The sequence below is a fragment of the Medicago truncatula genome, chromosome 1, assembly GCF_003473485.1.
Source record: "Medicago truncatula cultivar Jemalong A17 chromosome 1, MtrunA17r5.0-ANR, whole genome shotgun sequence".
NCBI classification, from domain to species: Eukaryota; Viridiplantae; Streptophyta; class Magnoliopsida; order Fabales; family Fabaceae; genus Medicago; species Medicago truncatula.
The window spans coordinates 18,080,329-18,224,507 of record NC_053042.1 but is presented as its reverse complement, the minus strand read 5'-3'; the positions used below and the strand labels follow the sequence as shown (position 1 = coordinate 18,224,507).

The 144,179-nt window shown below is 33.1% G+C and overlaps 11 protein-coding genes, 1 long non-coding RNA gene and 2 pseudogenes across 12 annotated transcripts in view; 4 read left to right on the top strand and 10 right to left on the bottom strand.

Moving 5' to 3' along the window:
- Positions 1-17,169: 17,169 nt before the first annotated feature.
- On the bottom strand, positions 17,170-20,989 carry LOC25483096 (cytoplasmic 60S subunit biogenesis factor REI1 homolog 1-like; annotated as a pseudogene).
- Positions 20,990-33,897: 12,908 nt separating this feature from the next.
- LOC25483094 (probable calcium-binding protein CML23) lies at positions 33,898-34,325 on the bottom strand (annotated as a pseudogene).
- Positions 34,326-35,827: 1,502 nt separating this feature from the next.
- LOC25483093 (probable calcium-binding protein CML27) lies at positions 35,828-36,451 on the bottom strand. The gene has a single exon (XM_013611742.3). The coding sequence runs from the start codon at positions 36,368-36,370 to the stop codon at positions 35,942-35,944; it is 429 nt and encodes a 142-aa protein (XP_013467196.1). The 5' UTR covers positions 36,371-36,451; the 3' UTR covers positions 35,828-35,941.
- A 4,927-nt stretch (positions 36,452-41,378) lies between these two features.
- LOC25483091 (ankyrin repeat domain-containing protein 13C) lies at positions 41,379-43,482 on the bottom strand. The gene is made up of 2 exons (XM_013611740.1): positions 42,091-43,482; positions 41,379-41,693 (listed from the first exon to the last, which is right to left on the bottom strand). Exons 1-2 carry the CDS (start codon positions 43,480-43,482, stop codon positions 41,379-41,381), a joined length of 1,707 nt encoding a protein of 568 aa, XP_013467194.1.
- A 9,832-nt stretch (positions 43,483-53,314) lies between these two features.
- LOC25483088 (putative B3 domain-containing protein At1g78640) lies at positions 53,315-53,833 on the bottom strand. The gene has a single exon (XM_013611737.2). The coding sequence runs from the start codon at positions 53,831-53,833 to the stop codon at positions 53,315-53,317; it is 519 nt and encodes a 172-aa protein (XP_013467191.1).
- A 10,712-nt stretch (positions 53,834-64,545) lies between these two features.
- On the bottom strand, positions 64,546-65,568 carry LOC25483086 (uncharacterized). The gene has a single exon (XM_013611735.2). It carries the CDS (start codon positions 65,566-65,568, stop codon positions 64,546-64,548), a length of 1,023 nt encoding a protein of 340 aa, XP_013467189.2.
- Positions 65,569-66,657: 1,089 nt separating this feature from the next.
- LOC120578117 (uncharacterized) lies at positions 66,658-67,731 on the bottom strand. The gene is made up of 2 exons (XM_039830258.1): positions 67,406-67,731; positions 66,658-67,024 (listed from the first exon to the last, which is right to left on the bottom strand). Exons 1-2 carry the CDS (start codon positions 67,729-67,731, stop codon positions 66,658-66,660), a joined length of 693 nt encoding a protein of 230 aa, XP_039686192.1.
- Positions 67,732-87,887: 20,156 nt separating this feature from the next.
- On the top strand, positions 87,888-88,886 carry LOC25483082 (dirigent protein 18). The gene has a single exon (XM_013611731.3). It carries the CDS (start codon positions 87,967-87,969, stop codon positions 88,717-88,719), a length of 753 nt encoding a protein of 250 aa, XP_013467185.1. The 5' UTR covers positions 87,888-87,966; the 3' UTR covers positions 88,720-88,886.
- A 132-nt stretch (positions 88,887-89,018) lies between these two features.
- LOC25483081 (hydroxyethylthiazole kinase) lies at positions 89,019-92,206 on the bottom strand. The gene is made up of 2 exons (XM_013611730.3): positions 90,903-92,206; positions 89,019-89,971 (listed from the first exon to the last, which is right to left on the bottom strand). The coding sequence occupies exons 1-2, from the start codon at positions 91,359-91,361 to the stop codon at positions 89,579-89,581; spliced, it is 852 nt and encodes a 283-aa protein (XP_013467184.2). The 5' UTR covers positions 91,362-92,206; the 3' UTR covers positions 89,019-89,578.
- A 234-nt stretch (positions 92,207-92,440) lies between these two features.
- LOC112418719 (uncharacterized) lies at positions 92,441-94,368 on the top strand. The gene is made up of 2 exons (XR_003008759.2): positions 92,441-92,793; positions 94,115-94,368. It is a non-coding gene; the product is annotated as an uncharacterized lncRNA (long non-coding RNA).
- Positions 94,369-105,977: 11,609 nt separating this feature from the next.
- LOC25483077 (beta-glucuronosyltransferase GlcAT14A) lies at positions 105,978-111,477 on the top strand. The gene is made up of 4 exons (XM_013611726.3): positions 105,978-106,748; positions 106,847-106,922; positions 107,604-107,719; positions 110,683-111,477. The coding sequence occupies exons 1-4, from the start codon at positions 106,127-106,129 to the stop codon at positions 111,186-111,188; spliced, it is 1,320 nt and encodes a 439-aa protein (XP_013467180.1). The 5' UTR covers positions 105,978-106,126; the 3' UTR covers positions 111,189-111,477.
- Positions 111,478-115,304: 3,827 nt separating this feature from the next.
- On the bottom strand, positions 115,305-124,267 carry LOC25483076 (protein PAM71-homolog, chloroplastic). Its single transcript, XM_013611725.3, has 10 exons — positions 123,937-124,267; positions 123,273-123,471; positions 122,240-122,420; positions 119,459-119,506; positions 118,177-118,273; positions 117,082-117,245; positions 116,643-116,708; positions 116,281-116,331; positions 115,827-115,931; positions 115,305-115,750 (listed from the first exon to the last, which is right to left on the bottom strand). Exons 1-10 carry the CDS (start codon positions 124,055-124,057, stop codon positions 115,685-115,687), a joined length of 1,098 nt encoding a protein of 365 aa, XP_013467179.1. The 5' UTR covers positions 124,058-124,267; the 3' UTR covers positions 115,305-115,684.
- Positions 124,268-127,332: 3,065 nt separating this feature from the next.
- LOC25483075 (putative B3 domain-containing protein At1g78640) lies at positions 127,333-127,689 on the bottom strand. Its single transcript, XM_013611724.1, has one exon. It carries the CDS (start codon positions 127,687-127,689, stop codon positions 127,333-127,335), a length of 357 nt encoding a protein of 118 aa, XP_013467178.1.
- Positions 127,690-143,042: 15,353 nt separating this feature from the next.
- LOC25483072 (GATA transcription factor 1) overlaps positions 143,043-144,179 on the top strand; it is a 3,075-nt gene continuing 1,938 nt past the window's right edge. Inside the window, exon 1 of the mRNA XM_013611721.3 lies at positions 143,043-143,190. The gene's annotated coding sequence lies outside the window, so the exon portion shown is untranslated. The remainder of the gene's footprint in view (positions 143,191-144,179) is intronic.

Below are 144,179 nucleotides of genomic sequence, written 5' to 3'. Positions count from 1 at the left end.
AGTTGTCATGTAATAACCATAGTCTTTGCAGAGACAAAGAGTGCCATTAACACTAACCGAACAAAAAATCCTCAAAAAAGGAAGAGAAGGCCAGTCTAATCTAACCCTGTCTTCAAACCTTTCACCTTTCACCTGAAAGAATGCAATAGTTTCCTTTATAACCAGGCGTGTATCATCGTCATGACCGTCAAGTTTGGATATGAAATTGTTTCGAAACATATTCATGAAATAAAGCTTTTGGAAAAGAAAAGACCATGATTTTTTAGCACATGTAAATCATGTGAGAGATTTAATAGGCAGTTTGGAGAGAATAGAGAAAGCAATGTCGTCGTGTATGTTAGAAGTACTAACCTTATTCTTATCTACTGTTGAAGCAGCAGCAACCATAACATCAATTGAAATATCTATCACTCTCTCGTTTATGTGAGAATGAAAAGAAACCGAAACAATAGACCATATATAAATGAATACAAATTACAACTGCAATGAATCAGAATATAAACAAGGACTGATATAAATGGCTCTTCAATGGGTTCAAGAGTTAAGTTTATGACCTATGTATTTTGAACTTGATTCAAAGAAAGCGGTTGAAAGAGTTGCTTCCAAGCATGATGCAGCAGAATTGGGGGTATTATACATGGTTGTAAAATTTTGTTTAGTTAATTGTCTGAAAACTTTGGTGTTGAGTTTGTACATAGACAAACAAATGAAATTGTCCATGAGTTAGCTAAGGCGGACACGTTAACAACTAGTTTCTATATTTTGATTGATCCACCAAAAATTTAATAAACATAACTAGATATCCCAACTCATTCATCTTTTATTGAACATAGTTTACCATAATCTTTAAGCGTCTATTTGGTGCACATGATAGGATAAAGACAACATATAATAAAAAAAGTTAAATAAAGATGTGATATGATAATGGTAGGAGAGACATTTATCATATCATATGTTTGTTGAACACATGATAACAAATATTATAGTATTATTTTGTTAAAGTTATAAGAAATATAATTAAAACTAGTTACAATTTTAAAACCAACCATATCAGATAGGGTTAATGGTGTTTTACCCCCTATAATATAGGTCATTTTCGGTTTTCCCCTGTAATTTTTTATTTATTTACCCCCTGTAAAAAAATTTGTTTAAGAATATCCCCCTAATAGGTCATTCAAAAACGAAAAATTTCTGCAAAAAAAAAAGGTTTTTGAATGACCTATTAGGGGGGGTATTCGAAAACAATTTTTTTTTATATGGGGGTAAATAAAAAAAAATATTTACAAGGGGGAAAACCATAAATGAATTATATTGTAGTGGGGTAAAGCACTGTTAACCCTATGATATAATGTGTTCCAAGATTGTTCTTTTTGAATGAAAAATAGATTTTTCAAGATTACATGAGCCGGTAATTTCAATTCTCAATAACTTTTTTTTTTTTTTTTAACCAAAAAATATTAAAACCAAAGAACAACAAAGAAAGAGGGGGGGACTTAAGCCAAGACCCCCTCAAAAAGGAACAAACCTAAAGTTAGGCCAACCTAACTTGTTCAAAATAAAATGTGACTGTAAACTACTAGGTATAGAGTTCCATGAAGTGAATCCATCAAGAGTTAACCCAATATTTGCAAGACCATCCGCACATTGATTCCCTTCCCTGTAGACATGGGAAACTATGAAGTTCATATTCTTTATCAATTGATTACAGTTTCTCCATCTATTTCTTAACTTGCAAGGCACCTGAGAATTATTATTTAGAGCATGAACCACCATGGCAGAATCCAATTCTAACCATAAATAGTTCCAACCCTCTCAATAACTTAGTTTCATAATTATACTAGATACATTCAATTATGTTTCCTCATGCACTTTGCTCTCATGTTTATCGCGAAGGAAATTGTTGTGCGGATAAATTAGCAGATTTTGGACATTCCATTATGGGTACTGTTTGTTTAGATTCTTTACCTCAGTCCTTGTCGACTGACTTCTTCCGTGACCGGATGGGTTTGCAGAATTATCGGTTTTCGTAGTTTCTGTTTGTTTTTTCTTTTGAGGGTTTTGGCCTAGTCCCCCCTCTTGTACATATTATTTTCTCCTTTTTTAATAATATATATAGTAGGCGGTAGACGATGGAGGTGACAGTCGGGTGTCAACCTAGTTGGGATGATTCTGTCTCCTCTTGATACCATCCCTACTTCTTTTCCTAGCAAAAAATAAAATCAAAAACTATTCGGCAACTAATTATATGATTCATTTAATTAACGCACTTGGGTTGGCCTAGTGGTATTGGCTTGGGACCTGAGCGTGTGCTCCTCCTCGAGGTCTCATGTTCGATTCTCTCTGGTGTCAATTTAGGTGGTTAATTTAGCTTCTTCAAGTGGAAATTGAGAGACAACGTAGAAAAAGAAGCAAGAGGCAAGAGAAATTGGGTTAATTATTGACATTGACCATGTAATATATTCGAAGTCTGAAAAATGAACCTGTAAAATAAAATAAAAACATATTCTAACCATGCAATTTGAGATTTTTATTATTTTTGACCGTGTAATATAGTTGAAGTCGAAAAAAATCTACGTAGAGGTTGTATTTTTTTCATAATTTTTTTATACATATTTAGGACGTTAAAATATGACTTTACACAAAATATTAGAATTTTTCAACTAAGAATGAATTAATTATGAATTTTTAAAGCGCCAAAAACTCAAAAAACAAAATAATGAAAACGCCAACCTAAAAATCAAATTTTGAGCTGATTGTTTGCAGAGACATCTATAAGAATACATAAAAAGGATTTGAAAAATTTCATAGCATTTCAAAGATTTTTCGATTTATTTTTATTTTTTAGCCAAAACGTGCGAAATTGCAATTCTATTCAGAGTAAGCATATACTGACGGGTCAAATTTTGTTCTATAATTTTGTAGGAATGGTTAGAACATCATAAGAAACTTCAACATGAAATTTTGGAATTTTAAAATGAGATATGAATTAATTATGAATTTATAAATTCCTTAAGAAATTCATAATTATGGGTAATAAAAATTCATATAAAATCTGTCCCTAGTTGGAAATTGTGTAACACCATGTTTTAACATCCTAAGGATGCCTGAAAAAAAAATCATGAAAAAAATTCATTCATTAGATCACTTTTGTAGATCCCGCGTATATTATTGGTTCAAAAATAAGAATAATCTCAAATTACAAGATTAAAATATCTATTTTTTATTGTACATGATCATTTTTCAGATATTGCATATTTTACATGGTCAACTTAAACAATTAATCTTAAATTCTATTGTTGTTCATAATTTGAAGATATTGAAAAATTATCTGGATAGGTAAACAACAATAAGTACCACAGCTGATAAATATGCAATAAAAATAAATAAAAAATAAAATTAGAAAATATTGTACTATGGAAAATAAAAATAAGAAAACTAGCAATTAAGGAAAATCTAAAAACAATTAAAATAAGAAAACAAAGTAAAAAAGATAAATTAGAAATTAAGGAAAAATATATGATTTTCCATGAGTTGGCAACGACTATAATCAATAATAAAAAATTTATTCACTATTTTTCAAATGGAAAATAAAAATATTAAAGTAAAATGGAAAACGGATAATAAATATAAAAATTCTTTCTCAAAGTTAGGAAATAATTTTTGTCAGTTATAATGTAATGAAATAACAAAAAAAAAATCTTACAAAATTAGAATAAGAAAAGTAAAAGAAAGATTTAATTGAATTTTAAACTATTTATATTTTTAAATTTCATAATTATGTTAATAATTTTTTAAATAATGGAATTCTCTTTTTTTGAAAGAATTTTTAAATAATCTACTATTACGTCGTGGACCGGTATAATAATATTGGGCCAGAGGTACGTCATATGTGGTTCGAACTGATCTGACAACTTATTCAACTTGGGGCGCCATTATGCTCCAACTTACCCCTTATGCTCTAACTCTTGTTGCATTCACCGCAAGTACATATGGCGTTCATCGTGGGTGTGGTAGACTTGTTTGACGCGCCCAATCTTTGAATTTCAGCGTGAGTATTATTGAACACTAACGGCAAATTTGTTTTAAAGGAGTAATTACAAAACACTTTAACTGGATTTGGTTATGTTGATAAGTATTGATTATCGTTATTACAAAAGTTTTTGTTGTCTTTTTTTTTTTTTTGAGGGATGTTGTCTTTCTTTTTGAAATCAAAAGTTTCTATACTTCAAGGAAATATTGAGTATTTTGTTCATATTTTGTAGCCGTAATTGTGGTTCATATTCTCTAACCTAATAACTGATTGAAACTTTCATTTTAGTTCCCTTTAAACTTTTTTTTTTTCTTTTGATGATTGATTCAACTTAAGATTGACCATATGATGTTTAGGGCATGCATATGGCTATGGCCTGACTACTAAACTTTTTAAAAAGCTTCCATTTGGTATCTGATAGAAACTACAAATGTACAACTATGGATTAATAGTGACAACAATTTCTCAACGAATTTTTAAAGTAAAATGTCGCATTTAAATTCATAACAATTGATTAATTCTCCTTTTTTATTGCTCTTGAATTCAACTAAGGCCTTCTTAATGTTTGCTTTTGTATTTGAATTTAAATGAAGCAAACATATGTTTCTTCTCAAAAGAACTACAAACATTCTTTGAGGTTGGATGTATTGGAATGAGAGTCAAATAATATAAAACTATTCATAATACATGTTTCCGTCGATAATTGTTTACGTCGGTTTTATGTTATCATTTTTGACTTCTAACTTTGGTTACTTTTTGGAAGTTATATTTCAGGGTCTCAATTTATTATATACGAACTCAGCTTTAGAAAGTTGAAGAAATAAGAGCTTAAAATGGCATTCTTTATGCAAGAATCTCCAAAACAACGTAAGTACACATTATCTCATGTTAATTATGAAGTTCTCACCCTTTTTGCTACGATTATGATTATGAAGGAATTAAATTCAACATAGATAAAACAAAGTAAGAAGAAAGAAAAATTGACATTAAATTTTCATTGATAATTTTCATTCATAAATGAGTAGTACACAATATAATCAAAATGACAGCAAAATACAAGTGCAAAAGTTCTTCAAAATGATCTTTTGTTAAAAGAGTACATCAAAATTAAGCTAAGAGACAAAGAATAGAATAGACCAGCCTTCATCCACTTCAAGTTCATCTTCACTTTCTTCATCCAATAATTTTCCATCCTTTTTAAAGGAGTGGCTAGGGAAATACTAATTTTCGTCAATTAACATATCATCTTTTATGATCTTGAAAAACATATCTTGCCCAAATCTAGAGTGTGTTAAACAGAGAACTTGCCAGATTACGATTTTATTACAATCATAAAAAACTTCACTTTTATAGAAATATCAAAACTCTAAAAAAAAACTCACATTTAGTGGTCTATTATGATCCATCAAGTTAATATTATGCGTATATCTAAAACTTGAAAGTATCCAAAATATATTGAAAATGACTCTTATTAATACTAAATTTTGCAAGGTAGAAACTTGATACGATGAATCCTAGTATATGATTAGAAGATTTAACCTGACCCATGCATAGATTCTAAATTTTGACTTGTGTCATTTAATTTCAATTTAATTCATTATATATACTAACATTTAGACAGGCACCCCGCGTCCGATTGTCCACTCTTTTTATTACGTTAATATGTATAAATTACGAAACATATTTTTTTATAAAATTTTAACTAAAATTATTTTGATTTTGATTAAAACTATGGGTATAGATTTTATCAATGTAATGTAATGGAACCTGAAAACTTAAACCTTTTTCAATTTCTCTCTCGTTTTTGTTGCAATGGAATGGAACCTGAAAACTTGAAATTAAACCAAAGTTTTGATAAATTTTATCTACAGATCAATGATGATTGTTAGGCAATAGCCGCGGTTACTGTGACCGCGATTTAAAAATTAGCCATATAGACATCAAAATCATTGATGTTATGGCCCACATTCGATCACGATATTTTATTAAAACTTAAGCCCAATAGCAATCAAATGCATATGCAACACAAAAACATGAGAAAAAAATTATGACTTTGGAGCATTCAACTATTCTAAAATTCTAACCGAAAACAAAATATAAAGAGAGATTAAAATGGAATATATTCTACCTGTAGTGTGCCTTAAAAAGATGTGAAATTTGATGCATCACCTTCCTCAACTGCATCACCAAAACAAGAACCAGCCCCTTTAGGTTTCTGAGCGACATCAGAGTCATCACCAACATTATTTCCTTCTTCAACATCAGATAAGACTCCAAACTCAGAATCTAGATCCTTTCGTGGGGGGCAATCAAAAACACGACAAACAACAAAAGGAGCCTGCGCAATTATTTATATAAAAAAATAGTAAGTAGTTACCAATACATTAATTAATCATCAATAAAATAATGAACAAAGGGAAAGTAAGTTTTACGAAATGTTATACCAGAGGCTTGTCAGCCAATGCATACTCGTACATAATCCAGTTAGTTATGAAAGCATCCTTCACAGAATTTCCAAGAAAGCACATAAAGAGATACTTTTTTCCTAAAACCACATTATCAACTCCACCAGTAATGTCTCGAATAACCACCTTCTTCTTCCAGAATCTGGTCCTCCAGTGCCTCCTCTCCTCTGCCACTTTCGTAGTAAAGCAATACCAGAGTCTTTACTGATTCAGGGAAAACGCTGAGGCATGAAGAGGTAATTCAAAGGGGTCATAAGCATATAGGTTCAAATCTTTAATAAAGTCAGACCCTTTAAAATGTTGAACATCTTCATTGTTCTTGTTGGCAAAAAAAAAATCCCAAAATGGATATTGGTACTGATAAAGGGGATTTAACAACAAATTGCGCAGTCATATGGCACGTGAGGATTTCTTCCTAAATGGGATGCTAAAATGCTAAACCAACTTGTAAAATTTTCCATATTGTGGGTTTTTTAGCATCCCATTTAGCAAGAAACCCTCACGCGCCATATGGCTGTGCAACTTGCTGTAAAATCCCCTTTACCAATACCATTATCCATTTCGGGGTTTTTTTTTTTTCCAACAAGAACAACGAAGAGGTTCAGCATTTTCCAGGCTATAACTTGATTAAAGAGTTGAACCGCTATGCTTATGACCCCTTTGAATTACCTCTTCATGCCTCGTCGTTTTCCCTCAATCAGGTGAGACACTGGTACTGCTTTAATACGAATGTGACAAAGGAGAGGAGGCGATGTATGACCGGATTATGGAAGAAGAAGGGGGTTACTCGTGGAGCTGATAATGTAGTTTTAGGAAAAAAGTCTTTCTTTATCTTCTTTCTTGGAAATATGTGAAGGACGCTTTCAGAACTAACTGAATTATGTATGAGTATGCATTGGCTGACAAGCCTCTGGTATGATATTTCGGAACACTTACTTTCCCTTTGTTCATTCTTTCATTGATGATTAATTAATGCATTGGTAACTACTAACTATTTTTTTATATAAATAACTGTCCATGCTCCTTTTGTTGTTTGTCGTGTTTTTGATTGCCCTCCAGGGATGGATCTAGATGATGAATTTGGAGTCTTATTTGATGTCGAAGAAGGCAATGTTGTTGGTGATGACTTTGATGTCGCTTAAAAACCTACGGGGTTGGTGCTGGTGTTGCTGCTGAGCAAGGTGATGCGTCAAATTTCACAGCTTTTCAAGGCGCACCATGCAGGTAAAATATATTCCATTTTGATCTCTCTTTGTATTTTGTTTGCAGTTAGAATTTTAGAATAGTTGAATGAGCTAAAATCATAATTGTTTTTTTTTTCCTGTTTTTGTGTTGCATATGTATTTGATTGCTATTGGGCTGAAGTTTTAATGAAATGCGAATGCGGGCCACACCATCAATGATTTAGATGTCTATATGGCTACTTTTTAAATCGCGGTCACACTAACATTGGCTATTGACTAATGATTTGAAATTCCCAAGCGTAGGTTCTATCGAAGTAATAATAGATTATCGATCCACATGGAGTTATATGTAATTACTGATTTCCTTTTTAATTGTGATTAGCTTAAAAGTATAAGTTTAGAAATTCAACAGTTTTAGGATTAATTTTAGATTATAAAAGCATCTAGGGATCGTTGGTTCGTCGTAATGACAAATCACTAACATTCCAAACCTATATTTTCCTCTTAAATTAAATCCGTATCTAAAGACAAGTTTCTCTAATGTATTTCATGGTTCCTTTCAGAATCCATGAGTGTGTTTCAATAACAATCACGCATATTCTCATGGTTGATTGTTATTGAAACCCTTTAAGAGCGAAACTTATTGCCTCAATACGTCACAAAACTATTCATTTGGAGTGTTCCCATCAAGTTTTGTGTTGTCTTATCTAATTTCATTTGTTCCAATATCAAACTTCATATTTCGATCCTTCATTTTTCAATCCTATTCACTTAATAATTTTAGGTCATTGTGTCTAATCGAAAAGACTATCTAATTAGTTGTCAAAGAATAAATGGCATGTCTTAGGTATAAATGTTAATAGCTGCAAATATCTCAAACATTTGTTAGTATTTCATAAAAGAATCATAGGCTGTAGTAATTAGAATTAGCTTACTTACACAAAAGATTGCATCTTGTTTATATTCTCAAATCCTCAAATTCTATTATTACTTTACATCTTATTTATATTCTCAAAATATTGCATTTACTTACACAAATCTTAACATTATTAATTTGTTTAAATTGGTTGAAATTTACCAAATTCTAATAAAAAATGTGATTGTTGCATGAGAACTGGCTTTTTAATCATCCAAACTAGACTTGATTTGTTTGACAAGCATATGCATTTAATTAGAGAAATATAAGAAAGGCTTAATTACTCTTTTGGTCCCTTAACTTATTTTTTGGTTTCGTTTTGGTTCCTTAACTATTAAAAGTTTCATTTCGGTCCCATAACTTATTTTTGGGTTTTCTTTTGGTCCCTTAACTATTAAAAGTTTCGTTTTGGTCCCTTAACTTATTTTTTGGTTTCGTTTTGGTCCCTTAACCTATTTTTTGGTTTCATTTTGGTCCCTTAACTCTAATACATTCATCCTAACATAAAGGATCAAAGTGGTTGACGGAGGAAGAGTTAAGGGACCAAAACGAAACCAAAAAGTAATTTAAAGGACCAAAACGAAACTTTTAATAGTTAAGGGACCAAAACGAAACCAAAAAGTAAGTTAAGGGATCAAAACGAAACTTTTAATAATTAAGGGACCAAAACGAAACAAAAAAATAAGTTAAGGGACCAAAAGAATAATTAAGCCAAAAATTTATTATGGGACTACCAAGATGCATAAGATATGCTCCCAGCAGGCTGAGAATACACACACAGCACCAGTTCTTAGAGTAGATACCACAAAGGTTACATAACAAAGTGCCCCATCCAATTGTAGGAACTCTGATATGTTCTTCACACGTTGCAGCACTACTGTTACAAGCTTGTAGAATTAGGGATTTGATTTTAATTCCCTTTTTCCCAAAACCACACACACACACACACACACACACAACAAATCTTCCCCTCATGACTCAAGTTGAAAAGAAGCTGCTCAACCAGGTCGGTCTTTTTTCTGCAGCAAATCTCATCTTCGTCACAGACAAGGTCTTCGTCATCATATCTAAACTGTTCTCATCAGTATGGATTTTCTCAAGTGAACACAACTTCATCTCCAACGCCTCTTGTATACAATGATACCGCAACTCAATATGCTTTTACCTGAATTTTTTTGGTTATGTTTTTGAATTCATAACCTAATTAAGTTGCTAGTGTTGTAGGCCGAAAATGAATGGTATATATAATATACGTCTGTTTAAAACCTTTGTTTTGAAGATACAAGAACCTTGATGCCCAAATAATTTCTCTGTATGAACTTTTTACTACTACAAGCTACTTTTCTATCCCTGCACAACATGGAGGTTGCTAGAATGTGCAACTTCATATCATGGGATATATGCAGTGGTACACTGCTATGCATTCTAAAACAACAAGGCCGTTGTCATAAATATGATCTAGAACAATTTTTTGGCACAGCCTATTTTTTTTTTTGCAACATGTGAAAATTGTTTATTTTTCCTTTCTCAGTGTACTCATTCTTTTTTATTGAAGTTTGGTCCTAAAACTTTAGCTGATGCAGAAATTTTAAGGTGTTTTGGCGACAATCTTACCTTTGTATTGAATTCTTAAATCCACCATTTTGATCCAAAATGTATGAGCTTATGTTTCAAATACATTTTTTCAGAAATCGATACATTAAATATTTCTCTGTTATGATATGGATAACAAGTTTTAATTTGGATATTAGGGAATGCAGATACTTTAATCAACAGTGACTTTGTTTTGAGAAATGTAGTTCTTGATGCTAAGAGAAGAGGTTGTTTCCATAATGACGAAGAGGAGAAGAACTTAGCTCGAGCTGCATTACTCTTTCCCTGCATCAGTTGCCTTCTTGTGCCAAACCATATCATCGTCCTGCCACATTTTCTAAAACTTTGATTTTGGATGCACCTTTTGAGACTGGCAAAAACCCTAATTTTGTCCACCTCCGGAAAGGTGACTCTCTCAGCCCCCAAAGAAGATGGAGAAGAGTATATTTGCTCAAATAGCGATAAACAAAATTAATAGAAAACGTTCTGTCATTGAGACCACATTGCTACACATCTTCATTATTATTATTCAATGATTCCATTAGAATGATTGAAGAGATCCAAGTACAAGGTTTCCTCACATAGAAAGAAAGTCTTCTCCACTCCAACTTCCAATGCCACATACCGCCAGTCCATGACCCCAACTCCTTCATGCAACCTTTCTTGGATTTGTACCCACCAAGAGCCCAAGATAAATAAAGGGAATAACGCCTACTTTACAATTTAAAAACTCCTCCGCATTCTTCAAGAAATCAACATTGACCCCAAACAACACACTTTTGAAAAAATTCACCTTTAAATCAGAAATTAATTCGAACCATCTCAAAATAGTTTTCATACTCCACAAGTTATCCACACATGCCTCCCCAATAAAGTAACTTAAAGTAACCCAAAAAGACTTCTATTTTCATTAAAGAGCCAAGTCCCTCCACAACCAAGATAAAAAGGAAGTGAGCTAATGAATTAACCTATTTTAATCCCTTTCTAATATCCACTTGCTCTGTAGAAAATCTGTCAACCAAAACCGTCAAACTACTCGAGGAAACACATGCTTTCATCCAATCACGCCATTTGTGGCAAAAACTAAATTGATCTAGCATATAATCTAAGAAGCTCAAACCGACCGAATGATACGCCTTTTTTTCAAATACACTTTTAGAATCAAACACTCCTTATTTATTTTTATTTGCAAAAGATACCACATTGACCCCCCATTACAGCACCATCCAATAAAAAATTTCATTTGATAAACGTTGATTGATTTTTGGAGATTAGATTATTCATTACCTCCCCCATCCGAATGGTTATGATCTTTCCAAACTATTTGTACAATCTCATCAATAAGGAAATTGGTTGGAACTCATCCAACGAATGTGGACTTACAACCTTTGGAATTAACGCAACAACATAGGAAAGAAAGCTTTTTGGAAGTTTTGCATTAACAAAGAATTCGTTAAACATACCCTTCACATCCACCTTAATCACTCCCAAAAAAAAAATCAAAAAAGAGAAGTTAAAACCATCTGGACCGGGGCATTTGCTCCCATCCGCAAAGAATGCCACTTCCTCGATTTCCTCCTCCGAGAAAAGAAAATAAACATTGGAATTTTTCATGGATGATAGACTCAGAAATTTTCCCCATCAAGAGTATATCTCTTCCAATCGACCTCTTTAAAATGATTAGAAAAGTAGCCAACTTACCACCTTTCAAACCTCCACTAGCTCCTCAAACAACACCCTTACTTCAAAGTCTTTGTTATGTTTTCAGAGTCAAAATAATAAAGAATGAGTTGTTTGGAGCAAAAGCATAGATAAAGGACCAAGAGAAAGAAGAAAAATCAAGAAAGAAGAAAATTTCAAGTGGCACGGTCGTGCCTAAAAATGAACTCGGCGTGCTTCCTTTTGCTGTGACCGTGCGTGGGAAGGCCGAGAGACATGCACGGACAGTGCGCCCCTTCAGTACTCAATTCTAACCGTTTTTTAAAGCAAACATGGTCGTGTGCCTCACCAGCACGACTCTGTGCACGTTATGCAGTTTGTTTTTAATGATGAAAACTCTTGGAATTTGTTTATTAATGCCTTGTATGAGGTTCTAGGCTATAAATATGGCTCATATGAGAGTTGTAAACCATCTTGGAATCTGGTGAACTTGTTTTAGATTGAATCAAAGTTAATATTGTTCTAAGTTTATTCTTGCTTTTATTTTCTGCACTTTACATTCTTGTTCTTTATATTTTTGCAATTTATCTTCTAGCAATTTATATTCAGTCATTTATATTCTATGTTTTTTAATTTATATCTCTTGTCTACAATGAACATGTGTGAGTAGACGTTCTAGTCTTAGGATTGTTGAAATAGTCTAATGACTAAATCCTATTCAAACCAAGTCTAGGACCTTATTATATCTAAATTCTTTTTCTAATCTAATCTCATCATTTTTAAGTCATATATCAAATATCAATCGAAGTATCGAAAGATAAAGACTGATATTAGAACAAATGAGCTTAGACAAGGTGAGCAAAACATGAGAATAGTTTCGTGAACTTTGAGACAATAAGATTAAAACATAAAGGATCTCAATAATAATCATCCATAATAATAGGCTTGATTGTTATTAAGATACATTCATGTATTCTGAAAGGAAACATGAAATACTTATGAAAATCTTGTCTTAAGAAAATGAATTTAACATAGAACAAGGAAATAGATTGGGAATGTTTATGATTTGTCATACTTTTACTTAATATCTAAAATTAAAACCAAGAACCCATTAAACTTATAAACTTGATCTTTTCAGATAATCACAACTAAAAACATGATTGGTAATCAAATAACTCTATGTGGATCGACAACTTTTTACTACTCAATAGAACCATACACTTACAGATTCGTACCAAGTTTTTGGCGTTGTTGTATTTACCCTCTTTCTAATCTTAACACGAGCATAAAAAACTCTCGTTCGCATCATCCACTTTGAGCCGCTTTGATCTTGATATTTAGAACTCCAAACTATCTTGACTTTTGAGGAAGGACCAAGCTCTTGAGAAATTGGACTTTCGTTCCTCCCTTCCACCGCCGACGACTCCGTATTGTCACTTTCAACATCCAAAGTAGCTACCCGATCAACTAGAATCTTAATTATCCCCTTAAGTTCCCATACACCTCCTTGTTCCAACTCGTTAGCTCCCTCTTTATGGCTCTCATCTTCTCTCCCAAGATGAATCCTATCCAAACTTGAGGGAAACAAGAGTTTGAAGCACTCTCAACCAAAAAACAAAAATTAGTGAGGGAAATTTAGTGAGGGAAAACATGAAATCTCTCGCTAATTCCATCATTAAATTTTTGCGACCAAGAAATTTGTGAGAGATTTTATCTTTTCCGTCACTAAATTTTCTCCCTAATTTTGCTTTTCCTAGTAGTAACTCTTTGCTAACCCACCAATGATTATTGGAACGAAACAGTTTCAGACCCAATCTATTGCCCCATATAGTGAAGGATCAAAGGTGTATGATCTGAAATCAGTCTAGGAAATGCCTAAATATTCACAATCACCCCATTTCACATTCCAACTATGAGAGATAATAAGCATTCCATCCAAGCGACTTAAATATTTCCTGTTCAGTCTCACCCAAGTGAATTTACGCCCCCAATAACTGGAAATCAATGGGACCGAGCATTTTAATAAATCTGAATAAAGAACACATGAAAATTAGAGAACTCTTATGCTTCATGCTATATCTAAAATAAATTTCAATAATCATAGCACACAAGATGTTAAAAATAATAACAATAACAACACTTTTAAAGATACAATGTCATGTTAGTTCAAATAATTTGGTTTAACAACGTTACCCAACCAACCAATTGTAATAAACAAATTTTGATAGCCATTTAGCATAGTACACATAAACCCATAATGAGGTGATTTCAGTAATTGAATCAGACAAGCTCCTTCCTTACATAGATAAAGCATACAAAATCATGAATAATCTTTTCATATTTGAGAAAAATACTCGACCAGCAACCAAAATATTAATATATTTTCTTAGTTTGTTAAGTGCTGAAAGCAAGAAGAATTGATTAAAAAGCTGATGAATGGAAATTTTATAAAGTATAACTGGATATGTGAAATGAGGTAAGAAATAGAAATAGAAACTTACCATATCTAAGGCCATTCTTGTTCAGAAGCATACTCAAGTATTATAAAGGAAAAATAAAGTTGTCTTCCAATAAATACCAAAACAAAATTTCATGACAATTATATGATCAGAAATTAAAGGCAGCCAGAGAAGATTTCAATTTAATGGCTCTGTCAAGCATGGATTTTACTATTACTATTACATATAAGACTGATGTACACTTAAAAAAAAAACAGTATATAAGGCACCCAAGTTTTATATCCTAATCAACCAAGCCAAGACAAACTATTCCCTGTAATTTTTTTTTTTTTTTTTTTGGTTAAGCAAGCTCTAAAATCATAGGTTAAATGCAGAATCTCAAATAGGAAAACAGAGAAATTTCATGCAATGCCTCAATTCAATAACTAAGATTATTTTTCTATGATAGAAATTCTTGCATTAAGGGAAACAACGAATGATCTAATAAATATCAGAGGAACAAATACAATTTCACTATCAGGAAGCATTTTCGAATCTACAATTAGATTAACACTTTTGATTTTAAAATTTCCTTAATTTGCTCATTTCTTCTTGTATAATAGTGTTTCACAACAAAAAGTTTCTATATCATGAATTGTTGAGACATCAAATGAGAAAGGAATGAGAGAGGATCTTCTTCATGAAAGCAAATGAGGCAACCTTGGAATTCTTAAGGCAGTGGAAATTCAGCAAGTTTTTGTATCTCAAATCAAATGCTGATCAATTCTTGTGTGCAACTATAATGCAAAAGAAAGACATAGCTGACGCATAAGGCGTCCATGTTCATCACATAGATACAAATCAGTTTGGCGGATTCTGTCAGCCTAATAATGATATGTTTGAAAGAGTTTACTTTATACCATCCATGCTAGCTGCTGTGATGACCTCCGAAGCAAAGTTCATGACTTGACAATTGTTCTAAATGATTGGATCCGCTTTACAAAACGTATAAAAAACGACAATGCAACAGAAAATATGACCTTAAGATAGCCACAGAAGGGCATATGATGAAGATATACATAGAAGAACAAACAACTCTCAAATTTTCACATAATTCATATTCAAAAAAACAGCCTGCAGATTTCTCTTTGGTTGAACAGGAAGATTTCACTTTTAGTTCAGCTTAGTTAGATATAAACCATGCCTTAGTGAAAATATGACAAACATGTGATTTTGTACTTTGTAACAGAATAGTCGGGAAAAGGAAATATTATATTTGGTATACTAAGTTTAAATAATTTTTAGTTTGGAACACTATTATTAACATTTAGATATTAGAAATAATGAAATCTCCAACCTAATCAATCTAGTCAGCATAATATAGACTTGAGGCTTTTTCAGAACAAACTAATGAGCTTACCTTTTCCAATTTTTTAGCACACCCTAGGAGCCTCTTCATTAATTAATGAGAATTTGGTGGCTGATTTCACAGCATAATTCTGCATGGAAATTACATCAGTTGGTGCAACAACATCATTGCAGAAATAGCATCCTAATCTATGTTTTCCATTCGCATCCTTTACACGAATCGGAAGATGAAGAATTAGCTGTTTCAGCACTCAAGTCACTGAAAGGACCAGCTCCATGGCGCATCACCAAGAAGCTTTCAAACCCAAGTGCTCCAGTCATGGTAATCTGTGAATATGTAAGTAATCATGTTAGTTTAGGATATGCAATCCTACTATGAATGGAATAACCGATGTATGTAACATATGCTTCAGTTTAAAATGTAAACCACATGTTAATCAGTGATAAAATATAAATAACAACATATATACTATTTAAAAGTATAAATTTCAGAATCTTGTTAGCATTGGCACAGAGAAGTGTTGGGAGCCATCGACTTTCCCTTGTATCTGTCAATAAAAAAAACTGCATCATGGGCATCAATCAAATTGTGCAATCATCGAGAACGCTAATTAAATATCTCAAACCATGACTTTCAATCCACTAACATGAGATAAAACGTCCAAACAACAAAAGAAACCAATAAACATGACATAAACTCAAACAACAACACCAGCTCAAAACAAAAACATGCAACAACAAACAAAATATGAAAATCTGAAACCGCAATCAACCAACCACAAACCAAAACATGAAAATAAAAGCCTTAAAATAAAAGTAACAACTTCCCGAAAACATGCAACCTCAATTGATCAAAAATGAAATCAACAAAAAACCAATCCTCTCAATTGATAAAAAAAAGAAAATCAACAGAAAAACCCAATCGAAGAAGGAGAGCAAAGAAAGGAAAACGACAAACAGCACAAAAAAAGAAAATACATCAATAACCTAAACATGCATGCTGAAGAAAAACGAAAAATCAACCTTTGATGATCCAGAAAAAAAACAAGGCGTTGTTCTTGTTCTTCGCTTCCAATCGTAACCTTAGCCCCACTTATACATTATTGAATTACCAAAATAACCTCAAGGAGGGAAAAATGGGAAAAAGATCATGAATTAATTTTCCTATATAGTTAGTAGATGTAAAAACTAATAACACATAAACTACAGAAAAAATTAAATACATAAATAACTTATTAAAGTATCAACTCCACCCATACATACTTGGCGAAGAAAAGCCTGAATTAAATTCTCTTAGAAACAATATAGGTGAGAGAACTAGCAAAAGAGTTTCTGCAAACAATTTTAAAAACTGTATCAAGAATTTAACACACAAGAAACTATTTTGATTTTCATAATTGCACCAAATATTATTTTGATCATCATGACTAAACATGCATTCAATGTTCCTCTGTATTATTTTATTTTACTAACAAGAACAAAGAAAAAACCAAGAAACAAAGGTATAAATTCTACCCTATATTGTATCTTTTTCGCGAATAATGGTAGGAGACAAAATATTGAACTCTAAAGAAGCCAGTTTGGCTCTGGCCTTTAGAGCTTCCTTCAAGTTTGAGCGAACCTCCATAAGCTCGTCATCGATATTTGTAAGCTCGTTTTTCAATTCTTGTTTATGCATGGCCATGTGATCAAGGTGCTCTCTAAAGACTTGTTCAGATCCCTCCACAGAACCATTCCATTGAGCCAGTATTCCTCTTTGCTCCGCAAGAACCTGTTGTTCTTTAAATCGAATATCTTCAGATATTTCCGTCAAGAGTTTTTTACTATACTCGAGTTGCTCGACAAATATCCTGCTATACTTCTCTTGATCAAGTAAGAAGGCTTCGAGGTCGGACCACCATGCTCCCTCAAAAAATCATTTGAGATTTCCAATCAATTGTAAAATCTCAAATGCTAGGCTTTCATCAACAACCGAGAATGGAGTATTGTGAGCTAATAGCTCCAGCAATTTATAAAGATACCAGTATGCACAAAAACAGAAGAAACGGGTTAAACAATCATTTCGCAAAACAAATCCACAACGAAAACGCCTGTTGTGATAGTCTATCGAAATGAAATTGGCAATGTTCATTGCTTGTTCAACCTTAAACCCAAGCAAATCAATTCTGTTTTCATACATGTGACGTTCAAGATTGGAGGAGAAGTTGAAAGCCATTGATTGAAATTGAAATCTGAGGGTTCCGACCACATGTCTCTAAGGTCCCATTATCTACTACACAATATGGAGTTCCGGTCCCTCCGCCCAGGGGCTTATGATCGGATGGATGATCTGCAAGAAAGGTTTGATGAGATGAACCGGGAGGTCAAAGCTCTCTGTGGGAAAGAACTATTCGTAAAAAAATGCTTATGAATTGTTTCCTTAGTGCATTCCCATCGACACTTTTATCACTTTTTTTTGTATATACTTGCCTTATCAATTGTTTCCTTAGTGCATTCCCGTTGACACTTGACAGTAAGCATTTGCTACATAATATACCTCCCTTCATTCAATCCAAAATGTTTACCACTAAAATAACGACTGAATACTTTGCACTTGATGCCACCATATCACGGTATCAACAATAACTTGAATATGTTTACCACTGAAATTTTATGGTAATTATATATATCTACCCACAGTTGCATCAACCAAAAAACGTAGTATCATAAGATAACTTATATATCACCGCAAAATTGCATCAACCAAATACGTTATATCATCCATCCCGATGCTGTTGATACCACAATCAAAAACAAAGAAACAAGTAACCAATCCAAATACCTCTCAATGTGAATATACCATGTCATTCCATTGAGCACAAACGGTACCTTTGGATGCTTATGACAGAAAAGTAAAACAACTTAAGAAAATAAAATTTGTAGCTTAAAAACGTTACATAGTTCAAATGTAAACAGCGAGCAAGACATGACAGAAAAGTAAAACAACTTAAGAAAATAAAGTTTGTAGCTTAAAAACGTTACATAGCACCCCTTCAAATGTAAACAGCGAGCAAGACACGATAAATAGAGGATGAGGACTAATATGTGACATTGTTTGGCAGGTTCCAGATTACATTACTCTTCATCCCCATCTTGCTACGCATATGCTCCACACCTGATCTGTTCATAAGCTTCAACACTTTCATTCTCACAATTTGCTGCCTTGATTGGACACTGGCCAAACCCATGCTCCTGTGCCTGAAAAATTAAGAAGCTCATCCACATTACCAGGTGACAATGATTTGCTAAGGTGGTACTCTACACGTTTCAACACAGAATTAAACAGAAAAATAGAGTGCGGGCTTTAAAATGACAAACCTTGCAGCCAATTCAGCAATAATGGCAATGTTATTCGCGGGTGATGGACGTGGTTTCTGACGATAATAACGCAAGTATTCACGGGAACCTAGAGTTCTAGTTGATTTTTTGTCACCAGACATCTTAGTGAGTACGAGCTCAGACCCATCACTAAGTTCTATATTATTATCAGCATCACCAGATACAACTAGCTGCTTCCCTTGCTCATCAACATAACTGATAAAAAGAAAATTAAGAATATGAACATTTGATAACTGATGTATCAACAAGCCTTACTAATCTTATAGGGGTGACTTATAAAGGGGAAATTTAAACTACATCAATATGAACAAAACTAACCTGCTGGTATAATCATAGAATTCTTCCAACTCTACTTCCTCCTCATCGTCATCATCTCCATAATGCACTTTGCAGTGATTTTTTGCTGCCATGTGTTTCCTGATTGCTTCCAAGCTGCTGAAAGGATGACACCGATCGTCGCAGTACAGACACAAGTAGTCTCTTTTGACCTACAAATTGGAAAGATATTATTATTTTTTCAGACCAAACAAAACATAATCTTTTTTTGGGAAAGGGTCACAGAATTATACCTTCAGTCCAAGATAAGTGAGGAGTCCTTTTGGATCTTTCAAATACTCAACATCTGGAATGAAAAATCCATGATGCTTGTGCATATGAACCATGCAGTTTTCTATTGTTTTGTGCTTATCTTGGACACATAAAACAACACGATGGATCCAAGTCCACAACATCATCATCATCCTCATCCATGTCATCATTTTCAGCATTCTCGTCCATGTTCATATCGGTCAAGGACTTTGCAGCATCATCAACCAGATCATCATCAGAATCAACCTCCACCCGTTCATCTTCACTGTCATCATGTTCTGCAGAGTTATCAACCACTCTTTTAGGAGGAGGCTTATTCACAACGTGTTGTCGAAGTGGCTTAATTATAGCCTTCCCATCTGACTGGCTGTCTCCTTCAGAAGCCCGCATCATATGAGTTCTGGACTTAAGATGCTCGGCATGAGCCTTCTCACTTTTGTATCTCTTGCCACATAGGCCACAGCTATAGAGCATAGGGATTTCATTAGATTTATCCCTCTCTTGTGCAGGTGCAGTTTGTCTAGCTAGAAACAATTCTTCTGTCACTCCAGGAACCCCAGCCACCTATATATCAGGATATAAAACAAGTTCAAAAAAGATATTCATTAGTTACCCCAAATCCTCCATCACAACTACAAAACTAAGGGCCTGTTTGGATAAACAACTTATGTGTAGCTTATAGCACAAGCACTTATCAAGATAAGCGCTTAGATATAAGGTTGCATAAGCTATTTTTAAAATAAAAAAATAGATAACATTCAATTGTTTTTGTATAGGTTATAAGTTGTTTTTGTATAAGCTCTATTGGAGAACTACAAATCCTTTTGTAAAATAAAATAAAATAAAAAATAAAATCCTTATACTGACACTTCAAATTTCCAATAAAAAATAATTCACCCATATAATAGATGGAATTTTGATAACACGCTTGTTCACCTATAAGAAAAACTTTATGATCAATTTGTGTTTCCTCTTCAAGAGAACCTCTTATCTCTCTCTCAATCACTTGCTTCTGACCTCTATTTTTGTGTTTCAGTCGTAATGCGCTGTTTTCATATCGTTGAATAATATAATCAAATGATAGAGGTTGAATGTATTGATTGTACTAACTAAACCCAACCAATTCATATAAAAATTCAATTGACAATTAAACTTTTTTCATTGAAAATAAAAAAGAAAACCTCAAATAAAGACGCAAACTTAGAGACAAACACACACGCCCTATGGATAAAGAAGTAGTGTACAACATGGTTAGAAAAAAGCCTAAACACCATAATTAATATCACCATATGGGAACGCAGTCCACAATACACTTTTAATTAATAATTTTAGAAGAATTTCATAATAAATACCACCTTATAAGATCTCATTGATGAAGGAGATCAAAATTTGACCAGAAAATGAAGCTTTGATTTTTATAATTTTCAATTCCAAAAACCGATAAAGACACACTTGTGTTGCTCCAATGCAATCCAAAAGAGCCCCTAACTAAATATTTTATTTTATTTTCAAATCTTATTTTATTAAACAACAAAATAAGTCTTATCTTCTCATAAAATCATCACAAGTCATCTAAATCATCCAAATCATCATTTATCATCTAAATCATCATATATCACACATATATTATATAAATATAATATAACTCGTCTAGACTCGATTAAATAATTAATTAAATCAAAGTGGGCGTTACAGCAGGCGCAGTTAATGCTGGAGGGATAGGATGGAATTTGAAATTCAAATTTCAAAAGGTTGGAGCCAATTATTCCTAAGATATGATCAAATGGCTGATATGATAATTGCGTCTAATGATAGAGATCTAATGGTCATGATTGTTTGGCGCCTAAAAATCTTAGAATTAGGGTTTTAAGTGATAATTGGAGTGTTAACTAGGATTAGGAATAATTAGATTAGATTAGATGTCCCCACTTTGAAATTCAAATCCTGGTTGTTTGGTTTTCCAATGCATGGGTGCTACAGCCGTTTTTGTACCATAAATAAATTCCAATCATGCTATCCCAATCATCATTTATGTGGAGAAAATAATAGAGGAGAGGAGAAAGAAAAGCACCTCCTCTATAGAAAACAAAAAAGAAATAGTGTTTCTATAATGTTTCTAATGTGTTAATGGTTTCCTTTCTATACCAGAATGTTCAAATTATCAATGAGAAGCCTCAAGTGATCCACGAGTACGAGTCGGGGAAAGCCATTCCAAATCAGCATATAATTGGCAAGTTGGAGAGAGCTCTTGGTGCCAAACTCCGTGGGAAGAAATGAGAAAGTTAATTTGATGGCTGTGTATGTAGTTAGATCTATTTTACACTGTTAAAGCTAATCTGACGGCTATTATGTAGTTGGATTTATATAATTCACTGTACTTTGTTGTTTGCTTTTGTATGTATGTGTCGCTAAAGCTTTCACCTATTCAAAACTTAATGTTGCAATGACGTAAATAAAGTTGTATTTTCAGCATAAGTTTATTGGTTTAGCCTTTGTTGGTCTATTTATGGCATGATGCTTCAGTGATGACAATTAACAATGTAATGAAGTATCAGTTTTGATTTTAAGCCATATTCACATTTTTTTAAAGCATCCAATTTTGTCAATCAATTGATGCTTCAAGTATTTCTTTTATTAATGCAATGAATTATCGTTTTACCTTATGATCCATATGATAACTTTCTTTAATCTTCCAGTTATGTATATATTGATTTTATGTTTTGCTGTAAACAATTAATCATAGTGCACTGAACCTGGCAAAACTTGGAATAAGAATGGCGTAGTACTCTTCAAAATATCATAATTGACAATAACAGTGTGCATACTATCTATGAGATTAAATGAGTAAGTAAGTTGCACTCAATTCTAACATGATTTCTTCCAACTGCCACATTCCCAACATAAATAAAGGTTGGTGAGGTCTCCAAAATAATTATACTGTGATAAATTTTATTTCCAAACATATTTCGCAATACGTATTTGGAGTAGTAATGGCTTAGCTGATGCACGTATATAATACTCCATCTGTCTCATAATAACTGAGTCATTTCTAATAAAAAAGTGTCTCAAAATAATTGAGTCATTTCATTTTTCAATACAATATTAATTATTTTAATCTTTTTATAACTCTAATTAATACTATTTTCATCACTCCCAATTCAATAAATTCTACTTTGCATTTATGGTAGTGGAGAATGCATCAATAATTAACAAGAGCACTTAAAACAATTTTTCTCTCTCCTTCATTATTACATTTTTCTTAACAAGTGTGAATTGAGCAAAAGTCTCAGTTAAATCGGGACGGAGGTAGTATGTATATTAAGTTTGAAATTGGTTTATTAATAGTTGTTTTGAGGACTTGCGGTGTTTTAGTTCTAATTTTTCCTTGGGACGACCTCAATTGCGAACAAGTTGTGCATTTGTGTGGAAGTAATATTGAAAAGATGAAATCTTCTTAATAATGTGTTTGGATTTTTTTTTTTTTTTTTGAGGGAAATGTGTTTGGATTTTGTTTGCACGTGGTTAATACAATCCATAAAACTACATGATCACTAATAATTTCACGTTTGAGATTTGTATCAATCAAAATCAACGTTTGAGATTTGTATAGTATTATTAAGGGTTAATGGTGTTTTACCCCCTGTAATATAGGTCATTTTTTGTTTTCTCCCCTGTAAATTTTTTTTTTTGATTTACCCCCCAATAATTTTTTTTTTTTTTGGAATACCCCTAATAGGTCATATAAAAACCTATTAGGGGGATATTCCAAAAAAATATATTTTACAGGGGGTAGATAAAAAAAAATATTTTACAGGGGGAAAACAACAAATGATCTATATTACAGGGGGTAAAACACCATTAACTCTATTATTAATATTCCAAAAAATGTAATATTCGTTTCTCAGTTTATTTATGTTTTGAGAATGGCATTGTTTGCACGCCTAAAAAAATATGCAGACCGATAGTTAATCATATCGTTAGCTCATATGGGTATTTTGCTTCCCACAAGCATTAAATTACGTGTTAAACATAAATATAGTGAATAGCAACGCCTGTTAAACTTCCACTCCCTGATGAATGTGTCATTCTTTTTTACATTTATTACTCTATGTTTATTGAGAATAGTCTATGTTTATACATTTGTTTGTTTGTCTGCCATACCTAAAGGATTACAAAAGCCAAGGGCAGCCATTAGGACACGGTGTATACGTCCCAACGTCTGTCTTTTCACATGGACAATTATATGTGGTTGTTTCCAGAGTTACATTCAGAGAAGGGACGAAGATACTAATAATTGACAAATATGGTGAGGATACAGATGAGATGTCCAACATCGTCTATGAAGAAGTGTGTCAAAATATTCAATATGTATCCATCTAATATACGTTGTTTTAAGACATTTCAAGAATTCTTACTGTCGTATGTAGTATTGGATGCAGAATATTTTGAAAAAACCTATATTTTTCATCTTTGAATTTAGTTATCATGCAATTATATATTTAATTGTTTAGTTTATAAGACCCGTGCGGCGCACGGGTCCACAATCTAGTACACGGGTCCACAATCCAGTAGTTGCAATCAGCGCTTGCGTAATGTCGTATGCGTTGTGGACCGGTTCGTTTCTTTTACCCAACTCATCTTCTTCTTTGGCCTTCAATTTTTTCCAACTTTTTTTTGAAAATTGCTCTTTAAACGCCTTAGATTGCTCACAAGTACATGAAACTTTAAAAATTAACCACACTTAAAGTTACGAACTAGGAGAAGTTTTAAAATAATAGTCCACAAGTCCTAGCTCAAGTGCAAAAAATCTCGACACTACTAAGTCAGACACCATGAGGCATGAGCAGATTTCTAACCCCGGCTTCTCTACTTGTGTGTATGAGTTATCAAATATTTATTGTTATTTCGTCTGTCTAAACAAAATTCAAACTAGGAGGAAAAAGATCAAAGAAAATACAATTAAAATCTCAAGAAGAGTGCTCGAGATTTCATAATAGGTCATCACATTGATTAGTCGCACGATACACATGACATACTGAATGTTGTTATATTCAGGGAGGTGAAAAAAAAATCACCTCTTGAAGAAGAAGCTGAATGAACGCGTGTGAAGAAGATTTGAATTTTGAAATTAACCATATTAACCACAAATAAAGAATTCATTTCAAAATTATTGTTTGTCATTTCTATTTAATTGTGAACAGTTTAGAGTTATGCCCACATAGCAGGGCAAAAAGCAATTTTATTGTTGAAACCACAAATGAACATACCACGAGTATTAAATCAAACAACCACTAGTAGAAATCCATGATAGCCTTTTATGAGATCCCATCAACATTAAACCTTATAATGATCATGTGGTGGAGCAATCCAAGAAATCTCTATGTTGTGTCTCAAGGGATGAGCCTGAGAATCCACATGTGTGTAATGAAATTGGCTTTGGTTCATTACAAGACGAAAAAGTTGATTACCAATCAAAGACTTCGTATTAAACACATGACTATTTCTATCTTTCCAAATGTCATAAACAAAAAAAATAAGATCTGTCAATTGTCATATGTTAGAACAAATATCATGAGTTGTGATGTTCCAGTCGAGCGCCATTGATATAACCGAAGACTAAACAACCTTACTCCAAACATCTAGGATATAAGAGGGCATTTTTACCCCTATAAATCTCTTAAAACATGCATAACCACAAGGTAGTTACCAAATCTATGAGATAATTTGTAATACTTTATTATGGTCCACTTTCATTTTTCATTCATAAATAAAAAATATAAGAGGTGTTTTTAATCCCCCATGATTCTTAAAAACCGCATCCATCTAAAATTAATCAAGCAACATAAGAAAAATGATTAGAAAAACAAGAGGAAATAATCTAAAAGACCTAGACCATTCAAATATAAAGACGAAGGAGTTTTGGAGTTCGAAAAAAAAATGGAAGAAAACTTGAGAAAACATTAGAAATGTTATGAAACTAAAGAAATAGGAACAAGAATAAAGTAGAGAGAAGTAGTGAAGGAGAAAGAAAGTGAAGAGAGATGATTATATTATTCTCTTGTGATGTACAATTAGGTTACATACGAGCTCTATTTATAGAGAAATATAATGACTTGGGGAACAAACACCAATGACTTGGGAGCAAACACAATATAGCCCAATAAGCTAGTAGTATGACCCAATAACCAAATTCTTACATGGACATCCACTTATAATATTCATAACACTCCCCCTTGAATGTCCATCGATGATACGCCTCATTAAAACCTTACTATAGAAATAACCAAAGGAAAATAAATTCTAGTGAAGGAAAAAGAGTACAACATCCTTTTGTGTCATAATCTGCTTCATTAAAAACATTACCAGGAAAAACCAATGGGATAAAACCATGATTAAGAGAAAAAGAGTGCAGAAAACATTTTTGTCTTCCCCTCATAAAGACAATTATATATGAGACAATTATATTGAGTTGTTGAAAGAACCTGCTTTTAAAATTAGAAAACTGCAAGTTTCTTGTATGTGTATAATCATAATCCTTAATAAAGAACATTCTCCACTTCCTTGATGTGGTGTTAGCATTTTCAATCAATTTGGTGATATTGTTCTTTCTCTAAGGTTCAAGCTGTATGTTTGACTTTGCTGCAATATCTATATTTACTAATATTGACAAAAATAAAGTACCACGATATATATATATATATATATATATATATATATATATATATATATATATATATATATATATATAATAAGCAAAATATGTTAGTCTCCTCGACTGACCAATTCAAATTGTTCATAATTTTCTTGAGGACATGGTTTTTACTTACGCCAAGTGACATCTCAATCATTCTAGTATATAATCAATTAAATTTGTCCATGTTAGCATTTATATAACGAATGTTAGAATCTCTTCGTGAGTTCTAATAATATTTATAGCATTAGCATAAAATTGATTACAACAAATTCATTTCGAAATCCTTAAAATTGACAAATGATGTCATCCTTCCAATAGTTTTGATAATGTGTGTCACACAAATGAAATCCTTCAGGGAGTTTCATATAATCACCAATATCAAGTGAGTCGTACAAATAAATTGTAGCACATCTTTCATATAATTTGAGCATTTCATGTGCCACTGAAATTAACCAAGTATGAAAAAATTCTTGAATTCACTTCAGGTGTGCAAGATTCCAATCAGATCCTAGAGAATCTCATTTAACAGCTGTTAAGAGAATCTTTAGATATTTAAAAGGAACAACTAATCTTGGACTCCTTTATAGGAAATCCTTAGATTATAAGTTGGTTGAATTTTGTGATGCTGATTATGCTGGTGATAGGATTGAAAGAAAATCAACCAGTCGAAACTGTCAGTTTCTTGGTGAGAATCTGATATCCTGGAATAGCAAAAGACAAGCAACTATTGTTATGTCTATAGCAGAAACATAATACATTTCAACTGCAAGTTGTTGCACACAACTACTTTGGATGAAACATCAGTTAGTGGATTATCAGATTAATGCTAACAATATTCCTATTTATTGTGATAATACTGCTGCTATTGAGGAAGCTAAAGATTTAAACACTTTAAGTGTTGAAGATCTTGTCAGCTCTCTCAAAGTTCATGAGATAAGTCTAAATGAACATGAACCTGCTAAGAGGAGTAAATCTATTGCTCTACCATCTAAAGGAAAGTCATCAAAAGCTCTTAAAGTTGAATCTGAAGAAGAATCACCTGATGGAGATTCAGATGAAAATCCTACTGAGAAGATGGCAATGCTCTCCAACAAGCTGGAGTATCTGGCAAAGAAGAAGAGGAAGTTTTTGAGCAAGAGAAGTGGCTACAAGAGCTTCAAGAAAGAAGATCAGAAGGGATGCTTCAACTGTAAGAAGCCTGGACATTTCATTGCCGATTGCCCTGATCTTCAGAAGGAGAAATCAAAGGACAAGTCAAAGAAATCTAGCTTCAACTCAAGAAAATTCAGGAAACAGATTAAGAAGAGTTTAATGGCAATCTAGGAAGATTTAGACAGTGAATATGGGTCTGAAAAGGAAGAAGCAGAAGATGAAGCAAATGTAGTTAGAGAGTTAGTGGCTACAGTGACATCAGAAGCTGATTCTGACTCAAAATCTGAAGATGAAAATGAGGTATAATCTAAAATTTCCAGAGAAGAACTTATTGAGTCTCTTAAAGAGCTCCTTACACATTTTGAACTTAGAACCAATGAGTTGAAAGATTTGAAAGAAAAATATGTTGATTTAATGAAACAACAAGAATAAACTCTATTGGATCTGAAAGCTTCTGAAGAAGGACTTAGAGGTCTTGACTTCATTTGTAAAACATATGAAGAGAAGATCGAGTTTCTTTGTCAGAAGCTACAAGAAAAGTGTAATGGAAAATCTTTAAGCAAACAAGAAATTGCTCTTGAAGATTTTATTATATCTGGTATTGACAGAAGCAAAGTTGCTTCAATGATTTATAGCATTTACAGAAACAATGGTAAAAGGATTGGATTCTCAGGAGGGAAACCTAATGAAATCAGTCTTAAAGCGTGTTGTGAATGCATCAAGGAAGGATTGGAAACCTTTTTCGTACCTGAAGGTGCTAAGTTTGAAACTGTAGTTCAGTCAGAACCTGAAGCTTCCAACTCTGAGGCTAAGATCACTTCAAAGCCAAAAAACTCTAAGCCAAAGGCAATGATAAACTCTGATTCTAAAACTTCAAAGATCAAGATTCTGAAGAGATCAGAACTTATTCCTCAGAGTTTGTTGAAACCAGAATCTGGTATCCCGAAGTCTAAGTTTTAGAAGAATAAAACAGTTGTTGCTTCTCAGAAGTCAAAACCAAAAGGTGCTACACCTAAGGTAGTGATTAATCAGAAGCTATCAAACTCACATCACAAGGTACAAGAAGTGAAGAGTATAACTTCTAGTACCAACCTCAAAGGACCCATAAAACAATGGGTACCTAAATCTTAAAATGTCAATACTGCAATTATGTCTAAGAGCAAAGGAAAAGTAAAAATCATGGTACCTAGACAGCGGTTGCTCAAGGCATATGACAGGAGAGAAGTTTATGTTCCTCACCCTCACAATGAAAGAAGGAGGAAGTGTGAAATTTGGAGGCAACCAGTCTGCAAGATCATTGGTACATGAATTATTGGTAACTCCTCTATCTCTATTAATAATGTGTGTTTGGTAGATGGTCTTGAACATAACCTTTTAAGTATCAGTCAGTTTTGTGACAATGGTTATGATGTGATGTTTGGAAAGACCAACTCCACAGTAATCAACAAGGATAACAAGTCCATAATATTCAAAGGAAAGAGGATAGAAAATGTCTATAAAATTAACTTCTCTGAACTGGTTGATCAGGAGGTAATTTGTCTTCTATCGGTGAATGATAAGAGATGGATGTGGCACAGAAGGTTGGGACATGCTAACTGGAGATTAATCTCTAAACTTAGTAAGTTACAACTTGTCAAAGGCCTACCAGACATTGACTATCATTCAGATGCACTTTGTGGTGCATGCCAGAAAGGGAAGATTGTTAAATCTTCTTTTAAAACAAAAGACACTGTCTCAACCTCCAGACCTTTAGAATTACTTCATATTGATTTATTTGGACCAGTTAGCACTGCATCCTTATATGGAAGTAAATATGGATTAGTTATTGTTGATGATTACAGCAGATGGACTTGGGTAAAATTCCTGAGAAATAAGGATAATGCTTATGATGTATTCAGCAACTTCTGCACTCAAATACAATCTGAAAAAGAAATGAAAATTTTAAAAGTTAGAAGTGATCATGGTTGAGAATTTGAAAATGAGCCATTTGAAACTTTTTGTGAAAAACATGGAGTCATCCATGAATTCTCTTCTCCTAGAACTCCACAGCAAAATGGGGTTGTAGAAAGAAAGAATAGAACTTTACAAGAAATGGCAGGAACCATGATTCATGAAAATAATTTGGCTAAACATTTCTGGGCAGAAGCAGTGAATACAACATGTTATGATCAAAATAGAATCTATATCAGACCTATCTTGGAGAAAACAACATATGAACTCTTTAAGGGAAGAAGACCCAATATCTCTTACTTTCATCAATTTGGATGTACATGTTACATTCTAAATAACAAGCTCTACCTAAAGAAATTTGATGCCAAGGCCCAAAGAAGAATCTTTTTAGGTTACTCTGATAGGTCAAAGGCATACATAGTGTATAATTGAGAGACACTCTGTGTTGAAGAATCAATGCACGTTAAATTTGATGACAAAGAGCCTGGAAATGAAACTCCAGAGCAAGAATATGAATGTTTTGCAGATATACAGGTGCCTGAAGACACTCCAGAACCTGATCAGAATTTTGAATCTGAAGATAGTTGATGAGATAAAACTGCAAGTGCACAGTTCTACCGAAGTAGTAAAAAGAGAGTATCGTTCCGACAAGGAGTTATGAATTCAATTAACTTTAAATAATGATTAGATGAGAGTTTGAGATTATAAAGGTTGGATTTTTAACATAATGAAAATAACAATAATAATAAAAAGGTGTCTTTGGATCATTGGTCCGTCATGGTGACAAATCCTTCACAAACCAAACTATTAAACCTAGAACCTTATGTTAGACTTAACTTCTAAAGACTAGTTTCTCTTATGTTCCTCTAACAATCAAGTCGCTGACTTGATTACTATTAGATTTTGGTTCCTTTTAGCAATCAAGCTTATTTCGCTGACTTGATTACTATTAAAATCCTTGAAGTTCGAAACTTATATGTCTCAAGGATTGCAAAGACTATTTCGCTGCCTTTACAATCCTTGTCTAAATTCACTTGTTCGAATATCAAAACTCCACTTTCGTTTTATGAATTGATATTTTAGATGATGGATTAACAATTATCAAACCCTCAACTTTCGTTTCCACAGTTTGATAATGGTTAATTCATGTTAAAACGGTGAATTTAGATTAGAAACTAGGGTTACATAAGATTAGGGTTAAAGCTTGGTTTGATTAGGATTATGTCATTAGACTTATCCAACCATCCCAAGACAAGAGAAGCATACTCACTAACGTTCATTGTAGACCTAGAAGAGAAGAAGAAGAAGAAGAAGAACATAAAATAAAGGTGAACTTTTATTCAAAGAAACAATTGTCACTTATTATTTTAGAGAACAAAAGATAAATTGTTATGATAGCTAGCTACTCTATTTATAGTCTATAACAACTTAAAACCTAAGCAATACATCACTAGAATGGTCCACAAGAAGCCAAGGGCTTTTAGGTCAGAAATAAACTAATAGGTAGCTTGTACGAAAAGCAAAAGCAGCAAAAGGACTAAAGTGGGGCGCGCCTCTTGTATATATTTGTACAAGATCTTCAAATTCTTTGCACAGGATATTTTTGTATGAGATATTCATATTTTTGTCCTCAATCCTTGCACCATATATTTTTGTATAAGATCTTTTATATTTTTGGCACGAATCAGCTCCAATTCGCCTTTCTTTTGCTCCAAGACTCAATCTTTAGAATATTTGTTCCTGAAATATAATAACTTGCAATTGTAGTAAAAGAGTTCTAAAAAGGAGATAAACTTAAATAAAATACACTCAAATATAAATAAAACGGACTTAAATATTATATTAAAATAACTAATTATTGACTCATCAATAGTCCAGAAGCTGAACTCACTCCAGAAGCTCAAGATGAAGTTGCTTTTGATGAAGCTCAAGATGGCTCTCAGCAAGCTAATCAATCCAGGAATACATTCAAGTACAAGTCTTCACATCCTGAGAATCAAATCATTGGGAACAAAGAAAGTCCTAGAAGGACAAGATCATATTTCAGACAAGAAGTGTCTATGATAGGATTGTTGTCGGTGATAGAACCTGCTACAGTTGAAGAAGCACTTTCAGATGATGGATGAATACTAGCTATGCAAGAAGAGCTTAATCAGTTTCAAAGAAATGATGTGTGGGATCTGGTACCCAAACCTTAGCAGAAGAACATTATTGGAACAAAATGGGTATTCAGAAACAAGCTGAATGAACAAGGTGAAGTAGTAAGAAACAAAGCTAGACTTGTTGCTCAAGGTTACAGTCAAAAAGAAGGCATTGATTATACTGAAACATTTGCTCCAGTTGCAAGATTGGAAGCAATCAGGTTACTTCTATGCTATACAGTAAATCATGGCATAATATTATATCAAATGGATGTAAAGAGTGCATTTCTCAATGGAGTGATATCAGAAGAAGTGTTTGTCAAGCAACCCTATGGTTTTGAGGATCTTAAACATCCTGACCATGTTTATAAACCTAAGAAATCACTATATGGCTTGAAACAAGCTCTCATAGCTTGGTATGATAGACTAAATAATTTCCTGATTAAAAATGATTTTAAAAGAGATCAGATTGACACAACACTCTTCAAAAGGACTCTTGAAAAAACCATTCTTGTTGTGCAGATATATGTTGATGATATGATATTTTTTTAGTGACACAACAACAATATATATTCATTGATAATTTGTCGTCGTTCTTTTCTCATTCTTTTTTTTTTTCCTTTTTAATTGTAATCATTTTGGCACCAAATTGTCATGAATATGTATGGGTTAGGCTATAAGAAAAAAGAAATTGTGCTTCATTTCAAAGTCCTGTTAAAGCCAGCCAACTTTAAAACATTACATTTTATCATATTAGACTTTCCTTTGGATCCCTTTCTCAGTATTCAATTCCTTTTTAAGAAATTCATCAGCTTTTCAACAAAACATTGCACCAATAGAACTAACCTTCCACACCAATGTTCCTCTTCGATTCAGATTTCAGATAGTTTTGAAACAAAAAGGCAACAATGTAGATTTATATTTCGGTACATTTCCCTATCTCTGTCTAATTTCAAAAAAGTTCATTTTAACATTTAATTGGTAATCATCTATCAACACCTGTTTCAAGTTCAACATTATAATAGTTCAAATAACATATTTAAAATTAAATTGTTACCATAGTTCAAATTTCTTATATTTCACTAATTAAAAGCATATGAACAAATGTTTGTGATATTTGAAGCTATTAACATTTCTACCTAAAACATGCCATTTATTCTTTGACAACTTAGATAGTCTTTTCGATTAGACACAATGACCTAAATATTATTAAGTGAATCGGATTGAAAAACTTTAGGCATGGAGTTGACTGAAGAGACATATGGGAAACTGAAACATAACAACATACATTTAGGAAATGTTTCCTTTTCCTCAAGAAACTCAGTACAAACCACCTGTGTTATCTTTAAAACAAATAAACGGATATTTGAAATATGAAAAACAAAGTTCTAAACTTGGGCTGAATTTAATAAACAGATATTTGAAATAAACAGATTCTTCTAACACTATTTGAACTTGTGATGATGTGGATTAGTAAATGTCCGCAGAAGGGTTGATCACAGTTATTCATTAATGCTATTACAAGGGAATAAGAAATATTGCTGTTGGAAATTCATTAGAGGATGCATCTCTCTCTCTAGTCAACTACAATAATGATTAACTGTGTGATGCAAGGCATTGGTTTATTATATATATTCGGATAACAAAAAATATAGCATTTAGAAGGGAGATTCCATCTAAAAAATAAGAAAAAATTGTATTTTAAAGGGTAAACATTATTAAACTAAATGTTGTTAATAACGCAATCGAGCACATGACAAGCAAGAGGCTCAAGAACAGTACACACAAGAAAAAACAGCCCAGAAAGCACAGCTCCCTTGAATTCACTGCACAGCAGCAGCGGATCGAAACAGAATAGCAGCAAAGAGAACTATAACCGGACACCAACCCACGGCCTAATCAAAACATATCTCATCAATGAAGAAACACAGCATTTGTATGGGAATAAGGCATAATATGTGATCAATGTGTAACTTATTGTAGTTAATTAGGGTAAGATTGTCTTGAATATTTTGTAGTGTGAAAGAAAAAATATGGAAATATGACATTTATTCCATTCATTAATATAGATAGAATTTTGTTTTTTTAATTTTTTGCACTTTGAAACGCTTTGTGAACATGATATAATTCTTTCTCAAGAGGGTTGGAAATTGGAATGATAACAATTAAGATAAAACATTTTTTTCAATGGCAAAATATATCAATAACTAAACACCAGAAGAAAATAGATATGAATAACAAAACACCAAAAATAACAGAGAACGTTTGCATAGAAAAGATCAATAAAAGAAGATATTAACAAAACTAGCTCTATCTTCTTAATCACTAAACCCTAACAACATCAGCGAGCCATCATCTTCTTGAACTCCTCAAAGTTAACTTTTCCATCTCCATCCGCGTCAACCTTGCTTATCATTCTCTGACAATCACTGAGGGAGCACTTCTCACCAAGTTTGTTAAGAACGATGTGCAGTTCATTGGGAGAGATGAGACCGTCCTTGTCAAGGTCGTAAAGGTCGAAAGCATCTCTCGAATCTCTACGTCTTTCCCAGCGGCAGCATCATCATAGTTGTAGTGGAAATCCGCAAATTCTTTGAGATCAATGTAACCGTCACCATTCTGATCAATATGTTCCATCAGTAGCTTTACTTCATCAGAGGTCGATTTGGATCCAATCGTCGAAAGCATTTGTTCCAGTTCCGAGACAGAGATCTTTCAATCACCGTTCTTGTCAAACTTGTTGAAGATGCTGCGCACCTCGTCGTCCATGGCGTAGTTTTGCAACACTATAGGACACGCTAATTAGGGTTGGAATTTCGTTTTCTTTTTCATCCACGAGGTGATTTATATATATACTGTGCTGTTTAAGTTTCACGCGTTTTCTTGTGCAGGAATTAGCTAGGTTAGGGTTAGGAAGTGGGAGGGAAACTTCAGGTAATTTCATGCGCTGGGTTAGTATTAGTTACATCTGTTATCCAATCCAATCAATAAAAATTAATAAGATTTCTTTTTGCCCCACACATCCGGTACGTAATTTCCCTTAATAACACATCTGGTATATACCACCGAAACATTGATACTTAACTACCAGATGTTCATTTTAATTTTTTTATTGTGTATATCCCCGGTAGATATCTACCTGATGTTCATTTCAAAAATTTCTATTTTCTATCTTTGGTGGATAACTAGCAGATGTTGATTTTAAAAGATTTCATTTTTGTACATCTGGTACTTAACTAACGGAATACTCAAATTTCATTATATAAATCAGATTGCAGTTTTTAAGCAGTTGTTTTCTATTTTCCGCTCAATTTGAATATGCTTCTAAATCTTGCGATTTTTTGCGTTTTCATCACAATCAATGGAACAAATAGCTTCAATCTTTACTCAATATCGATCAATTAGCAGGTAAACCTTCTTCCTTTCACATTCAGCTTGTGCATAAATTTTAAGTTTTTTGACATATATAAAGCATCCGGGAGTTATTTACAAGAGCTGAGTTTTTTGACATTTCTACCTAAGACATTCCATTTATCCTTTGACGACTAATTAGATAGTCTTTTCGATTGGACACAACGACCTAAATATTATTAAGTGAATCGGATTACTGCTTGAAATTCATTTGAGAATGCATCTCTCCCTAATCAACTACAATAATCTGTGATGCAATGATTTTGTTTTTTATATAGATATATAAATTGTCAGATAACAAAAATTACATTTATAAGGGAGATTCCATATAAAAATAAGAAAAAATTGTATAACATATTATCTTATAAATTGCATTGTTTAACTCTTTTTCATTAGAAAAGGCTAAATAGTATTAACAACGCAATCGAGCACAAGACAAGGAGGGCTCCAAAAGTTAAAGCCCAGAAAACACAGCCCCCTTGAATCCACTTCACAACAGAAGCGGATCGAAACAGAACAGCCGCAGAGAGAGTAAACACCACAATAGCTATACTCAGAACTGTAACCGGACAACAACCCACGACCTAATCGAAACATATCTCATCTATGCAGAAACACAGCATTCGTATGGGAATAAGGCATAGTATGTGATCAATGTATTCCATATTGTAGTTGATTAGGGTAAGATTGACTTGAATATTTTGTAGTGAGAAAGAAAGAATAGGGAGGTATGACATTTATTCCATTCATTTTCATTACTTTGAAAGATATAATTTTCTTTTTCTTAATTTTTTTGCACTTTGAAACGCTTTGTTGGAACGATCAACACTTAAGATAAAACATTTTGTTAAATGGCAAAATATATCAATTACTAAACACCTGAAGAGAACATATATCAATAACAAAGCACCAAAAAGAACAGAGAATGTTTGCAGAGAAAAGATAAAAAAAAAAAAAACTAAACCCTAACAGCATCAGCGAGTCATCATCTTCTTGAACTCATCAAAGTTAACTTTTCCATCACCGTCGGCATCAACGTTGCTTATCATTCTCTGACAATCACCGAGGGAGCACTTCTCACCGAGTTTATTAAGAACGATATGCAGTTCTGTGGGAGAGATGACACCGTCTTTGTCGAGGTCGTAAAGGTTGAAAGCATCGCGAAGCTCCTCATCCTTACCGGCAGCAGCAGCAGCATCATCATTGCAGTGGAAATCAGCGAATTCTTTGAGATCTATGTAACCGTCGCCGTTCTTATCAATATGTTCCATCATCGTTTTCAATTCATCAGTTGTCCATTTGGATCCAAGGCTCGAAAGCATTTGTTCCAACTCTGTGACAGAGATCCTTCCGTCACCATTCTTGTCGAACTTGTTGAAGATTTTGCGAACCTCGTCGTCCATGGTGTAGTTGCTTTTACCAGAAAGCCGAGGAGGGAAAAGAAAGTTTTGCAACACTACACGACACGCTGATTAGGGTTTGGAATTTTGTTTTATTTTTCCTCCATGATGAGGTGATTTATATATATTGTGCCGTGTTCACGCGTTTTCATTGTGCTGAACGTAGTTTAGGGCAAGGAAGTGGGAAGGAAACTTCGCGTTTCATGGGCTAGGTTGATATTTGTTACATCGGTTATCCAATCCAATAAAATAAAAAAAAGATTTGTTTTTACTTTTTAGGCCCCCATATCTCTATAGGCATCCTAAAATTACGAAATTGTCTTTAATAACATATGCGATATATAACAACCGGAGCATCAGGTACGGATGTTCATTTTTGTTTTTTTTTATAGGAATACCGGATGTTCATTTTAAAATGTTCATTTAACACAAATTTCAATTTTGTACCCCCAGTAGATAACTATCGGATGTTGATTTTAAAAATGTTCATTTTACAAATTTAAATTTCTTACCTCCATTGAATAATTACCGGATATTCATTTTAAAAATAAAAAATTTCCATTTTGTACATCTGATAAATAACTATCTGGTGTTCATTTTAAAAATTTCAATTTTCTATCTCTGGCTAATAATTGTCGGATGTTCATTAAAAATAAATCATTTTTGTAACCCTGGTACTTATCTACCGGAACACTCATTATGTAAATGGATTAAATAATGTTTGTCGCCCTGCTATTTCGAAGAGTTTTGATTTTACCCCTTATAAAAATAAAATTTTATGATTCTCCTTTGCCATTTCAATTTTTTTATTTTATTTTAGACCCTAAGGACATTATGCAAGTAAGCTTCCGTGACAGTTGACTAATGATTAATTAGATGACTTGGATTTTTATTTCTTTTTCGTTTATTATTTTTCTAGCTGCCATCTACTTATTATATATTAAATATTAATCCCTATGATTTTACCATTTTACCCATAGAAGGGGCATTTTTGTAATTTGCAAATAGGTGGGATGTGGTTGTTGCCACCTCACTATTATATGGTATAGTTATGTGCTTTAATTTATTTATGTGTTTTCTCCGATTATAATGTTCTTATAGATGTAATTTTTTTTAAGAAATCATCAGGCTTCTTCATGTGATTGTAAGACAACGCCAATTGGGACTGGAAAGAAACCGTGTATGAATATTGTGTTGAAAGATAAAAAATATTATTTTCTAATTAATTTGTCATTATCAGAGGATAGGATTTTGTATAAGTTTGATAATGACATGAAAGATGTCTTTCCTTATGCAGTGGGAATATAGTTGATGTAACACTATGAAACAAAAAAAATACTTCGTAGCTTTATCATTTACCATCTATTTACCTTGAGTTCTTTACTTCCATTTGTAGTCAATGGCTAAATTTGAGATCCTGCACGGGTTCTATTGTGAAAGAGATGGATTTGGCCAACTGCATATGCAGCAAAGTTCTTATTTATCTGCAACTTGTTTTGTTCCCAGCACTTCCCAAATGAGATATCAAAGACATTTCTAAAAGGAACATGAAAAACAATCACACTCATCGACAAAGAGAGCAAGTTACGGAAAATACTTAGGCGGCCAATGCTTCAACTTTTGCCGAGAACATATGTTAGAGGTAGGTAATAAGCTAATTTTTGATCTATAGAAGGCACATAAAAATATGCACGTTCAAGCCGTTCCCAAATAAAGATATTGTGTTCATGATCCACACTTTGAACAGATCACCTTAACTCTAATCCTAGACTTCATCTGATGTAAATATGGGTATCAATCCTGTCACCGTTTCTTCTTTTGTTGGCTGCAGAGGGCCTAAATGTTCTGATGAAATCTTTGGTTCAGGCTCAATTGTTTACTGGGTATAGTTTTTGGGTGGTTAATCCGGTTGTGGTTTCACATCTTCAATTTGCTGATGACACCTTGTTGCTAGGAACTAAAAATTGGGCTAACGTCCGTGCTTTAAGGGCTGCACTTTTTATTTTTAAGGTCATGTCTCGTTTGAAGGTGAATTTTCATAAGAGTAGCTTGGTTGGTGTGAATATCGCTTCTTCTTGGTTAAGTGAGGCGGCGTCTGTTTTAAATTGCAAAGTGGGTAAGGTGCCGTTTTTGTACTTGGGCTTTCCTATCGGGGGAAATTCTCGGCGTTTGAGTTTTTGGGAACCATTTGTGAATCGTATAAAAGCTAGGTTGTCTGGTTGGAATAGTCGTTTTCTATCTTTTGGCGGCCGTCTGGTTTAGTTAAAGTCTGTTCTGACCTCTCTGCCTGTCTATGCACTTTCCTTCTTCAAAGCTCCATCAGGTATAATCTCTTCCGTTGACTTTTTATTTATTTATTTTTATTTTTTTTGGGGGGGGGGGGGGGGGGTGTGAGGACCATAGGAAAATATCTTGGATAGGTTGGCATGATGTGTGCCTTCATAGGGAGTTTAGAGGTTTGGGGGTGCGACGGTTGAAAGAATTTAATTTGGCTTTATTAGGGAAGTGGTGTTGGAGGATGCTGGTTGATAGGAGTGGCTTTTGGTATCGAGTTTTAGTCGCCCGTTATGGCGAAGTAGGTGGGAGGTTGGGGGCCGGAGTTGTTCTTCTTGGTGGAGGGAGGTAGGGTGGATTAGAGAAGGGGGAGATGATATAGGTGGAGGTTGGTTTGGGGAGTGTGTGTCTAAGAAGTTGGGGGATGGTTCTGACACTTTGTTTTGGTATGATAAGTGGTTAGGATCGGTTTCTTTGTGTGAGCGGTTTCCTAGGTTGTTCGATCTTTCTGAGAACAAATCCATTACGGTGGCAGACTTGTTCTCTCTTGGTGTTGAGCGGGGTGGGGAGGCGTGGAAGTGGAGGAGGAGGTTGTGGGCTTGGGAGGAGGAGGAGTTAGAGGAGTGTAGGGCCTTATTGACTGATGTTTCTTTGCAAGATTTTGTTTCAGACAGATGGGTGTGGTTGCCAAACCCTTTTGTGGGTTACTCTGTTCGTGGTTCATATCACATGCTGACTTCTAGAGACGTTCCTCTTAGGGATCCTGCATCATCTTTGATGGTTGAAGGTTTCTTTATTTGCTTGGAGGTTGCTTCGTGATAGATTGCCTACTAAAGCTAATTTGGTTCAAAGACGGGTGCTTGACTTAGAAGCTTCTTTGTGTGTTTCAGATTGTGGCATGAGTGAAACAGCGCAACATTTGTTTCTATCTTGTGACGCTTTTTCATCTTTATGGCCTCTGGTGCGCCATTGGCTGGGTATTCTTGGTGTTGATACAAATGTTCTTCTTGATCATTTTCTTCGGTTTGTGAACTTGACAGGTGGAGGTAAAGCTATTAGAGATTTTCTTCAGCTTATTTGGCTCTTGTGCGTTTGGGTTTTATGGAACGAACGTAATAACAGACTTTTCAATAATGTTGTAACTTCTATTTCTAGGTTGTTAGATAAAGTTAAATATATGTCTTTAGCCTGGTTGAAAGCCAATAAGGTTGTTTTTAGGTTTGGTTCAGATATGTGTTGTTCAAGTCTCTTACAATGCTTGGGCATCACGTAATGGTTTGTTTTGGTTGTTTGTATGACTCTAAGTTTGTAGAGTAGCTCTTTTAGCACACCTTGTGCTAGAAGAGTTGCTTGTGGTGATTAATATAATTTCTTTTTTGATTGTTCAAAAAAAAAAAATCATTTTTTGGTAACTCTATAATAACAACACTCTTTTTTATAATTTTGGATAATATATAATAATAATTCACATATCATTGGTTCAAATTATTTTCATCCTAAATATTATGTCAATTCATAATCTCATAAATTGATTATGTGCACTCTTAATCAGCCCATATATATTTTATAATGAATCACGATGTTCCGTATTTTAACATCTATTCTTTCGAATAATTTTTTTTATCAAATACATTATTGAACTTGTGCGAAACACTGGTTTGTAACGGGTTATTATTAAAAAACAAATAAGAATTTCATTCGGTTTCTCTCTCTTGCGTGTTTGTATGTCAACTCCCTTCCAATTTTCTAGAATCCTTTGTTGAATTCTTCAATTCATTTCCATTTCAAGTTTTTTTTTTCTTCCAGAATTCCTAGTCTTCTCTCTCATCTTCAATTTCATTATTTAATTTTTTTCAATTTCCAAGTTTAATTATGAAGTTATAAATGTGAAGCGAAAAATTTTATGTGAGGAAGATGAAGGAGAATTTTCTTACTCAGTTTGATGATGAATTTTGTGATGCATGTGATGAAAGGGAAGAGAATTAGAAGTAGATTGAAATTTGTGATTTTTATGGGTTTTTGATGTGATTTTTTGGATTTTTATTTTCTAGGTTGGGTGAATTTTATGATGAAGTTATGAATGTGAAAAGAAAGATAAAGGTGAGGAAGATAAAAGGGGAATGAGTTTTAATGAGATAGACGACGAAGTTGGTGATGAATGTGATTTAGAGGAATATAAAGAATTAAAAAAAAGACCTTATTTATTATGTTTAACTATTCTTTAAAAAAAATAGCTAGAAATAGCACCTAATTAAAAAAGGTTGATTCAGTGTGCCATATCATTTATTATATACGATCAACATGCACATAATCTTATTTATCTAGTCAGATGAGCTTAAGATCTAAAATCAAAGAATTTTGAAATGACAAGGTGGAATCTAAATCATTGTTTTTACATGGAGTACAATCAAAACTCACTCAAATGGCTGGGGGGGCTAAAATAGATTTTGAGCTAAAAGAATTTAGAATTTTTTTAAAAAAAATCTAAAGCTATTTCTATATATTTACTATCATAAAAATCATTTTCCAATTTTTATCTTCCTTCTCTCCTCTCATTGTTGTGTCAGTATCAAGTTATTTCTATTTCACATGTATTCTTTATTTTTGTGTTGCATTGAAATAACAGTATAAGAAAATTAATATGTAAAAACTAAAAACAATGCAATAAAAGTAAAGCTGGTTCAACAATTAATTGTAACAACAGAAAGAAGCGAAATGTCTAACCCTAGCTAATTAGTTATGACTTTGTTTCCTTCTTCTTGTTCTTTTCTATCTTTGAATCAATAGTAACCCATTTATATTCAGAGGGAATTGTAAATAGGTCTTGTGCTTTACTGAAGTTTTCAGCAGCAGATAAATTGGACTGAGAAGGAGTTCTTATCCACTGAAACCATGACGACGACGACGATGATGAGGCTTCTTCGGATGCATTTTCAAAGTCAGCAGAAGTAGGACTTGATGGAGCTGATTCAAATTCATCTACTTTTGGTAGTTCTTCAAACTTTGTAAATGTAACAAATACTCTAACTGTTGACACCACAGGGATTGCAATCTGAATTTGCAAAGAAATGAAATGACTTTACAGTCATAAACCAAAAGAGTAAAAATTGAAATGATCAAGAAAACATTAGAAAACAAGAAATAAAAAAGTAGATGGAGTGTGTGTCCACACTGCCAATGTGGTTGATGTAATGTCTATTGGAAAAAGAGACATGCTACTTACACGAAAATCACATAATTCAGTGTAATTATATGTGTCGTGTCGGACGCGACACGCTTAATCTGAGGAGTGTCCGTGCTTCATAGGCAAGATAGTATAGAGAACATTATGAATACAGCAAAGCTTGTCAAATAATGAAAAATTGTATGATAAAAAATAACACAGACTAAAGAGAACAAATCTATAATGTTTGTAAAATGCATAACAAAGAGCAAAAGAAAGCACACACCTTGACAGGAAAAGTTTCCTTTGGAAGTTTTGTTGTAAGGAGTTCTCTAACACGACGAACAGCTTTAACTTTTTCCGCAAGAATGTCGAGTAAAGGTAAAAACTCTTCAATTTTTAACGGAAAGTTTGGAGAAAGCCAAAGTACCGGCATCACCCCTCTTTTAAATTCACTCTCACCATTTTCCTCCTTGTGACTACCACTACTGCTAGCAGAATTGGAACCATTAATTTTGGTACTTTTCCCTTTGTGATAATGATGATCCTTTTCTTTATGTCCACTAGACTTCCCTTTCTTTCCTTTCTTAGCCTCTTTTTTATTTTGACCATAATTTTCTTCTGTAAAATTCATTTCAGCTTCTAATTGCTTTCTTTCTTCATCGGTCAAAATATCATCAAGCTTTTCATTCTCCTTCTTCGGATTCTCTTTGGCAGGTAACTTCGCCTGAGCTTGAACACCAGGAACCTTTTTGGACTTAACAGAGAAAACCACATTTTGCATATCATAAACCTTACTTTTCCATGGCCCTACACTTTCTTTTTTCTCTTTTCTCCTCCATGTTATTTGAGGAACAAGAAGTGCTTGACTCACATCAATTCCAACCCTAACAACTTTAGCTTCGGTTGATTTTTTCGCCAAATATTGTTTCATTTCTTTTTCATCTGGTTTTGAAGGTCTAGTTAAATAAGGAACAACAACTTCTTTTTTCTCATGTGAAATCAAACACATAAATCCCGGGTGTATTCTCTCATCATCTGAATCATCGCCAAGAAAAAGAACACTTTGATCAGATCTTTTGATTCTCAAACCATCAAAACCAGCCAAAGTCATATCAGCTCTCATATTAGCACCTCTTTTCCAAATTTTATAAGTATCCGAAGGCGCAATCCTCGAGATAAAAGGTATAACAGAACTCTCAAAATGGAATGTTATCTCCATATAAAAATCTCTCATCCTTCTCATTGTCCCGAAATAACGAGGAAACCTTCGGAACCATTTTTCGTCCATTTCGTTATAAGAATACTTGATCATAATCAATCCTATTTTATCCTGTTTGTTTATGACAGCTTGTCTGAGAGCACTCCAGCCTTCATTGTTTTTCAATCTAATATTGGCACCAGCAGCCATGAGCATTTCAGCCGCGTCAACATCACCGAGTTTTACAGACAAGTGAAGAGGTGTGTCGCCATTTAACACATCTCTTCTATCTACCACCGCAGAAATCGCAGCCGCTTTTTCATCTTCAGCTATCGATGCAGCCTCGGTTTTTATTTCATACGGATTACTAAGTTTTGGTAACCCTCCAAGTATCTCCTTAAGATTAGCATAATCCTTCAATATTATGGCTTTGTGTATAGGACTATGAGCAAATGCTGCCACATTAATGCCTGCCATACCTCAAATCAAGAGGATGATTAATTAAACTTTGAAATGTAACTTCATCAATATCATGCATCAAACCAATGCAATTTTCCTCTAAAAGAAATCAATCCAATTTCAACAACAATCAATGCATTAGAAGCCAAAGGGAAAAGAGTCAATAAAATCATTCATCATAATTTTCTAATGGGAATTCAAGAAAGACAAATTGGTGAAAAAAATGTAAAGATGAAAATTGTCAAGAGAAAATAGGGAAAAAATAACAATGGGAAATAAAAGTGAGGGGAAGTTAGAGGTACTTGGATGCAAAAGGCTTAAAAATAGGAAAATGATTATTTTAGACAAGCATTTGTGTGACATTCATTTCTCTCAAAACAAGCCATTGGAGATTGAGGGGATTTTTTTTTTTTTTTTTTAAAAAAAATATTTTGTAAATACATTAAAATTGCGTATATTCACTATACATGTCATGATCTAGGGGATCCTCTTATGTTGAAAAAAAAAAAATGAGGAGGTTATGTTCTTAATCCCTCATGTATGATCCATCTATCTCTTCTTTTAAACACACACTATCACTATCACAATCAAAGGTTGAGATTCAACATGTCCAAAATCTAACACGAGAGGATCCATTTCCCATGTTGTAGGACGAAACTTTCATGACTATTGTATATTTTCTTGTAAAACTTGCGCAAACATAAAATGTATTTTTTTTACAAAGAGAACATGTAGTAAACATAGCAATCAAATAAATATTTGAGCATGCATACTAACAACATCAAGAACAAACGTCTGAAGGATGTGGAAAATACCTGAATCCATAGCAATCAATCAGAAAAAAAGTGAAAATATAAAGGGAGGTAAATTATGAAGAATGGACAAAGGTACCCCAAGGTTGTATTCACTCTTTGGATTGAGAAAAGAGAGTGGGGTTCATTTGATGGTCATGATAAGATAGAGGCAGGATATTATATAAAGTTGGATAGAGATAAGATATGATAAAGACATGATAAGCATTAATCCTATCATGTTTTTGATGCACACATGATAACAAACAGGATATCATTATAATTAAATGAAAAAATTTCTCTCATAATTAATTAAAGAGTTTTTCTATTCACACCCTATATATTTCTGGTTACACCCAGTATTTTAAAAAGTTTTTGATAATACCAAAATTGTCCTTTTATATAAATTTTCTTAAAATCTTAATTTCATTAATTGTCACTCTAAAATTCCACTCTCTTTCACCCACCAACGATTAAACAATTCTGATGTTCAATTAATCTCTATCGAAGATTAAAGAGTGAATCAAAACATCTTTCATTCATACTCGATTACATATAAATAAGTGAATTTTTTCTTCTTTTTCAATAACGCTGGTTTCAATTTTCCTCTTCTTGTTCAACTGCACTGTACAACAGTTTCAGTTTTACATTGTTGAGGTTAACTTAAATTCAGTTTAAGTGTGTACACTTAAACTCAGTTTACATGACCTACTTAAACTAAGTTTACATATCATTGAACAAGGTTGAACTTTAGATGTACACTTAAACTCAGTTTACATGACCTACTTAAACTATGTTTACATGACCTACTTAAACTGAGTTTAAGTATGTATACTTAAACTCAGTTTACATGAGCTACTTAAACAGAGTTTAAGTATGTACACTTAAACTTAGTTTACATGACCTACTTAAAATAAGTTTATATGTACATACTTAAACTGAGATTACATAGATTTATTGAACAATGTTGAACTATTAAATGTACACTTAAACTCGGTTTACATGACCTAAGCGATGAAAACTACCAATCAAATAGAGAGCACATTAAACAAAGAAGATTATAGCAAATGCATTTTGAACGGAGAAGATGAAAGTTATATCTTTATGAACATAGAAAATGGTGATCTTATCATGAGCAAAGAAGATGATGATGACATTATGAACAAAAAAGAAGATGACGATGACATCAAGAAATGCTTTGTTATTTATGGTCTGCAGCACAACTTTTTACTGTATTAGATGGTTTGTACTTGACTTGTATGTCTTGTTTGGCCTTTGACTCCACGATTAGATCATTGACCTTGGGGATTAAGTCTTGCTCAATCTCGAACAAAATGTACTGTTATAAAAAAAATCGCAATGTCAAGTATTTGTTTACTAAAAATATATTGTTTATTAAAAAAAAAAAAGTAAAAGGAGAAATATAATAGAATAAAACAAGGAAATGAGAATAAGGGAGTGATGAAAATAAACCAACGGTGACAAAGTTGAAGTTTGATGAAAGAAAGATAAATTAAGATAAACCCTAGCTATTTCTTCGGAAAACCCTAGCTATTGCTTTATAAACCTCGCGCGATCTGTTTGGTGCTTCACATCCACGCTTTCCATCGCTTTGTTTCTTCAAACCCTATTTTCTCAGTTCAATTCCACTGCTACATCGATCATGAAGAGTTCTTTTTCTTCACCCTATTTCCATTTTCATCATTCAATCGATCACAAACCCAAAAACAACTATGAATATCATCATGGTAATGAAATTGAGAAACACCAAGATTCAAACCCTAAGTTCAAACCCTATAGTTTTTCTGTACACTCTCCTGAGCAAATCACTCACAACATCATGAACAAACACTATTCTTCACCTTCTTCTCACCATTCGTTTGATAAACCCAAAAACAGCCATGATCATGATCACCAACAATCTCTTGAAAATGATAAGAAAAACCCAGGTTCAAGAATCTACAGTTGTGAGTTTTGTCACAAAACATTCACCTCTAGTAAATCACTTGGTGGCCACAAAACCATTCACCGCTCCTCGAAGATTCTTGTTCAACCTGAAACAAACAAACAGATCCATGATCATGATGTGAATAACGGCGGCACCTTGAAGAAGACTATAAAAATTACTTGTGTTTTTTCTTCTTCTCTTCACAACCATGATCATGATGATGGGAAACCGAAGAACCATACATGTGATGTTTGTAACAAGGTATTTTTATCCAACAATGCTTTGAAGGGACATATGAGATGGCATACTCCAAAGGGTTTGAAGAAGGGTACTATTATTCACTCACCGACTGCCCAATCTTCCTTGGAACAGAGCCATCTTGAGTTCCTACTAGCTACTGACTTGTCAAAGTACTTGCCGCCAATATCGTATAAGACCAAAAAACGGAGTCCCAGGAGAAGGCGTATTGCTGATAATGATGAGGAAATTACTATTGCTGCAAAAACATTGTTATATTTGTCTCACGGGGGTTATGAGGGATCAACTAAAAGGCAGAAGATTTCCAGCAATACGGTGGATGATAATGAGAAGATGAAGGAACAAGGTGTGCTGCTAACAAGGTGTGTTTGCCACAACGAAAAGAACTTGGTGCTGAAGTTGAGGATTCCTAAAGACACGATTTTTCAAACATCACAAGATTCCAAGGAACCAGCAGGCTCTAACCTTGATATTGAAGGCATGAAGAATGTTAGCAAAGATGAAACCGAATTAGGGTCAAGAGTTGTCAGGAATGTTGATTTGAATGAGCTTCCAAGTGATGATTTTGAAGATGAAAACAATTAGTGTTTCTTTTCTGTTTATATTTTTTTTTTATGAAGAATGATATTATGAATGTGTGAGATACCGTCGATGCTGTCATCTAATTTTCCTTAGTTATAATATCATCGTCGATTATTGAACAGTTTGCTGACACGATATATATAAATTTTAGATTATCAATTTCCACCTTTTGTGGTTGTCTTAATCTTCTAATTTTGTTTGTGTGAATCTAAATAGGTTATGTGCACTAAGCTAGTATGAAAATATAATGGAATTGAGGGTTGAAATTAATGGAGATGTTGCTTATTTGGAAAAATTTCTAGATGAGTTTACTGTCAAAGAGTGGCTTAATGTGGAAAATATGTAATAATAATAATTGGGCTTTTATTTGATTGATTTGAATGTAGAGGAATTTATCTTATCACTATTATGGTTTGGAACTTTCAGTGGTGGAATCTACTTTTGTGAATAATGAAAATTGAATTCAAACACTTGAGTTTTTTGATGATGTATTTTGCTGCTTGAACATGTGTGCATAACTAAAACCAAATAATATGTTGTATGAATATGTAAACCAAATAATATCTCAAAAGAAGTAGAGTGTTTACACTTGAGTTGGTTGATTGAATGGGAAAATAGTAAAGATGATGACGGAAAGGATAGCTTGCTTGAGACAACAGTTCTAAGTTTCGTATCTGATTCCATCTAAATAATTGATTGCTAACAATTTTATCTGTTTGTCAGTTTTGGTGTCTTTCTGTTTTGAATCTTTAACACTTATGGTACGTAATGCATTCTATTCAACCCCGACTATTTCATTTGAGATCTCACATTCGTTGGATAAATAGCTTGCTATGTATGAAAGTGATAACAATGACAAAGCTTTATTCCACCAAAGACAGGTTGGTATGGTTATTGAAGAGTTTCATAAGCTAGGAGCCTGCGTCACTTTTTACTATGGTTGAGAGACTTCCATAGTAAAAAATACATTAAATTTATGCATACCTCTATTGTTGCTGATTTTACTATTCCCTCACTGTGCAAATTCATGCACAGGTTCTTAACTTTGAACATCAATAGGAAACTGCAAGATTTGAACAGGTCTATAGCTAACTGGTTGATGAAATAAAAAGGAAATGCTACAAGAGACATTACTCTCTTCAATTCCAACATAAGACACAGACGGTCCATCTTCTCCTTCATTTGTGAACTAATTTCCATCCTTCGTACCGGCTCTCTGGAGGATTTTTCCGACGCCGTTGCATCCCTTGTGTTACTGGCACATGAAAGCCACTGCAACGGAAAGATGATCATAGCGGAAGTAGGGGTGGTCCCCTTTTGAAGTTGATGAAGGAAGAAGGGAATATTCAAGACCCAGACAATGTTGCAAGGGCCATTCGTATACTCAAACCCATCAATTATGCCATTATACTCATCACAAACGCCGCAGCTATGCACACAGGAGAAGAGTTAGTTAAGTATCGTTACCACATATTTGAGTCTTGGCTAACAATTGGTGTAGGAATGAATAACAGGATAATTTGTCTTCAAAATACAAGTTAAACATGTGTCAATTTAATAAATAAAAAATTTCTACCTGTGTTGCAAAAAATTTAAACAATGTTGGATGGGAACTTATTTAACACTCCTTTGTTTCAGAGTGGAATCTAAGACATTTGCTGACGATATGCTGTGCTCAAGATCACAGTGTTTTTTGTGTGAATAATAAAAGATTTGGTCTTCTCTCTCAAGCGTCTTCGCCTTTTTAAGTTTAATCGTCCTCTAGCAGTTACCTTCTTCGTGTGATCTCTGTCTGTTACCAGTAGGTTTGTGGAAGTAACAACCTCACAGTGCGTTTCTTTCTATCTGGTACAATATTGTATGAGGAACAAATACGATGACAGTCCAGATCTATTATCTGCATGGTCTTGCAACACGAACTTTAAGTGGGATGTGGTGTAATTGAGTTTAATCACAAAGAATGAATGTGATTAGTTACTTTTAGTTGTGTAGTCTGTTTCTATTAGTTTGTCAATGTAAACGTTAGTATTGTGAATGCTGCAGACAACAAGAAGCAATATTGATGGTAAAGTTTGCAATTATTTTTAAATGTTAGTTTAAAATATATTCACTTTCAAGTGCAAGAAGAAACTTTGAAATGAGAAGAACAGAACACAATGGGAATCAACTTGTTATTTATGGAAAAGAATGGCGATACTGTACTGTAGATATATGTGTTATCGCAAGTATGGTTTCTGTTCTGGTGTAAATCCGAACAGAAATCGAATGTGAAAGAATGGAAAATGATGTGCACTCATATGCTATGGAGGATCATGCTACATAGTAATCTTCATTCACTGTGAGAAATCTCTTTGAATCCGAACCATTATCTAACAATAAAAACGGCTGCCAATTACTTGGCCAATCAGGTTCCATCCCTTCTTAGATTGTTCTTGAATCAACCAAAGTTTCCCCCTATTAATAAAAATTACAATCATTCAGGTAAATATTTTGTTCTCTTGTTGGCCTGAAGAAAGGCTTAATCCCGAGGTCAATGCTCCGGTCGTGGAGTCAAAGGCCAACAAGACATATAAGTTCAGTACAAACCACTTACAACAATAAAGAGTTTTGCTACAGACAATAAATAAAAATGCATTTCTAGAATAAATTCAGCGTGAATTCGAATAAAAATTGCGACAGCGTGAATTCGAATAAAAAGTCTAATTAAGATTATGTACATTACATAAACGACATGTATGTCAACAATTACATTACATTACATTACATTCGATAACGCACCTTCCAACTACAACAATTGTCTTGCCCCTGAATGGGATAAATTCAAACTCGCCAAACAACATGACTCAAGCATTTCGCCCGACATTTATGTTTTTCCTTTGAAAAGAATAAATTTTTGTTAGTCTTGCTTTAGATGATGGTTCATTCCTTGACACTTCAATACCTTCATCTAAACCAGCCTAACAAAAATTTAATCTTTTCAAAGAAAAAACATGAATCATGAGCGAATGATGAAGACTTGTCGTTTGACAAGTTTGAATTACCCCCATTTAAAGGAAGACAACTGTTGTAGTTGGAAGGTGCATTCCTTACCTAATCACGATCTTCTGGCGGAATCAGACTCTTGATAATATCTTCAGTTGATCTCAGCAACGTCACCCGCATATCGATCCACTGGAACATGTTGTGCTCCCAAAACATGCTCGTCACGTTTTCGTCGTACTTTAACTCCACCCAAGTGAATGATACCCTACCCTTGTCGAGCATTGGACGTTTATACCAAACGTGTTCCACCCTCCTTATGTCTCTGGCATTGACTCCTTGGTTGAATTCATTCAGTTGATCCTTGAGACCTCTTAACGTTATATGAAGGCACCGAACCTTCAACCTCTGAGGTTCTCCGCCATTGAATTCTGCATGAACGTCGATTCACCCGACCATTGCTTTAAATCTACACAATTAGAAATTAAACACAATCAAGGAAAAACTCATTCAAACATTTCATCAAGAGTGAGTGCAAATTATACATAAACCCTAAAAATGATAACTACAACATAAACATGCAAACATCTAAATAATTAAGCAATATTACTCATCTGGATGTAACATTGTATCATATCTTGCAAAAAAATAAAATTTAAACAAACCCTAAATCTAAAAAAACCTAATCTAAGTGTAAAAAATGTAACATAATCATGCAAACATCTAAACATCGTAACAACTAAGCACTATAAGTCATTTGCATGTAACATTCTATCATTTCTTGCAAAAAAAATTAAAATTTTAACAAAACACTAAACCTAAAAAATTCTAGATTAAGTGAAAAAATCTATCATACCAACATATTTTAAGTGAAAGCTTATTTTTTCTTGTTGTTGGAGTGTTGTTTGATTTGAAGTTGAAGGAATTTTGAAGTTGGATAATTTGAGAAAGAATTGAGATTTTAAGTGTATGTTGTTTGAAAATGAGGCAGAATGAGGCTCTGCCTGGAATAATAACAGCACGTAGCGTCAGTTAACTCATATTGCGTGACTTAACTCACGTTGCATGACTTAAGTCACGCTACTCTTATAACTGACATGAGTTAACTCACGCTACGTGAGTTAACATGCGTAAGAGCGTTTTGAACATTTACTTTGAAAATAAGCGCAACCATTTAAATAAAGAGCATGATTCTTATTCTAATATTAATTCCTGGACATCATCAAATAGAGTTTGTAACAACTTCATCAAGGTTGGGCCTGACCTTGGATTTAGTTAGGCATCACATAGCAAATATAGGACTAATTTGCTGAATATTGATTTAGTTATGAGAATGACTTCTCTTAACTTTATGGTCAATCATTGAATATTTATGTATTTAATTCATACCACGTCAGATCATATGGTGCATTGTATATTTGTTCATAAGGTGTAGGTGTGTCATTATAACTTTACTTATTGTAATTGAGTCTTTGATTAAATCAAAATTAAACAAATTTATTATTGTTTTATTTTGTAAATCATAAATCTTATGCATCAAAATTGAGTAAAACTTTCCAACTTTCATTATACCTATCATCTTTTTTTCTAGATCGATTTTGTTCATTCCTTTCTCTCCAAAACCCATCTGCTCCAACACCAATCATATCGTCTTGCTTAATCAAAATTCATCTTCTCCAAAATTCACATTCTCGACCCTAAAACAGTTTCTCTCCAAAATTCATCAGCTTAATCAAATCCTTTTCTCTCCAAAATTCATTTTCTTCAAAATTCACATTCTGAAAAAGGGTTCCTCTCTTATAATTGTCTCAATTAGCTTCCCTTACTGATTTGCAGGAAGAAAGGCAACAACAGTTACCAAGAAACCACATGGCAAATTAATTTCAATCTTGATTCTGTGAATAATTTGCTAATTTGTAGCTCCACATAGTTTCAATTTTGATTCTGTGAATAATTTGCTAATTTGATTAAGTTCTTCCTCTTTTGATTAAGCAAAGTGGAATTGTAATTTAAAAATGATTTAAGAGTTTCTACATGATTAATAAACGATTTAATTTTAAATAAAATAAGTTAATAAATCAAAATAATTAATATTTTATGTGGGAACAGATAAAGTTTAGTCTTAGAGTGATCCACCAACATGACACTAGCTGACATGGCATTAACGATAATATTATACTATTCATTAATTAAAATAACTTTTTCAAAAAATTCAGTTTTTTAAAAGTGTCGTGATTACATTCGTTAACAAGATATCATTTAGCTCATTCTTACCGGATAATATCAAATAGAGTACTACCAAGGAGATATTATAAAATAATATCTTTACTAAGATGTATTTAGATAATAACTCTATTATATACTTCTAACATAATACTTTTTACTAAGATTTATCTAGATAATATCTCTAGTATATATTTCTAATATAATATCTTTTACTAAGATTTATTTAGATAATATCTCGAGTATATATTTCTACAAAATTGCTTTTCAAACATCAAAAACTTTCTAACAACACATGGAAAATACTTACTACCGCTATCTTATAATTAAAAAATCGGTTGCAGTTAACTATCGCTGAGTTTTTTAATCATTTTGATGTGTTTCTAGGAAATATTGGAAGTCAAAAAAGCAACAATCATGTTTCTAATATCATATATTTACTAAGATTTATTTAGGGAATATCTTCTTACTCTCTCTACCGGTTAAGGCCCATATCTAGTATCCTATCATAGTGCAAAACTAGAGAAAATATAATGATTTTAAGCTTTAAAAGTTAATCGGAAGAAACTAATAAGAAATATAAAGTTCTCAAATTTGGTAATTTTTGACAAATCCTAGCTAATGGTGAGAAATATAAGCAATGCACTATTAGATGCAATACAATATTATTTTCTAATAGTACTTAAACTCTCTGCCTTCAAATATCAGAAGAAAAAAAAAGCCTTTCAACCAGTATTAACTCAAGACTATCATCTAATAGACATATTTTATATGGCATGAGCATGGCCACATATATAAAAGAGAGAAAAAAAAAATAGAAGGGAAAATAAAGTAACTTCACTAACATAATTTGCATTCCAAAAAACAAAAATTAAGAAAGTGCAACACTCTAAATCCAATCTCTCTGCAAATCAAACAAACACATCCGATAGACAATTGACAATTGAAATAAAAGAAGCATTATCAATCTCCCCAATAACAATTACATCCTTCAATGAATGGAAAAACAGTAGGATTAAGCAAGAAAAATTAAAACAAAATACACACACAAAAAATAATTGGTTATAAACTAAGGCTTTTTAAGAACGGAGAAATCAAATCGTTGGTTGTTTCGATCCCATCGAAGAGCGATTTGATCGTCTTTCTTGAGTTCCCTTCTGTTAACAAACTCTTTGGTCCAAGTCTTGGTGAAGACGTAACTTTTTGCCGAAGGCCAATACTTGAAAACTACAGAATGAGGAGATTTGGTGTCAATGTCCCAGACTTGAACTTGGACTCCTCCTTTTCCGAAATCAGCTGCAGCACCATCCAACAAAACCGGAACAACAAATTTCTCAGCCAAATCCTTATTCAACAAAAGCCTTGTCTTATGCTTACAGATATCACTCGTCTCAAGCACCTTCTTGATCTCCCATTGATCATCAACCTTGCATGTCTTCTGTTTTTTGGTTTCTTGGTACTTACGTTTGTGGTTCTTTGCAATTTGTTTCTCACTCTCATCACAGCAGCAAGATGGGGTACAGGAGGGGGAACCTAGTAAAAGATGAAGACAAACGTTGGTGTTACCGTCGTCGTCGTCGAAAGCCATGGTGTTGTTGGCAAGAACAAGATCAATTTTTCGTTTTCTTATGAGGGAGTTGTTGTTGTGTTGTTGCAAAGGAACAAGAACCACCAAGTGTTAGACAAAGACAAGTTCCAATGGAAAGACATGAATCAGAATCAACAATGATGTTCTTGTTGATTCGAGCCATGAAAATAGGGTTTGTTTGTGTGTGTTGATTAGGGTTTGTTTCGCACGCAAACAGAGAAACAAGAAAGAAAGTTTCGCTCGCAATAGTAAGTAAGTAAGAACTGTGTTAAACCCAATATTTCTATTTGTAATCATATTTAGGGTTTTCTTTCTTTATTTTTGTGGATCTTTTTCTCTCACTACTCGGCCCAATCGGAAACAAGTCTGAACTTTCTTTCTAACGGCTAGATTTTTATATTCCTTGTTACTCAAGATTAGGTTTTTGTTTATTTCATCAATGAATTATTCTTTTTTTTATTTTTGAGAAAGAATTAATCTTTTTGTTAATACATTCCTTTAGTAAAAAATAAAATCAATCTTACTAAATCATATAAGATTTTTATTCTCTCGACGCGTACTGAGGAAATGACCTAAATATTATTTAGGCTTAATAGCAGTTTTGGCCTCCTAAAAAAAACTACAAAACCGTCCCCTAAGTTTTGCAATTGTAGAAGTTTTGGCCCCCTCACTTAGGGTGTCACGTCAGCGTAGACTGAGTCAAAATGGCCTTGGGGATGAAAACCGCCACAAATGCAAAACTTAAGGGGCGATTTTGTATTTTTTTTCTTAGGGGGCTAAAATCACAACTTTGAGAAAGTTAGGGGGTTAAAATTGCTATTAAACCTATTATTTATATTTAACTATTTTAAGAAAGTTATTTACATGTGATTAAAATCGTTGCAAAATTTATTCCTTTATGTTTGTAGTCTAGTCTTTGTCAAACTATTTATTTTTATTTTTTTAAATATGTATTTCATCCTTGCAATTAGGGGTCGTTTAAAAATCGGTCCCTGTTATCGCTAATCCTTGCAAATTAGCTTTGCATTGTTTAATCATTTAAAATTTCGTCCCCCATCCCATAATCTCATTGAGGTGGCTCCAATTAGCTGACGTGTCACATGTTAATTGGGAAAGGTGGCAGATGACACAGATTTTTTGGCACGAATGGACGAAAATGTCCTTAATGAAACCAGTTCACATTGAAATGACCAAAATGCCATTGCCTTCTTCTTCTTTCATTCTCTTCCTTTCTTCCCCTTTAACCCACCATCTTCTTCCTTCTTAGGCCCTCTTCACTTTTCTCCCTACCACCACCAACAACAACCACCACATTCTTCATTCTCTCCAACAAACCCAACACTACCACCAACAATAACAACTTCCTTCAACACTACCTCAACAGATACAACATCACCACCTCAACAGAACTTAATCATCTTTTCAAACAAACATGTATGGTTACATAAGGGTGTGGTACATTTGTTCCTCTTTGTTGTAAACCACCAATTTGACCATTCTGATCTTTCCCAGTTTCATATTTCCATACATTCAATTACGAAACTTTCGAAAAAATTGATGGGTTTCAATGTTGAAACCGGTTTTTAGTGCTTTTGATATGGTTGAAACAACGCCGTCAGAGGAAGAAAGAATGGATTGTGGGAGGTGGGGTTGATGAGAGTGTTGCGAAGAAATGCGTAGTGAGAGAACAACTCGTCGCTGCCGTTCGGGTGATGTAAACCGTGCAGAGGGTGTTGTAAGGAAGAAGATAATTGGAGAGAACAACTTGTCGCCGCCTCCGAGAAAACGTTGTGCTCATTCATCGCCACTTTTCGTGCTTGCAGGTGGTTCTGTTTTCATGCTCGCAGGTGGAATCATTCGAAAGTTATGTGCTTGATAAGTGGTGGTTCTATTTCTGTATTGGAAGAAGAAGGTTTGTTCAATGGAAGAAGAGGAAGAGGTGGTTCTATTTCTGTATTGGAATAAGAAGGTTTGTTCAATGGAAGAAGAAGAAGAAGAAGAGGTGGTTCTGTTTCTGTATTGGAAGAAGAAGGTTTCTCGCCGGTGCCGAATGTTGGAGAAGAAGAATAAAGCTTTGAAGGAGGAAGGTTGGAGGAGATGAGGAAGATGATTTAAGGGGCAATTTCGTAATTTCAATTTGTCTGATAGTCTCAGGGGTATTTTTGTCCTTTCAAATCATATTTTGTTAATCACTGATGTGGAAGTGGTTAACTTGGTTGAGGGACGAAATTTTAAATGATTAAACAATGCAAGACTAATTTGCAAGGATTAGCGATTACAGGGACCAATTTTTAAACGACCCCTACTTGTAAGGACGAAATACATATTAAAGCCTTTTTTTTAATAGATAAGACTGAATTTTCACAAGCTTATTTAAGTAAAACTGTCAGCTTACCAATAACAAAGAAAAAAGTATCCTATTAGGCCTTCCTAATTAAGTATATATGAATACTATGTTTTTACAACTGATTATTATATTCGATTTTGTATTTTGAATTAGATTATAAATTTATAAGGATTTTTTGTATTTAAAATGATTAGCCTAGGCTTAATTAATGATTTGGTCCCTTAAGTTATTTGTTGGTTATGTTCTGGTCCCATAAGTTATTAACGTTACGTTTTGGTCCCTTAACTTATATTCTATTAGCCAAATAAATCCTTGCCGTCAACTTTTGTCAAAAAAACGTTAAAATTCATCAGCAAATCCAGAAATTCATCACATTCATCATCAACCCCAGAAAACTCATCATCTTCATCAACAATCTTCATAACCTTCATCAACAACCCAGAAAACTCATTATCGTCGTCGTCTCCTTCTTCTCTCAATGACCCAAAAATCCCCAAATTATTTTTTTCATATTTAAACTAATTTCAATACGCATGAACTTATTAATCTCTTCTTTCCAACAATTTCTTATTTTCATCTTTCCTGCTCTATCGTTCCAATCCTTATTATTGTTATCAAAAAAAGAAAAAATCAACCCCTTCATAGAATCAAGTAATTTGTTATTATCATTGTTTTGTTCTCTCTCGCTTTGAATCATCCCCCAACAAATTCCTCTCCCAAAATCATTTCAAATCCCTCTCATCGAAATTCAAAATTGTGTCGTGCTCTTGCTGCAACCATTGATTTGAAGTCTTTTCTTTTTTGTATATTTAATTTTGGGGTTTAGTAATTGAATTATGGGTTTGTTACAAGTTTTGAGATATTGGGTTTTGATTAGATTTGTTGAAATTGATCAAAAGTTATAAAGTTCTAAATTTTTTGGCTTGTGTTATTGTTGTGGGTAGTTACTTTTGGGTTGTGTTGATCACGTTGGAATGATTCTGTGAGGAATAAGAGGTTGTGTAGCACCAATATGGATTTGAGGGATAAATCGTTGCTTTTAGCAGTGTTAAACGAGACATAGCTGAAGATGATGATTTTGAGTTTCTTTTTCTAGGGTTTGTTTGGTTTGTTTCGTGAATTTATTTGGGGAAGAAGATGGTTTAGAAGAAATATGGAAAATTTGAGGTTAGGGGTTTGAATTTGGGAAAAATTGAATATTGATTTTTAAATTAGATTATTGGGTTTCTTGAGTGTTTTTAATTTTTCTAGGTTTGTTGATGAATCTCATGAAGGGTGTTGATGAAGATGATGAATGTGATGAATTTCTGCATTTGACGATTAATTTTAACGTTTTTTTGACAAAAGTTGACGGCAAGGATTTATTTAGCTAACGGAATATAAGTTAAGGGACTAAAATGTAACGTTTATAACTTATGAGACCAAACGTAATCAACAAATAACTTAAGGGACCAAATCATTAATTAAGTCTATAATATCTAGTCAATTGAAATACAATATTATGATATATAGTCAATTTTCTAAAATTTCATGTAGAAAGAAACTTAATTTTATTGGTTTATATAATTAAACTATTTAAACATTATCTAAAACGTAAGTGAAACACTGAATATCTTTGATGCATTATTTAAAACGTAAGTGCTTAACGTGGATCAGAGCATACTCATTATCATGTCTCTTTCTGAGTTTTCACAGCGTCCCACATTGCTTTAATCATTTTACAATGTAAAATTGAGTAATACTCATTCACGTCTAGGAGAGAGATGAGTATGTTCATCGCTTTCAAATCGTATTAGACTTTCTTCTTATCATCAGTTGTCCAATCGATCTTAGGCTTGTTTTGCATGACACCGCCAACATATATTTGCGGTTCAAACCATCCGTTGACGAAGGCATCCCACTATCATCCTCTCTCCGTAGAAGAAAATATATCTTCTTCTATGGACTTCCACTAGAATGTTGAAGATGTTTACAAAAATTAATTACAAGATTCCTTCAATTTAAGAATCACCAAGTAGGATTCTAAATATTCTACACTATGTAACCACTCCAATGCCTTCAATCTTCAAGATCCTTGGAATTGGAGGAATACCAAGGTAGCATGCAATCCTTCGTTCCTCTTACCCTGTAATCTTCTTTTCTATAACTCTGCTTCGATCCCACTCAATCATGATTGTTTGATAAATAACCCACACAATTACCTTTGGAAGTGAAAATATCTCCTTTTTCTTTAGATCCTTGATTAGAACTAAACATACAATTATCTTGTAGAACCCTAACAATCTAGATCTCAAATCCTACAAGTGTTCTTAAAAGAAGTGTTTAATATGAAGAAGTTTGTAAAAGGGAGGGAGGGAGGGGAAGGGGGAGAGAGAGAGAGAGAGAGAGAGAGAGAGAGAGAGAGAGAGAGAGAGAGAGAGGATTTTAGAGTGTTTTGGTAAATTAATTCAATAACAAGTGTAATGAGTGAAGGAAAATATATATATATATATATATATATATATATATATATATATATATATATGAGCAAGGTAGGAACAAGTTTGTCCAAAAAATAAAGTAAAAAGTTGGGTTTGATTCAAATCAAGTCATTTGTGATTAGAATAAAATAGTGTAATTTTAGGCTTTGTTTAGGAGTTTGGAGGGGAGGGCTTTGGGGGGTTGAAAATATATAAAAAAATGGATAAAAAATTCACATTTTTTGAAAGAACAGTTTTTTAGAGAATAATAAACTAGTAAGTATTTATGATTAATATACTTTTAATTTTAAGAATATTATAACAACATATATTGAATTTGAAAAATTCATATAAACCCTCCATAACCCCCAAAACTCTCCCCCAATACAATTTTTGAGTTCCCCCAAATGAGGGAGATTTTTTATTATGAGTAAAAAAAATTAACCTCCAAAGCCCTCTCCTCCCAATGTTTTCTATTTCTTCCACTTGCTCCTTCCTTTTTTCCAAAACCCTCCCCTCCCCTCCAAACTCTCAAACAAAGTCTTAAAGTATGAGATATGATGAAGATTGATTTTATAGCCATGAACATTGATTCGATTCATAGGTTTTCAGTTAAAGGTTGATATGAATCAGCAAGATTTTGATTCGAATCATTTTTCTTTTTAAGCAGAGTTTCGAATCAAATACTTGAAAAGGGAAACCCATAGGTCATAATGATTCGAATCAAAATATGCAAGGTATTCCTTGATTCGAATCAATACCTCAAAAAATAAAGTTCTGCGTAATAATATTTTGTAAAATTAAACCAAACTTTATTTGTAGCTATCTAATAAATATTTTCAAAACAGCGTGACACAGTGGATTTGAGAGTTTTAGATATCATTAGTGTGCTTTACAAGCTAGGCTAAGACAACACAACAAAAACAATATGGATTAACTATCCAAACTAGGCATCACCAAACATCATCAAAATCAAACCTAGAGGATCCAGGTAGTAACCACAAACAAATGGGCATCGTTATCCTTCACTATTTGCGTGCACAATTCTTCTCAAATTAACCAGCTCTTTACGAGCACATTACAAGACAAAACATTGAAATCGCTTGGTTTATGCAAATATTTATATGAGAAAGGTTCTTTGCAAACCACCAATCCTCGTTACTCCTAGAACTTGCAGTCTTCGTATAAACTACAAATACTAGGCGAGCATCACGCTCTTCCAACATAGTCCCTACTAGTATAATCTCCATCGCCGCATAGAATTTCATTATAGCTTGAATCATCACTTTTACTATAAGAGCAATAGCTTAGAGGGATATTGTTCTAGGAAAATTGTTTTTCTGATTTAGAATACTTCATGTTGACACAAGTAAATGACGTTTTTATCCTCAACGGCAGTTAACAACTGTTAGGCTATACGCCGACAGTTAACAACTGCTGGCTTCCAGCGGCAGTTAACTGCCGTTGTGTTCGTGATATATTCAAGTCAGTAGCCATAATCGAGGCACTCACTCCATCATCACCATCATCATCTTTCTCTCAAATTTTCACTCTCTCTATCTAAAAAAACTCTATCAAATCATCCAAAATTTCTTCCACTAAATCACAAGCAAGTTATCACTTATGCTATTGTCATACATTTTAGTTAGTATATGTGTTTATATGTTTATAATTTTAGTTGTTGGTTAATAATTAAATTTTGAATTTTTGTTTTTAATATAGTTATGTTGTATATCTGAAATGTTATTAACATATATTATGAATATCTGTTATAATGAAGCTATATTGCTTGAATTTATTTATTTTTCGAATTTTATAAATTTTTTAGGGTTTGAATTTTTGTTTTTAATATATTTATGATGTAGATCTGAAATACTATTAACATATATTATGAATACATGTTATAATGAAGTTATATTGCTTGAATTTATATTTTTTTCGAATTTTATAAATTTTTTAGGGTTTGTTTAGGATTTTTAGGGTTTATGCCAAATTTTCACTACAAGTGTTTGAATGAGTTTTTCATTGATTATTTTTAATTTCTAATTGTGTAGATTTGAAACAATGGCCGGGTGGATCAACGTTCATGCACAATTCAACGGCGGAGAACCTAAGAGGTTGAAGGTTCGGTGCCTTGGTGTAACGTTAAGAGGTCTCAAGGATGAACCAAGGAGTCAACCCCAGAGACACAAGGAGGGTAGAACACGTTCGGTATAAACGTCCAACGCTCGACGAGGGGAGAGTATCATTCACTTGGGTTGAATTAACGAATGACGAAAACGTGAAGAGCATGTTTTGGGAGCACAACATCTTCCAGTGGATCGATATGCGGGTGACGTAGCTGAGATCAACTGAAGATATCATCAAAAGTTTGATTCCGCCAGAAGATCGTCATTAGGTATCGAATGAATGCACCTTCCAGCTACAACAATTGTGTTCCTCTGGATAGGGTAATTCAAACTTGCCAAACGGCAGGACTCCAGCATACGTCCGGCATTCCCGTTGTTCCTTTTAAAAGAATAAATTCATGTTAGGCGTGTAATTTAGATGAAGGTATTGAAGTTTCAAGGAATGCACCTCATTTTTTTGACACTTGAATACCATCATTTAATCCAAACCTAACAAGAATTTAATCTTTTGAATGGAACAACGGGAATACCGGACGTACGCTGGAGTCCTGATGCTTGGCAAGTTTGAATTTACCTCATTCAGAGGTAACACAATTGTTGTAGTTGGAAGGTGCAAACGTCCAACTGCAACAATTGTCTTCCTTTGAATGAGTAATTCAAATTTGTTAAACGGAAGGACTCCAGTATTCGATGAGCCTCTTGAATGATGGTATTCAAGTGTCAAGGAATGCACCTCATTCTTTTGACACTTGATTACCATCATTTAAAATGCTCATCGAACATTGGAGTTCTGCTGTTTAGCAAGTTTGAATTTATCCCATTCAGAGGTAAGATAATTGTTGTAGTTGGAAGGTACATTCCGGAATGTAATGTAATGCAATGTGATGTGATAACATATATAGTTGAATATGTACAAAACATATTGTTTTGAATGGAACTATAATTATCTTATTTATTCACTTTTTGAATTTATTTATTCATTACGCAATTTTAATTAGTTGAATTCATGTTAGATTTAATTAGTTTTTATTCTAATACGCAATTATTCAAAACGCGGCTTTAATTGAAATTATTCAAAACGCGATTCTAATTGAAATTATTCAAAACGCGAATTTATTCAAAGTACCAATATGTCTAGCAAAATGTACCATAAAAAAACATAAAAAAGGATCCAAAACAATTAGATATTACAACCCATTACATTCAATCATCTTCCTCATCACACAAGTCAATTGGGTTGTACTCGACAGTCCCTAGGGCACCTGCTTTTGGCTGAGGACCAAAATAGCATGTCCTCCCGCTCCTCCTCAACCTCGAATGATCATACACCAGCACTTTTGAATCCTTCTTTTTGACAGATCCATTACATGTGATTCCGTGCCATGTCATCGACGATTTTTTTTTCTTCTTGTCATCACCCTACTTTTTGTTCAACTCAACGTTTTCCTGATTATAAGACATATCTACATATACAAATCGGCGATCAAAACCTAAATCATGTCGTAACAATTCTACAATAATTCATCAAAACCTAAACTGATCCTAAAAATTATACCGTAACTAATCGTAACAATTCTATCACAAATTCATAACAACAAAATTTCATAACAAACTTAAACTAATCGCAACGATTATACAACAATTCATCTAATCCTAAAAATTCTACCATAATTACATAACAATTCTACAATTCTAACAATCTAAACAATTCTAACCTAAACCTAACAATTCAAACAACCTAAACTATAACATCATAAAATCAACTTACTTGATTTTGTGAGCGTAATCTAACCTAAACCTCTATAATCGCAATTTAACCAAAAAAATAACAAATCAATCAGAAAATAGCAATGTAATAGGATGGTAACAACTTACTTGATTTTGTGAGCGTAATTGACGTTGAATCCGCAACAATTGGGAAAAATGGCACCTCTTGATCTTCAATCCGCAACAATAGAGTTTTGGAAACTCCTTTGTTGTTATGTTCATATAAACGAACACAATGGCAGTTAACTGCCGCTGGAAGCCAGCGGCTGTTAACTGTCGGCGCATAGCCTAACGGTTGTTAACTGCCGCTGAGGGTAAAAGCGTCATTTACTTGTGTCAATAGGAAGTATTCATTGTCAAAAAAGCAATTTTCTTGTTCTAGATTGCCTAAAGGCTATGCTTAAAGCAGTCCAAGTCCAATAAAAAAACCAACTTGATACTGGGACAATTACTTACTTCACACCCCTTCTCCGTGAAGACGGTGCTCGTAGTAACCAAAGAACCAATTCAAAAAGAATTATAATGGTCCCCTTGATTGTCGTTTTGTAAAGCTCGATAGTTACGGTTCCTGCAGCCATAATCGACGAGCAACGTCCCTCACCATTAACAATGGCACCTGTACCTTTTCACTATATAAGGGGACTTCCTACATTCTCCAAAGGTACAATATTTTTCCGCCCTTAACCCCTTTTCTAGCTCATATACTGACTTGAGTACCGGAGTGTCTGCAAGTGCACACCACCTTTCATTCCAAGCTCCCCTATTTACAAATGCTACAAACCGCCGCATTGTAACTTTCATTAAAAAACATTTGTTAACACTCACTCACTTTGTTACGGTAACATTTATGTTTTGGAACACACAATTATAAACATAAAACAAGTCTAAGTAAACACAAATGTATACAAATATGTTTCATTAATTCATTTGATTCATAAATAAAGTTGGTGTAAATAAGCAAGGTGTAATTCATTTTACTTTTTCTTAGCATGACACATGGGCAACGAATGTCTTGGAATCCATGTAAAAATAACATTTGGCTTGGTCGTTTTTTTCTTTTTTGTCTGAGATTCGAACCTCGGACTATATATTATGCATTGTTTTTATCAACTGAGTTAAATTCAGATAAACTAGCTTGATTGTTTTTACTTGAGACGAATGAGGGCTATAAAATTTCATATTTTGATTAATAATGTATTTACTATAAACATGGTCATGACACTTACACTCTGATTGAAACGCAAGAAATAGGGAAGAGAGATTGAGGGAGGAGAGAAGATGGTTAATATATTTGTCTTTTTAATATGTGAATACTTACTCTTTATTAGAAATACGCAAGAAATAGGGAAGAGAGATTGAGGGAGGAGAGAAGATGGTTAACATATTGAAACGCAAGAAATACGGAAGAGAGATTGAGGGCTAGTTTATTAAAATTTCTAGTATTCATTTGTTATTTTTTTTGTCTTTTTTTTTTTAAGCTTATTAGTATATAACAAATATGTTAACAATTTAATCAATCAATAATTTGCTTATATCTTATAACAAATTTTTTGACATATATATCAAAAAGTTAAATTTGATTAAATATAATAGTTTAATTAATTACCTTAAATTGATAAAATTAGTTTACATAATCTAATTATATCAATTAGATTTTATCCTTCAAAAAAAAATCAATTAGATTTTATAAAATTTATTTTTATGGTTTTTTAATTGATGGATATTTTGGTACTTTTAAAAGTAATCAACACTTCTCTCTCCTCTACTTCTCTTCAATCCCTCTTCTACCAAATAATACATCAAATCTACTCTGTGTCTCACATAATTCTCTCTTCTCATAATCTCTCTCACCACTTTCTCTCTTCACAATTTGTCTTCCAAACCAAACACACCTTAGAGTATTAAAAACAAAATCCGACCTTTTGAGCAGGATACATGGTCAACGAATGTCTTGGAATTCATGTAAAAATAATATTTCATCTGATCAATTTTATAAGAGACAAATAAGGGCTATACAATTTCAGATATTTGATTTGATTCATAAAGTTTCCCAAATACATTATGTTTATTGATTCGTTTCTCTCTTATGAAATGGACCGGAGTGCGTATGTTTGTACATAGACTTAAATCCTCCTGTGTGCCGATGGTTGCGTTTGTGTTGAGTATAATGGCAGAGTTGATGGGTTTGAGTATACGAATGGCTTTTGCAGCATTCTCTCTGCCTTGATAGTTCCCTTCTTCCTTCATCAATTTCAAAAGGGGCCCTACTCCTCCTTCTTCGATGATCATCTCCCCATAACGGTCGCTTTCATTTGCTAGAAATACGAGGGATGCGGCTGCATCAGAACGATCCTCCAACGAGTCAGTATGAAGGATGGAAATTTGTTCGCAAATGAAGGAGACAACTTGCTTGTCCGCTGCTATGTCAGAAACGAAAAGAGCAATGGCTCTTGCAGCAGTTTGTTTTCCTTCTTTTGTGTTCCCTTCTTTCATCAACTTCAAAATGGGAACCACCCCTCCTTCCAGGATGATTATACATGTGTAAAAGTTGATGTCGTCTGCTAGTGACATAAGTGAAGCGGCGGCGTCCGAACGATCCTTCGGGGAGCCGGTACGGAGGATGGCCATCTGTTCCCAAATGTGGTAAATCATGCCAGTATTTGCGGCTATGGGAGGAAGGCCGATATACTGGTTATCGTCGTGGAGGGAGGAGATACGGAAGAGCCAGGAAAAGTTGCCAATGGAATTTTGAAGTTTGGTGGAAGTTTTGCTAAAAGCGGAGACGGGGATGATGATGAATATGCGCTTCTTGAGAAGCAAGGAAAGAGCCTTGTTAAGTATATTTAGTGTGTCCCAGAAGATATGCCGAGTCGGAGGCTCATACAGTTCGTAGGTGATCATCGCTGCCTGCCGTAGAAGATCGGAGAGTTTCTCCACTTTGGATCTGATATCCCCACATTCTTGTTTGAACGGGATTGCCTTCTCTGCTGCTTTCGCTACTTTGTCGGCCAGCTGGACCAAATTTGCTAGCATTCGTTTCAAAGAATAATTGTTTTTACCCATTTGAATTTGATTTGATGATACAAAGAGTATATTCAAATGCGTATTCTAATTCTCCTACTGCCTAACACTTCTTCTTTTATCATCGGATTAAGCTGCAACGGACAAAACATTCTTAGCCACACATAGCCTTACTCAGTCTAATCAAACCGCGTACTTTGTCCGACAGCTGAATCGAACATGCTTGTAATTGCTTCACATATTCGTTACCCCATTGACCTTCTCTGAATCGACAGCTGATGATACTGAGAGTATATTCAAACGCGCTTTCTAAGTCTGTACTACTAGTCTACTACTGCCTTCTTCGTTTTTTATAAACCTGCCGTGCTTCTGGGTTAAGCTTCGCAGCAGACAAAACATGTCTTTTTCTTACTCTTTGTTTTATTCACCTTGCTTTTTCTGTTCCCTTTCCTCTTATACCATTTACAATTACAATTATAATGCTTAAACATATTCAACAACCTTCAACATCCAGTTTTTCAATTATCAACACTCAGACATCATTTTCTCTCTCTCTTGGTTCAACATCCATTCAATTTTTACCTCTACAAGATTTTTTCATTCAACACTCTACCCCACCACCTTTTATTTCTTATTCTTATTTAATTTCATATTTTTGTTTTTATAATTACATAAAATTATAATTATTGATTATAATTAAATTAAAATAAAGAAACACTTAACAATTGTTTTTTTTTGTAAAAACAAAATTTATTTAAATAATTTATTTTTATTTTCTTAACTTAAAATGCAATACAACAAACTAAGCACGCGACACACAAATAGCTTAAAATGCAAGACAACAAACAAGCACACAACACATAAATAATTTATTTAGAACGATACAAATCATCTTCAATCACGAAACATTCCAAACTTTGCCCATATGTGCTTCACTAGATCTGCTTGCAATTCGTGATGAACATTTGGATCACGCAACTCGGATCTAGCACGCACATGATTTTCAAAAGTGGGTAACACCTCGGTCGAGTATGGTTGCGGTCTACTAGATCCACTTCCCTCAGATTGCTCAAAATCGGTCCAACGTTGAGCATATGTATCTCATTCATCCTCAACAATCATATTATGTAATATGATGCATGACCTCATGATGATACCCAAATCAACTATGTCCCACAAGCGAGCTGGTTCACGGATGATTTTAAATCGAGCTTGAAGCACTCCAAAAGCACGTTCGATGTCCTTCCAACATGCCTCCTGATGTTTTGCAAATAACTTATTGGGTTCACTTTGAGGAAATCTAATTGATTTGACAAAAGTTGGATAAGAAGGGTAGATACCATCAGCTAGATAGTATGCCATATTATAGGGACGTTGATTCACAAAGAAATTCACCCTTAGAGCCTTTCCCTGTTCCACATCATCAAACACCGATGACCGGTCTAGAACTTTGATATCGTTTAACGTTCTTGGACATCCAAAAAAGGCATGTTAGAGCCATAGATCATGAGATGCAACTGCTTCAAGAATAATTGTGGTGGTTCCCTTATCCCCCCTAGTAAATTGACCTTCCCATGCTTTAGGACAATTTTTCCACTCCCAGTGCATGTAGTCAATACTCCCGATCATCGTTGGGAACCCTCGCATTTCACTAACATGTAGTATTCTTTGAAGGTCATCTTGGGTTGGTGCTCTCGGGTACACTTGCTCATACAATCATATGATTCCTTTACAGAATCTACGTAAGCACTCCAATGTTGTAGTACCTCCTATTTTGATGTATTCATCGACCGCATCTGCTGCCACACCATATGCTAACATTCACATTGTTAAGGTACATTTTGCTAACAGTGATATACCTTTTTTGTTGGCGGAATCAACTTGTTGGGTGAAGTAGTTATGACTAATTGAAAGTTCTCTAACAATTCGAAGGAAAACGTGTTTTTGCATCCGGTACCGACGACGAAACATTGCAACATCATATGTAGGCTCATTGGCAAAGTAGTCGTCAATGAGTCTTTGGTTTGCCGCTGCATGATCTCTATTTAAATATTTTCTACTATGAGATCCACTACCTTCCTCTATTTTTTTTCGACGCTGAATAAATCGGTTGACGATATAAGTGTCTTCAACGTCACGTTTTTGGAAGTAGGCTTCGATATCAAAAGGGTCCATTGATAGTTTTTCTGGAAGTAGATATGAATGAGATTTGTGAAAGTGGAAGTAGACATGAATGAGATTTGTGAAATTGGAAGTAGATATGAGTCTCTATATATAAGTACATTGTGTGGTGGACACTGACGAATTTGAAATAAGTTATTGTAGGTGAAATAATGGGTACACAGTATAACACCCCGTTTTCCCAATATAAAAATTTCAAACATATAATCAGAGTAACAACAATTAACGGGATATCACATTCTTAAAAATCTTCAAAACATAGATAAATAATAATTTATCCTTCATCAACCAAATAGTAGCGGAATAAAATTCAAATCATCATAAAGTCTTGGCACGCAGGCCTCATTAAAACATCTCATAATAATTCAGTCAAATATCTTAGATGAACGCGTAAAGGAATGAAGCATGCATAACATAAACCCCATCCCGTTACGTATCAGAGCGACCTAGACGACACAGTGAGGCAAGGCCACTCACGACAGCAAACTGCACACTAAGCTCGATCACCTGCAAGTTACTCATACGAAGAGCAACATTTCCAAGCAGAAGGGGTGAGATTTCACAAAACAATAATATTAATCAATATAATTCAACGAATCAAAAAATTAACAACATATACATCTTAAACATCATAGCATCATTGATAATCAAATATCAAGCAATCACTTCATTCAAATAACATAACATCTTAACATCATTCGACTCGACAATGCGACAATGCAACCTAAACCTCTTATATGCATGTGGTACCAATTCAGAGCATGATCCCCCAACAGTTTAGTATTAATATACTTTTAGGGCATAAGCCCCCAACAATTTATTTTGAGCTAAAGCTCCATCGTGGTGAGGACAAGGCTCCAGGGCATGAGCCCCCAACATATGTATGCTAATGCATGGACTCAATCATCTAAAACATCTTAATCAACATCTCATATACATCCAATAATTTGGAGTTCAACATCATCTTATTCATCTTATAACGACTCATGCAACTTGGTTAAATAACAAAAGCAGCATAATCAGATCACAACAACATTATACTTCATAACAACAATTCATTTCAACAACATCTTAATCATTCAATAATATTTCAAGTAATGCATTTAATCATTAAATAACATTACAAACAACTTAACAGTTCAAACAGCCTTACAGATTTCAGTTAACATCTTAAATATGTCTTACTACTACCTAAAGTTCCATTCCTAATCAATTCAATCAACTCAGGTCACGACATTCTCAAATGCACTCAGTTCTAGAAGTGCTCGCGAGGCGAGAGCATCTGCTCGCCATGGCGAGTACAAGCCAGAATTCCAACAATGGTTATTCCAGGTTCCATCTTGTTCTAAATCATCATCTAATCTTTAGTGAACATCTAAAGGTACTCAAAAGCATCTAAGGTTCAACTCAAAAGTCCAAATTATGAAATTCAACATGCTCTCTAGTCATGCTCGCTATGGCGAGTAAGGTTGCTCGTTGTGGCGAGCTACGACTTGTAACTCGTGAGGCGAGGGGTAATGGCTCGCGTGGCGAGCGATGAACTTCATCACTCGCGAGGCAAGGATCATCGTTCGCCAGGGCGAGCGATGAATACAGGCTCGGGCAGAATTGCAGTTTTTACAAAAATCCATCTAATCTCTTGGTTTAAAGCCTAATTTTGATTCCTGAATTCATCCTATTCATAATCTAAGGTCAAAGGACAATTTTTGCACCAATTTAACAACTTAACATCAATGGATCATCAAATTCTCCTATTAACCCTAATTCCAAAACTTTTCTAATTCAATCCTAACTTTGTTAATTGATCATCAGAATTATAAGAATTAACATTACTGAATCATTAGTCTCACCCTTACCTTGTTTTGCAAAAATCGCAGCTCTCTCTTGGTCTTCTCCCTTCTATGGCTTTTTCTCCAAAAACAGTTTCTCCTTACAAAACCTTTTTATATCTCCTCCTAATATCTTATCTTATCTTATCTCACTTTCTCCCCCAAAACTCTCTAAAATCTCAAAACAGCCCTCAACTAAATATTTTATTTTATTTTCAAATCTTATTTTATTAAACAATAAAATAAGTCTCATATCTCAAAAAAAATCATCAAAACTCATAACTCATCTAAAAATCATCCAAATCATCTAAATCGTCATAAATCAACAAAATTCACACATATATTATATAAATATAATATAACTCGTCTAAACTCGATTAAATAATTAATTAATTAAAAGTGGGCGTTACACACAGTGGGCATAATTATTAAAGCAAATAGTAGGTGAAATAAGTCACGGGGGACTAGACAACACTAGGGGCTATCACTGAGGACTAGACAACATTGACAATTATTAAAACAAACACTAAGGTCTAGACAACACTGACAATTTTGACCGAATACAAACAAATATTGGATTGCAATTAATTTCAAAATAGCTCACGCTCCAACTTTTCCAACAGCTCTTTTTTCCCGGTCATCGAGATGCTCTTCGGAACTTAACTTTACATACAGTTTCATTTTCTTCATTCTGTTTTTCTCCTGTTGCACCAAGGTGAACTCTTTCAATTGTTCAATCTCTTGCACCTTGATTTCTTTGAATTCAACCCACTCCTTTTCCACTTCCTCCAAGGCAACAACGTCCTTACTTTTCTTTTTACCTTTTTTTTAGCTGCCTCCCTACCCATTGGACGAGCACTAGATCCTACAGAGTCCTCGTGAGATCTCTTAGCTCCACTACTTCCTGACCCAACATTTCCTCCCATTTGACTACCATAACGTGGTTGATCATGGAGAGCGCGCCATTCTTCCTTTAAAGTAAATTGAACATTCTTCCCACATGCATATGATTCCTAGGCTTTTGCCAAAACATCATCTTCCGACCAACTGCTTCCTTGCAAACGCTTAGTGCCATCATAAGCACCAACCCATTTATTTATTAATTTGCTCATATAATTAAAACGGTTTCGGCATGCAACTGCATCGCGCGGAGAATCGAATGAGCAATGCTCATTATAATACTCAGCAATTTTACCCCAATATGCTTCACTTGTTTGGTTTCTCCCGACAACACTGCATGTTCCATATTTTATCCACCCCCTAATTAACACCAAATTTTGTTCAGTGTTCCATGATGGTTGCTGGTTTTTCTTGCTCTTAGGAGTTGTTTCATCTGAAATTGGAGTGACTTCATTAGCTCTTGTCATTCCACCACGATTTATTTGTGATGAAAATTCAGGATATTCACCAACACTCTGAAAATTTTCATTCAACATTGGCTTATAACCATTAAATGGGGGTGTTTGAGTTGGATATCCCATCATAGATCTATAATATGGATAAAAGTTGTTTGAAACAGAGGATGGGTGATTGAAATTTGAGGCAAAACCAAAATTAGGCATGTTTTGAGGATGTTGGTTGGGGAATTGATTTGGGTTTTGAGGATGTTGGTTGGGAAATTGATTTGGGTGTTGATAATTGTTGGGATTTTGGTAGCTAAATGGGTAATCAGAAGAATTTTGGGTGTTGAATTGATTGTTATTGGATCCATTTCACTAAATAAAGACTAAAACTTCAAAAGAAAAGCTAATGGAAAGCTAATAATAAGATTAAGAGAGTGAAAAATTTGGTTTTTTTTTGTGTCCAAATCAAATGATCCAAGTCTCTATTTATAGAGAAAAAAAATCACGAATTTTGGTAAAAAAAAAATAATAAAAATTATTTGCAATGAAATAATTGAGTCCAAATTATTAAGAAGAATAATTGAGTCCAAATTATTAAGAAGATAAAAATTCAAGCAGCCAATCAAAACATGCCAAGTGTCACAGCATTTATCCATTTCTCTTTCTCTCTCCGCGCTTCCAGTCTGTCACGCGCCCTGTTGGCGCGTACATCTCACGCGCCTGTTTCATGCAATCGCATCGCGCCACGTGTCTGTGTGGGCCAGGCTTTCAACTAGTTGAACTTGTCCATCATCTCTTTCCTCCATCTCAGTTTTTTTCCAATTTTAACACACCCCCACTACAATGATTCAACATGTTGAATGGCACTTTTAACAAGCCATTGCACTTGGTCTTACATCCTTGTAATCTCTCTCTGGTCAAACCGCGATTATATACCGTGTTACCAATTTTTTTTTCTTCTTCCGGAAACCAATTAAATTAGTGTCATGCTCTTATGGCACATGCTAACCAATTTAATTTTTTTTTTTTTATCAATCTCTAAGGCTTTGTTTGGGAGTTTGGAGGGGAGGGCTTTGGGGGTTGAAAATATATAGAAAAATGGACAAAAAAATCATATTTTTGAAAGAACAATTTTTTAGAGAATGATAAACTAATATTTATGATTAATATACTTTTAATTTTAAGAATATTATAACCACATAGATTGAATTTGAAAAATTCATATAAATCCTCCATAACCCACCCCCCACCCCCCTCGATACTTTTTTAGCTTCCCCAAATGAGGGGGATTTTTTATTATGAGTAAAAAATTAACCTCCAAAACCTTCTTCTCCCAATGCCTTCTATTTCTTCCACATGCTCCTTCCTTTTTTTCCAAAACCATACCCTACCCTACCCTACCCTCCCCTCCCTTCTAAACTCCCAAACAAAACCTAAAATTGGTCCAATTTCCTACACAAAATTTTTAGTTTAGATTCCTTGCCATAAGAACATAAGTTAGCTTTTCCCATTAAATTATTAATAAATTAGTTGACTCCATCCCTCTAATAAAAAAAAGTAATGTAGTTGACTCCAAGATCCAATGGTCCAGACATTGACGTGGTCTTAAATAGAAAAAATAATTCATATTTTAAGCTTGAACTTACAAGTTTAATACTTATATCCTCTTTTTCTAGACAATTTAGAACATGTGAAGAATAAGTCTTCTTTTTGTTGTTTATTTTTAAGTTTTATTTATTTTCCAATATTGGGAGACTCCGTTAGTATTAGTATTGAGTATTTAATACGAGAGATTCAGAAGAACAAGATCTGGCAAGCAGCTTGCAGTTGGACGAAGTGGTAGAAGATTGTGTTACGATGTTTAACTCAGTATGTGAGTAATATAGTATAAGATTGTGTTGAAAGATTTTATATAGGTGAAGAGTGAGAATCCTCAAAATAATCAGGGCTGGAGTTTGGGGAGTCTAAAAAGCGCTACCGAACTGAGCCTCTTTTTTTCAGTACACGTATGAGTTTTTCTAGACTCTAGTTTCACTTTCTAGATATAAATTTGATGCTATTAAACCACCATCAATTTGAATAATCACTTAATCAGTCAATTTGAAAAACTATTTCATTGAAAGAATCACAACAATTATTTCTTTTTCGCATAAACCATTTGTTTTCCCCTTTCCTACGACGTAAGAGTGACATTCCAAATGACACCGTTAGGTAAATTTCACCTATTTTTCACTTAATTTTATTTTGTTTTGTTTCGTGTTTAAAAGTTCTTCTGAATATGACTTTTTAATGAAGTTTAACTACACAAAAAGAATTGTGTTTTGATTTTACTGGAGCCTATTTTAAAAATAGAGTCGAACCTCTTATTTCATAGGAACGACCCTGAAAATAATGATCAGTATTTGTTAGTGGAAGGTTACATAAAATATAGGTGAGGAGTGAGAATCCTCAAAATAATTATTAGTATTTGTTGGTGGAAGGTTACATAAAGTGGGTTCTATAACTATTGAGTGTTGCGTGGTAAAATGGGAATGATGTTGATGACACATTATCATATGATGTTTTTTAGCTATGTTATCGAGTCATTTTCTAGTTATTTGATGACATTTTAAATGTCTTAACATGAGTTACTTATGGCTTGAAAGATGTTTTGTAATGTTTGTATTTTAGTCATTGTAATTTGTTTTCTTTACTGAGCAAATAACTTCACAGATATTTTGAGTCTTTTATGGTACAAATGATGTAATTCAAAACACCAAAAAAATCTCATTGAAGTTATGGAAGCTAGAGGATTAAGCACAAGGAAGAATTGAAGACAAAACAACATCAGGAAATTTTGTAGCAAGTCTCAAGCTCATATCAAGGCTGAAAAATGCATGAAGAATAAAGAAAATAAGGAAAAAAAACCTATGATCCATGCGCCCCGGAGCGTCCTAAAGATTGCAGAGCACATAACCACACATTTGTCCATGCACCTCATGCATGCTGAAGAAAAAACAACTTCGAGGAATTATGTTCTAGGTCCAAGCTCATATAAGGATAAAAAAACGCATGAAGAATAAAGAAAACAAAGAAAAAAGCCTATATTCCAAGTGCCCCGCATATCCTAAAGATTGCAGAGCACAAAAGCACTCACTTGTTCATGTACTCCACACACGATGAAGACAAAAAAGAAATGGTTGATAATCAAAGGAATTGGCTAATAATTATCAACTAATTGAAAGATTTATAGTTTATAAATTATAAATTATTAATTTGATTCAATTGAAGGAATGAATATTGAGATTAATTAATATTAAATGTTAAAGTAAAGTTATTTACACTTCTGTATTCAATGATAATTGTTAGAGACTCGTATATAAATAAGATAAAAAAAGATTGAATAAATGAATAAAAATGGATCAGGTTGAGCTAACCCATTTATGTAGATCCTCCCGAGCTGGGACAACCCATTTGGCACCTCTATTCATGAGTAGTTAAACACTTTAAGTATGAAGAATTTAAAACTATTTCATCTTAAATGGGAATTTACAATAAATCTTTAACTTCAAAATTTCAATTACATAACTTTGAATGAATTAATTTATAAGAAACAATTACAAATATTTGAAAATTACATAAATAGTACTTTTGAAAGGGACAACAATTAAATAGATCCTAAACTAGATTGTGGCTTAGATATGTTCTATTGTAATTCTTTATAAGGGCTTATACCATAAAAAAATATTCTTGTCATTGAACAAGATTTTAGTTAAATACATAATCATAATTTAAGAATTTAAGTATAACAATTAATTTTGTCAAAAACAATGTATAACAATTAATTAAACTCATTGCTAACATACACATAGGTGATCTAATTAATTAGGTTACAAAATGTGGGAAACCTCGTATAACCTAAAATATTCTCAAAATTATGTGGTAAGATGAAGGCAGATTAACTCTAATAAACACGGACTCATTTACCCCTTCTTATACATTCCGTTGTAGATGGAGAATCCGCCTACTAGCTAGGGTAAACCTCAATATTCCCACTTAGATCCTAAATTTTATCTTATCAACTAGTTACAAACCCGTGCGAAGCACGGGTTCAATAATGTATTCGATAAAAAAAAATCGAAAGAAGAGATGTTAAAACGACGGAACATTGTGATTCATCATAAAATATGTATGGGCTGATTAAGAGAGCATAAAATTAATTTATGAGATTAGGAATTGACATAATATTTAGGACGAAAACCATTGGAACCAATAAAGGAAACAATGATGTGTGAATTATGATTACATATTATCCAAAATTATAAAAAAGAGCGTTGTTGTTATAGAGTTACCAAAAAAAAGATTGATACCCATATTTAAAATAGATGAAATCAAGCAAAGAAGTAGCATCAGTGAGTGAAGATAATCTACTATAGGATTAGAATTAAGGTGATCTGTTGAAAGTGCAGATCATGAACACCAAATCTTTTTTTGGGAATGACTTGAACGTGCATATTTTTAGGTGGCTTCTCTAGGTCAAAAATTAGCTTATCACCTACCTCTAACATATGTTCTCGGCAAAAGTTGAACCATTGACCGCCTAAGAATTTTTCTTAACTTGCTCTCTTTGCCGACACTTATACCTTTTTTGAGCTTGTTTGTCGATAAGTGTGATTGTTTTCTGTGTTCCTTTTAGAAATGTCATTGATATCTCATTTGGAAAGTGTTAGGTACAAAACAAATTGTTGTGTTAATTAGATGTTATATATATATGTGTACATTTCTAAAACATTTACCAAAGCATTATAAAGATTTGCTGTAGGAAAAGAGCATGTTCTATTTTGTTCAAGAGATTGGGAAAACAACATTATAATTAACATGATACTAATTAGAACCAATGAAGGAACCAACAATGTGCAGATTAACGTTACATAATAGTTATGTCTATAAAAGATACTACAAGTGTCATAGACTAACCAAAAATGGATTTTTGCCAATATTTACATTAGACAAAATGAAAAGAACAATCCCCGTGAGCTTAGCTCAGTTGGTAGGGATATCGCATTTCATATGCAGGGGCCGGAGTTCGAACCCCGGACACTCCACTTCTCCACAATTAAATTGTGTGAGCTTTAGCCACTAGGCTACTTGAGCAAAAAAAAAAATGAAAAGAACAAATGGCATCCCAAAGTCAATATAGTTTACGATTACAGTCCAAAGCGATATGTCAAAATAGTAGAAGTTCAAATAGTTCAGCAGCAAAGATCTACTTTGGAACAACTCGAACGTGCAAGTTCTTCGGTGACTTTTCGAGATAAAATGTGAGCTTACCACCTTCTTCCATCACACGTTCTCTGTGAAATTGAACCATTGCCCACCCAAGTATTTTTCATAGCTTGCTCTTTCGGTGTTAATGAGTATATTACATGAACTCGATCACCCTAAATTCGAGAATGAAACCAAAAAATATAAATAAATCAAAATGTACACTAATAAGTAACATTGATAAATCATAAAGGAAATAACAACAAATCTTAACTAACTCATCTAACCTTTGCATCACAAATAATGAGCTTCATATGTTGATTCTCATTACTACCGGTCACAATCCAAGAATTCAGCACTCCAAATCCTATTTTTCAAATGTCCAAATCATTTTTGAGATCCTTAATGTAGTCATAATCCCTTGACATTGAAAGTCCTATATAGAAATACAATAGTACATCATTTCATTTTATTTCCTTTGTTCATTCTGATATCGAAAGAAGCTAACATATTTCTATGTGATCAGTTTTGTATCATCAAATCAACCTGATCTTAAATGCACAAATTTCGGTATCGTTAACTTTCTGGACCTCACTGATATGACCAAAACAAATTTACACCAATCAACTTTCTTACGCTTCAATGATATAGGAAAGAATAAACCAAATATAAAAACTGTTACAACTTTAGGATTACTCACAAAAAGTAAAATAGCCCACATGCATAAAAAATAAAATAAAAATCAACTACAGTACCAAAACCTAAAATAACAATTGCGTCAAAACCTTACCATAACAAAGGAAGATTTTTCTACAGTCATGCAACATAACAATTTCTGGTACATAATTCACTAACAATTGAAAGAAGAAAAAAAAAACCCTTAAAATGCAGAATCATGAAAAAAGGAAGAAAATCACATATGATGAAGCAAAAACTAAAACAGTGTCGAAAAATGAACCCCCTCAAGGCATAAAAATAAGTCAATTCAAGTCATGCATGGTCTTAGAACCATGAAAAAAGGAAGAAAATGACCTCTTATGAAGAAAAAAGTGAAACGGTGTTCTGAGCTGAACGTAGATACCGTTTGACAAAGATTTTTTACGGTCTAAAAGTTACTTCAAAACAAAGTTAAAATAAAGACATTTAAGAAAGAAGCTAAAGTTGTTTGTTTTCTTTGTTTTTTTAATTTTAAAGTTACTTTTAAGTTAAATGTTGTTTGGCAAAATATTGTACAAACTTTGATTTTTTTTTTTTTATGGTGTTCGGGGTTCGAACCCCGGACTTGGCATATATTTATGAATTGTTCCTATCATCTGAGCTAAACTCACGAGGACAAAATTTTGAATTTATTATGAATTAAAATAATAAATAAAAAAATGTTTAAAATATTTTCTGAAGGCTAAAAATGTTCAAAAATAAAAGATATTTTTTTTACAAAGACTATATTTACACAATAACGTTTATTTTGTGTAACATGAATACAAATCTGTATCATCATATAAATGACTTGTTAATTTTTATTTTTTTTGTGGTGGCCGGAGTTTGAACCCCGAACCTTGCATATATTATACATTGTCCCTATCAACTGAGTCAAGCTCACAAGGACACTTGTTAAATATTTGAATAGGAAAACAATTTAAGGAGTCTGAAATAATAACATAAATAATATCAAAATAGTTGGTGTCATGGAAACAAACTATTATATGCATTAGCGTAACAAAAAAACAGACAGACGGACATCAAATATTACACTAAAAGTTAATGTGTGTATGTATATTTGTGAGGTTGAAGAAAGGAAATAAAAATATTTGGTATCATTAAATGACAGCGTGAATAAAAATATTTGTAAGGTTGTGATAATTAAACGATATTGAAATTAAATATATAAGTGATAAAAAGACAATAAAATTCCTTTGAAAAAAGATAATAAAATTAAATGGAACCTCTTTAAAAAGTTAAATGGAACGGTTCAAAAAAATAAAATAAAATAAAGTTAAATCGAAGAAAAAAATATTGAAATATAATATTAAAAAATAAAAGAAAAGGTTCTAGCGTGAGTTGAAAAGAGGTGCTTGTGAAATAAATTGTTGAGAAGTAGTTTTTTAAAGTAACTTTCAACAACTTTTGGTCAAAGCTCATTCCATTCAATTTTATGCATTCAAAAAAAAAATATTTTTTAGTAAGTACTTAATTGATACTGTGTTTGGCCTAACTTCTCTTTAAAAATGTAGAGAACTTGGAAAAAAAAGCCGGGTCAAACGATACCTTAGTCTCCCACAACGGCAATGTAGAAGCAACTGAATTTGGGAGAAAAAAAATTGAAAAATAGTTAAAAACATAAAAATTGGAAAATAGTTAAAAGTTATTAAAAATTATAAAATAATTAAAAAAAAAATTGGCGAGGGGCAAAATGGTAAAATGTACCCATAAAAAGGTGAGGTGGCAACAACCACATCCCACCAAATAGGAAATTACAAAAATGCCCCTCTTAAAGGCAAAATGGTAAAATCATAGGGAATTAAATTTTATATATAGTAAGTAGATCATTCTAATACATTCTATTATACTTTAAACATAATCACAAATAAATTAATATCCCCTATACATTCACATGTATCTATGTCATTCGTTACATTCTTTATCTTCACACATCGATCATTCTCCCATGCCAACTATCACACTTTCTTCACATTCAACATACAATTAGACTTGATCATTAAATATTACATTAACTAGGTGATCCGGTTGAACCTAAGAAGATGGTTGGTCGGTTGGGATCCGATGTGAGGAGGGATCGAGCTTTGATCTATCCACCACGATCATGGTTCTCTTGAGTCTTCCGTTGATGGTCCAAAAAAGAAACATGCACACTCTCTTAAAGTTGTTCTTCAAAGTGGTTTTAGGATACTTGCAACCAAGAGAATAAAGCACGGATCAGATTAGTTGGGATCATAGGCATCTGATTCTGTTCTTGGAAATCAAGATGAAGATAAATCTATCGTCACTTCAATTACATGATTGAGAGTGTGAGAGCAAGAAGGGTAAAAGGAAGTTTATCCCTTATGGAAAGCTCTTGTCTGAACTCTTCTACAAGAACAAGTTGATCAAGAACCTGAAGGATTATGGAGCATCTTCAGAGTTAGACACAGAGTATGGAAAAGTGTTCAACTATGTCACTTCGGTTAATATGAAGATTCTGAAAAGTGATGAGGTTTTGGATTCCAAACTTCCTTTCTCTATCAGACAAAGGAATCCAGACTTCATTAACAACGATCGTGTTATCTTAAGACTTGATAACAAGGAAGTCATTCAGAGTTACACCGAGGAAGGAGTCAACATCAGCATGGAGGATATACCAGATGGACCTCTGGATATGTACAAAGCACCAAAGAAAAAGAAAAGCAGACTCTGATTGTCAGAAGGAGCTTAATGAGAAGGCTCTTCCGAAGGTAAAATACTTCTTTGAAACTTTGTCCATGTTTTCATATTTATTTAGCAGGGGGGAACCCATTTACAACTTGATTCTGAGTTAAAATAATATCCATTCACAAATAGTATATAAAGAAATCCAATTTGTCTTTACTCTTTATCTCATATAAACTCCTATTGATGTCCAACAGTCTTGAACTTGAAGTAAATCAGATTCAATCTTAATTAAGCATTTAAGCATTCAAATCATGATGTTTTTGTCTACGCCAAGAACAGCCTTACCGATACATGAGCAACACTCAATAATTGAAAAAATATATTCTTGGGAATTGAGTATTAAATCAGTATAAACCAATTGCAAAACGTATGCTTCATAACTGACATCAACCAATTTGTAATAAACTCATTCCAAAGATGGAAGTAAATCAAACAAAACACTAATTAATCATTAAATGGACACGCTTGTAATCAACATTGAAGTTTCAATGGTATCCAACTATACAAATCATTACAGAAGAATGTGTCTCGATCATTAGAACATTCCTTGTAGGCACGACATGTATCCTCTTTGTTTCAATCATTGATCAATTAACGTTTCTGCCTACCAAAGGGCTGATGCAACAAACATGGGAAGGCAGAAATCTAGTGTGTAAAAGTAGAGAATTATTAAAACAGGGAAAGCTTATATTGTCCACAAAGTTCATGTAAAAAAAGGAAACAATCAAACTGGTCGAATTTTCAAATTTGGAGTACTGATGTGAACAATTGAATGCAACATAAACAATGCCAAATTGAAACGGATGAATAGACAACAATATAAGACTGAATTTTGTGTTTGAGGAACATGAGAGAACAAAATATTTACCTGAACGATTGTAATTTTTATTATAGGGGAAAACTTTGGTTGATTCAAGAGCAATCTAAGGAGGGATGGGAACCTGATTGGCCAAGTAGTTGACAGCCGTATTCATTGTTAGATAATGGTTAGGATTCAAAGTATGTATCACATACTTTCTCATCCTTTCTCTCGATTAAATGAAGATTATTATGTAGCATGATCCTCCTTAACATAGGAGTGCTAATCATTTTCTATTCTTTCACACTCACCATCACCAATGACATTGTACCTTCGGATTTTACACCAAAACAGAAACTATACTTGCGATAACACATCTACAGTATCGCCAATCTTTTCCATAATAACAAGTTCATTCCCATTGTGTCTTGTTCTTCTCCTTTCAAAGTTTCTTCATGCACTTAAAAGAGAATATATCGGATGTTAAACTAACATTTAAAAATAATTGCTTCTTGTTGTCTGCAGCATTCACAATTTCACATATACTTGTAAGTTAAAAGCAACAGACCTAACAGTTGACAAACTAATAAAAACAGACTAAACTCAACTATACCACATCCCACTTGACGTCCTTATTGCAAGACCATGCAGATAGTAGATCCGGACTGTCATAAGATATTCACCTCATCTCGGCTTAGAGTTGAATAGGTTAAATTATAGATAGTCGAGTTCTATCGCACTCGGCCCACATGTTTCGTATTTGGTCCATAATCTTCTTGCTCGACCCGTCCTTCCTCATACAGCATTGTAACAGATAGAAAGAAACGGACTGTGAGGTTGTTACTTCCACAAACCTATTGGTAACAGATAGGGATCACACGAAGAAGGTAAATTCTAGAGGACGGCTAAGCTTAAAAAGTTGTAGATGGTGGCTTTCATGTGCCAGTAACACGAGGGATGCAGCGGCGTCAGAACAATCCTCTGGCGAGTCGGTACGAAGGATGGAAATCAGTTCACAAATAAAGGAGACAATGGGTCCGTCTGCGGCTTATGTTGGAGTCGAAGAAAGCAATGGCTCTTGAAGCATTCTGTTTGCCTTCTTGTGTGTTTCCTTCTTCTTTCATCAACGAGTTAGCTAGACTTAGCTGTCCGAATCTCGCAGCTGCCTATTGATGTTCAAAATTATGAACATGTGCTTGAACTTGCACAGTGAGGAGTATTATCAATGGAAATTAATATTATCAATGAAACCATATTGGAAAGGAAATAGTATAAAACCAGCAACAATAGTAGAGGTATGCATAAATATTTAAAAAATATTATGCTCTTTTTATGTACAAAATGAATGGAAATAAGGACAAGGGAGTTATCAGTATAGTTATTTGCATGTACTAGTTCTTTATGTGATCCCTTACTATTTTCTTCTCTGAACACAACTGAAACTCTACCTGTCATTTTGCTTCTTCCACTGCCACCATTCTATCCTTTGCCCGTGACGTCAATCCTGCTAGCGGAATGTAACTTTCCCTGGGCGTGTGACACCATTTTTGCGAGCGATGCTGTAAATTTCCATATGTGCGCAACCCCATGATAGTACGTTCTGATTTCCAAGTTCATCATACCAGTTCCTTGTCATGAAGGGCACTGTAACCATTAGTTCCAGGTGTGTTCTTCGTTCCAATGCACAATTTGTTTCATTCCAGTTCCTTTAGCAGAAAATCAGATGATGAATACAATTGGAGAAAATATGGTCAAAAACAAGTAAAGGGAGAAGCTTTTAATTTGATGAAAATTACTGAGAAAGAGAATAAATTTACATTTTACCGCTAACTAACATGATGTGTATATTATCTATACTTAGACTTAATAGCTAATTGGTTCCTGTCTGAAATTATATGGAGGAATAACTAAAGCAACATCAAATTCAAGTTCTTATAGTTCCTAACGACATGCATATTTACAAGTTTACAACAATGTGTTTAGGAGGTCTAGATCCAGTTAAGGAAGCAACATTGTCATTTCACAAGCTCTCTTGCTAGTTCTTCCTAATACCAGCATTCATAATTGAGAGGATAAATTTCAACAATGTATTAAAATCCGGTCACAATAATTTTGTTCCAAAGTCAGTGCCTTCTTAAGTTTTTCAACTGCAGTTATCAATGTCATGTATGCCTGGTGAAATCGAAGCCTTCCAGCGATGGTAAAAAATTGACACAAGCTCCTAGCTTATGACAAAAAACTCTTCAATAACCATACACCAACCTGTCTTTGGCAGAATAAAGCTTTGGCATTGTTATCACCTTCATACATTGCAAATTATGTATCCAACAATGTGAGATCTCAAATGAAATAGTTAGGGTTGAATAGAATGCATTAAGTGCCAAAAATGTTAAAGATTCAAAACAGAAAGACAGCAAAACAGACAAACAGATAAAATAGTTAGCAATCAATTATTTAAACAGATAAAAATGCAAGCCGGCTTTAGGAAAAATTAACAAAAAGCTAACTTAACTTAACCAATAGTCCAAGTAATCTAGGTAACTTTGGCAAAGTATTATTGATTTTCCTCAGTTCCTCTCTATCTGTTTGCAGCCATGTCTTATGGTAAATCATGAATTTTTTTTAAATGCTTGAAATTAACTAATTCAGACTTCACTTTCTTCTGCTAAACTTAATTTTTCATCGCTGCTTAACTTAGAATTGTTGTGTGAAGCAAGCTCCCCTTTCCATCATCACCTCTATTATTTTCCCATTCAATCAACCAACCTGTTGACTCTTTTCAGAAACACTCTACTTCTTTTCAGATATTATTTGGTTTACACTTTACATATTCATACTACACGAAGAAGCAGAAAGGGGAAAGTATTAGAAATCTAAAGTTTTAATTATTCACACCTGTTCAAGCAGCAAAATACATCATCAAAAAACTCATGTGTTTAAATTCTATTTTCGTTCACAAAAATAAATTCCACCACTGAAAGTTCGTAACCATAATAGTGATAAGATAAAAACCTCTGCATTCAAATCAATCAAATAAAAGACCAATTATTATCATTACATATTTTCCACACTAAACTCATCTAGACATTTTTCCAAATAAGCAACATCTCCATCAATTTCAACCCTCAATTCCATTATATTTTTACACTAGCTTACTGCACATAACCTATTTAGAATCACACAAACAAAATTAGAAGATTAAGACAAACACAAAAGGTGGAAATTGAAAATCTAAAATTTATATATATATGTCTCAGCAAACTGTTCAATAATCGATGATGATATTATAACTAAGGAAAATTAGATGACAGCATCCACGGTATCTCACACATTCATAATATCATTCTTCATAAAAAAAAAATATAAACATAAAAGAAACACTAATTGGTTTCATCTTCAAAATCATCACTTGGAAGCTCATTCAAATCAAAATTCCTGACAACTCTTGACCCTAATTCGGTTTCATCTTCGCTAACATTCTTCATGCCTTCAATATCAAGGTTAGAGCCTGCTGGTTCCTTGGAATCTTGTGATGTTTGAAAAATCGTGTCTTTAGGAATCCTCAACTTCAGCACCAAGTTCTTTTCGTTGTGGCAAACACACCTTGTTAGAAGCACACCTTGTTCCTTCATCTTCTCATTATCATCCACCGTATTGCTGGAAATCTTCTGCCTTTTAGTTGATCCCTCATAACCCCCATAAGACAAATATAACAATGTTTTTGCAGCAATAGTAATTTCCTCATCATTATCAGCAATACGCCTTCTCCTGGGACTCCGTTTTTTGGTCTTATACGATATTGGCGGCAAGTACTTTGACAAGTCAGTAGCCGGTAGGAACTCAAGATGGCTCTGTTCTAAGGAAGATGGGGCAGTCAGTGAGGGAATAATAGTATCCTTCTTCAAACCCTTTGGAGTATGCCATCTCATATGTCCCTTCAAAGCAGTGTTGGATGAAAATACCTTGTGACAAACATCACTTGTATGGTTCTTCGGTTTCCAATCATCATGATCATGGTTGTGAAGAGAAGAAGAAAAAACACAAGTAATTTTTGTAGTCTTCTTCAAGGTGCCGCCGTTATTCACATCATGATCACGGATCTGTTTGTTTGTTTCAGGTTGAACAAGAATCTTAGAGGAGCGGTGAATGGTTTTGTGGCCACCAAGTGATTTACTAGAGGTGAATGTTTTGTGACAAAACTCACAATTGTAGATTCTTGAACCTGGGTTTTTCTTATCATTTTCAAGAGATTGTTGGTGATCATGATCATGGCTGTTTTTGGGTTTATGAAACGAATGGTGAGAAGAAGGTGAAGAATAGGGTTTGTTCATGATGTTGTGAGTGTTTGGCTCAGGAGAGTGTACAAAAAAAACTATAGGGTTTGAACCTTGTTTCTGAATTTCAGTACCATGATGATATTCATAGTTGTTTTTGGGTTTGTGATCAATAGAATGATGAAAATGGAAATAGGGTGAAGAAAAAGAACTCATCATGATGATGTTGTGATCGATGTAGCAGAGGAATTGAACTGTGAAAATAGGGTTTGAAGCAACAAAGCGATGGAAAGCGTGGATGTGAAGCAGGAAAGAGAACGCGCGAGGTTTATAAAGTAATAGTTAGGACTTTTCCGAAGAAATAGCTAGGGTTTATCTTACTTTCTCTTTCTTTCATCAAACTTCAACTTTGTTACCTTTAGTTTATTTTCATCACTCCCTTATTCTCATTTATTTTATTCTACAAAGGCTTAAATATGTATTTCATCCTTGCAATTTGGGGTCGTTTAAAAATTGGTTCCTTTAATCGTTAATCCTGGCAATTTACCCTTGCATTGTTTAATCATTTAAAATTTCGTCCCTCTTCCCACTTAATCACTGCCACGTCACTAATTTGATGAAGTGGCAATCACTGACATACATGAAATTCCAATTTTACCCCTGGGTTTTCAATTCTTTCTTCAATATTTTGTCCTCTTCTTAAGGGCAAAATTGGAATTTCATGTGTGATAGTGATTGCCGCGTCATCGAATTAGTGACGTGGCATGATTAAGTTGGTCAAAGGACGAAATTTTAAATGATTAATGATTGCAATGCTAGTTTGCAAGGATTAGCGAATACAGGACCAATTTTTAAACGACCCCTAATTGCAAGGATGAAATACATATTTAAGCCTTCTACAAAATATATTCTCTTTTTACTATTTTTTGTTGAATAAATAATATATATTTTTAGTAAACTAATATTTGTTCATTGTAATTTTTTGACGACGGTACATTTTGTTTTGAACTGAGTCAATGTTTAATCCTGAGGTCAATGATCCAGTCATTAAGTCAAAGGCCAACAAGACATATACGTCCAATACGAACCACTTACAACAATAAAGATTTGTGCTACAGACAATAAATAACAATGCATTTCCCAAGGTTTTGAGGTGAGAGAGGAGCCTTGGTTGACCATGGAGGCTTGTTTTTTTAACGCATTGTTATCATTGAATTAGTTGCAAATTTAACGTTGAAAATGAAATGAATGCAACACTTGCTCGACATTTTAATGAAACCGGGGGATGAGTTCAATTAAGGATGTATCTGCAAGGCGTTATCAAAATAAGGATGGGGAGGCGTTATCAAAATAAGGATGGGGAGAAATCCACAACTTCAAGGAGTCGACATGTTAGTAACATCAAACTTAGTCAACCAATCAGAACATTCATTACCTTCTCATAGAGCTTAAATAAAGGAGACTTCCTAAGAAAGAGAAGAAATCTTTCTAATAAGAGAAAACAAAGTTGAATGAAGATGAAGTCATTCTGCTTGGCATCAAAATTTTCCATCAATCACTATTAGAAAAAGCAAAATTAACGACGGAAATTAGTGACGGAAAAAATAAAATTCCTCACAAATTTCATGGTCGCAAAATTTAGTGATGGAATTAGAGAGGAATTTCACGTTTTCCCTCACAAAATTTCCCTCACTAATTTTTGTTTTTTAAGTAGTGAATAAGTCCTTATGAAAATTATTGGAAGCATTGGAACATCTTCTGCTTTGATCAATCATCCCTCATATATTCTTCTCCATCAGTTGCATTAACAAAAGCTCAAGCCAAAATATAGGGAGATCACCATCTTCTTTGTTCATAAAGATATAACTTTCATATTCTTTGTTTAAAATGCATTTCCTAGAAAAATTAACTTTCATATATATTTAACCCAAAAATAAATGAGATAAAAATATACTTAAATAAGCTAGTAACATACTAACTGGTATTTTTTTTATTTTTTTTTGACAAGCATACTAGCTGGTTATTGATCCAAGTTTTAAATATTGACATAGTTTTTTTTTAATAAAAATTCAAACAAATGAGATTGTTCATGCTTTAACGCGGGTAGCCACATCTTGAGTTACTTCTCAAATACATGAGCAACACTCAATATGAGAAAGTTACAAATGGAAACATATTTTGGTAATTTGTGAAATTATAATTCAAAATTATATTCTTGGGAATTGAGTATATTAAATTAAATCAGTATAAACCATTTGCCAAACGTATGCTTCATAACCGACATTAACCAACTTGTAAAAAAACTCATTCCAAAGATGGAAGTAAATCAAACAAAACACTAGTTAATCACTAAATGGACGAACATGTAATCTACATAGGTACAATGGTTAAAGTCACAATTCAAATGTACAAATTATTACTAAAGAATGTGTCTCAATAATAATTAGAACATTACATTAAGGAACGACATGTATGCTCCTTGTATAGCTTCAATCATTGATCAATTGTAGCTTTTTCCAACAGAAGGGCTGATGCAACAAACATGGGAAGGCAGCAATGTAGTGTGTAAAAGCAGAGAATTATTAAAACAAGGGAAGCTTGGATTGAAGAAAAAGATCATGTAAAAAAAATTAAAACAATCGAAATGGAAAATCTAACTCGAAAATTAGGAGTGCTTATGTGTTTAAGGAGCATAATAATAATAATAATAATAATAATAATAATAATAATAATAATAATAATAATAATAATAATAATAATAATAAATGATACTTGAAAATACCTTTCATTTTTTCCCTTTATTATAGAGTCAACTAGCTATTGACTTGAGATATTGGTTTGGTTGTCCTTGCATCACCTCTCATGTTTCTGACTTGTCATAACGAAAGCATTTAGAAAAAGGGAAAGAAAAAAAAAAAGTGAATGTGACTCAGCAAACAATTTGTTTTTCCAATGAATTTCTACACACCTCATTGAGTTATATAATATTCATAGCTATACTTGACTAAAATAGATTTTAAAAAAAATAGATTTGCGTAAGTTTATATGAATTATAGTGTATCTTCCATTACATCTCAACAACGCCACTAATCAGAAATATTGACTACAATTTTGGCAAAATGAGATCTACTTTCCTGTTAATTTCAACAACTTCAGTATGATCCATGCCTCACAGACAACCACTCCAACACACTCTTCATTCCCTCTTATATAATAACAAGACTTGCATTTCAATCCACTCATCCAAACAAAGATTCATTACCACAAAGAAATACTAGCAGTAGTATCTATATCTGAAAAAACTTGGAAACAAGATGGCTTTTGGATTACTAACTATATCTCCCTTGGCAATGTTGGTTGCTTTTTCTTATTTAATAATGTCTATAACAGCAGTTGACCCTATTGCAGCCACAGGGAAAGAACCAATCATTGAGTTGTTCATGCATGACATTCTTGGTGGAAGTAACCCAACGGCTCGACCTGTAACTGGTTTGTTGGGCAACATATACAGTGGCCAAGTTCCCTTTGCAACCCCAATAGGATTCAACACTCCACAAGGTGGGATTCCCATCCCTAATGCCAATGGTGCTATTCCCACTGTTAATGGCGTTACCGGTATCCTATTAGGAACTGGCTTGGCCGGTACTTCCTTTGCACCAAACAGCAACAATCAAAACAATGCTCAGGTGCAGTTAGGACCTGATGGACTTGGACTAGGATTTGGTACAATCACTGTTATTGATGATATATTAACATCTCAACCTGAATTGGGTTCTCAAATGGTTGGGAAAGCTCAAGGTGTTTATGTGGCAAGTTCAGCAGATGGGAGCAGACAGATGATGGTTTTCACAGCCTTGTTTGAAGGAGGGGAATATGGAGATAGCTTGAACTTTTATGGTTTGTATAAGATAGGAAGTACCATGTCACGATTATCAGTAATAGGGGGCACAGGAAAGTTCAAGAATGCCAGGGGGTTTGCAGAACTGAGACCTCTTATCCCACCAGGACAGATTGCCACTGATGGTGCTGAGACATTGCTGAGGATGAGTGTCCATTTGAAATACTAGTACTGTACTGTAGAAATGGAAAAGCGACCGAGTGGTTTTTAATTACAGATGACAATGAGATTGTTCTTGTATGCTGTCAAGTTTGATTGAAAAATTGTATTTGATATCTTATTTGTAATCCCATGAAACCAAATATGGTGATTTGTAGTATTTTTGTGTTTAAAAAAGGGTATTTGTAGCTACTGCTTACTTAGTGCCATTTAATCAATCTGAAGATGAACTTTGAGCGAAAATTACCTCAGACTACATGTTACGCATTAAAAAGAGAAAAAGAAATATCAAACAAGTCACAGGCATCATAAGTGGTGAAACATTAGCTATTATAGCACATGAACAAGAATGAAAAAGGAAAAAATAACATGATGGAACAACATCACATAAGTCTATGAAACAAAAACCTGAACAAATAAAAAGTTTACTGCAGAATGCATAAGAAGCATGACATGTAAGAAAATGTTATTCATTCCCTCATATATACTTAACTCGACAGATCTTCCACACGATAAGCAATGTCTCAATCTCAACAGTTCGGGAACAACTTTCAACAAATCAATTCCTATGCATCATAGACATTATAAGGAATTAACTTTCAAAATACGGTTAACGTTGACCAAAATAAGTTAGGAGGACAACAAAAACTAGACCATTCTTTCTAGCCAAGGCAATGCTAGTGAAACCGTGAGATATATTAAAGCAGAACATCCTGTTATTACTAGCTACTGATTATTGAGGATCTCCACTGTCGCTAATGATCCATCTTCAACTGATGGATTGGATAACAATAACAACTATGAGCTATGATAGATAAAAATGTAATAATATTACCGATTTGCAAGAGCTACATGCGGATCTTCAGATTTCAACACAAGCTAGTGATATTAACATGAGATTGCAAGGTAGCTTCATCAAGACCGTAGAGTGAATCTATCAAGTGCATCCGCAACGATGAAGGACCTTTCGCCATCTTCATTCCCAACTCACCAGCAACACCAAATACAGCTAATGCTGATACTGCCGCATCTAAAGCATGGCTTTTGTCAACTGCAACAAAGGCAGCAATAAGTGCAGTGACTGCACACCCCGTTGCTGTTATTTTTTGCATCAATGGCACACCATTGTGAGCACCAACAACTTGATTTCCATCTGTGACAATGTCAGTGGCCCCTGACACTGCAACTATGGCACCACTTGTTTGAGCCAACAACTTTGCTGCTTCAACTGCATCCATTGAACCGTGAGTACTGTCCACACCCTTCACAACAGAAAAGCTAATTTACAGAGTGCAAATCCAAAACCCAAGATCAAAGGTTAGAGAAGGGATGAACAGAGTTTTAGTTTAATCTTAGATAAGACCTTGAAAATGAAATATATTTTTTCCATCTACCTTTCCTAGGGAAAACTATCAGAAACACAACAACCACCAAACCTTATCATAGTAGGTGGGATTAGCTATATAAATGAAATGACATCATAATATTCTATTATAGATCATTTCTATTGCCGAACCATGGGCCTCAAAAAGTTTCTGAATAGTTTTTGCCTATAGTCTAATTTCATTGCTCTCTTATTCTAGTGATTAAGCTGCCCCGCATATAATCTACCCTTTTTACTACATAATCTACATATCTCCTCCACACGAACTTAGATTATTACTATGGAACCTACCTATCTGATATCTCCTTCATACGAATTTAGATATTTAAATTTGAAGTCCCTGGATTCATGGTAAAGTTTTTTAAGTGCCTTTTTTTCTGTATGTGTAAGCACTTCAAATAGTATCACAATTGTCCTAAATGCAGAGAAATACAAGGAATTGAAATTTAAAGAGTCTAAATCATTTTCATTCATGACGAAACAGCCTAAGCAAACATTCAATCATCTTTTCTACAACCAGTACAGCCTCAATTATCTCTCTAGAGTTGGATTTAGATCCGTTGCAAAAGATACAAACACCTCTAATGCTATCATTTGTAATCCTAAGGTGAAGGATCTCTACAGCTTATATAAACACATATTCAACTTATATGTAGTTGATAGCACCGAGACACTTCTGATGGAAGATTTGTCGTGTGTGACGTGTCTGTCCTACGCGGACACATGCAATTAGGTTCAATTAATCCAGTAAGTCAAATTGTCTTTAATTATGATATTTTCAAGAATCAAATATAATAGTTTAGAATTACCATTGAGGCAGCGGAGGATTGAAGTGAGGAAGAAGAAAGGGAGATAATTTCAGAGGCATTTCCTCGAATAACAGTTGGTTTGAATGTAACAAGTTGAACGCAAGCATCGAAACGGAAAGAAGAAGCAGAGACAGCAACAGGATCAAGAACCCAAGGGATATTCAACTGAGAGCATAGCTTAGCAGCAGCTATCATAGCAGGAAGAGAAGAAGATGAGAGTGTTCCAACATTAAGACAGAGAGCACTTACTCGTGGAGTGAATTCTGATATCTCTTCGAGTGAATGAACCATTGCTGGTGATGCTCCAGCTGATAAGAGAGTATTCGCCATTAAATCCATTGATACGAAATTAGTTATGCATTGAATCAGCGGTGATTCCATTCGAACCTTTGAAACTAGTTTCCATGTCTTTCTTCTCCATTCCAACTCCTCTTTCTTCTTCTTCTTGCTCTCTTCCATCAAAAAGCTTGGTGTGTGTGATTATGGACAAGTTGACCATTTATGTCCATTTCTTACCTGTGAAGACTACTAATATTGTACCTCAGTATGTTGGGATCTATTTTACTTGAGGTTGTCACCTTGTAGGGTGCGTTGTTTTCCATTATCTCTGATACTGAATCTTAAATTGTAGTTCAGTTTTGGAAGTCTTTATGATCTATATTGGGAACTCATTTGAGTCTTAGTACAACTTTTATCATAAGACTGATTGGCAATTTGTGAAAACTGTATAAATCCTAGAGGATATGCTTAGAACTTGTGTTGATCTTTGAGTAATTTGATATTGATATTTTCCTAAGATGAAAATTTACATATAACAAAAGTTATCAGTCTAGTTGTCAAATAGCGCCTTTGAGGCACGGCATGGTAGGCGATTTAGGGCTAGGATAGTTGAAGTTGGGATAGCTAAGTTAGTGGATGTAGAGTTGATTCAAGATGTCGTTGATAAGGTTAAATTGGTTAGAGATAGTGTAGTGACAACTCAAAGTGAGAAAAAGTTATATTCTAACAAGAAGCATCGTCACAAAGAGTTCACGATGGGAGAACATGTATTCTTACAAGTTTGACTAATGTAGGATGTTTGGTTTGGCATAAAGGGGAGAGCTAGCTAAAGTTTCATGAATATGTTTGAGATTTTGGAGATGTTCATGTGTATTTCATACTTTTATGCTTCAGAAGTACCTTTATGAACCATTTAAAGTGATTAATCGAAGATGTGCAGCGAAGATGTGATGTTAGACAAGAATTTGTCTTACATTAATCATCAGACAACAATAACAGATAAGAAAGTGAGATGTTAATGCTCAAAGGATATCGTTTCGGTGAGTATTCTATGGCAAGGATTGTTCAATGAAGAAACAACTTAATCCGAAGAAGTGATGCGTGAAAAGTACCCACGCTTATTCAAAACCAAGGCTAGTAGTGGTTAAAATTCGAGGACGAATTTTCTTAAGGGGGGAAGAATGTAACGCACCGTTTCACTAAAGTGATTTTTTTAAAAAAAATAAATAATAGTAATTAAATGAAATGTAAACCAGACACGGAAGCTACTAGATTTTTCCCTCACACCCTTTCTCTTTCTCTTTCCCGTATCACTCTTTCCTCTCTGTTCTCTCACATCATCACTTCTTCCTTTTCCAATTTTTCTTTCAAATCCTCAATTTTCTTCCACAAATCAAACACCCACAAGAAACACTACATATCTGAGCTAAGTTATCTCATGACACAAGTGTTATTTGGTAGAATTTTGGGGGTTAGGGTTGTGCTCGAGGAAGATGAAAAATACCCATTTTATGGAAGTGGCTCACCGAGACTTTTGGAGATATGACGCCAGACGCTTCACATGCTTCTTCAGGAGTGGTTAGAGCGCAAACATAGTTGATTCGTCGTAACTGTGAGTTGATAACGATCATTATCGCATATTTTCCCTATTAATATTATTGATATTTTGATAATTTTCTATGTTAAAGTTTTTATAAAAATGGGGAACACACCCTTTGAACTTTTTCTTCTCAATGATGCTCATGTTTAAAGTCATCGATATTATTATGGTCTCTGGTTGAATTTATCTATGATTTGTTGGGCCAATGGTTGAAATTGAGATTTGGTTGCATATATTATGACATGTGTTTTGGAGATATGGGAAATACGGTTTGAAAAATATGTTTTTGGAAACTTTCGATATTAATATGTGCTCTATTTGGATTTGGATTTTACTGGCGATTTATAAAGTAAAGGGATTGAAATGGAGAATTTGATTGTATGTATTTTCATAGTAGTTTTGATATGTTGTGAAACGTGGTTTTGAAATATGCGTCTTTGAAAGGATTCGATATTAATTTGGATTTGGATTTACTTATGATTATAAGTAGTGGATTTTCGATTGAGTTTTGATGATACGTATTTTGAAATAAGTTTTGTTATGTTGTGAAATATGGTTTTAGCATTGTGTTTTAAGAATGGTGTTTTGAAAATTATGGTTATAATGACGACGACCTAGGTGCACCTAGTATGTGATTTCAATTAGGTAGAGTTACCCCATTAGATGGAGCCGCCCCTATGGAAAGGCCGCCATTAGGAGGAGAGGGCTATCAATGAGAGGTAAACTCTCTAATTGAAAATGTTTTACACTTTGTTTTGAGTCGAGAGAAAAGAGCTATCCGTTAGATGGAGCCGCCCCATGGAAAGGCCACCATTAGGAGGAGAGGGCTATCAACGAGATGGAGCTAGTTCTCGATTCACCCATTTGATTATTTTCACTAAACTTGGATTTCTATACTTTATTTAAAGTTGATTATTTTGGTATTATGAAATTGAATATGGTTTTATATTTTCTTTGAAGTGATTATTTTGATTCCATTTCATTAAGTCCGACTTTTATATTCTATTTGGATTTGATTATCTCGATTCCTTTTCATTATAATCGATTTCTATATTTTCTTTAAAGTTGTGGATTTGATTTCACCTCTTGACGACATTGAAATTCTGATAGTCTTATTTGGTTTGATAAATTTACAAAGTTTTATGAATTTTCATGGTACACTTGATTGTGAGGTTATTATATTTTTATACGGTTACTAGCCTTGTAAATTAAAAATTAGATTTGAGAAGAATAAATAATCGTGCCCTTGTGTGTTTCCCTTCTAGTTGGTGGTGGTTGTTGTCTCTCACTAAGTCCTTGCGACTTACTCTTTCTCTTTCTATTTTTTTTCCAGATTTTCAAGCAGCTGAGTAGAAAGCTGCTAGTAGACTCGAAGCTCAGCGGCGTCACATTTTGTTGGTAGGCCTCCTTGATGGCCGACTCTTTTATTTATGTATATTTTAGTGTCAATTGATGTATCTGCAGCTATTTGGGAGTCTATGATGTTTTTTTTTTTTTGAGTTGTACAAGTAGTATGAAAATGAAGATGTTATTTAGAGATTCTGGCTGATATAATAGGTTTTTAAAACATGATTTACATCTTGGAAATGTTGAAAATACAGAGGAAACTCTATCGAAATTTCAGTGAATATATATATATATATATATATATATATATATATATATATATATATATATATATTTTTAAATGAAATTCAAATTGGAAATTTTTATTTATTTATTATAGTTGTCAAGTTTGATTAATAGGCTTGCCGGGCTAGAATGATCTAGTTCGTGCGCCGGTCACGATATTGAATTTTGGGTCGTGACATAGTCTCTGCAGATTCTTCTCAATTATAGCTTTTGCTACAATCATGTTTTTACGAAGAAAAGTATGCGTTGACACAAAAATCAAAGTAATAGAGAAAGAAAGTATAAATATAATGTGAGTATGAGCGAGAAAGTTGTTATAAAATACTTGTACAAATATCATTTATCAATCATGGTCTAAATGCAATTTGATCTTCTAACTTTAAAAAATTTGTGATTTTTGCCCAACAAAAAATAGCAATTTTGGCCGTTATTTGAAGATAAGGGTTTAAACTTTAAATTGCTAATTTTTTAAAGAAAACAGGTTTAAATTGCTATTTTTTTAAAATAAGGGGTGAAATTTGCAACTTTTGTAAAGTTAAGGGATAAAATTGTAATATTTTTATTAAAGGGACAAAATCATAACTTTTAAAAAGTTAAGAGTTCAAAAGAAGGGGTGTTCAAAATTGAACCAATCTAATAGAAAAACCGCAAACTAAACCAACTCAAACCGAAACCGCAAAAAATCGCATTTGATTTGGATGTATTCGGATCACTTTTTTCCTCAACCGCATGGTTTTGTTTGATTTGGGGTTTTCATTTTACCAACCGAACCAAACCAAACCAAACCAAACCGCAACATAAGAAAAACACTAATTAAATCATAGAAACTTAATGGAAATTTTTATACATGACATATTTTTTCTTTCGTTAAGTTTCTTCTTTGTTTTTTATTTCAAAAATGTATTTTTGTGCTACTTGAACTTTTAGAGAATAATAAAATCTTAGTCTTTTACATTTCTTACATAGTATAATTACTTTTTGTCCACATTTTTAATTTGGTTTATGTTGTTTAGTGGAAATGAAATTGTAATGTGGAATAAATTAAAAACATTGTTGGAAATATGTCGTGTTACCTTTTTAACTCGATTTTAATGTTGGAAACAAAAAATTGTATTGTTTCAAAAAAACCGCATCAACCAATCCAAACCAAACCGCATTGGTTTGGTTTGGTTCAGTTCGGATTTTATTTTAAAAGTCAACCGAACAAAATCAAACCGCATGCTTTTTTACCTTACAATTCGAATGACTTTTAGCCTCAAAACCGAATCAAACCGCATCGCAAACACCCCTATTCAAAAGTGCATAAATAAGCAAAGTTTTTTATAGTTACACACCATTACTAGTTCCAGTTACATCCAAATTGACCAAAATATATTGTTTTCACAATTATTCTGCTGATTGAAAATTTACCTCTTGGTTGTAAACCCTTTTTTTTTAACAATAATTAATATCGTTTATTTATGTTAAAAAAAGTTACAATTTTTTTTGTCATATAGCATAGTGACTAAAGATTCTCCTTTTTAAAGAGAATAGGTGGGTCTCCGTGAGCTTAACTAAGTTGATATGGACAATACATAAAATATGCAAGGTCTGAGGTTCAAACCCTGGCCACCACAAAAAAAAAAACAGAGAATAGGTGGGATGTTCGGGGTTTGAAACTCGGCCCTTTCATATATTATACAATTTTCCTATCAATAGAGCTAAGCTCACAGAAACAAAGGGGTTACATTATTCCTTGATATAATGGATTTAACTAAAGAAAGTAAACATTTTTTCAGAGATGAAGAAAAGTAAATTAAAAAATACAAAATCTTATTGCCCAAGTCAGATGGAAATATTTCAAATGATTTTTCCACTGCCGCAACTAGATCATCAATAGTCTTCGGTGTTTCCTTATGTTGCAGTGATTGAATGGCACTGAAGAAGCCAAGGTCTAAGACATTTAGTTCAAGGGAATTGGGAGGTTGACACATCAATCGAATGTCGAAACCATCTTGTGAGGCAGCTTGACGAAATTCAATGTTGTTCTCATTGACGTGACATCTTGCGTTATCTTGTTGAATGAAAATTGGTTGGCCTATTTCATCTCTTGGACACTTTTCTTTTATGGTTGGAATAACTTTTTCGATCAAAAACTTTCTACAGTCTTCTCTATTCACTGAAGTGATGGATTTTGTTTCAAGAGTTCCTGCGACTCTATTTACACTATTTCTCTTTGCTGGCTCTTTGAAGACGAACGGGAAAACACCTATTTTACCAGAAAAGGTTTCGTTCCCTCCAGCATCAAATCTTGGGCGGGTAATTGCAGTTAAGAACATTACCTTTTCAATAAAGTTCTTGCTTATGCAAGTGCGGCGTGGCTCGTCTTCATCCGGTAGCAAGTAATACTTCATAGATTTTTTGGTCATATAAAACCACTTTTCGTCTATATGTACAATGTTATGCATTGTTTTGAAGGTTGGATCATGTGGCATTGTACTACTATCCAACATTGACAAGCAAAACTTTAGTCTTTCTATCTTGTTTGCTTCAGTCAAGTAAGGCTTAATTGTACTTGTGTGGCGTTTTATACATCCACGCTTCTGCATTCTCGATAAACTGGACTTGTTTATTTTCAAAGCTTCAGCTAAATCTCGCAAAGTGGACCTATCCAACAATTTCCAGCATTAATACACAGAAGATAAAGTACGAGCAATGTTAAGCATAAATGGTAAATATTGACAGGGTAATTTAAAAAAAATGATAAAGCTAACCGAAAGTTAATGATTTTCATAAAAACAAAGTTACTTTGTGGCATGGCATCAAGATCAGTATACCCCCACAACCAATGTAAAACTAACCGAAAGTTGTACTACCGGTACTTAAAAAAAGGTTCACGTAATGCTACTAGTACTACAAGTAGTACTTAACAAAAAGTTTTAGCATCGTCAAAAGGCCTAACAGAAAGTTCTACTAGTACTACAAGTACTTAAAAAAAGGTTCACATAATGCCCAGTTAAGAGTTCAAGTATTGCTAATAAAGCAGATATTTACACCTAACAAAATAAATGTTAATAACACAAATATTAAAAAAAAATTGGACCTTTTTGATAATGGAACTTGACGAAATTGATCATGATCCAGTTCAATCCTTTTTCGCCCACAATTTGTTGTTTTCCTATGAGACACATCTCCTGTGAGTTTTTCTCTCTTCCAAATACGTTTAATGACACTAACAGAGACTGAATACATTGACGCAATCAATTTTCTAGTCCCTTTTTTCAGTCTTCTTGCATGGCTGTGCTGCAAAAGAAGATGAGCAACGGCCTTACACTCTTCGTTGCTTAAAAACTTGCGTCCATTATCTGTTCCTTCATATTTAAATGCATATTGTGTATAATTACTCCTAACAAATGATAACAAAAATTTGAATCAAATTAAATAAAGAAGAAATACATTACCATCAGCATTAAGGACTCCTTCAGGTTCACTCTCATCAACATGTTGAACATTTTCTTCAAAGTCATACTCTATAGCTGCAATGTTGGTGTCATAAACTTCTTGTGGTTGGTCTTCATCAAACATAACAATCTCTATTTCCTCTTCACTTTCTTCCACATAATGTTCAGGATCATTATCTGTTTCCTCTTCACTTTCAGGATTAAAAGGGATGTTTAAATCTATGTTAAGAGGTGGTTCCATGGCTTCCTATAATATTTCATGAAGAATATGTTTAGTTCTCTATATGTTTATATATTGTTGTTTCATGCTCCTTGTTCTTAAAAAAAAGCGCCAGAAATTTGAAAATAATTCGTAAAAATTTTAAGTTTGGAGCTTCAAATTTGAAATTTTGGGAAAAAAAAGAATGATTCCAAATTTTTGTGGACAAAAAAAAAATGGAATGGTTATTCACGTTCCATTTTTTTTGTGCCATGACCTTTCCAAGTTTACATCAGAGTTACATTCACGCTTCCTTTTCAATTATGGGTCCAATGATAAATTAATTTGGTGCATTATTCAAATAGTAGTGGGTAATTAATATAGGAAAATGGTGAATTGTGATTTCAATTATTAGAAGGGCAAACATGGAAAAAAAAAGTCATTTGTCAACAAATTTAACAAAATAACTTTCTTAAAACCCGTGTTTTTTCTAAAAGGATCCTATAATAAGGGACGGATGTAGTATATGCTAAAATTCGATTAGATGTATAATTCGTCTCCAAACTCATTATTCTTTAAGCCTTTCCGGTTACCATATGAATGCATGCAATATTATAATCAACATGATGTTATTCATTAGATGAGTACTTTAATTACTAGTATTACATTCGTGCCCAAATGGGCATCTTATATTCATATTTGTCCCAATTCTCAATCTCTCTCATGTAACGTTGAAATTTTCCTTCCATAGTTTTAGGAAGTGAAATACAAACTCTAACCGCTTTAGGATCACCAATAACCGGCAAAAAAATGCAAAACAATTTACCAGCGTAAGGACTCAAATGAAAAGGCTTCCCTTCTCCAAAATCCACGTCTTCTAACCCTAATTGTCTCACTTGTGATATAATCAAGGCTAAAGAACAATCAGTAATTACTGTTTTATCCTTCAACACATCAATTGTCAACCTAACATACTCCTCATTTTAGCTTGTTGCACAAGTTTCACACAATGGTCTAGGTTATTAGAAGACACTAAATCTTTCATTGTACTCTCAGCACAAACTAGAACAAACCCATTTCCATAATATCTCTCTGGAAGTTTCATCTTCTTTCGAAAACTAAAAGTGAAACAAAGCTTCAAACTCTGAGATAAGGGCAAGTCACCAGATTTAACGAACGAGTGCCACGTGTGTGCTATTACTACTTCGAAGGTTGTGATTTTATTGAACGATGATGTTGTGCATTGTTTCTTTAAGCAATTAATCTCGTTGACTCCGAAGGTGAATGATGTGGTTACAGGTGGTTTAGATAGAAACGACATCAAAAGGCTTTGTTTAGGGTATGTTGGATTTTTTATGTATACTAGGTGAGGAAAATTTACTTGTGGGGGCTCCCGATTTTTCAATATGCATCTGTCGTGAGAGGGTGTGTAATTGTCAATTTACTATTGGGGTTTTTCGTTAGTTGGGCCCAAGCATTCAAAAATTGTGACGCACCACTACCGTCGCACAAGATATGGCTAATTGAGGCGCACAAGATCATTCCCCCGCAACGAAGATTCGTCACCTAAAAAGAGCTATATTGTTTAGAATATTCATAAAGAGTAACAAAAAATAATCTAAAAGAAGACACAAGCAAAGAGATTTTTTTTTTTTTTTTATAAAAAACCAGATAAAGATAATTTGATTTGTTTCATATTTTGATTTTTTTTTAATTGTTTTCTAAATAAGTTTGCGAGGACGAAAAAAAAACTTTCTAATTATTTTTAATTATTTTTTTAAGAAAGAACTAATTAGAGCATATGTGTTTTTAAATTAAATAAAAAATACAAACAAAATTTGAAAAACAGTTTGACAAAGTAGATGTATTAGTTCAACTTTTTATTCAGATACATGAATTTTATTTGATTTTATTTTACTTATATGTGAGACCAAAATAGTATTACAAACTATAGAAAAAAAATTAAGGATTAGTATTTATCACATTTGATTTTTTTATAAAAAAAACTCAGATTGAATATCTAACCCAAATTAAAGAAATTTTATTGAGTTGGAGGTTGGGTTTGGTCAAATCCGACTCAATCGAACCATAGATGTCAATTGAATTAAAGACATAAAATCATATCACAATGAGTAAGAGGATACACAAGGTCTAACCTGGATTGCAAGTGGAAGATGTGATTCCACCTTACACTCAATCTTTTTCCATGACCAGTTTGGCATCATAGAAGATGTGAATAATTCTTTGGCAGTGATATCCATTGAAGCCTCATCAAACACTACACCTTCTGCATTGCAATCCAGCTCCAACTTATTCTCATCCTCAGTGCTAGTCTTAAACCTCCCCATCAATATGCAAACAGTAAAGTTAGTGAAACATGAGGAGTTGGTTGAATGGAAAGATGAGTAGAAGAGAAGGAAAAATACGTTCTATTTATAGATGAGAATGAGAGAACAAGTTATCTCTAGGTCTATATTAGACACATCCAAAATTAATTGAAATAATTTTTAAATTAGATTTATAGTGTTGAGAAAATATGTCACTTCATCTTTTGGTAAATTGGATTAATACGTCATTAAAATTTGTCAACTCAAATTTTGAGTTTGTATTAATAGCAGAAAATAAATTATGTAACTTATGCTTATCACTTTTTAAATTAGATTTATAGTGTTGAGAAAATATGTCACTTCATCTTTTGGTAAATTTGGATTAATACGTCATTAAAATTTGTCAACTCAAATTTTGAGTTTGTATTAATAGCAGAAAATAAATTATGTAACTTATGCTTATCACTTTTTCGGTATCCCATCTCAAACGATTAAAGCTATTCCTTATTCAAAACTTGTTTAAATTAGCGCTTAAGAGTTAAAACTCAATTTTTCATTTTGTCGGAAGTTGAAAACTATTAACCAATTTAGAAGTTCAACTGACAAATGCCGAAATTGCAAGACTGAAGGTTGTGATCTGGGTTCGAACCCTCCTTCACAATTGTGTGTGACTTTAATTTCAGTGTTAGAAAAAAGGAAGTTTCTCTTTAACCTAGCCACAACTTTCTCTCCTCCTTTTTACATCTTATTCATTCACTCATTCTTCTGGTTTGTTTTTTTCTTCCCTTTTATTCAAATAAGTGATTTCATATATATTTGGGTTTTCTTGTGTTTTCATTGACTTAACACTTCATGTTGTTTTGTTTATCGTCTTGGTGGGATCTAATATTGATTTTCCGTAGTGTTTGTGTTGTTCAAATTGAAAAATTATCTTCGATTTAGTGATGTGATATTGTTTGTGGATTCGTCCTTTTTTTATTTTAGCAATTTTGATTTATTGTTTTATCGATGTAGTCTATTAATTTGAATGAACTGTTGGTGTTGGTTGAATATATGCATGTTGAAGAAGTCTCACATTGCTTAGAATTGTAAAGGAAGGGGTAGAACAAGACTATATACATAGGCTCTATTTCTTCGTTACAAGATGTGTCAGTCATAAACACATTAGGTTTATATCCGACTCTTTTTCTTTCTCTTATACTCTTACGTTAGAGTGTTGTGAGATGTAAGTTATGTATTTTCTTTGAAGCGTGTGGTTGTATTGGGGTGTTGGGATGGTTGAGGGTAGTCTATATGTTTGTAACAATTTTTAAAGTGTTGTTCTCTAGTTGTCATTAGAAACCATTTGTGGTTTTTCTCCGGTTTTAGAGTTTCCGCATTATATTCTTGTGTCATTCTTTTGTTCTTTTATTTTTATCCATGTCTATTTTTTCTCCAACAACTGGTATTAGAGTTTTTGGTTTGGTCCAGAGGTAGTTGCAATCACAAATTTAGCTAAGAATTTTAATCTAGAGGTTGTTGCAATCAATTTTTTTTTTGGCTTAGTAGTCTAGTGGCTATAAATTACCTTTTAAGGTGAATAAATGGAGTGTCTGAGTTCGAACACTGACTCATATATGTAACAATGAATTGTCCCTACCAACTGAGTTATACTCCAATGACATGAATGAATCAATTTTAGCTTGTATCATCTAGTTAATGTTATATCTTGTCGATATCAACCCCTTTTGTATTTATGATAATTTCAAATACATTCTTTTTTTACGTGTTACTTTGGTAAATAATTATTGCATTTTTTTTTCATTTACACATTCTTCTTAACTTGTACATGAAACAATCAAGTGGGAAACTGCCAAGGCCAAGGAGGGATTATTATTTAACTTCTATTTACATATGATCCACGAGCCATCATGTTTAGGAAAATTCTATGATACATTCAAAATTTTGAGTGTACTGATACACCAAATCATTAAATTAAGGAGAATGCTAACCAATGTCCTTGGGGCAATGGTTAAGCATCCAAAACAAGTAAGTTTTAATGAAATTGAGCAAAAGTAACAACTTAAATTTCCAAGACAAAATTACTATTTGTAGATTCCTTAACTATTGCTCTGAGGGCACAAGTTAGCAAGACCCTTAAATTAATAATTAAATCAGTTGTTTTTTGAAGAAAAAAATTTATTTTCTATCATTGACAATTATAATAATTACATTTTATTTACCAAAAGCTTCGACGAAATAATTTTTTTTTTTACTTTTCATTACTCATGATAAATAATATTGATTATTTTTTATGAGAAAATGTTAAAATTTAATATGATTCTTATAAACAATGAATTGACGTTTTTTTTCTTATGAAATGATGTTTTCTAAAATATAATATTGACAAATAACTATTTATTTTATGAATGATCGTTAATTTATATATTTATGAAATAAGAGTACCGATACATCTCAATTTGTGAGATGTACCGTAGAAATTCCCTTATATTTAACCATAGACGAACATGGGACAAACTCAGTGGCATTTAGAATACACAAGTCAAACTTTTTGTGTATCATACAAAAATGTGCTTTTCATCATTGATATAATATTAAACAATTCAATGGCCAAGATTGAAGAATGGGTACTTTGGGTTTGGTGTTCAAGTTTGGTATTTACAAATATAGTGTGCAATAATAATAGAATTGTAGTGATGATGTGACAGATCTTCAGCTTTGTCTTGAAGGTGTGATCTTTGTGTCGATGATTATTGTGATACTTGGTATGTTTGTGAGCCATTATTTTCTGAGTTTGTGGTTGGGCTTGGAAATTACAGAGATAGAGGAGAAAGTTGAAAAGGTTGGTTGTTGGTGTTTGAAGAAGGGATGAGCATTATTTTGACATATTAAACACTAAATAAATAAATTAAGTAGCAGCAAGGATGAACTTAATTAAAAATTTCAAACAATTTGTCGATCGGTGTTAACAATTTCAGATTTCGTTAATTAATGATTTTCAAGGGGTAAAACTTTATGCCATCCTGCATAATAATCAAAAGATTTTAGATAATCAATAATATAATATTAAAAAGATTATGGGTGAAAGTTAATTGTATACTTACCGTTGCAATTGCCTATCATAGGTAACAATTGCTTTGTGTATGATACACAAAAAGTATAACTTGTGTATCTTAAACGTCACCGACAAACTCGGGTCAATGTATCACAACTCGTTATCTTTTATGGTTGTGCAGACCAATCTATCTAATATGCAAGTTTATACAAAGCGGGTTAAATAAACCGGTCAACCGGTATACTCTCATCTAAAAGTGGTGGTAGAATTCTACCCCAATTAATGTTAAACCATGATAGATTGTCCACAATTTAGTTGTATTTGACAAAAGGAAATAATTGGTAAGCAACTAATCCAACTAATTCAGACTTTATTACATAAACATCCTATAGTTTCATTTTTCAATGTTAGGTTAGTTGAATTAAACCAAAGGTTTGTACCCGTGAGTTTACCTCAGTTGGTAAGGACAATGCAGAATATATACAAAGTCCGGATTTAAACTTCAAACATCACAAAAAAAAAAAAAAAAAAAAAACCAGAGGCAAAGTCTTTCATCTCCACCATTCGTTTATTTCTATTCAACAATCAAGGGCTAATGGTCCACCGATGGCTTATTAAAACAAAATGGTCCATTGGTGTACCACCCATTTTAGGTGGTGAAACTTACATGCCCCCTAGCCAATTTAAGAGTATTTAGAATGGAGTTGTTGGTTCTTGTAAGTATAACTCAATTAGCAAGGACATGCATTGTTATATGCAGGAGTCGAGATTCGAACTCGGACATTCATTTATTCATCTTAAAAAGGTGAATTTCAACCATTATACTACTTCACAAAAAAAAAAAAAAAAAAAAAATTGGAGTTGTCCGATTTCAGTGTTTAAATGAGTGTATTTTATAATTTTGTTTTTGCGTTTTGAGGATAATTATTTAATTTTTTTTTTGAATAAAGAGGATAATTGTTTAATATTATTACTAATAATCACTTAATCTTTACGACTCAACACCTCAAGAAAAATTATAAAATGGATCCACAAACATTATACTTTTCTTTTTTACATTTTATCTTGTAAAATATTTAATATTCACTATTAGGAGTTTTAAAAGTTCATTAAAAACTAAATTTCATTTCGCTAACATTTTTGATAAATAATATTTAATTGTTATTATTATATAAATGATAGGACATAGTTTTTCCTAGAAAAAAACTTGTTTGATTATTAATTTAAAGATCAACTGTATCAATACTTATTGAAAAATAGAAACACTCACAAGTTGTTTCCGTGAGCATAACTTAAAAGAGAAATGATAGGAACACTATCTTTAACACTCACTCTACTATTGGATGAAACTTATATGTCTCATCACTTTATGTATGATCCATTTCTAATGTGTGGTACCCACATGTATTTCAGCTAATAAGAAAATGAGTGTCATAGAAAATATTAGAAAGAGAATGTCCATAACACTATTCTAACTCAATTGATAGAGACATTTTAAGATTCACGAATTATGTCTTAAATTTAAAATTTTCCACTTATTCATTTTAAGAATGAAATTTTAGTCATTGGGTATTTTAAAAAAGTGATGTCAACTTCATTATTCATTAACAAAAAAAGACGATATTTACTCATACTAAATAAAAGACAAATAAACCAAGTTGTTTGGGCTCCAGTGACAAGGAGCTCCTTCCACGGACGTACCCAGGAAATACTGGGTTCGATTCCCAGGGGGAACAACACTTGGCCAGTGCGCATGCCTCTACGCACGAGCCGGATTAGTCGTCCACCTTTGGTGGGTCGGAAACTGGTGCGAAAGCCAAAAAATAATAATAATAAAAGACAAATAAATAATTTTAAATGATGTTAATTTAACATGAATAATTTTATCTAGTAAATAAAAAAAAGATTTAATTACACTTTTGGTCCTCGCATTTTGACCAACTCACGAAAATGGTCATACCTCTTTTAAATCGAACAAAATCGTCCCTAAACTATTTTTATTTTTTTTTGCAGTTTTAGTCCTATCTCCCTATTTCCAACTCCAGAAACGCACAGAAATGACAGTTTTAGTTCAACCACCTATGCTCAATCATGAAATAATCAAGGAATAAACCATGTGGGTACAAGAAATCTACTTTGTTCATCACACAAACCAAGAAAAACCTAATTGCTAAGACATGTTTCAGATATGTAACATGTCTCAGAAATTAGGTTAGTGTGCTGAATAAAGTAGATTCCTTGTACCCGCATGTTTTATTCCTTGTTTATTTCATGGTTGAACATAGGTGGTTGAACTAAAACTGTCATTTATGTGCGTTTCTGGAGTTGGAAATAGGGAGATAGAACTAAAACTACAAAAAACGTATAGTTTAAGAACAATTTTGTTCGATTTAAAAAAGGTATGACCATTTTCGTGAATTGATGGAAGGACCAAAAATATAATTAAACCTAAAAAAAAATCTCAAAAGTTTGAATAAATTAAGAAAGTGACTCTTATAAATGGAGAAAGAGAATACTCATTACTATTAATCAATGTGAAAAGACAGAAAGAAAGTAGAGAAAGTGAGAGAGGGAATCAAAGGAAGGAAAAGACAAAAGAAACACATAGCAAAACCAAACACACAACACAAACACAACATGAGAAAACAATCATCATAGAGGAAAACAAAAACAAAAGAAAAGCATCATCACAATGCAAAATCCAGGAACAACAACAACATCACCAACAACACCAAAACCACAATGTTCTTCATCTTCACTTTCATTTCTTACAACAACCTTAATCAAAGACCCTAAACCAAAACCAATCCTCTACACATTCCTAGCACTCTCTCTCTTCTCAATCCTCCTCATCCTCTCGCTCACTTCTTCTTCACGTTCATCAACCCACACTCGACCCGACCCATTTCTCTACCCGACCCATCAAACCCACCGCATCATCTACGACCAAGACAAAACCACCCCACCACCACCTTCCATAGCATATCTCATTTCCGGGTCAAAGGGTGATTCGGGTCGGATCCTTAGGCTACTGTATGCAACGTATCATCCTCTTAATCAATACCTTCTTCATCTTGACCCTTCTGCTCCTCAATCAGATCGTGAAAAGTTGGCTCTTGTTGTTCAGTCTAATACTGTTTTTGAAGCTGCTAAGAATGTTCATGTTATGGGAAAACCTGATTTTGTTTATGTTAAAGGCTCTTCTCCTGTTTCATTTACTCTTCATGCTGCTGCTATTTTGATTCGTTTGTCTTTGAGATGGGATTGGTTTGTTAGTCTTAGTGCTGATTCTTACCCTCTTGTTACTCAAGATGGTATGGTATGGTTTGTTTGTGCTTTTGTTTTGTTTTGTTTATTTACTAAAAATGTGTTTTTTGTGATCTGATGTTGAAATCTTTTCTGGGTTTGTCAGATCTTCTCCACATCATGTCGTTTCTGCCTAAAGATATGAACTTTGTAAATCATTCAAGCTATATTGGGTGGAAAGAGTAAGTTCATTGTTCTTTTGTGTGGAATTGTATATTTTTCATGGTTTAGGCATGTAGAGAGGAGACCCGTGGATTTTGTAGTAAGGAGAGTAGATCAGATGGAGGGGAGTCAATTCACTAGAGGTAAGAAAACCTAGAAAAACTATAAGGAAGGATCTAGAGATTAATGAGTTGGATAAAAATATTGCTTGTAATAGAACATTATGGCGTCGTTTGATTCATGTTGTCAATCCAACTTAGTGGGATAAGACTTAGTTGTTATTGTTTATAGTAGTCATAAGCTTTTGGTATTTCATGTACCGGCACTTCACATTGAAGAAGAGTCTAGTGTCCAATGCGGTATCTAACACCGACACGACACGTGTTTACTTTCGATCACTTCCATTTTCTCAAATTATTACCATTGTTGACGTGTTAGTGTTGTATCCGGCAACTGTGTTGGTGTTTGTGCTTCATAGTAGCTAAAGTGAGTATAATCAATCATTGTATAACTGGTTAGTGTAACTTGTACATGCTTAACTATTTGTGGGTTTGGTGAAATATCAAGGCTTGATTTTCTTCTCTTCACTACCTACTCACTTAGAGAAGTCATTTACAAGGTTTTGGATTGGGAATTTGAATATTTAAGTGTTTATTGACTATGGAGATGAGACTAAATTTTCATCTGCTTTGATGGTCTAGGTCAAAGAAGTTGAAACCCATCATTGTTGATCCTGGTTTGTATCTTTCTGAAGGGACTGAAATGTTTTATGCTACTCAGAAAAGAGAACTCCCTAGTGCTTACCGCATGTTTACAGGTGTGTTTGCTCGCCTTGTATTGTATCTAACAAACGTTTTGGTTTCTCACTTTTATTTGATTATTATAGAGTGTGCCATTTTATTAAAGAGTACGTCAGTCATATATATGCATAATTAAAAAATGTGGACTTGATACATAAGTGAGAAAATTGAATAGTGATTTCCTAATATCAGATGCAGAACAATTGTAGGCTAGTGAAAATAGCATCTTGGCTGTCGAGAGATTTTGAGAATGAAATGAGTTAGACAGCAATTTACAAGAAATTTAGTGGCATATACTATTTCCTTTGATTTAGTGTGAATTATACACTTTTGTTAGTGCTTAAATCTATTATTACATTGTGTACAGTTTATGACGCAAATTTATAGGTATGATTTGGCCAAGACTGTTTGGGCAGGGCAGGATTAGTGTTTTAGGTTCTATGGAGACTAGCTAGGGAAACATAAGTTAAGAATCTACTAGTGGTTTGATTGGATAAAATTTTAATGAAAAAAATAATAAAAAAAAGGATAAATTTACTAGGGCTATCCCGAGGTGATACCTTGGTGTCTAGGGCTATTGGCGAGTAGCCTGTGTGAGAAAATATTTTTAAGTGAGTGGCCTGAAGGCAACCCTCTTTTGGTATATAAGTGAGATGACCTTGGTTGTATGAACTCTTTGTCGTTTATAGCTTTCCAATTTTTTTATGAAGAAAGACTGGTTTGTAGTACCTCTTTTGATTGGCAATAGTTTGTAAGGCCTGAAAATTTCTTGGAGTCTTAGACTTCACTCATATGTTCCTTAGTGCCCAAGTATTTCATGGATTAATTAGAAACAAATCATTTTTTTGTTTAATGTACAAAAATGATATCCGTGGTTATGAAAAATTAGACAAGAATAGTTATAAGATTAAACATTCTTTGTCTAGTTGCTGGCTTAGGTATACAGTTGGTCGAAAATTGTACTCAATGCTTTTAGGTGAATAGTTGAGGTATCGACTAAGTATGCGTTTGAAAGTCATTGCCTCTTCCTGATTTTCCCTTTTAGAAGTATCAGAGGTTCCTTGCTTTGCTGCTATCAGACCTGTTTGTTATTTAAGGTGAAATCTATGCTAGGTCTTGAAATGTTGACTGCAATGCTAACAATCAGATGGTTGTGGCTTAAATTTTATTTTATTCTTTTGGAGGGTAGAGGAAAGGATGAACTTACTTGTAGAAGCACAAGTGTGATTTGGAATTTACTTACAGCACCGTGTCTAGAGTGATTTATTTATCAACATTAAGTAAATTAAATAGATTGTTTTAAAATTGTGATGTCTATCAGTGCTACTTTTGTGAGGCAGATTACTATAGCTTATTCGTGGAAGCCATTACATAGTTGACTAAATCACAGCATCCTCGTAGCTTTTTGTCACTAGTGTGTTTGGGAAGTAAATTGGCCTACCTGACGTATTCGACCCTGTCCGAAAAACAGGAATCTCTATAATTGACTAGATTAAAAATATATTTATATTGACTTTTACAGGTAACCATTCCCCTATTCTTTAGTATTTTCAACAGTACTTGGATTAAAATATATTTGTATGCACTTTTACCTGAGATTTCTCTTTGATTGCACAACACAGAAAATTTTGGAATTTAATTATATTCAACAGCAACGATTATCATGAAAATTCTGCTGCTTAAGTGACAAATGCACAATAAAGTTTTTGCACTATAAGTAAACAAGAAAGTGGTATATGATTGTATGATGATTTTTTTTCTTTCACTTTTCACTTGCAAATTTGCAATAATAGTTTGGAATGATTTTGGAACACATTGCACAAATGGTGTAAAGTTCTTAAGTTTGGTATAATGAAATCCAAGCGATATGCTACTAACGACAAAACAAAGGGTAATACCCATGAAGTTGAGTTAATTACCTTAATTCTAGTTTGCCATTGTATTCATTATACCATATCGTAGATTCAAGGAGCCGAGGCATGCCCTTAACTCTTATTAATAGTCTTCAACTGAATTTTTCTTAGTCAAATTCTACCATCTTTGAAGGGGCATTGTTGTAATGTATATTCATATATCAATCAGGCATGTGCTATCTACTAATTTTCCCAAACCATCTTATGTAATCTTCCATTGTTTTACTCTATCAGAACCTTCTTCATAAAGCCCTTTATGCCTACTTGTCTATTGCATCATTTTTATTTAGTGCTCAGTTTTGTAGGCATACTATGACCACATAAAATATTTATCATGCATCTTAGGGTATATATTGTGTTTCTGCCTTCTCTTACGTGTTTCACTCATCACGATTGATGGCCGTAAAGCAGTTGCTATTTATGATATGCAGTTTGTTGCATTTGAGTTTTCCTTTATCTTGTTTTTGTCTAATTTCTATGTTTTAGATGATATTATTTTCCTGGCGTAGTCATAGTTCTATTCTCGTCGATAAAATTTCTTTTTCCGTCACCTAAAAACGTTAAGCAGATCTTTATGTCGTCTTTGGATTAGCTTCTAGCGTACAGTGGTTCCTCGATCTCAATTAAAAGAGAACTTATGCAACACTGAGATGCGGAATCTAATTTTAACTTACAGAAGAAGCTTGTATTGAAAAAATTTATACAGTCTGTTAGGTATCGGGTTTAGCCCTAAACCTTACAAATGTGTTGAATAGGAGAGTTAGTTACAATTGCTGATGTGGTCAGTTTGTTAGAATAGGAAACACAGATATAAGAAGAGAACATGACAAGGTAGGAATTATTCAGTATCTATTCTGTTAGGAACCTTACAAGTTGGGCAGAGAGAGTTATCTCTTCTTTGAGGTTGATTAACTCTGCAGTTACAGGAATCATCTTCTGTAATAGTTCTGGTTGAACCAATAATACACTGTTCTGCTTGTCTTTAATTCGAGTTTCAATCATAGACATTGAAAGATTCTATTACTTTTTGTTGAGATGTTTAACTGACTTGTTCTTTTCTTCTGCAGGTTCATCTTTTTCTATTTTAAGTCGTAATTTTATGGAGTTTTGCATTTTAGGAGTAGACAACCTCCCTCGGATTCTACTGATGTATTTCTCAAACACACCATCATCCCTGTCCAATTATTTCCCTACAGTTCTCTGCAACTCTCGCCAATTTAACAAGACAGTCATAAATCAGGACTTGTTATATGCTGTTTATGACAGCCATAGAAACAATCTTCGACCACTCAATTCAACAGATTTTGATAACATGATTCATAGTGGAGCCGTCTTTGCAAAAAAATTCCAGCCAGATGATCCTGTTCTCGATCTCATCGACCAAAAAATTTTGAACCGAAGTCCTGGATCGGTTGTTCCTGGTGGATGGTGTTTAGGTGAGCCTGGGAACAGCACATGCTTAACATGGGGTGATGCCAGTATCTTGAGACCCGGTAAAGGCTCTAAACGGCTTGAGAAAGCAATTGTTGAATTGCTGTCAAATGGCACTTTCCGATCTCGACAGTGTATATAGTAATGATCTTTCTCCAGCCTCATGTCATATAATGTAACAAAATAGAAAAAGAAACCCAAAAGGATCGATAAGAACGATAAGAATCAACTCTTTGGTCCTTAGTTTATCTAGCGGGGTAGCAGGTTAAGTATGAGTATTAATTATTTGTATTAGCCTAATTAAATTTTTTGTAATTCTGATGTTTTTATTTTAGAATTTAATGTGGCTATGTGGTTGTCCATATAGCATGATATGTTTGTTACATCCTTAAATGTTGTCACACAAACTCTGGATGTGAATTCTTTCTTAATCATCAAACAATACAGCTTTGTAGCTTATACTAAGAACAATAAACAACAATTAATGTTTTTGTCACATGGATGTTAAATCATGATTTATAATACAAATATTAGTTTAATAACACAGTATACCATGACCTTATGTTAGGGAATGTGCTGTAATAATTAGTTCCAACTATGATTATAAGCAACACACATGAAAACTAACTCCACAATAACAACAAATCAGTAGCACAACAAACACTATTCAATTCAAAACTTATCATATCATAATATATCATAATGCATCCCAAAAACTAACAAAATCATAAGCAACAAAAACAATATTGTCATTAGTAATAATATGACTACGTTTGAAATAGGGACAAAAAAATAGAAAAATATTAGTAACACTCGCAAGACAATTATAAGCACTTAATGATAATATATAATGTATTGTAATCAAGGATTTTTTACACATAAAGGCAATGAAGCATAAAAACGAGAGTGGTTCTGATAATGTGACGGTTGAACCCGTCTAACTCTGATAAGATGTGGTTGAATTCAATTGTCTTCACATCCCTGTCACGTAGAGACAGGAATATCCAACTCCTTAACAAACACAAACACATCAGCATAATCACCTTCTAAATGTTCACAAGAATAAATGTTGGTGTTGGTGTCGATGATGATGAAAATTATGAACTAATCTATTGAATAATTACGATGTGTTTTGGAAACATAAGTTGAGAAGAACATGTTGTCTCAGGAACACACAGTTTTCGCCGACTATAATCCCCACTTACCATTTTATACATGTATTACAGCATCAGTTCCTCGTTTCTTCTCAATCTTTTTCAAGTCTTCTTATCAACCAACGGTTGTTTTTGTTTTAGATCACATATGGCAACAATGTTAAAACCTTATTTACCCTTATTTTCCTGTTGTCTTGGTTTTATTATTCCTTAAAAAAAAAAACTTGTTTTATTTTTGTATTTTTAACACTTATCTTACCAGGTGAAAAAATATCCAAATAAATATATACTATTTAATCATCTAACAAGCGACTAAACCCCTAAAAAAAATATCTAACAACTATAAAAAAAATAATTATTAATAACAACATTACAATAACAACAACGACAACTAGAAGATTCTTTAAAAAAAACTAGAACGTTTTTCCCTAAAAAAAACAGATTAGAAGGTTAATCACTTAAAAATAAAAACTAGAAAGTTATAATTTACGTCACTTTTGACAAATTTAGATTATTTTTTTTTAAAGAAATTTATATTATTGTTGGTTTTTAAATTATTATTTTTAACTTTCATAATAAGTATTATATATAGGGCAATGCTACAGCACACCCATCAATTTTTGTGGTGATCAGGGTTCGAACTCTGGACTTACATATTTTATGTATTGTTCTTATCAAGTGAGCTGCTAAGCTCACGAGAACAATTCACTCATATTTTTTTGTATTAAAGTAATTTGGCATCTTTCTCTATTTTAAATTATGATGTTTTTGAAAATAAAATATCAATAAGGCTAACCATTGGTGTCCTTGAGCACGGTCAGGATAGGCAAATTATGTGCAACCATTTGTAAAGTAAAATATTGACAAGGGTAACCATTTGTAAAGGCGCAAATTTTGTGTAATAATACATACATTTTTTTTTTTGACAAAATGTAATAATACATACATATAATATAAATATTTAGATGTGTACCCATTGTTTTTAATATTTAATCTCAGATAATTAGAGGGTAACATTTTACTGTGCTCTTGCGTTTACAAAAATATCTTTTATTTAAAGCATTTGTGAAAAAGAAGAAAAAATAAATATAAAAGAATATGCAAAAACAAATTAGAGAAAAAAATAAATAATTGTTTTATTCCTTGTTTAATTTCAAAGTGATAAATGATATAATTTATAATTCTTACATCTATTTCAAATTATAAGTGTTTTTGACCATTTTACACGCATTAAAAAATGTAGTTAATTTTGTACGAGAAAAAGATATTATGAGTTATTTTACAAAAGTGTCATTAATAAATAGTATGAAAAAGATAAATTAAAGAATTGAAAAAAAAGACAGAAATAAATAGTTAAGGGTATAATAAATATAACATTAATGTTTCATTCGTATCGTAAATCAATTTATTTTGGACAATTTTTTTTTCACAAAGCGACTCATAACGTTACTAAATCTTATGTGATTATTTATAAAAAATTAATTCCGTTATTTGACAAAAAAAAAAATAATACATAAATGTAATAATAGTTAAAATTGAGAATCTTTTTGTATTTATAACATATATAATATGCATTCTCACATAACATGCCGGACTCAAAAGACTCATAATACATGAAGAAAGAGGACAAAATGTATTCTTAGAAAGATATTTGGTGGTTCATGCATGTAGTTGGTGTTGTTGTTTGTGATTGAAATACATGACTCCAAAAGTAATATTTAATACATGCAAAATGAGACATATATGTATCATTTGCAAGATATATTAGTTATTTGTGCATGTAGTTTGTGATGAAATAATTACTCTAAAATTGTGTTTAGTTCATGACCATGAGAGAAAACCAATTGTGTGTGAATAATCTAATATTTTAAAAAATAATAATTTAAAGCTAATGTTTAAATATGTGTTTGGTCCTTATAAATATTCTAATTTTTTATTTTAGTCCTTTTAATTTTTTTTTTCCGGGTTTTAGTCCCCCAAAAGATATCAATCACCACATCTGGTCCCTGCTTTTGAATCAAGTCTACAAATTTTTAAATGAATTTTCGTTGAAATGTTTAGAATATTATAAAAATTTATGCCGACAATTTTTTTTAACAAAACATGAATTAAATATGAATTTTTTAGTGCCAAAAATATCAAAATTCATATTTAATCTATGTTTTATTAAAAAAAAAAAACAAATATTTTTGGAGAGTTTCTTATAATATTATAACATGAATATGGAAAAAAAATATCAAAATTTCAAATGATATGCATAAGTTGATTTAAAAAGGACTAAAAGTCGTTATTACTTTTGGTGACTAAAAGTCGAAGAAAACTTTCAAGGGGATTAAAACAAAAAGGTTTGAATATTTATATAGATGATTGTAATTTCGCTACATTAAAGAACGATTGTGACTACTTATCACACATTAAGAAACAAAAATAACTATTTTTTTAAATACAAAATCCACATCTCTCTTATAATGAGATGCTAATGGGCATCTATATATAACCCACTATATAAAAAGGATTGATAGTTTTGGTGTGAGTTTATTTTTCTTTCTTTATTTATTTTTTTAAAATTTCTACTGTTCAATTAAACTATTTTATCCATATAACAAAAAAAAAAACTTTCCTTTTAAAAAAAACAAACAAAACTATTTTACCCTTTTATAATATTATTATTATTTGGACTATTAATTAAAAAATCAGGTTAATCTCGTTTAAATAGGAGCAATCTACTACAATAGAAACAATATTAGACACAAAATATTTTTATTTGTCAAATTATTTTATCGTGATACATGCCAAAATTTGTATCTCTGCCTTCAGTTAGACGCAACACAAAAGCGAATAGACTAACATGTTAGTGTCAAACGTGTCTGTCTTTATGGTAGTATTATTAAAACAATTTGTATGATGAATGTTGTAAATTTTTATTTATTTACATGTCACCTATGATGAAATTCTTATATGTAACTATATCCAAATCAAATTCTCACATGTAAGTGAAAATTTTACTAACATATAGTGCAGAATCTGTCTGTATATAACCCACTCATACAACTACTAGCAATCCAAACAAAATTTCAATGGAAACTAATCACAAAACACTAGGATTGAAATCAACATTGATTTTCTAACAAGTGACAACACATAAATGTCCAATTAACAAGTTTTCATTTGTAATGAATGGATAAAGTTTTAAATATAGTTTCATTAATACAACAAACACACATTACAAAAGCTAGTCTCAAGAAACAATTACACAGCTTTCTCCTCAAAGCCTGGCTCTAATGGCAGATATCATGCTTCTTATTCTCTAACCATCACCATGTCAATAATTTGCTCCTAAGGTCTACTCAATGAAATCAACAAACTTGAAGTATGAATTATTTTTCTATGTTCTCTCATCATTGGTTCCGCGTTCGAGCATGTATCCTCCTTATTTCCATCAATGATATATTGTACACACAAAAAAAGTAGGGTTTGGCAGAAATCAAAAAACACCGAAAAAGGTGGCTATAGCAAAAATTAGAAACAGCCCTCCACCCAAGTAACCAACCTGATGGAAGATAAAGTGAGTTAAATTAGATATCAAATTAAAAAACAAAGAATTAATCAGAGGTAATGACTTATACCAGTTTTTCTGAAATGTAGTTAGCAAGGAGTGATCCTCCAACAATAGCAATGCATGTTGCTAGTAAGTGTCCAGCAATAGCTCCACTTGCCACACCCCAAGGAGACTATAAATAATAAGATATTACTAAGATTAATATAGACCATGTTTGGATAAATAGCTTAATTAAGCACTAATACTATAAGTGCTTATCATATAAGTGCTTAGCTATTTCTATAACAAAAGATAAAATAAAGTCTAACTGTTTTCATGTAAACTTTGAGCTGTTCTCATAAGCTATTGTGTAGAGCTTGCGGAAAAAGTTATTTATAGCTTATGGACATGTCATAAGTTGTTTCCATAAGCTCTCTAAGAGTCTAAGAAGTGTTTATGTCAATAGATAAACTCAAACATGTCAATCCAAATAGGCCCATATGATGCAAAAACTGTCAATGTGTTATAATCTAAAAGTGCACCTGAGCAGCTGCGAGAGCGATTGTTGCAAGCATTGAACGGTCTCCCCATTCCTAGGCAAATCAGTCAGCAAATTAAAAATTCATGCCTGATAACATAAACCAATACAAATGCTTGATTCTGATATGATGTGTTGATTAATTAATCACAACTTGATATCTAAAGTTCAACTGCGAATAAAAGTAATATTGAAATGTTGAGGGAAACATTTCGACCAGATGCAACAAATTGTAAGATTTTTACAATGCATTACTATGCTTAATGCTTTGTTCTGTTGTTATATAGTGATGATTTTACAACCAAATTATGAAGTATATGCTAAGCTGTTTCATTATACAAAAGATCAGAGAAAAAGGAGCCTTACAGCAAAAAATACAAGACTGAACGATTTCCAAATAATCTCAAGAGGATTTGAAAGCCGTTGCGATGCCTGAAGATATTTTGGAACCACATGGTTAGATGTATAAATGAAAGTTGAATCGCCAATATCAAAGTAATATAATTCAACCATATATCCCATCCAAACATATATCACCGAACTGTTACAACTTATAAAACTTGACAATAAGAAAAAGGGTTATGCTAAGTGCCCTAAGGGCACTTGTTAAGGATTTAAAAGAGGAAATAATTTATAAATTTTATGTAGAAAAAGTTTTTTTTTTTAAGTTTCAATGTCTTGAATATACAATTCCCAAGAAAAAGTTTCTTCTTTGAACTTCTAAACAAGTGCCCCAAGGACCCTTGTTAGCATTTCCCTAAGAAAAATATTCACAACCCGAAATTGTTATACATGGGATTCAAACCTTTTCTTTCACAAGCTCCTCTGCTTCAGCTAGTTCATCAAGTTCAGGACTGCTGTTATCACCATTTTTAACATCCTTTGAAGGAAGATCCCATGCGTCTTTAATTGATTTTAGGCCAAAAAACAAAAGAAGAGTTACTGCTGCATATTCTCCGATCGGCAGGGCTGTTGTGGTAGACCAGACAAAGCAGAAAAGATCGGTTATAGTCATAACAAATGTATTCAATGAAATTTGAACAAACACTGAATGAAAATTATGGCATACAAACTTCAGATATTTCTGCCTAATGTGAAAAAGCACATTGAATAGCGAAGAAAGATTGATAGGCTGTAAATCAAAAACTGCTTACTGAAGATGAATTGATCTTAGCTCTGTTGAAGTGGAAACTCGGAAAGGCTAATATAGGAGGGGAGTTTATAAAGATGTTGAACAGGGAAACTGTAACTTGCATTCAACTCTCAGATGCTAAAATCATCCTTCCAATGGATGGTGAATCTATATTTCACTTTGATTAAAGAGAAAAAGGTGTAGGACTTTGAAAAGAGAAATTTCTGCAAGTTGTTGAAAGGAATAGGACTCCACACTTCCTAGGCATACATTTTGATTTGTTAAAAGACATGGGGACTTTGTGGAGCAAACCAACAAGAGTGGATGAGAAGGTAATAGGGTTGATGCTGGAATTGTGATAGTAGACGATGAAGGATTCATCAGAGAAGAGAGATCTAACCACCACTGCATAGATTTCTCAAGCTCGCAAGATAGAATTCCAGAGAATGCAGAACAAAGAGATACCTCTGATGAAAAAATGATATATATGCTATTACTGAATCAACTTATATAGATTTAATTGGTACACTAGTATTTATTGGAAAATGAGAATAACATTGAAAAGGTTGCTGATGTAGAAGTCCAACTCATCCACAAAATATCCATTTATTAGCATTTTTCGTTTGTGTTATTTAAACACATTACATAAATGAGTACTTAAGAATTGTGCATCATCTAAAATATTATGAATTGAATTCCTGCACTTTAAAGACATGTTGAAATACAGGAAATATTTTAGAATGAAAAATACAGCCTATTAGAACTTACTTGTCTGGAATTGGGCAGGCACTGATTGAAAGATACGGCCAATTACAACAGATAGGATTGACATGAGCGCCAGAGCACCCATTGATCCTAACAAAACCTGCTCAATATATAAACTATAAGTTAAAATATATAAAATTATGTTCCGAAATATAAATTACACTGAATTTATGATAATCAGAAAGTTAAAACTACGAGCATTGATCGGTAAGAAAGTCCTTAAGGAGTATGTGATAGATAATTGATTAAAAATTTCGTGATTAAATCTTTGTAATTCACTAACAAGTTAGGTTATGCATAAAATAGAAGTGGTGACTTGCCAACTTCTACACAAGTTACTATGGAACTTATTGGAGCTTACCTACTGACACAAGCACTTGTGAGACTGTTGGAGCTTATGGAAACAACTTATGACATGTCCATAAGCTGTTTTCAGCATATTTCCAAAAGACCTCCAAAATAGTTAATAAAAACAGCTTATAATTTATATGAAAACAATTTGACTTTACTTTATCTTTTAATATAGAAATAGGGCTCGTTTGGATTAGATTATTTTAGAGCTTATATAAAACAGCTTATACAAATAAATAAGTTTTTATGTATTATTTATAAGTTTTTAAGGTAGTTTATGAAAAAACCGTTTATGAAGATACAATTTTCGTTAGTGAGAGCTTCTAAATTAAAATAAAAGCTTATTTATTTACATAAGCTATTTTTCATAAGCTCAAACCAAACGGGGCCATAGCTTATACACAAGCACTTATATGACAAACGCTTGTGCTATAAGCGATTAACTAAATTGTTTATCCAAACAGGACCTACATGTAGACTCAGGCATGCATGGATTATACAGGAAGTCAGAAACAGTGTTTGAGTGAAGTTATTTTTCTAGGTTTACATGTGGATCTCTAATTAATAGTATAGATACAATCAATCAGGAAGCTAATCAGTAATCACTAGTACATAGCACATGAATCTCTAATCAATGTTTTAGTTATTCTGACACTCCAGTGCCTTAAGAGGCTGCATTCTTGTCATTTTTTGTATTAATCCTTTACCACATAGCATAGTAGAGACTCCCATGACAGTGTACAGGAAACCAAGTAAATTTTTGTTTTTTTTTCAGAGTAATTTAAATAATGAAAAGTAGGAAGTATATAAGCAACAGATTAAAACAATAAAATAAAGAAATAGAGATATCATCACAGGAATAATGGGATTGTACTGCACTGACAGCTGGGAGACGGGATAGAAAAATTATTGAAAATCAAGTCAGAACACTTACCAATCCCTTCTCATATTGCATTGCCAAGAGTGCAGCAATAAAGAATGTCTGGTCAAAAGATAAATAGTTAACATTAGCTCCATGAATACATATAATTCTGATGAATGTTAATTGGATAATTAAACCTTACCGATTCTACCCCATTTCTATTCTATAGCTACAAGTTTGTAGTACGGAAAGAAAAAAAATACTTAAATGACAAAACATACTAGCAAGGAAAGATTCAAAACAAAACAAAAATACATTCTAAATTTATAATCCCTGTAAGATTTGCATGACTAAGTTCAAAGTTCTGCGGATCCAAATTCCAGATAACTGAAAATATGACTATTCTTTTAGTTGCTTACTTGGTTGTTAAGTTTCCTTTTGTTTATCGCAGAATCTGCTATTTTGAAGGAATAAGTGTTTTAGTGGCTACAGATGCACCAAGGATACATATCATACCCAAAGAATTTGTTGGAGAGCGCACATTTGTGTCCTTCACCAAGCGCGGTGTAAAGGATTAGCATATTCGGAAAAACCTCAGTAGTATAATATCTTCAGAATATTTTTTTCCAAAAGACCCACTAGCGAAGGCTTTTGCTTCTGTTCAATACATAATGACTGAGGCTAACTTTGGTTGCTTATTCTGATCAGTTCATCGATGGTCGGCAAGTATGATGGTCTTAATGATGATCTTGCACGTATTTCGCGTGTATCTCACCGGTGGCTGTAAAAAACCTCGCGTCCCCAGTGTAGGAAAGAATATTCTATCATTTGATACTGCTTTCTATTATTAACCCATGGATTATGAATGTTGGCTAACCACAAGCCAATTTGTTAGGACCATTGATGAGGTTATGAGCTTGGATGATCAGGTAGAACATCCAGTCAAATAGTTATACATGTATACATACGAATAAGAGGCAGGAGAAGAATGATGGTTGCAGAAAGAGAGAACGGGAAATAGAGTGTCAGAACAATTATGTTTATATAGGGAATCAAGTAGGGAGAAAGGGGTCATTGCGAGATAATCATTTCTCTTATGGGCAGAGATTATCTATCCTCTGAGCTCTACATGTAGTTTGGATTTCTCACTTCTGCATTTTCCTTTTCATCATCAACAACACTATCATTCCTTGACTGATTCTAATCCATTTTATTACCTTTTCTCAGTTATTCTGTGATTTGGTTTGTAATAAATGGTCTCACTTGTTGGATATCACAAAGGGGAAATTTCTTTTTCATTGCCAAGGATCAACATTTTAGCATAAACAAATGCCACCCAAGAAGATGGTGTGCAAAGCAGGATCAGTGGAAAATGAAATGGTGAATATCAAACGGACCTTGTCAATATGCAAATGAAAGCAGGAAAAACCAGGAGCAGTTGATTTACAGATCACACATAGCAAGGAAATCGGGATCGGTGATAAATCGATGAAGAGGAAGAATTCATGCAAGGAGTCTTAGGGTAGTGTTCAGGGCAACGTGTTGGATAAGTTCAGTCCACCATTGAAAAAATTCAAATTTCCAATGTTAATCGAGAATACCACACGGGATGGATCACCTGCGCTAACGTTTATGTCCGATTCTAAGACACGATTACTGTCTTAGAATTGGGTTGCAACGACTAGCCCAACCCAATTCATACACTTGGCATGGAAAGTAGAACCCAGAGAAGCATTGAAGTGGAACTAGTCTGAAAGAAGATCTCAGCCTCTCAGGCAAGAGCGCACAGGCACAGGACCACAAGACAAAGGTGTAGACATTTGTCTTACTAGGAGATCACTGAGAGAAGGCAGAAAGGACTCTATTACAAGTGTTGAGGCCCTTACCACTCCCGCCATCAGTGTCCGAACCACCATTGAGCATCAAAGTGACGGATAAGAAGGATGTAGAAGAAGAGGGCGAGACCAATATCTTGGGTGCTGAGATAGAGTACACAGGAAAGAGGAAAATGATATGAGCATAAGCCATGATGAGCCTTAACTAGTTGTTTCCCAGGGAGCTAGAGTCGGCCAAAATCAATGAAGCTCAAAGGATGCATGCGTGGGGTGCCGATTCTCATGTTGGTCGACAGTGGAGCAACACACAACTTCATATCCAACAGTGTAAGTGGCGGCTATGATCTGACTGTGTAGGAGATGGATATACACAACCATAGCCCAAGGAGCATGCAAGACAAGAGTGTGATCATTGAATTAGGAGAAATGAAGATTACAATGTGTGCTTCGTTGTACGATTTAGATTGCATAAATGTGGTATTGGGTATGGATTAGTTAGCTTCTAATGCAGTTATGCCCTGAGGGCAGTTGAGATTTTTCCCTTATGCATTTTCCTTTCATCATATCAACGCTGATTCTAATCCATTTTATTACCTTTTCTATGTTAAACAGCGATGTGGTTTACAACACAGTTTCGCTTACAGGCATAAAATAAATTTAAACAAGCCGATTCGATCTGTGAGATGCTGAAGAAGTAGTATATTGGTTGTTCTCACCAAAATCTCAGATATGTTCCATCTATTTCCAGTTTTTTATGTTAGAAACAAAAATCCTATTATTGAGCCTTCACTTGATAGCGTAAACTATTAGAAGAGTTGATTCTTAATAAGGTATAAGAGTTTATCTTTGCGAGATCATCACCCTTCATAATTAAGTTAATAATCAACACAGCATAGATGAACATATCCATTGTGTTTGCTTCAAACGCAAAAGGTTCATGCATGACGGGATTTTTATACCTAAGTATGCTAAGCCAATAAGAAAAGAACAACATAATGCCTTGGTAATAATAGTTTACCTTGTCACCAATCTCAGAAACAAATATTAATGTAAATGCAGCAGTAAATCCTGATTTTGCGATTGCTGCAAGAACTGATGAAGGTCCTCCTTTCACAAATGCTATTAGTGAAAACACAAGAGCACATCCAAACAGCACAAAAGCTATAGAGACAGGATAAGGAATCTGTGTAGGTTTCACACTGCAAACCCAAAAAATATACTTTTATTATAATATAATTGTAATAGGACCATGAATGATCAAACTCACATCAGATAAAAAAAATTCAACTGAAAAGAACCTAATGACATGTTAACTCATTCGACAAAATTAACCTAAAGACATAATCTTTAACATCAATCTGCTGAATGAGTTGAAGAGTTATTCTCTTTGAAAGCATTCCACATGTGTGATATTAGGGAGCAAGGGGACCTAAACAACTAATCCTTAATGGTGATTTGAATACTGCCAATTGACACTTCAAATCATTACCTTTGATATTCTGTATCTCTTTTGTACCAGGCAGCCAGTATGAGACATATTGCATGGAGGAACATAATTTCCTCCTAAAGAGAGAAATATCTTATAGATTATTTGGAATAAATAGCGTAAAATCCCAATTTCCCCCAGCATCCAAGAGTAAAAAAATCCTTCCACTAACATTTCTAACAACTAATTGATACATTTGCTATTAAAAAAAAAAGAAGACAACAATTCATTGACGAGGAAAAAGAGTATGGAGGAGAGGAACAGGTTTATTGACACTACAAAACATGTTTCTAACTTCAGAGTTTTAACGTTACGACTAAGGCCAAGCTCCAATTTGATAACAACATCAATTGTTCTACAATGCGTATATTAAAAGTGACAAGTTTGAATTCAAAAGTCGGGGTTTCACAGGAAGTTATAATCATAAAAGCATCCATTATGCCAACAAAACAATGTTAAGTCCAAAAGTCAAATCCTGACAAGTTCCTAAGCTACTTGGTCATCTCACTAGCACATGTAAAGGAACCACCGGAACAAACAAACAAAATCAAAAAATGAAACTCACATTTTAGATGAACTGTCATCGACAGAATTTCTTTCAGAGATTTTAGATGAACTGTCATCGACAGAATTTCTGTCAGAGACATTCTGGCTGTCTTTCTCATTATTGCTTCCATAATCCCCCGGTCCAACGCTAATATTTGATGCTTGGGCTCGAATTGTTCCACGGGCCAAGCTCAACCCCAATTTCTGTCTGCATCTTACTATATATAATTTAGGAAAAATGTTACTCCTTATGAAAACAATCGTAAGTACTAATAACATAAAGTATATATTTAAAGCTAACTACCGATAAGAACAACATTTTTTTTTAATAAGCTAAATTAGCCCACCCAAATTGGCATCGGTGAGCGAACTTGAGACCTTGTCGAGGAGCACACTCCAAGATCCCAAGGCAACACCACCAAGCCAACCAATAAGAACAACATTGAAATCCAGAATTTTAAACTAGAAATTATATGTAACTTAAAAACCATTTTTTTCTTATCAATTTGGATTTGAGCCACTTGAATTGGATATCCAATTGCACAGAATCTTAGCATACATTGAACCAGTACTTTCCAGAACATAGCAAAAAACTAAATGTGAAGTTTAAACAAAATAGTAAGATAAAAACATGATGCTTGAAACTTTAATCCAAGTCAAACCAAGATATTGAAAAAACTTACATGGAGATAAAGTGGTGTTTCCAGATAAATAAGTACAAGATGGTAATGCATTCAATATAGCAAATGAAAGAGGAGGTTTTCCCTTTGGAATCAAGGGTGTATGAGAACCTAAACCTTTCATGTTTTTTCTTTATGAAACTTCTTCTACAATTTCATTTTTTTTTTTTATGTGTGGTTGGGATTTTGGGTGCTGCAAAAATCGAATTTTTGTTGCAAAGTTTGAAACTTCGAATGGAAAAAAGTGCTATAATGTTGTTCTGTTAAGCTAAGGTTGTCTTGTTTTTGTGTTGAACTTGAGTTGTGTTAGTGTATGAGGTAGTTCTTGAAGACTGCCACGTATGCAAAGGGATATAATATAAATCATCAAAGTCTTTGCGTTGAATAGAAAAATGGAAATGCTAAGTGTACTCCCTCCAATTTTAAATATAAGCAAAATTGATTTTTTTAGGTTCATTCAATTAATTAATGATGCATGTAGTTCATATTATGGATTATATACATCATTAATTTAGTGAATCTAAAAAGTCAATTTTGCTTATATTTAAAGACGGATGGAATATTAGATAAGAGAACAAACATATAAATTTTATTGGAAAATGGTAAAAAGTGGTCAAGTCAACTTATTTAAAAAATTGAATTAATAACATGATAAGTGATCATATAATACTTCTAAAACACTTAATTTATTATTTTTTTTTAAAATTACATTGTTCGTAGTTTAAAAAATAAAAGTGAGTCCTCCCATTGCTTCCCCTCCTGAACCCTTAATCCAAACACACCCTCAATGTTTTGTCAATAAAATCTAGCTTAATTGATAATGCAAATGTTGTTAAGCGGGATACATTCACCTATGTTTAAATTTGGGACCTAGGTTCCCTAAAAAAAATTGAGACCTAGGTGTTAAATAATGGTCACAAGAAAGATAGAATGTATGAATTGTAACCCTTTGAAATTTTGGTTGTTTCTTATACTTTGAAAAGATATTTAGATATGAGAATTTGAAGTATGTATCAAAATGAATTTGATAAAAGAAGAGATTGGTTGAGTTGTTTGTTTTTGCTTCTGAACTATCGAATAAAAGAGTTAAGAGGTAGAGAAGATGACACAAACAATTATCATAGTTCACCTAACTAGGCTAGTCCAGTCCCCACTAACTGTGCGATTTTTTCAATCTGGTGCATGAGATACCCTCTTAGATTTTACACACTTTCTCGTCATTTCTAGTCTACTTTACCATACAAGTTTTGAGCAGCCTTTTCGGACTTTAGTTACCACACAATCCACCTTTATAGCATAAAGAGGATTGGTGAAGCTTTACAAATGCTTACACAATTGTTCTTGTGATTTCGATCTTATCATTGATCAATTTCATCTCACAATGACCTCTCTCTCTCTCTCTCTCTCTCTCTCTCTCTATCTCTCTCTCTCTCTCTCTCTCTCTCTCTCTCTCTCATTGTTCTTGTTATATGATGTTTGAGAAATAAATCTCAAGTTGAGAAAATGTTTGGATATTTTTCAAGCTATCTAATCTTTTCTGCTTCTGATCATTTCTCAAATTCAGTGATTCTTGAAAAAAAAAGATTTTTGGTTAGAGATTGTGTTGTTGAGAGGTTATGTTCTCATTTAATAGTGATGTGATGTCCTATATAGAGCTTCAATCTTGGTGAGCAAGCAATGAACTAGCCGTTATTTCGTCCCTTTGTGCTTTGCCATATAGACTAAGAAAGTCTTGAAAGTAGTCGTTGCACATTGTTTCTCACTTGTTGATCTTTCTTACTGATTTTCTTATGCACCTTTGGTTATCTTTCTGTCATTCATTTTGTTGTTTTCTTAATTTCTCATTCTGAAGTCCATTATGATCTGCTTATGATCTTTGGAGTTTCAATCTCATGTATCCCTTGACATGCCATTCTGAACTATCTAATTTGCAACATCAAGTATAGTTGATATTTTTTTCCATTTTTGCAAAAGTTTTAATCTTAACTTCTGAGATGAGAATCAACTGATGAGAACAATTCTGAACTTCTTTGTTTAGCTATTCTAAAGTACTTTTGATGTTCCTTTTTTATCTTTCGATCTGCAATTTGAAGTGTTATTATGTCTACATTGTCGTTCCCCTTTTATTGAAGAATTTTGTTTATAAGATTGACATGGATCAACTTTTGATCTCATATTCTTTGCTTCATATCTCATTATGAAGTCCTTCTTAATGCTTGGTGTTTTTAAGATCCATTTTACTTGGATATCTATGCATTTGTAATATCATGTTCTAACGGACACTCAAAGAAACTTGTTAGAGTTTGACATGGATCAAAATCATATTGATCTCTTTAATTCAAATTATGAAGTCCTTCTTAATGGTTGGTGTTTTTGACATGGTGAAATAATGATTAATAAATTTTGTCAAAATTAGAAAGATTAATAGATAAATAGAAAGAAAAAAAATTAATAGAATTTATTTGCTATTCAATCTTGATACAACCTAATTCGAGATGGCTAGTACCGGATTGTGATTCAAATAAGATAAAATCCATTAACAATTTGGACAATTTTATCTAAATTTAATTCGGATATCAATTCATATAACTGCAATGTCGCCGAAGAAAAATTGGTTAAATTACTAGAAGGAAATTGTCAAGAATTATACCTCTTCATCATATATCAAATTCAGTTGAAGACAAATTGTTTTGAGAAACAAAAAGTAACTTTTTCAAATTTGCTAAAGGAGGTACATAACATTTGTGATATTGGAAGGAAATGCTAGAAGGAAAATGTGGAAGATTTTTTTTGCCTATAGTTTGAAATACATATTTTGAAATGTAACCTTATTTCAAAGAACAAAAAACAATTTTGGATGATTTATTAAGGCACCAACTGATACCAAATTGACATAGAATATAGAGTATCATAGAGTATTAGAATATATATGAAGACAATGACTAAAAACATACAAACTAACATAATTTATGAACAAACAAACATGTAATCTCCATTTGTTACTCTATTCAGCTAAAGTAGTTAAATTTCACATGTTTCTTGTTGTATCTTCCTCCTTCTCATACGTGTGTGTTATTAACTTATTACTCTTGGTATTAATCGTTTTTTGAAGAAGTTAAACTAGCCGACTCAAATTGGATTCTCGGTATTAATCTGAAATCGAGAAACATTTGTTGGACTGCATAGAAACAACAACACGGAAGCCGGAAAAGGTGAAAACAGAAAAGTCTTTCCCCTTTTGTGTCAAAATGTGCATGAGCTAGCCCATAATTCTTATTTTCAGAAACATGTTTAATTACCTCTTAAATAAAACACACTCCTATTTATATGTGGAAAAGAAACTTATCACAGAAATAATAATACAAATGCAATATGATTTTAAAATCAGAAAATACACTATCAGTTCTTAAGAACGGAGAAATCAAATCGTTGGTTGTTTTGATCCCATCGAAGACCGATTTGATCGCCTTTCTTCAGTTCCCTTCTGTTAACAAACTCTTTGGTCCAAGTCTTGGTGAAGACGTACATTTTTGCCGAGTGCCGATACATGAAAACTATAGAAAGAGGAGATTTGGTGTCAATGTCCCAGACTTGAACTTGGACTCCTTCTTGGAGAGCAGCTGCAGCACCATCCAACAAGACCGGAATGACAAATTTCTCAGCCCAATCCTTATCCAACAAAAGCCTACTCAAATGGCTACAAGTATCACTCGTCTCAAGCACCTTCTTGATATCCCATCGTTGTTCATCAGCCATGAATCGACGAAGAAAACAAACGTTGTTGGTAGGTGATTCTCACGCAAGCAAGGAAACAGAGTTGTTTCTTTCTATCGCTAACTGTGTTAGGGTTTTCTATATCTTCCTTTCACAATCGCTAACCCTAACATTACTTATTTTTATTATTGATTAGGTTTCCTATCTCCTTTTTTATCTTGTAGCCCGATATTATATTTTTTTAGGGTTAATTTTCGTTTATTTTTGAATGAATCTTTTTGTCACAAATCTTAATCACCCGTTCAATAAAATAAATTTAAAAAGAATCTTACTAAATCAAATTGTATTTTCATTCTCTGACAGCTACTTTTCATATTGGATTTTGTGAAAATAGTTTAGTTTTTTTTTTTTTTTTTACATAATATATTTTAGTTATTTATATATCTAATCAAAATCATAACAAAATGTTTATTCCTTTTTATCCTTCAAAGTGGAAATAGGTCTGGACGACCGATTGACAAGAACCTAGAACCTAAATCGGTTAAAGTCAAACATTTTTTTTTAATTGAGATGATAAAGATGTTCGGTTTATGTTACAAAACAACTCAACTGCTTGAAGCACTATTGAATTTAATATATTCTTTATTTTAACGTTTTTGTCAAGTAGAAATTGAAACAGTCCCTGTGAATATGAACTTATAAATTTTATTACTTCGATATATTTTTAGTACATTTGCTAAAAGTCTATCATACGTAGAACCTGTAAACTTTGAAATTGCAGATCTCAACATGTATTGAATCGAACCAAGAAGCCAAATTCAAATTAGCCTAACACCAATCAAAACCAGCACCACCTTTGAGAACCCAGTGAATAGATTCAGATCAATGACATGTATTTTAAAACAATCTTGATCGGCCAATAAGATGACGACGACAACCAAACCAGATCCAAATATGATAAATCAAACCTAGAATTAAAATCCAACGACTGAACCAACCGAGACGTAGGCCAACACAGCAGCACTAGTTACGACGAATGTATAGTAGCAACAATAGACATCTTACAACCAAAATCTGAAGCAAAAAATCCATTAACCTAAAAGATGAACTTCCTAGTCTAAGACAACAAAAGTACAACCCAACCAAGCAACTGTGGAAAGATGCGTTCTATGTTTGTACTGCATTGGAGAAAACAATGTCAACCCATAAAAATTAAGATAGAACAACAAAGCAACTTCCAACACTACAGACTGCATGCTGGTAATTGTGTGGTGACATTGTGTAAAAGTGAGCGCACCACCATCCGTTTGTCTACATCTTAGACTATGTGTTTGGATTTGGGGGGGGGGGGGGGGATGTTATGGGACGAAGGGTTTCGAGTGAGAGGGAGAATAGTTTGTTTATAGTGAAAGAAACACATTTTCAATTCAACGTAGAGAAAAGAAAAGGGTTTAAATACCACTCATTATAATTTCCACTCTATATAATAATTTCCTCCATAAGCTAGGCTTCTATCCATTAGAACCGAGATTACCAAAAATGACAGACATAAATTCAAAATCTCCTCCACCAAGATATCATTGAAACAACAAGGCGAGCATACAAATGATAGGTATATAGCCTTCCGCGACTTCAGATTGTAACACATGCTTATCTTTTTCGATTACTCCAATTCCTTTTGAACCGTCAAGTTCTAAATGAATATTTATTTGGAATGAGCTCTATTTATAGGCGTATTTCCTGCTAGGTTTATGTTGAAATTCTGGGCTTTTCCCCCACCCTGCAAGAAGAAAACACCAAAATGTTGTCTTTTCAGGGAACATAAAATGTGGGGTGCGTGGAGCTATGTGCAAGGCCATGGAAGTTGACAGACAAAAAATTCTCTCAATCCCATGCGCCTAGGGTGCGTGGGGCGTGGTGCCTCAGCCTCAGGTGCGGATTTTGCCTTTTTCTTAGTTCTTTACTTCTTTTAGTGTTTTCCTTCTATGACTTATTCTTTGGACGAAATTTCCCCAATTCGCAATGTTCTTAAAGCCTTTTAACCTTAATCATCTTTATTTCATGTCTTCCAAAACTTCCATGAGACGTCTTGCTTGCCGAATTACATGGTTTATCAATAAAAGACTCAAAAAACCTATGAAATTGTATGGTTTAGGAAAGAAACAAAATTACATGACTCAATTGAAAACAATACTAAAAGGCCCTTAAACCATGAGAAAATTCTCTAAAACTCCTCTATAATGACTAAATTGTCTACTAAACTTACTAAAAAACATATTGAAAATAACGTAAGATGACTTATCATCAAAAGGTCCAAGTCCTATCTGTCAAAAAAATTATGGTATGAACTTGACTTGTAGCATGTAACACCCGAGGCTGACGAGAGTGGAGAGTGATCGTTGTTGCACAAGGCATGGCAATGACCAGCTCCTAGAAGTGCGGTGAGATGAAATCTCTACTCGTGAAATTTGTGATACTTGTTTTCATAATAATTTCGAGTTTGCAAATGATTTTTCAGAATTAATCGATTCTTAGTTTATGAAATTAGTTTTATTTTAAATAACCTACTTCTATTATTATCATATTGACAATATATGATATCATATTTCAATTCTAATTTATAATAATAATACATTTAAATATTCAAAAAAATTAATGCTGATTAATAAGGGTAAATTGAAAAATTTAACAAAATTATAATTTAATCAAAAGCACAAAACTTAATATGATAACAATAATAAATGATATAATTCAAATCTGTTTAAATAAACCAGCCTAGCACACTCAAAAGACTTTTCTTACTTCTCATGTTCTGGTATTTTCATCCAACATTATTCTAAAAAAACCCTAGTTTTTCCTGTTAAAGAAAAAATTTCGGTTTGACATAGCCAATTTCCACCCCTACTCCTCATTCATTAAATTGTGGAACAACAGTTTGTTGTGGCACTATTGTAACATTATTTGGAGCATAATACCCTCCTTGTGGCTGCATGGTAGTAAGAATATTCGCACCCTAATAGACATTTGCAAGATATAACTCTTACTCTTTCACAACCCTGTCAAATGCACTTGTTCAATTATATCTGTAAAAGCTCTAATACAGACATTATTAATGAACTTTGTGACATCAATGATCAGCTCGAGGCGTTTTTCATGGAAAAATTCAAAAGTCACATTGCGACGCATGATTTGTTGAATCAATAGCAACTTATTTTTCCTTAAAAAAGAGTTAGGGTATCGAGAACTCTCAATGCAATTAAGGATTACAACAAACTCATCAGCAAGACTGCTTAGCATGACATTAGGCCAATGTTGAAGAGTATTTGCTACCAAATTGAATTGTTTACTTTTTCTTTCAATCCAAATCAAGAAAGCCATTACACTTATTGATTCAAAGATTTCACGACCTAGTCCCACAACCAATCGAAGGAACTACTGTCGATCAATGTTGTGAAATAAGTTGAACTCTTCTTGAGTCAGAATCACTTTGGAACCTAGGTTATGATTTGTTAGAATTAGTGGTAGCATGGAAGGCATTTTAATTAGATAATTATCATGACGATGACTTGTTTTTTTGAGGTGATGATGATGAATATTATGAGCTATTATTTATAAGGTTGTGATATTTTAAAATAAAAAAAAAAATATAACTCTTTTAATTTTGACTAATTTTATTAAAAAGTTAAATAATATTTTTTTATATATTTATAATCTTTGAAAGGTAATTTGTTTGGGATAATTTTTTTTGGTAATAATGGTGACAGTTTACTAAGTATGGAGTTATTCTAAATTATATTAATTTTTTTAAGGAATATATTAAATTTTCTTAGTATGGTAGTATTGTTAGCATGTAATTTCAACAGACTCATTTAATGCGGTCAACATTAGTTGACTTTTATCTTTGCAGGAATCGAAATCTTTTCCTTCAACTTAAGGAGCTCGACGAGATGTGGACTTAGCGTGAAAGGGTCTAAAAACCCTAGAGTTCGACAAGACGTGAGTCGGGAATGCAAGACCGTCGAAGCCAAGCAATTCCTGTTGAGGTGGGAAGATTTCGAATTTCAAAGAGAATCGGGTTCCTCAATGAAAACGTGGGAGACAAGCGGTTTTCTACATGTAAGAAGTGTTGATTGTGGAGTTAGGCTTTTTCCAGTTATTTTGCTATGCATAAATAGTAGTTTTCCATAGGGAAAACGGGTCACGAATCACTTATAGAAATTCTACAACACTCGAAGTACAGGCGGGAGAAAAAAGAGTTACACATAATGTATGTAAAGGATTTGTCGAACAACCTTTATTTTGAATGCAATGCAGTTAACCTTTTCTTTAAGTTTCCGTGTTTTAAATTTTTAGCTTTTATTTTGCATTTACTGCGTTTCCTTTTGTTTTAAAACTTTTTTCCATCGAAACACGTCATACAGTCTCGTCTTGTTCATAAAGCAACCTATGAATTTGATGAACGCGAATTATTTTTTCTTAAAAACATTGCACAACATGTCCTAGGATTTCTGGTTTGATCCTGCTTGTAATAATTAAAACCAGCCCTTCTTGTAATGCCCTACTTCTATTAAAGCGATAAGATACACGAATAATACAGCTATTCAAGAAATAGATGTCACGTCTTCAATAAAACTCAAACAGTGCATAAAAATTTCTCTAAAACGTCGCAGCGGATAAATAGAATACATCTCCAAGTAGGCATGTCATATACATCATAAACACATAACAAAATAAATCTCCAGTCTCAACATATGAGTAAAAGTCTCAACAACATATAAAATAGTAGACACCAAAGAAAAAGAGAGACTGACACCCTAAATCAGAGCCCTATACTAAGACACCAAAATAGATAAACGGAGGAAGCTCCCGCTATCATCAAGCACTCACCAAGCAAGCAACAAAGCTACTCCTGCACGCCGTCTACACCATATTTAAATATTGTGAGGCGGTCAACCGAATGACCACTGGGGGTTAGTCCACAATTCTTAATCAAGATATAATCAAGCATAAGCATTTAAGGATTCATGCAAAACACATATACATACTTAACATTCCTAGAATACTACCATCACATATATCTTATCCCTAGTTCAACATCAATCATGTTATCATACTTCTATCATAACACATCAAGCATATACATACCTTAAGTCATCATCAAAATTCATCACTTAACAACATCATCAAAATTCATAATCAATTATGATGTCGAGTAATGATGTAATGACTATGTTGTAAAAGGTTGAATGATAAAGTAATAACCATGTTGTATAATGTTGAATAATGACAATTGACGTACTTGTTTTATAATAACAAGTAAAATGACGAAAAGAACTATGTTGTGAAGATGATTTATTGTTGTTGATGTATTTTCTATATGTTATTAGCTAGTCTTCATGCATCATATCATATTGCATAAAAACAACGAAGGACGAATGTTGTATGTATGTTCAATAACATAACTCTGACACATAAATATTGATTAGGATGTATGTATGCTCAGTAACATAACTCTGACATACAAATGTTGATTAGAAACTGGTACCGGGATGCATATAGGCCTAGGAACGAAGTGTATTTGCATATGGATCATGTTAGGTGTACCTCTACTCTACTTGTTCGTAGTAGAGTAGATTACAATGTTTATAGTAGTTCACCCTTGTTTATAGTAGTTCACCCTTGTTCGTCCTCGCTAAGGGCTACCTCTACTATACTTGATAAAGTACGCATTCACCAAGGTCATCCACTATGTATGAAAAGTTGATTACAATGTTTAAAAGAGTTCCTTCAAATTAAAGCCCTAATTCTTCAACTCCTATGTAAAACAAAGCTGCCCCAATTCTTCAAGTACCCTTTGAATTTAGTGCTCCTTGAATCTTCGGATCCTTGAATTACCCATGCACTCCTTCCATCTGTTCACTCGAGTCTTCAATGCTACGTCTGGTTGACGAACCCCCTTCGATCTCAAGAACGGTAAGAAAGACCCCCAAGCCCTTTGGAGGTGGAATGAGATTATTCAATTTCTTTGAAGCCTTGATTAAGCTCAATCAATCTTCTTGAGAGAACCAACTTACAATCCCTACTAGTGATGAGTCATTTATTGCTTACTTTTATATGCTTTTTAGTTTAATTTTATTTAGATTTTATTTTATTTTATATTAGTATTATTTCCTTTTTATGATAGTTTACTACAAATTGCATTTTATTTTATTTCAGGAATGAATATTGGATGGATTGAGTCTTGGAGCAAAAAAAATAGACTTGGAGCCGATTGAATGCAAAAATATGAAGATTGAGAGACAAAAATATGTCTCCCCACAGTCAGAAGCTTGGCACGGCCCGTGCTAGCCTTGGCACGGCCGTGCCACCCTCCAGAGTGTCTTTTGCTGTTTTTTGCTTAGATTTTAAGCTACTCTATTTTTAGCCCAAATGTAATTGCTTAGATTTTATATCAAATGTATGCTATAAATAGAGTAGCCATCCATCACAAATATTCATCTTTTCTTGGAATACAATATGTGACAATTGTCTTTCTAATAAAAGTTCATTTTACTTTCTTGTTATTTACTTTTATGTTTTCTCTCTTCTTCTCCTTGTCTACAATGAACGTCAGTGAGTAGACTTCTCTTGTCTTAGGATTGTTGGATAAGTCTAATGACATAATCCTAATCAAACCAGGCTTTAAACCTTAATCTTATGTAACCCTAATCTCTAATCTTAATTCACCGCTTTAACATGGATTAACCATTATCAAACTGTGGAAACGAAAGTGGAGGGTTTGATAATTGTTCGTCCATCATCTCAAATATCAATTCATAAAACGAAAGTGGAGTTTTGATATTCGAACAAGTGAATTTAGACAAAGATTGTAAAGGCAGCGAAATAGTCTTTACAATCTTTGAGACATATAGTTTCGAACTTCAAGGATTCTAAATTGTGATCAAGTCAGCGAAATAGGCTTGGCTGCAACTTAGGACCAAAATCTAATAGTAATCAAGTCAGCGAAATAGGCTTGGTTGCTAGAGGAACAAAAAAGAAACTGTCTTTAGAAGTTAGGTCTAACATAAGGTTATAAGTTTAATAGTTTGGTTTGTGAAGGACTTGTCATTAGGATGAACCAATAATTCCAAGGCTTTTATCTTATTTATTTTCTTGTAATTAAAAAATCCAAACTTTTATCTAAAAACTCTTTCGTCTAATCATCATTAAAAGTTAATTGAATTCATAACTCCCTGTCGGAACAAAGACAAAGTGATTCTAAGAAAAAGTGTTTAATCTTGAAGAATGTATGAGCAATGAGCTTTTGAGACTTAGAGAGAATAGATGCAAATGATTCAATAATTGGGAAGTTGTGGGAGAAAGAGTATTTATAGTAAGGAGAGAAAATAATCAATTTTCTCATAAAATGAACTGAATGAATCAATTCACTTACTACTTGAATCGATTCAAACCATATAAGACAAAGAGAAAATAGTTGGAGAGATGGTACGAGTCACAAGCTTATTGAGACGATTCAAATAACCCATAATGCATGATACAATTTAAAACATGTTTGAATCGATTCAGACAATGTTAGAGATATTGGTGAATCGATTGTTGGTGTTGTTACTGTCATTGTTAATATACTACTATTAGGGATGATAATGGATATGCACGGGTTTACGTAGTAGTTAACGCTCTCTATTTAATAAAAATGGATATTTATGTCGTTCTCACATTTATATGAATATCCGCTAGACAAGTATTAGTGAGTATTAAGGTATTTACAAACATTGCAAATATCAAAGTATAAAATGATTATTTTATAAAATAAAAAAAAATGCATTATTACAAAATAATTGAGATTATGTAGAATTTATTCCTTAAATTTTAGGCAAAATTACATAATTAGTCCCTTAACTTTATTTTAGGTAACACTTTCGTCCTTTATCTTTTTTTTGTCACGATTTAGTCCTTTATGTTATAAAATGTCAATATCTTATCATTTTTTATGAGATTTTTTTCAAAGAAATTTAATTTTCTAGGCTTGTATGATGAAGATTTACGTTTGCCTATGAGTTTGATGATATTTTTTTGGAGTTTTTGATTATTTTTTTCATAAAAAAGGATAACTATGTTGTTATTTTATAACATAAAGGACTAAATCGTGACAGAAAAAAGATAAAGGACGAAAGTGTTACATAAAATAAAGTTAAGGGACTAATTGTGTAATTTTGCCTAAATTTTATTATTAACAATTGTGGCAAAATGAAAGTTTTATAAGTGTTTCATGTGAAATTTGGAGAACGTCTCTTGAAGTTACAAAGTCAAGTTCTTACCACTGAGATGACACATCTTATACTTATTCCTTCTATTTTGATAAGACAAAAATATTATACCACACACTTTCATTTTGACAACAAATTTCTAATCAAACAAAAATCATTAATTAGGAAATCTAGTTATATTTTATTTCATGAAGAGAAGATTTTTATTTAAGTATTACGACAATTGTATAATTTTACTAAGGGGTACGGAATTCTGCGAGTCCAAATACTTAAAAAATATTTATTTTGTTTTATATGTATTGATAATTTTATTAAATCCCATTAATTTTTTCTCTAAAAAAAAACTAAATCCAGTTAATTTCATCCGCATGTGCATCTATTAATCTATGAATATTTAAAATATAGTTTATTTTATTATATTCATGTGTGCCCATTGAGATACCAGTCCCATACAAGTCAATGGCGAGTTTTGTTTGCTGATATCATACATGCAAAATTTTGCTCATACTTAATGATGTATCTAAGTCGGGAAACGCCGGACAAATACACTAGTTTGTTAAAAAAAATACATTAGTAGTAATATTTTTTTTAGGGGATTAATTTTAATATATTTATTTTAGAGTTAAATATATTTTTGGTTCCTATAAATATTTCAACTTAATTCCAAAGAGCAACCTCAAACTCAGTTTCAAACCTTACCAAGTTACAAATATTCTATCTAACTCCAAGAGAAATCGAATCGATGACATTAAGGTTCTGAATTTGTGACATGATTCGTCACTTAGTAACAACAAAAGATATTATTGTTGGAGGCTCAAAGTGGTTTCACAAAAGATAATAAAAATATAAAGAGTAGCTTGAAAGGCTTAAGGTACCAATTTTTTTTTTTTTTTTTGCCTCATATGTAGTATAACATGATATATTGTCCGTAAATAACGACCGCAAATTCGAGCAAAAATGACATTCATATGGAACACTCAAAATAGAATATTTATAGTATAATAGTGATGGTCGGATATGACAAGTGTACCAAATCGTTTACCAAGTAATAAAGTTATAAGTAGAGTATCGTATCCACATGGATTGTCGTTTCGTCCAAACAATTCACGTTACTTATTTTTGTAAGTTTGACGATATAAAAGTTAAAGGTTAGAAAGCTTGTAATTTTTATATGTTTGCAACAGAGCAAGTTTACCTGTTTTTGGTTGCAGAAAAGTAAGCAGCGGTTAGGATTCTTTGAAACCCCCCTTTTTATATTGTTAGTTATTAAATAACAGCAATGTCCCGTTTATTTATCTTAGGTAGACTATACAAGTGATGCGGTCGTTGGGATGTTTCTAACCTAGTCGTTCGTCAAGTTGCACCTGCCGATCATTATATTAAATAAATATCCAACAAAAATAAACAGAGGTTCATCTTAGAACTCTAACCTAAAAAGATTTAACACATGGCAACTAAAAACAAATTACTAAAGATAAAAAAATACCTAGAAAATCAAGGAGAAGATAGAAACTCTCCTGAAGCTCCAAAGTTGCCTTCCTCTTGAACTGCCATAGTTCTGAACCAGAAATTCTGAATGAGCAATGTAACAGCCCGATTTTCGCGAGATTTATTTTTAATTGTTTTATTATGTGTTTATTTGTGCTTGTGTGCGATTAATTATCATTGGGTGCATTTTCATGGATTTTCGTGCTAAAGGGGTAAAATTAGTCATTTTTGTGAGAATTATTTTTAGTGTTTAGTGAGAACCATTATTTTTACTAAGTTACTAGTGTGGTAATTAGTATTTTACCGTTAAGTGACCGTTGTTAGTATTTTACCGTTAAGAGTGTAGAAACATTTTAGAATTGTGTTTGAGTGGGTTAAGTTCACTAAGGTTTTAGGGTTAAGCTCATTAGAGGAATAGCCTATTTAAGCCTTGTCTTAAGAGAAAATATCATTCATTTTTCATTACATAAGATATTTTGAGAGAGATAGAGAGAGCAAGTGCAAGAGAAGGGGAAAAAGGGTTAGAGGCGAAGAAGCTTGAAGATTCAAGAAGTGGTAGAGATCCTAGGAGCTAAAGTGAAGCTTGGGTTAGGAATTTGTGCTAACTAAGGTAAGGGGGTTAGAATTCAATCATAATCATTTAGTGTAATTTTTCAATTATTGTATGATTAAGTGCTTAATTGAGTAAGTGATTAGTTGATCATAGTTGTTAGAATTCGTGCTCTAATTATGATGATATATTTGAATGCATGAAATTGGTGATAATTGGATTGTTGTTGGTGAAATTGCATGTTCAAAGTATATGAAAGTGTTATATGTTGAATTATGCTCTAAATGTTGAATTGTGCTATGTTGTTGTTGAATTATGATGAGATTCATGTTCAATTGTTGTTGTTGTTGTTAAGTGATATTGTTGTTGATGATTCATGGCTTGGGTGTTCATAAATCATGATTTGATTATGAGAATTGAGTTGTTGTTGTTGGTTTTGGAAAATGGGTTGAATTGGTGAATTATGTTCAAATGTCATTTGTTTTCATGTTTGTTGAACCTTGTTAGTTGTAGTGACCTGTAAACAAACTCTGGAAACACATTTGGGCATTAGGAGATCAAAATTGGGGAGTTTGAGTGAAAAGGGGTTGAAACCCGTAAAGAAAATTCTGCAGAACTATGATTGTTCGCTTAGGCGAATGCGTAAGCGAACCATCATAGCAAGTTCTGGAAACAGGTCGCTTAAGCGAACCTGTAAGCGACATGTAAGCGTACATTACTGATAGCTACTGGAACTTGTTCGCTTAAGCGCACCAGGTGGTCGCTTTAGCGAACAGGTAAGCGAACAATAAGCGATCAGTAAGCGTACATTACAGGTAGCTACTGGAACTTGTTCGATTAAGCGAACCTACCCAGTTTCAGCCAATTTGATTTTTCGTTCTGGGCTTTAGGGGGTCAATCCGAGCTTTGTAAAATGATTCTTTCAACTTGTGTAACCACTGTTTGAACCCCTAAACCTACTGGAACATGTTTAGCTTACTTAAACTTGGGATTTTCCATTTTGGTTGAAACGAACTTTTGCGAACTAATTGGAATTACAAGTTTAACCTACAGTTCATATAGACTTAGGTGACACTTGTAAAGTTGGTCAATCATCTTAATCATGTTAAACTTGAATTTCGGGTGGGAATGTGAAAATATGAACTTGGGTTTTCTCATACGAACTTGAGTTATTCTTTGAACTAATATTTAATAGTTTGTAAGTGGCTTAAGCTCATGACTACATGATTGATTAAGATTGTTTTGAGAATTTTCAAACTTTATGTTGTTACCTTGTTTTGGGAATTATCAATGTTGGCCGGTTGCCACTTGATATGAATTTTATCAAAATTGTTTCTTTTAAGCCAATTATCTTGTGATCATTCGTGACTAGCCTTATATGACTAAATGAAGATGTATGAGTGAATTGTTATATGTTGATATGATATTTATCATGAGATGTTGTATGTTCTCTTACTTGGAATATGAGAAATAATTGAATTGGTGAAGCTACATGATGTATTTGATGTTGAATACATGTTGATGAATTATGATCATTATAATGACTCTTAAGTGAATAATGACATGTTGATTGTGTGGATGTAAATGCTTGATAATGCAATTGTTGTTGAGGTTGAGCAATGTAATTGGAAGTGTACTTTTACATTGTGTTGTCGTATGTTGCGTAGTTGCATTATTTGGTCTTTGCTTATGTCCATGCATCATTGTCATATGTGAAATGTAAAAGGATGTGTACTTTTACATGGTTGTGCGTAAGAGGAAGTGTGCTCTTACAAATGATGTGCGGTTGGCATCATGGGGTAACGGCCTAGATGTTGTTGTGCTTGGTACCACATGCATGTAGGTGTCGGAGTTAGGCACATTGCATAATTAACATGAGTAGATTTGTTGCATGTGAACGATAATTGTTGAAGTTTGTGAATGATAATTGTTGAAGTTTGTGAAAGATGTTGTTGATGATAAGTGTACTTGGTGAATATTTGGTTGTATTATTTTGGAATGTTATGTAAATGTACATATTGAATTAATTGTTTATGTTAAGTACTTGGAATTGAATTATTCATGATTAACTGTTTATGTGGATTATGATTGATGTAATGCTTACCCAAGTGGTTTTGACCGCCTACCTGTTTGTATGGATGGGTAGACGTTGTGAAGGATTAGTGCTTCGGTAAGTTGCTTGATGCTTGATCGGATATCGGGAGCTATCTCCGGTATCGAATTTGTAGAGTCTAGGATAGGCTCTGATCTAGGTGTCTACGTTTGATTATCTAGATTATCTGTTTGGACTTATTCATGTTGGAGAATTACCCATTTGTCGGGACTTGGAGAACTTTCATGTTGATGTATTCTTGATATCATGGCATGTATGCTTTGAAGTATTTGGTTTATATTCGCTGCGACTGTTGAGATTTCTATGCATGCATGTTGAATTTGAATTTTGTTTGATAACGTAGCGTCTATTTCTTGAATATATGCTTTATTCGCGTGTTTTATCGCTTTAATAGAAATAGGGCGTTACAAGCAAGGCTAGTACTTATAGTTAGAGTTTCTAACTGGGTTTGGACTAAAAACGCGGGCTTTACGCAAAAAAACACATAAAATTACGCATGCACGCTCAGCATTAATGGTTAGGATTTGATGTTAAATTTAAGGGTTAATACCTCTTTTCGTCCCTGTAATATTAGCGAATTCCGGTTTTAGTCCCTGTAAAAAAAGATTTAGATTTTGTCCTTGTAATTTCAGATTCTTCCACTTTTGGTCCCTTATTCCACCACGTCAGCAAAATCTGCATACATGGCACGTAAAATGAGGGACCAAAAGTGGAGGAATTTGAAATTACAGGGACCAAAAGTGGGAGGAATATGAAATTACAGGGACGTAATTTATACAGATTCTGCTGACGTGATGAAATGAGGGACCAAAAGTGGAAGAATATGAAATTACAGGAACAAAATCTAAATCTTTTTTTTTTTTTACAGGGACTAAAATCGGAATTCGCTAATATTACAGGGACGAAAAGAGGTATTTATCCTAAATTTAATTTGACACCTTGGTGTCATTTGATCCTATCCCTATATATATATATATATATATATATATATAGTCCAAGTTAGCAAGTGTGAATCTTTTTATTTGGACAAAAATACCATTCATCTTTATTATTTAAAACTAATAATTTGAGAGTTAATTTAGTAATTTTCATTATAAAAATATTTGTTAACTTAAATCAATTTGATATTAGTTTACATAATCTACTTAAACTAAGGTTACATGATATACTTAAACTGAGTTTAAGTATGTACACTTAAACTCGGTTTACATGACTTACTTAAACTAAGTTTACCTGTACATACTTAAACTAATATTACGTATAATCATTGAACAAGGTTGAACTTTTAAATGTACACTTAAACACAGTTTACATGACCTACTTAAATTGAGTTTAAGTATGTACACCTAAACTCAGTTTACATGAGATACTGAAGAGGGATTTTAGGGTGTAACCAAGAAAAAAGGAAGATGCTTTTTGAAAATTAAATTTTATGGAAAGGTAATTTTGTCATTTTAGGGTGCAACCAGGATTACACAGGGTGTAATTAGAAAAACTCTTTTTTTAAGTTACATATTTACCTTTCATTTAATGAACTATGCAATATATAAAGAAAACAACATCTTTCAACTCTTTTGGCTTGAATTTTTATTTTCAAAAATGCCCTTAATTTTAAATACAAATACCACATGTAATAAATAGATAAGAATAAATTTAAATATTAAAAAAATGTAACAAACACGATATGAATATACACACACACACACATATCATTTAAAAAATGTAGCAAACTAGATGAGTATATTTATACTTACTTTTTCAGTCATTGTGAGCTTAGCTCAGTTGGTATGAACAATGCACAAAAAAATGAAATAAAAATATCATATGAGTAACTAATAATTGTGTTATGCACTCCATCCAACCTCAATTACAAGCTAACATTTTGTTTAAAGTTCATTGAATAATTGATATATTTGGTTACAAGCCATATAAATTAGTTTCCTAAAAAAAAGAGTTATTCAATGAATATTTTACATTTTATTTTTTAAGTTCATTGAATAATCATGCATTATCCCAGACCTTGTATATATTATGCATTATCCCTATTAACGGAGCTAAGCTCACATGGATAGTTATTCGATGAATCTAAAACATTATATATATTTTTTGTTTATAATTGAGAGTATTTCATAAAATGGTATTATCATATTTGTGATCATGTGCACATCAAATACATTTCATATCTTATAATATCATTGTTTAACATATATAGTATCGCATATTCATCCTTATCTTGACTATGAAACGAGAGTAGATATCTATTGATAATATTTCATATCTTAATATTATATTTTGTAGAAACAATTTTAATATTGTACCAAAAACCGATTTTAATAGATTTCTTATTTAATCTTTCTACGTAAATAATTGTCGATTAAAAAAAGTAAGTAAGGTGAGAAAACGAGAAATATGGTATACGCAGATAAATACATTTGACAACATTTATTTTAGTGTTTGACCGAACTTTCCACGCATGTTCATTCAAATAGAAAGATTCTAAATTTCTTATCTGCGTGGTTTTAAGTGTAATTCCAAATAAAAAACCTATTTTTCGAAAGAAATCTCGTTCTTTAACGTCTATCCATATTTTCGATAAAGGAATCACTCATTTATCGAATAAAAATTAATCGCGCAAAAAATCTACTTTAAACACTTTAACCTTGTCCAAAAGAAAATTCATCTAAATTAAAATAATTAATTAAAAAATGGGACTAAATTCAATGAAAAAATTCCTTAAAATTATTTTATATCAAATTTTTCCTAAAAACATATTTGAACAAGAAATTAAAAAAATATTTAAAAAAAGAAATGGAAAAATGGAAAGATAAATATTTCCTCCGATTCTATTTGTAAGGGACAATAAAATCAAGAAAACATGTATTTGAATCAAAATTTGAACTAAATACATCAAATTCCGTTGATTCAGATATTTCTTATAAATAGAATCGATGAGAATAATAAAAATGAAAAAATTGCAGCTTCCCTAATCCCCAAACACGTGCCTTACCATCTCTCGTTGGTTCTTTCAGTCTCTCAATTCTCTTTTGGGGTTTCTTCTCTCTCTCTCTCTTGCCTGCTACTAGCTGGCTCTTGTCTCTCAACAAGTACACAAACGTGAAAAGCTGGTAGCTTCTGTTCTTTTTGCTTTTCTTTTCCTTAATCTTTGCTATGTTTTTTCTCATGCTTTATGTTCCTTTCCCTCTTTTTCTTGCTTGTTTTTATGTTACCACCATGTTTAATTTTCCTCTATGTTATTTGAATATGCTGAAAATTTGGTTTTTATTATTATTTGTGAAGTGGGTGTGATAGTATTGAAGGAATAATGAAATGGGTTGGTGGTTGTTGACCATTTTGACTCTCTTCACCATTTTCTTGTTTTTCTTTGTTTAAGGTTTAATTTAAGGTTTCTTGTTCTTTATTTTTATGTTATGTTGGTTTTTTATTTCTTCAATGTTTTATGTTCTGTTTTTCTATTCATTTTCATATTGGTTTTTATTTATGTATGTCTTAGTGAGTGAAAATGTGGTATGTTTGCATTATTACAATGTTGTGTTTTTCATTCTTCATTTGATTATTGTCATGCCAATTCATTTTTTCTGTTCTTTATTTTTTGAAAATGAAGTTCTTTAATCTTTTTGTGACTAGCCGTGGGCCTGTTTGGATAAACGGCTTATTTGTAGCTTATAGCACAAGCGCTTATATGTTCGCTTGAATAAGCTATTTTTGTAGAAAAAGATTAAAAAATAACGTTAAATTGTTTTTGTATATGCTATAAGTTGTTTTTATAAGCTATATTGGAGAACTTCTGAAAATAAGTTGTAAAAAGTTTATGAAAATTGTCATAAGCTGTTTTCGTAAGTTCTCCCTAATAGTCTCGTAAAACTTACGCTTATAGATAAACTCAAGTAAGCCAATAAGATGTGTAAAATTGTATACTTCACTGGTTTTTGTATGGTTTATTTGTCATCTCATAATCAGTAATCAACTTTATTACTTGAGTAACTTTTTTTTTTTAGCTAAAGCTTGTGCTCATAATAATTTTTATTGTGTTTATGAATGGTGTTTTTTTTTACCTGGAATAAGTTCTTTACATTACTTTTCATCCTCTAGTCTT

Coding starts and splice junctions, on each gene's coding strand:
- LOC25483093 (XM_013611742.3), bottom strand. CDS start 36,370: ATGGACGACGAGGTTCGCAAAATCTTCAACAAGTTCGACAAGAATGGT.
- LOC25483091 (XM_013611740.1), bottom strand. CDS start 43,482: ATGGCAGGCATTAATGTGGCAGCATTTGCTCATAGTCCTATACACAAA. Junction 41,694..42,090: donor AGGAAACTTTTCCTGTCAAG/GTGTGTGCTTTC, acceptor TTGCAAATTCAG/ATTGCAATCCCTGTGGTGTC.
- LOC25483088 (XM_013611737.2), bottom strand. CDS start 53,833: ATGGCTTTCGACGACGACGACGGTAACACCAACGTTTGTCTTCATCTT.
- LOC25483086 (XM_013611735.2), bottom strand. CDS start 65,568: ATGCTAGCAAATTTGGTCCAGCTGGCCGACAAAGTAGCGAAAGCAGCA.
- LOC120578117 (XM_039830258.1), bottom strand. CDS start 67,731: ATGGACCCTTTTGATATCGAAGCCTACTTCCAAAAACGTGACGTTGAA. Junction 67,025..67,405: donor AACAAAAAAGGTATATCACT/GTTAGCAAAATG, acceptor TGGATGTCCAAG/AACGTTAAACGATATCAAAG.
- LOC25483082 (XM_013611731.3), top strand. CDS start 87,967: ATGGCTTTTGGATTACTAACTATATCTCCCTTGGCAATGTTGGTTGCT.
- LOC25483081 (XM_013611730.3), bottom strand. CDS start 91,361: ATGGAAGAGAGCAAGAAGAAGAAGAAAGAGGAGTTGGAATGGAGAAGA. Junction 89,972..90,902: donor AATCCTCCGCTGCCTCAATG/GTAATTCTAAAC, acceptor TCTGTTGTGAAG/GGTGTGGACAGTACTCACGG.
- LOC25483077 (XM_013611726.3), top strand. CDS start 106,127: ATGCAAAATCCAGGAACAACAACAACATCACCAACAACACCAAAACCA. Junction 106,923..107,603: donor AGCTATATTGGGTGGAAAGA/GTAAGTTCATTG, acceptor TTGATGGTCTAG/GTCAAAGAAGTTGAAACCCA. Junction 107,720..110,682: donor TGCTTACCGCATGTTTACAG/GTGTGTTTGCTC, acceptor TTTCTTCTGCAG/GTTCATCTTTTTCTATTTTA.
- LOC25483076 (XM_013611725.3), bottom strand. CDS start 124,057: ATGAAAGGTTTAGGTTCTCATACACCCTTGATTCCAAAGGGAAAACCT. Junction 119,507..122,239: donor TTTCTGAGATTGGTGACAAG/GTAAACTATTAT, acceptor TCTTTTGACCAG/ACATTCTTTATTGCTGCACT. Junction 118,274..119,458: donor TGCAATATGAGAAGGGATTG/GTAAGTGTTCTG, acceptor TATATTGAGCAG/GTTTTGTTAGGATCAATGGG.
- LOC25483075 (XM_013611724.1), bottom strand. CDS start 127,689: ATGGCTGATGAACAACGATGGGATATCAAGAAGGTGCTTGAGACGAGT.